Source organism: Gavia stellata, chromosome 5, assembly GCF_030936135.1.
Source record: "Gavia stellata isolate bGavSte3 chromosome 5, bGavSte3.hap2, whole genome shotgun sequence".
In the NCBI taxonomy this organism is placed as follows: Eukaryota; Metazoa; Chordata; class Aves; order Gaviiformes; family Gaviidae; genus Gavia; species Gavia stellata.
The window spans coordinates 31,343,476-31,487,654 of record NC_082598.1 but is presented as its reverse complement, the minus strand read 5'-3'; the positions used below and the strand labels follow the sequence as shown (position 1 = coordinate 31,487,654).

The window sequence follows — 144,179 nt, the reverse complement described above, 5'->3', positions numbered from 1 at the left end:
TCTTGCACCAGTTTCTTTTCATTCCTTTATCTTATTCATTACATAGATTAGATGGTTGTCTTGGGCATTAAAAAGCAAAAAGGAGTGTATCACTAGTCCAGCAATGCCAGATGCATCATACCTGTGAAGATTCTCTTTATACTAGACAGTAATGCTGCTTCACTGAAGTTCTGGGGAGCACTGCAATCCATTTCAGAGCAGAAAGAGGTCTTCGGAGATCAAGCTAAAGCACAGATGTTTGAATTAATCTTCCAGTGACTGGAAATTCTTGAGTGAAAAATAAATAAATCGCTGTTATTACTGTTAAGAGTCCAAGGCAAAGACTCACCAATCCTTAAAGTATGACAGAATATTGTACAGGCAGGAAAATATATCTGGCTTATTATGGATATACAAAGAGAGGATGCCTGTTCCCACAGGGAAATTAATGAAGAAGTTTGCTAGGGATTAGTTTTCACAAATTCTGATGCTCTTCTGAGTTCAAGGCTCAAAGCTGGTGCTCCAAGTTTTCTGCCTTAATCTAGATCTGTTTACCCAACTTATGAATCCTTCAGCAGGTCGAGAGGAGTTTCTCCAGACTTGGCTCTTCTTCTGTTTCCTCTTCGTAGAGACAAAGTCAGCTTGAGGTCAGCATAACTAAAATTGACTTCTTGCTCCCAGGCATATCACCGTTACCTCTTATTTATTTTAGACAGTAAATTTAACATCTGTTTTGGACTGTCATAACTAAGACATCACTTCTTGCAAGTCCTAGCAAGGATCAGATCCCTCATCATCTTCAAACCCAGAATTCTTACCTCAGTCAAGACTCATTATCTTCCACACTGACCAGAGAAACTTGTGTTTTCCTGGCCTAGCACAATGCGATTCCAGCCTCATTGCTATTAGTGGCCGTGCTGGTAGTTTTGGATACTGCCAGAACAAATTTGTCATGCGTATTAAACATATGCATGCACAGGCTTATACAAACATATAACCCAAGATGCAAGAACATCTTCAGGATCCTCTCTGCTTTTATGTATGTCTTCAAGAGATTTATTCCTGTGGACTCCAGTTATACACCACCAACATATTGCTTTGTTTGGTCTAGAAGCACAAAGGCAATAAACAATGTAATCAAACTGTTGAGTTACCAGTTGAAGTAGTACAGATGTTGCTGCACATGTTTTCACAGATAATCAAGCAGAAGAACACAGTGGTTAACTGCTTAGCCTAAAATTACACAAGTGTGTGCAAGACTCTGAAGCAGTCACGCAATTTTTGGACTGTAGCTTATTTTTGTGTGTGTCCTGCCAACTTGGAGATCAGCTAGAGTTCACATTTACCTACAGGAAACTGCAAATAATCTGAAAGGTCTAATTATCACCCCCCCTTCGCTAGCAATGAAAACGTAGTTTATATTGCTGGGGAAAATATTCCTAGATTGTTTCTTATTTTGCATGGTGACAGTAACTGGCATGACACTAATGCTATATTCAACTGTTCATAGTTAAAAACAGACATAGATGTAGGAAGAATAAGCACAGAGCAAAAAAAGATCTGTTACTTTTGGGAAAAAGAGGGGAGAATCTGAAGAGGTACAGTCTACTTGATTTTTGAATGAAGTTTATGAACCTTGGCAGAAAAGGTTTTCATACATTAGAACAGAAAAAAGCTTTGAGAAACAGGCGCACCTAAACAGATGTAAAAAATATATATATTTATTTATTTTACAAAACACAGGAATAGTTTAGGTGATCAGGGAACTGTTCACAGAAAGCAATGCTAACTACTGCCTTTGGTGGACAGGTCTATTATACATTATCCTGACAATTATCTGAGACTACTAAAGCCAGGCCTGTGTCTTAAATTAGCTATGTTGGCCAGAGAATGCCCTTCATGTCCTTCAGATATTAAAATAATGTGTCAAGGACTCATTGTGAATGGCTTTATGAATAGGAGATCTGTCACAGTACATGAAATATTAAAATATAAAGTTAGTATACCCTTAACAGACATTAGAATTTAGAGAGAAAAAATAGTCTTCTCCATATTCTACATTATTTTCTCTATATATCCTATACATAGAATTTTCTCTATTCTAATGTCTCCCTAGCAGACATTAGAATTTATAGAGAAAAATTATTTTTCCTAAAGCAAAATATTCTTCTCTACTAAACTGTTATCTGATATAATGTACTAGAGTTAGAAACATCAAACCACTGTAGCATGTATTAATCTACAAAACATTTCTTCTTATAATATCAAAAAGCCATGGTACCAGTGTATTAAGTATGGTATTAATGCATTAAGTAATAGCTGAGCAAAAATACAGGCACTAGACAGATAATCAATGAGAGTTAGAGTTGCCTTAAGCACTAAATGTACTTTATCACACCATGTTCCAAGGGGTTTTCATATGAAGAAAAAGAACAAATAACCTATATAGTGAAAATATTTCATTTCATACCATGAACCAGTTTTGCATTCCCCTTTTAGATGTGTTTTATGCAAAAAAAAAAGTATCCACTTTGTAAACAGAGGTGTATTTTTATTGGCCTTGATCCTTACTGTGAAGTCTGCTGTGAGGCGCAGTGCTTATTTACACTCTAAAGCACTGGAAAAAATAACCTGAGTTTCACAGTCAGTCCCAGTGTTTCCTCCATTAGAAAAATCATTTGGTTTTAAAACAATCCATCTCCCTAGGCATTGAACAGAAGTACACATTGACAATACAAAATACTAATGAACAAGTTTGTAGGGCAGAATTAATGACTGTTGATGAACATCAGTTCTTTAAATATTTAGAAAATAAAAGAATATTTTGCAAGTCAAATGAGGGATGTTATTTGGCTGTTGCTAAATAAAAAAATATTAATAATGTTGAACATTATGACACTGGAATCCCAGGGATTAGTGCAGCTTGTAGAAGATAAAATAAAAACATGAATACCAATTATTTTTCAAGAAAACTCCATGCCAAATAAGACTAGATTGCACGAAAACTGAAAGAATGAGACAGTATGTATTGCACATTAGCAAAATCTTAGGCATTCCCTCGTCAGAAAAAGGGGGAAAAAAGAAACGAGGCACAAGTTGCAAGAACAGCAGCGACTCGGAGAAAGAATGAAAGTACCACGGTTAGCCAGGCGGAGACAACGTACGTGGCTGACAAGAAAGCAAATGTATGTGCAGCACAGCGCTGCTTCTCCTTTTAATCTTTGATAAGCTTAACAGAGCATTTTACAGGGAGGGTGAAACCCGCTGACCGGTGGAGCCATCCCAGCAGCGGCATTCCCTCATGCTCGGCAGGGCTTTACTGCCTTTTCATCAGACGGCGTATCGGGGAACTGGGCCAGCAGCTGCCTGCGCCAGGACCGGGGGATCTACGCAAGGACAGAAATGTATCCCATGCTTCCTATTTATCAGAATTTTTGACATTTAAGTAAGGAGGCTGTCATGTCATTTATTGCTGCCCGCGTGCATTTTCCCGGTGTGTAAAATAAAAATACATTTATCAGGGGGATCCAGGTTGAGCACTGCAGACCGAGAGGTTACCTTGAGAATCAATCACCTCGGTGGCAAACCGCTGCTTTGAAAGCCCAGTCTCTGTGCCTGCGTGCTGCTCTCTCCCCAGCCTGACCGCACACACCAAATTCACGTGGCAGTTGCTACCGCACAAGAAGCCCACTTGCTTTTGCCTACATGGGAAGGATGAAGGAGCAGACAGAACATGGAAATGTATAGCCTCCATCCTGTACATCACCTTGCGCAGTGAGCTTGTCCTCCCTATTTTTTAGACATACTCACCGGCTGCAAGGTCATTTATTTACTTTTGGCATTATTTTAACACAGCTGGCCAGGCAGACTTCCAGATCTTGGTCACGGAGAAAAAAGCCCAACAATATCTAGGAGCCAGATCTCTACCCAAGTGCAAAATGCCCCTCTAAGCAGGTTCATGAGGCACCTGACAAGGAGACGCACTGAAGTTCACAGATGCTGCCACCATCACGCATGGCCTAGGATCCGGACACGCAAGCTGTCCAGTATCAGCTCTGATAGGGGATTTGTGCAAAAGTAACTAAGAAATAATGAAACACTAGCAGAAGTAATTGCAGGGGGGGGGAAATCATTGTACAGCTTATGAGACATTCAAACTTCTTTAGAAAAGGATGAAAGGGTCAAAATGGAAGCTGGAAAATAAGTAAGGGACTGACTAGTCTGAGTCTTCTTATATTCTTAAGTTTAGCAGTCTTCTGCAAAATTCGTATGACTCGTACATCCTTGCTGGCCGTGTCACTGACAGTGCGTGACAGCAGTGTTTTGCTTTCCTGAAGCTCAAAGTTGCCGTAAGACATTAATTGCTCTACTAAATCCCAAAATCCACAAAGCCAGGAAATGTAGCCACTTAACCTCTGGATTCACCACGTAGCTATTTCAACATATTGGTGTGACTCCATTCTCGCTCTAAAAAAACAGTAATTCATCAGAAGTCAAGACTACTAGGTACCTGCAGTTGTTTGCAGCCATCTGTACCTGCTTCCCACTTCACAGGGGATCTCTGGTAGTGTTTAACAGAAATATCAAAGTTAAACATCGCTGGAATGTTTTTGGAGGGCAACCTTTGAACAGTAGAAGAAGAAAAGAGCTCACTTTCTTCATTTACCAACTCCAGAAGACTACAAGGTGCCAGCACATGGTGTAATGACTGTGTTTTTCTGGTTTAAATCGCCCAGTGAAAAGCCTGAAAACAGCCATTGAGCTTTTTATTCCTCACGTTTTTATTGAAACAGAAGACTGCTTCCCATCCCCATATACCGAGAGGTTATAAATAAAATATATTGAAATAAGTTTCTCAAAGAAATTAATGTCTTCAGTCTCTTACCTCCCTAGGAAAAGTCTGACATCAGCTATTTGCTTACCCATCACGTTAACCGCTACATAATACTGATCAATGCAGCTTATCACTTGCCACACAACACCACTAAATACTTGTTATTATATTATTAATATTAGAAATTATTGAAATTTGATAGCTTAACTATTGACATTTGATAGCTTAATTATTGAATTTCGATAACTTATTATAACAAGGATTTTTTTGGAACTTTAAAAGATGGTTTGGACAAAAAGCCCAAGCTGCCTCTTTTCTGCTGACCAACACCAACAATGCACGGTCCTACAAATGTAATTAACTGGGCTTAAAAAAAATAATATCACACTTGCAGTCAGGAAAGGGCATAAACCAGAAATCCAAGTGGCCTCTTTGTTTGCAGACTGACAGGTTAACAAAAACTTCTGGCCTTAAAATCACAGGAGAGAGTTGAAACTTTAAAGTGATAAGAGAACAATGGGTAATTGCTATTAATTGCTGAGAAGTGCAAAGCTGGCACCGCAGTCCCCGCGGGCACGAAGAGCGGAGGCAGAATTCAACAGGAGCTCTATCCATACAGCACTGAGACCGAAAGCAAACACATACAAAGATGCACACGTGAAGGTCACCAGATAACAGTTTGAACAATTAAACACTGCAGCCGAAGCACACTTGTCTTGCCACCGTTTGCAGGTCTACCTGTGACGCTACAGTAATCGATTTCTTTAAATTCTGGCACCAGCAACCTTCCCCGCTGGACCAAATCTCTCGGATGTGAGACCACTGATGCTCTTCGAGAAACAGCAATAAAAACGTATATAGAAGAGTAACTCATGGCGGTGCTGAGCTGATCCCACCACCTCTCAGCAGACCTCATAGACCCCGCCACACCTCCCAAGGCACTTAGAGCGTTTTGAAGTACGTAACAGGAACAGAAACACATACTCCTTTTGCCTCCTTCTCCAAGCACCAGTGACCATGTGGTGACACCTTGTGCGTGCTGCCTCTGCTCCCACACCAGTACGTATCTCTCCCTGTCAAAATCCCCTCTCCCAGCAGTTTGGGATGGCAGTGGGGGTGGCTTTTTAAGCAGCTGCTGTAAGGCTGATACATGCACAGGGACTGCAGAACTAAGATTAGGCAGGCTAGTGCTGGTCCATGAAATCATGCGAAGTGATTTTCCTAACATGTTATTTGGGATAATCATTAATTATATCATTTATTACATTACATTTAACAATACGCTTGTGTATTTTTAGATACACACATGTATTTATATATACACACACCCTTACTGTGTTATAATGTTTTAATAAATACATTATTATATAATTTAATAGGTCCTAATGATTAGAACCATAGATGTACACTCTACATTTGGAAGAATACCACTAGTGCTAGAATGCTTTCTGTATTTGTATCTTTGTTGTAAATAAAAAGAACAACAACAACAAAGCAGGGTTCTTTGGGGAGAGGGACTGGTTGTTCATCTGGAAGAGAGGAAGAAAGGGAATTAAAATTATTTTCTAAATTATGAAAGCTAAAGCCAAGCCAAAGAGTTTCCTAGGGTGTTTCCCCTATTTCCCCCATTTTCCTTCTGTTTCATTGTGGATGAAGCAACTTCATAGTCTGGAATTGCTGAACTTACAATGTTCTAAAGCTTTAAATTATGAACTCAGTATTGTATCCTAAATCATACATCACTGCCAAGCCGGACTGAGTATTAAAAAAGCCTGTCAATAGTTTTCTTGGATTTTTTTTTTTATTTGCCTACGAGAAAACAAGGTTGAGATTTTTTGTTTGTTTTAAAAAATGCTGTTTCTTTAGGAAACTAGTCCAATTTCCTTCAAGTTCAGTTAGGGTTATCTAAAATTTTTATAAATTCTTAAAGTTTTTCTGAAAATCCTAATTTGTCAGTTTAAGTATTTCGAACATTATCTGTCTCTCAAAAATGTTCATAATTTGGCTAACTCATTCTGAGCCTTGAATCCTTCATGGCCTGAGTAAAGAAAATGCAGAAGGTGAAGAGTAAAGTCAATTATAGCCAGCAGCTGTAAAGAACCGGAAACATCTACTTGACAGCCTCAGACTGACCAAAAAAAGCAAAACACTGCACAAATTTATCCAACCACACACAAACACACGTGATATTGCACTCAAAACGTTACTTAAAATCATTATTATTCATGAGATAAGCACTAACAGGTTAGAGAATAGAAAAACTGAAGCTGACTTCACTGCAGAGCTCCCTGGAAGCGGTTAGGCAACATTATTCTTCTTGTTTAGAAACAAAGGCTTGATTTGCCACACAGTAGTCATGCTCTGATCCGAAGACCAAATTATTCACTTCCTCACAAACCTTTCCAGTGCAGTCAGTATTGTATTATCAGCATGCTTCATTGTAGGCTCTAGCAGTGCAGATCTAGACACAGCTCTACAGTATATAAGTATTTATAATTTATAGAACATATATTTCTCTCCATCTAAAACTATGTTAATTGTTATAGCTGTGCAACTGAAGTAGTGGCAAGCTTAATGTCACCTTCTAACAGCTGCATAACATGAAGAGACTTAACGGTGCTACTAATGTGGGGAACTTCCATTAGTAGTGAGCATATGGCAAAAGTAATGAATTGAAATTGACTCCACTGCAAATTATATGATACTGTTACTCTTGCCACATGCAGTAAAGTTCTGCTGAAAGAAACGTGCATGACAAATTCAATACGCAACTGAGTTGTGTGGCTGGGCAAAACTGAGCGAGTCTGGTCCCCAGGAGGAGTAGGATTAGACACCTCTGGTCAGTTGTGCCCTGTGCCACGAGTGAGTAGCAATACCAAAGCCAAACTATGTAAATCTCAGAGAGCCAAAGGTTCCCAAAGATCAAAAGCAGACAGTGAGACAGACCAGTCACTGGGATAAACAAATCTTGATGGGAAGAGCCAACACTGCAGAGCTCCCTGGAAGCAAGGAGGATGGTTTTGTCCTATTTGGCCGTAGAGACGCACGTGAAATTACGGTAAAAACATAGTCACTAATTTTGGGTGTCCAATTTAAAACACCTATGCCTGCTTTTTTGAGACTACTTAACACTATGTGGTTATTTACATATTTAAAACACAGCTGTCAACTGCAGTCAAAGTTATAATCTTAAGCAATTCTATTAATTGAACTTAATTAAAATTAGTGAGAAATCCTAACCGAGGCACCTACAAACTGAAGAACATAGAATTTAGGTCCCCATGTGAACAGGTTAGTTTAAGTGATATACTGAACAGGTTAGTTTAAGTGATATAGAGGTACACAGAAAATCCATGGAGATGGGAAGGAAAGTCACCTACCAACAACTGGAGTTTCTTCAACGTATAGAGTCTTATATGCACATTCACATACTCAGTCTACGTACGTAAACAAACTCTTCAGTAAAAAAACCCCTTTGACTCCAGCATCACCCACGGACAGCACACTCCTTACCCCACTGTCTCTCCACGGAAAACAAGACTGACTTTAAAATCTCAGTTCCAAAACTTAATTCTTAAAATGCTGTCCTACACATGGTCCACGGGCGTAAAGCGATTCAGATCACCTGCTGGACCACGCGGGGCTTGTGAGACAAATTTACTGTTTGACAGTCTGGTGCTGGATGAATGGATACCAAGTCTCAACCATTTCTTGACAAAAGAAGAGATGAGGGTGAGGAGCACAGAGGCATTCCCACCAAAATATTGGACGGGACTTCCTGTAATCAAGAAAGAATTCAAATCTGACTGCAAAATTGTGATCAACCTGTCACAAGGGGTCTTTCCGAGTCATGACAGTACAAAAGCAAACGTAATGCTTGCAAATTCATGTATATGGCAAGGTTCACTGTGGTCACGTTCACATAAGCATAGACTCCTGTCTTGTCCCGTGCTGAGAAAACATCAAGTGTAAACAGAGTAAGCAGAGTATGTCCACCAGTCCTCAGTGGACTTATCTCCGGGTCAGCTGCCAATCACCAAATCTAGGACACTACTTGCAAAGCCCAGCTTGCAGCGCCCCATTAGATGAGATGTTTCTTACGCTCGGTGTGACAGCCAAAGAACCAAAGCTACAGAGAGTGAGCTGCAGAAGCTCTATTCCTGCCCAGAGGAACTGCCCTTCTCTGATCAGTCACTGCTGCAAGGATGAAGAGCCATCCCACAAGCCTGAAAATGGACGACCCTTGTCACAGCTACCCTGGAAGAGAATCTGAGAGCCACCTAGAGCTGAAATGACATTACCCTGTACTGGGTTTGTACTATGGCAAATTGAAGCTGATTTCTCAAACCAGGCAAGTTGCAATTTGTAAGTAAGCACTCTGCAGATAAAATAACGTGAAGTGGGGTCTAGCAGCTAGTGCCACTGTCACCGTTCTGTTTGCCAAACAAAAGCATTTGGCATCCTGTCAGAGTCACAAATGGGTCTTCATCTTCTCTTTTGCTCTGACAATGTACAATAGTTCCACGAAAACACCTGGGATGAGAAAAAACTTCTTCAGTGACCCTTCTAGCTTACAACGCAGCCACCTCTTATTGACGCAGACTCTGGTTGGAAGGGCTCCTGAAGAGTGCCAGGAAAGGTGAGCTTTACAGCAGTGGGAATCCATCCTTTAACTGCTGGAAAGGGTGTTGCAGCATGCCAGTGTCTGAGGGGATGTAATCCCAGGCCGATCAGAGCCTTGGCTTCATATCTGAAGAAACGTTTGTGTGCTCCAAAGCTTATCTATTTTTTTTTCCCAGCTGCACTTGTAGGTATGACAAAAGCCATTACATAAACTCCACAAATCTCATCTCACTAATACCCTTCGACCACTGCCACTACAACAGTGTTACTCCTCCTGCATCCACAGAGGCTTATAACAAAAATCTGGAAGTCAGGAGGCTCTCCGCCTTATCTGAGGAAACGCAATCACCCAAAGCATGCAGTTTGTCAAATATCAGGTGTTGATAACAGGATACCAGACCCCAGTAACTCATGACAGTGTTGAGCAGGCTGTGTGGGTGCTTGAAAGATTCATCTACTTGCCAGAAAAAACATAGCAGGGTTGTTTAGTCCAACCCACCCTTGCACTGTCAACAGGTGATGTTGGAACAGGGTGGCTGGGAAGAACATCAAAACCCACATGTACAAGCTGAGGGTGACTTGTCCTGCCTCCAAACACAAGCAGCGGATGGAGCAATGACTGCCAAAGCTTCTGGGCTGAGACCAGTATGGCACTGGTTCATCATTATAGCCCCCAGATGGGCCAGTGTAGGCTACGGCAAAATATCTACCAAGCTTGGAACAGGATCCTGAAAGAACAAGAAAAATCAGGCCCATTTTTTTCCTTGGCAACTTACGACGCTCTGACAGCTCTGTGAAGCCCGAGTACGAGATTTCTCCTCAAGAACGGTACGAAAAAGTGCCTTATTATGAAAAAGTGCCTTATTTGCCACTAGAAGCAGAAACGGGAAGCAAAAGCTCTTATCATTTGATCTTCTTGCCATAAGAGGCAGCTCCTTTTCATGTCATTTGCAGGGTTGGGGAGGTACTAATGCTTCACACTGGGCTAGGTGGAAATTAGGACCTGATCTTTTATGTACATCACTACTACCCACTGAAGCAAAAAAACAAATATTTTAAAAAAGTCAGAATTGCAATATCAAGCCTTAATTAGTTTTTGGTGCCTTTAGCTAAGCTTTTCATTTGAGTGTGTGAAAAATGCTCTAATTAAGGCACCTTCTGCCTCAATTCCTCTAGATACCTTCCTGCTTCCGCAACAATTGCCACAGATGCCAGAGACCACAGCGTCCTTCAGTACACAGCCATGACTCACACTGAGGGCAAATCCATGCTATGCACTCAGTAAAGCCTGGGTAATGTGAGCAAAAGAAAATTCAGTAATATCATTAAAGATTTAATTCAAATAAATACATGCAAAGAGGCTAAATCCTTGCAAGGGAACTTTAGTTCTGCCACTTCCTTTCTTTCACTTGCAAACTTGGCACTCCCCTTTGTCAAAAAAAAAAAAAAAAAGATTGAAAAAGGCTTCTCTTGCATCTTTTATTTTGCACACCCACCCAGGAGCAGTATGGTGCAGTATGGTCTTTACATCCACAGTGCTGATCTCTGATACCTGAGATAACAGAAGAGCTGGTTGCAGTAATGGGTGGTCATTCTCCACAAGAAAAGACCAAGAAATCATTTATGATGGATGTCCCAAAGCATGAATGCCAAGAAATAACCATGGGCTCTCAGCTAAGGTTTAGAAGACTCTGTAATCTTCAGAAGAAAGACTCTTTGCCAGTTTCCTCCAACCTTTAATTATTTCTGTCCCATAGTCTCCAACGTGACTTTCCCAGTTGTGTGATTTGATCTCCCTTGGCTCTTTTTCGTCTTCTCCTTACTTGTGCAATCCCAGTTCACACTTGTCAAGGCTTCCAGTATACTGGGAGTCTCTGCCAGCAACCTAACCTTCCACATACTAGCTTACTCTGTATCCTACTCCTTACTAAATTTCAGTCACCTGCCCCAAAGTATTAGTCCCCCTTCACATTCTTCATGTCCCGTGTTCAGGTACTATCTCACTCATCACATAGTCCACTTTCTTGTGAAATCTGTACCCATGCTCCCTGCAACTCTCCTCTTTCCCTATGTCACTTGGATCTCGGGTTCCTCCCAAAGCCACCTGGCCCTTTGATCCCTCACGCTTTTCTGCCCAAGCACCAGCAGAGGAACCACTACGGAAAAAGAGAGGAGTGAATGTCAGATTCGATCCTAAACGAGAGATTACAGGGAAGGTGCTGAGCCTCTCTGCTCACAGAGCTGTTCACTTTGGAGACGTCACATACAGGCAATCCTGCCAGCCACAGCATTTGTGAGGGAACAAGGTACAAGCCGATCAACACCAGGGAGCATAGATGTCAAGGATTCATAAGGTTAGAACAGACCTCAAAGAGTAATCTGTTGCACCACACTGCTCCAGCAAGAATTCAACTATATTTACGTTGTTCCTGACTAATATTCAAACGACTTTTAATGATGCTAAAATCCTGAAAATCCCCATTCAATGATCTATTCAAAGGCTTCAGTTTCATTACAGCTGAACCCATTACATATCATCTCGTTGAGCACAGGCATGAAGAACATTACTTCACAACAGCTTTCTGACATTTGAAGGTTATCATGTCTTGTTCACCCTGCCACTCTTCTTTCATTGGAGCTGAAACAACTCCAGACCTTTCAACCTTCCTTCATAGGTCATATTTTCTAAATCTTTAATTATTTTCATTCCCTTCCTCTGGACTCGCTCCAGTTCATCCACATCTTTCTTGAAGTGTGCACCCCAGCTGGATATGGTGTTACAGCTGAGGAAGACTGTTGTGTGGAGTGGAAGTATCACTTCTCTCATCTTCCATGCTGGTGTCCTATCTATATATCACAATAATTTTCTTTATTGCAGCAGCTCCTCATGTAATCTACCACAAACCACAGCTCTTCTAAAAAATTACCATCCAATCCCTTCCTTATACAGTTGATAACTACAGTATCTTTCTCCTATTGAATAACTTAATTTTAATTCCATCTCCAGCATATTCACAGTCCCTCTCCGGTTACATGTCAACTGCGGATGTGGCAAGCACCACTGAGGTACTGTTGAAATACTCTGTAGTACTAAGTGTTGAATAAAGGTAGAATCTCTCATTTTATTTGCTCAAGTTTTCACAGGTGAATGTGTAAAAACTACAATATTCTGAAGACATAAGACAGAAAATTTGGGCAGGCTTTCATGAAGATGGTAAAAATGCAGATTTCTGATAACAGGACACTGCCTTAGCAGGATCTGGAGACTAGATGCAAACCAAAATGACAATACCATGTTTCCAAAAGGTCTTAGGGTTTTTATTTTTTTTTAACAAGACAAAACAATTAGTCTAATTCTCAATTAATCATTTGGCTGAATTAAAACAAAAATTAGCCTGAGTCATAAAGACATGTGATAAACTACAGCCCACATGGTTAAAACCTGGCAAAGTTGTAAGCAACAGAAAAGAGGTTTTACAATGGGGAAGTCAGTGCAATTTTTTTGGCAGACGATCCCACTCAATCCAACTATATCACGTGTGCGCCAACAGATACCCACAGATAGTACAGAGTCAAATGGGTTTCAGTCCCTATTTTTCTTCTCTTCTGGGCCAAACTGTTCCCCAGATCACTGTAATTGTACCTGTTTTTTTTCTCCTGTGCTAAAGAGTTTCAAACTTGGCTTTATTAAAGGTCACAGAGAAAGACAGCATGTTACTTTGAAGAAAATCAACTTTCTTTGCAGAGCAACATGAAAGTCAGTATCTTGTATAGTTCAGTTCACTTTAATTCTTTTCATCGCACTCCCTCCACATTTCAACTTACCAATAATCTCTTACGTGCAGCATCCTCCTGCAGAAGCCTCACCACAAATCACTAGATTGAGCTGCTTTATGAAGCTGCCAAAGACTCACTGCTGCCTTTCAAAACATGCTGAGTAATGAAAAAGATGCTCAAGCAGGTCAGCAACATGCACAGCATTTTGCACACCCGAACACTGAAGTGTGAGGAAAGCTTTTAGTTATTTGGATCATTTACATAGTTTTTCTTAAGGCAATAAACATGAAGAAAATAAAGCTTGCATATGTGTTATCATTAAAATGCTTAACCATTAATAAGCTTAACCATTTCAAAGCATCTTTGGGATGTGAAGTATTTGATTTACCCGATTTTACTACGTGTGTTGGTTATGACAAATGAAGGTAAGTCAACAGAAAAGTCGTAGCTACCCTTACTTAGCTACATCACTCCGTCCCATGAATTAAGATAAGCTGAATATGACAGTATTTTCTTAAATGGCCTTGTTAGAGGCATGAAACTTGTATTTCTCTAATTTGGCATACAATATGCAAGTACAAAGGAGAAACTGAACTATGTTTAAAAATGTATTGATGTACTTCATACATTTATAGTAGCATCTGAATCATCTTCACTTAATGTGATGTGCAACTGCAGCATAAGGCATTTACCCAGGATAATATGCAGCAAGATCTTCTCATTTTTCCTCCCACCGAACTTAATTAACAGATCACTGTGATTTAACCCATGTGACACACTGGTTCTTGAATGGTATTAATGAAAAATTACTTGTTACAAGTCAATTTTATTTCCTTGTAAGACTTCATCAATATAAGTGTAAATGCTGAATGTAAAGTATGGGTAAATGCTGTATGCTTCTGACAAAATGTATTTTAGATCTTAAACAAAGAAATCGTGTGATGTGCCATGCAGAGAATTAAGAGGAGTGAAAGTCCCGTCAGGAAGTGATGGGAAACAATAAGAGTAAAGTCTACACAACAACTCATTGTTTCCTAAAGACAGAACTCACAGTCTCCATGGAAATGAACACACTTTTTATCCATCACTAATTGATTTAAATAATAGATTAAAAAATAGAATTTGGTCCCTCCAGTGGAAGCACTAATGTAATTAAAGTTGACGCTGTAACTTTGTTGCTTTGTATTATGTTACTCAAAACCAATGAATTCTATTCTAATGTGCACTTCATACAACTTTATTAAATCTACTTAAAATACATGGGATCAATGACAATATATAGGTGTTTAGAGCACCTCAACATTTACATTACGCTGATGGAAGCCATTATGCAACTACATTGCCCTGAGTCTGTTGACTCTAAAGAAATTGACTGTACTTTTCTAACATGCCAGTAGTAGGCTTATCCATATTTGCCGTAACTCTCTTATTTGGGTGTTTACAGAATAAAGACTGTGCATTGATTTTGTCAAGGACAAAAAACCTCCCTCCTAACAATCAGAGTCAGCGATTTTCAAATATGAATAATTCATAATATGAAAAAAAAAAAATCTTTTTCTTCTCCTGGCTTGTGAGGGAAAAAAGTCAAAATACAGTCATTTAAGCTTACACTGTCTATATAAAAATTCTGTTTATGTTAGACTTCTTTGTAAAACAACAACCAAATAAATTCATATTCATAAACTCATCATCACATTTCAGTCAACACTTATTATGCCATGCATTTCTTATCTAAAAAGAGCTTACCTGGCACATCTACAGCAGGAATATATTGGAATAACCCTAAGCTACATTACTCACACAGATACATCAGTTTTCAGTGACTGAGATACCTGGCAAAACAGTATTCAGAATGACTAAGAGGCAAAGCAGAAGAAACTGCAAAACTTCAGAGTTCTTATTGCTGCAATCAGAAGCGTAAAACTAAAAATGCTGCTTTTTAGTATCTGCAATTAAAATGAAATATTATTGCCAAAAGAACAGTCCCTTTTAAAATTAAATCCATTTCGGTTAAGTTTGCAGGAACTGGACGTTAAAAAAAAAAATAAAAAAAAATTACCTAATGGATTAACAATTCACCACCGCTACTCCCTGCATAACCTCACAAGACAACAGACCAAAATCCCCTATAAGAAACAAGCTTAAAAAAAAAAAAAAGAAAAAAAGTCCATGTCTTAGCGCAAAACACAGCAAGACATTCATACTTTACACCGCGTTTGCTGTCAGTGCATTTCTACACATCTCATTTTACAGCATATAGGAAAAAATATTCATTGCTCATAAGTGTGAAGCAATATTCTCTAAAATGCAGGATTGCCCAAAAGGATATTGGAAAAGTGTCCTTAATTTTAGAACAGGATGCTCTGAGATACATTTTCCTATTGGAGAAAAAGGACCCAATAACAACCAGCAGCAATCTCTTTGCTACGTGCCATATTTATTAATAAAGGTTTCAAGGTAATTCTTGTAATTATCATCAAACTGGGACATAAATAAATATACAAATCACTTTCATATAAAGTTTCGATGCATTTCACAGTGTTAAATTCAAGCTCATTGTTGAAATGAAATATTCAAAACAGAACACAATCTCTAATCTGATAAATTGATAGCAGCCAAGGAAGAGTTGGATTTGTTAATTTGATGAATTCCTGACCTGGATTCAAACCATGTAAAGTAAGTTATATGCAGAACTGCTAATTACTGCCTATATTTAAAAATATCAACGGCTTTGTTGAAGAAACAATAACATTTATACCCACTGATTAATGTTTTGATATAGTTAAAAGACTTAACTGTCTGTGTAAGGTGCATTTAGAATTATTTTGGTGATGGGAATTTCTTGAGTGTGCATTACTAAATACCAAATAAAAGTCAGTTCTGACTCCAATTTATCATCTTCGATCTGTTAAAATATAGGACCTGCTACATGTTACTGCTGTCGGGTGGCTTAAATAGCTCCAACTCTAAGAAAAAAGCCCTTCCCATACAATTGCTATACACCATTTAGGGTATGTACAGAAAATCTGTTTGGGAATATAGTGAATGAAACTATCCATGTATCTATTATCGACAGAATATCTACTATTAGGCCTGCAGTTGTAAATTACTGTTCCCTTTCCCCGTGCCCCCATCCCCCATCCACCCAAGAGCAGATCACTTTCACTGCCCTTATTGTCAGGCATATTAAATTTTCAGGATGCACCGTTGTGGTTTCCAGGTCTCTATTTACCCCTTGAACTGTGTTTTTACCTGGGCATTTTTACACTTAAAACGACAGAGCAGAGGCATGATAATGTTTTGCGTACTACGACTACAGAGAAGCAGATTTGTAACTGACTCATGTTAGTACCAGCAAAATTAACTACAAAAACCAAACCCCCATTCATTAAAAATCTCTTAATGACATAGAAAAGATTTGTGTAACTCATATTTCTATCTCTAAAATAGACATTTTCCAACTGAAGAGATTGTGTAAAACAACGATTTCCCGTGCAAAATAGTGTTACCTCTGGCTTACCTGCTCCAGATCCTAAGGAAAGGGTGAGAAACAGATGTACCACCGCCTTTCAGCCGCGAAAAGCGGCAGATTTCATAGCTCATTAAAACGGGGTGGCAGTTCTATGACAAATGGCTTACGGGAGCTTAAACAAAGCAATGCTGCTCTGGAGAAGCATCGTGTGAAACGAAGTCATCCCCCTGACAGCTCCTGCTTTTCAGCAAAGCTGAAAGAATACAAGACTCCCTGGGAAAACGCTAACAAAGGAAAAGCGGCAGGAATTGGAAAGGACCAGCCCAGCCGCTGAACTCCCCGGCCGCGATAAGCGGCACCTTCCGAGCATCCCCCGCGCGCCGCCTCGCACCTCCCGCCGAACAAAGGCAGCCGAACGCGGGCAGGTCACTACTTACGCGTGGTGCTTTTTGGCTGTCCCCCCCCGGGCATCCGCCCCCGTCGCGCCGCACACCGCCGCGACTGCTCGCCGTCGGCACCAGCCAGCGAAATGCCACACGCAGCAACGGCCGCCTCGGACGGGCGGCACAAAGCGGCACGGGCACGGGCACGGGCACCGACACCGACACGGACACGGACACAGGCACGCGCCCGCGCCCCCACGCGCACCCTCGCCCTCAGCGCAACAGCCGGCGGCCGCGCAGGGCGGGCGCTCCCGAGGCAGGGCGAGCGCTGGGCGAAGGCAAAGCGCCGCCGCCGCCGGAGCGCGGAGGTCGGGAGGCAGAGCGCCGCGGGGGCTGCGGCGCGGCTCCCTCCCGCTACCGGCGCCGCGACGGCCTTCGCGCGGGGCGGCGGCAGCCTCCTTCCTACCTGCTCTCCCCCTCCGCGCTGCCAGAAGGGAAGAGCCGCTGGCTCCTGCCGGCGCGGGCTGCCGCTGCCGCAGCCGCCGCCCAGCCCGACGGCTGCCGCCCCCGCGGCGGCCGCCCCATGGCAGAGCGGCCGCCGCCGCTCGCGGGCGCCCCGCAGCGCCGCGCCCCAGCCCCGCCCGAGCCAGCGCCTCTCCCGAGCCCCGGCCTTCGCCCTCGGACTGGCGAGGAAGGGGTCGGGCTGGATTTACCCGGATCCAGCGCGGTCCCGCGGAGGTTTGCACCATGTAGCTCCCCCGCCGCCCACTGCACCGCCCGAACGGGAGAGATGCGCAGCTCTGGCTGCACCCGGCTCTGAACCCCGCTTTGGCCTCATCTCACAGCAAGACCAAAGTCTGAAGCCAGCACCTGGCTAGCGCTGTAACCAGACACATCTTTATCCCCTTCATTGACTAAAACCTGGGGGGAACTACACGAAGCAAAACAAAAATCAGCTGTTCCCCAAGGCGGTAGTGCGGAAAACAGCCTCCCTTCTTTCCCATATCCTTAAGTCCAGGATTCCTAACAGCTCTTCTGCAGCCCCACTCTCCCAGATCAGCTATCTATGCCAAGATTTTACCAGTGCTGGACGCTGGTTTCCCGAGTTTCCCAAGGAGACTGCAGTAAAAGGCTGCACTTAGTTCCATCCAGACTCTGCCACTTTTTGAACCAAAATCGATTATGTGATTCATGATCTTCCACCACTGAGAAAGGAGATGTATTTTGCCAGCCAGCTCTCCAGATTCGGATGCTCCCTGGACAAAAAGGCCATACAGCTTTAGACCCTGCCTGCTCCTTAAATTTTTGGCCCAGTCAGGCATGGTCCTTCTGCTATTCTTAAAAGGAACTGGGTCTTACAGAAAAATAACACCCATGTTGGGTCGGACCAAAGAGCCATCTCGCATGTTTTTTGGTCTCTGACGGTGCCCAACACTGGATATTTTAAAGGAAGAATGTAAGTTTAGGCAAGCATTTACTGATACTGTCATAGATATTTGTACAAAAAAACTAGCTATATGACTCTGGAAGACATATTAACTAAATGCTAGAAATCACTTTTTCACCTGCAGTGTTCTAGAGATGATCAGTTATACAAGCCATGGGAGGTGCAGTCTATTCCCTTTTTAGCCCCTCCATGACTAAAGCCATCATATACAGGGCACAGGTAACTCAGACATGAAGCTCATGCACCAGATCTAGTATTTGGAGGGCTATGAAGTATATTGACTGCTATTTTTACATTAGCAATTACATATATATATATTTATACCCAAAATACACGGATACAAGCCACCCCAATTACCAGAGCTGAATTTCACAGCACTCCTTTGAAAGATTCAGGGGTTTTGCTGTGTTTGGCTTTGCTGCTGGTGCTGCACTTACACATTTTTAGGCAGTAGAATTGGGTGGTACAGATAAACTTCAAAAGTAGGCAACGGAAAAGAGGTGAATGCAGCCTTTGCCAATTCCTTCAGATCAGTAAAATTGCTCAATTACATCAGACCTTTCTTGACAAAGGTCGATCTTTTCACTTTCCTGGAGGAGGAAATAAGCTAATATGAGACTATTTTTTTTCTTAAGAACCAACCATTTCTGGAAATCGATGCAGTCACAAACCTCAGTAGCAAAGTGATGGATGAGCTTCAGGAACACGTGGCTTTATTAGCAGTTCTTTCACTTCGAGTTTATTAGGCGTGTCTAGAATTTCTATGGAGAAAGCCGAACCTGTTCAGTGTGTGCCACTGATCACTAGAAAAGACACGGGTCCACTAGGTGGCACAAATAGACCATTAAAAGCAAGGAGCAACCCAGGGGGTGCCTACCTCCCATTCAACGTGTGTTATTTATGCATTTATGTCAAGCAAATGGGTACAGATAAAGAGTGCACACACAGCTGTAGTCCAGTAACACACATACCTCTTTTCAACTAAAAACAAGCTCAGATGTCAGCGTGCTCCTTTGGACTTAGAGGCTCAATGAAAATCTCCCCAAAGTGCAGTATCTGCTCCTGCAGACCTTGACTTACTCACGGCTGACTAACCACGCTGCAACTCACTTCTGTGTTTGCGTTCAAGGAAATACAGCTGTCCCTGCTCAGCAGTATTAAAACCGAGGAGCAGAAGCCACTGACATTCTCACTTTTCTCACTGTCTCCCGTTTGCCATCATGCCATTCTAGTTAGTTTAAGCAAACAGTCTATTTCCTGCATCATCACCTTGCAATGGTAAAGGACACACCACTGACAAACCTCTGCTTGGATGATGCTGAGCTATCAGCATAGGTGGGATAGGCAACTATCATGATCAATTCCAAAACTCACCATCTACCTGAGCTTTAATATAGGTAAATCTAATATTGAGACAAAACAATGGCAATACAATTATTTTTATATGCATAGTTTTAAAAAAGTCAAAAATTATAATGCAGATAATAAGAGACAATTTCACAACAGCTGCATAGGCACTTACCTAATCACACTGTTAGGAAAATTTCCCAGCATCGTAGAATTGTTGCCCCTCTGGACAGGCCCTCTGGAGACCGTCTAGTCCAACCCCCTGCTCAAAGCAGGGTCATCTACAGCAGGCTGTCCGGGACTGTGTCCCATTGGGGTTTGAATACCTCTGTGGATGGAGACTCCACAACCTCTCTGAGCAGCCTGTTCCACTGTTTGACCACCCTCATGGGAAAAAAAACATTTTTCTTATGTTTAAATGGAATTCCCTCTATTTCAATTTGTGCCCATTGTCTTTTGTACTGTCCCTGGATACTGCTGAGAAGAGACTGTCTCAATCTTTTTACTCCCACCCATCAGGTATTTATGTACATGGAGATGTTGCCCCGCAAGCCTTCTCAAGGCTTAACACCCTCAGCTTGCTCAGCTTCTCCTCATGTGAGAGATGCTCCAATCCCTTAACCATCTTTGGGGCCCTTTGCTGGACTCGCCAAGAGCATCTGTGTCCATGTTTTATTGGGAGCCTTATGGCAGAGACTGTGTTTGGGGAGTTAGTTATCTTGGACAAGCCCTGTCTACTCTACTGGGCGTGAGTGGCCCGTGCGTGGGCACAGGTAGCCACCATGCAGGCAATCTGCTGGAGTGCCTGGTGCCACCCATGCTGCGCGCTGGTGGACGTTGTGACAGAGATACCATTGCAGCCTGCTAGAAGGTAGGTGGGGTTTTTGCCTCTGTGGCTAAAACAGTGCTGATAACGCACCAGTGTTTCAGCTATTGCTGAAGAGTGCGCGCACAGCATCAAGGTTTTCTCTCTCCCCCCATTTACACTGGAGGATGAACAGTAAGACTTTAGGTCCGGGAATTAATACTGCTGCAGCTATTACAATCTTTACATTGCCCAAGAAGGGTCAGAGGATGAAATGAAACGGGAATGCCTGTATACATAAAGCTAAAAGACTAGGGTGCCAAAACTGCACACAACTTGTTTCTTACACTGTTAGCAGAGAAAAAGAGGAAGTATAAAATTCGGTCCCAAAAAATGGTTTAAAAAACCCCCAAAAGTCTGTGGTCATATGGTTTCATTTAGGAATAATAGCATTTGAATAGGTCAGGCTTGCCACGTGTGCACCAATTTCTGTATAAAATACCTTAAATTGAAAGATTGGAGCCCTAATCGTAACCTTTTTTAAATAGCATCACATAGGAATCTCAGTGTTTCTCAGCTTTAGGGTGAAAAAAAAAAGAACAAATTGAGTTTTCCAACTGAAGCCTAGAATTGCTTATTTAACTTTTGGTTAATTATCTAAATTTTAGGGACATACTGCAAGACCCAAAAAAAAAAATTAATTCTAAGAATTTCTTAAAAACACATTATGATAAATTTAACTGATCAATTTAGGTTTTAATAAATGGATAAAAACTTTCCTTTTATTCTCTCCAGATTCCTCTGCTTCTCACAATACACTTTCTTTGCTTTGTAGAGAAACAGCCCCAATGATTATTGCTTCTCCTTTATTATTTTTCTAATGTTATGTTATTTTTTCCCCATCCCTAACTGCAGATAACAACATAAGACGGACAACGGGAGTGTTCGGACTTTTCCCATGATTTAATGTCTGCCCCACTCTGCTTTCAACTCACCCCAGCTGAGGACTAAAGCAGGTCATGAGGCTTCCATGATCTCTTGATTTTCCAGAAGGTGAGGACAACACAGAAGCTTCTTGGAGTGGAGTCCAGGAGAGTCATCTTAATATCCCAACTGACATAAGGCTTGTTTCATACATGACGTATATGGTAGTCCACAGATTTAAATCTTCCACAAATTTGTGCTTGTTTTGTACTTCATGAAACAAAACTTGATTTTAAAGCAAAGTTGTACAAATATTACTCTTCTTTTATTCTAGTTGCTTATGAAAATGTGTATAAAATAGTAGTAACAGAAGGTAAAAATGACAGCTTTGCTATAGTCTGAATATTAGTAATGTTTTAGTTTTAGAAAGCTGCACAGGCTTTGGTCACCGAAATGATAACAGTTTTATTATACTACCTGTGCTCAACGAGCTGCTAATTCTTCGTAATTGATATTCATGTAAGAATTACTATTAATTGAAGTGTTATGGTTTTAATTGTAATGTCAAAATATACATTTTTTTTGTAAGATAAAATACAGTATTTTCAATAAAATGGAACACTTGCCTTTTTTTTAATTCAGATTCCAATTTAAAAAGGTTTATATACAAAATAAGATATTTAAAAGTCACCACTGAAGACATCGAGAGCAGAACACGAGTTCTTTACTCATTCTTACTGAATTGCTTCATCCTGAACAATTAACGTCAATTAGCATCAGTGGAAACTACTGACTTAATTACAAACAGTATTAATACGTAAGTTAACATTTAGAGACAACAATCTCCCCATTCCTGTAACTGGCAAATGAGAGACCTAAAAAGTACAACATGCACCCACTTTAAATAAACAATTCCTTCCAATGGCTCAGAAGCTTAAGGTGGTACAAGTATTTTCAGGTACTTCTGAATGGGTGTTCTAAGTTGGTTTTAATTAGTAGAATTTAATACATATAGACACATTAAATAACAAAACTGACAAAATACAACATATGAAAAATAAAGTATATCTATATAGCTTACAACAGCAATTATTTATCTATGACTATATGAGGCAATATTTCCAGTTAACACAATATTCTTTATGATTTCTAACTAACAATTTAGTGCAAAATAGCCAAAATCTAAAAGCAAAAAAAAAAAGTATTTGTTTCGCCATGTCATTTAGTATGTTGTTTACACCTTAGCGATGCTTGTAGAGTTAGCTGGTAATTACAGTTTTTTATTCAACATTAGGCAAGCAGAACGCTACCTGTTGGCCAGTGCAAGGATCTATAACAACACATCCTCCCACTTCTAGTCCTCTGCATGATACCTATGCATACACATCATGTCAACCTGAATGGCGTGTAATTATTAGAAAACTGTATGTTCTTGAATAGAAGAATGTTTTGATACACCATTATCTGCATAGATGGACTTTAAGAGCATATCATAAGATTGTGATTGCTAATAGCATCTTACTTCATAGCCTAAATTTGAAATGCTCCTCTGCTAAATATACCAGATATACCAGATGTTTTAAAAGATTAGTTCTCACTACATTTACCCAATATGTGTGTCACAACATAAAGGCCTGTGTCACCTCTCCAACAGCTTGAGCTTAACTTTGTGAAGGATTCCACGTTTCATTCTGATCTTTTAAAACCAAAGCTTGAAAAATATCTCTAGATATGATTCAAAAATTTGAATATAAAATGCTTTAGAATTAATTTTATAATATTTAAAGGATTTCAATACATCTTTAAAAATATAATTTTCCTCTTTTTATTTAATATTGGGATAATATTTAAAATGCAATTTCACACAAAGATTAAACAAAAGGAGATGAGTAGTTGTTAGATGACAGAAACATTAATAAAGAATAATTGATATATTTTTTTATTAAGAAAAGATACACTAAACAAAATGCATTCACAAAATAGATAATCAATACTTTTAAATACCATAAAGAATGACCTGTAAACAGAAAACACTTGTTAAAAGCCCAAACACAGGAAATTGTCGTAAGTATAAAACATACACTGGCTCAGCATTTTTAAGACAATCATGCATGTTATTCTATGTTAGCTCACACTAAGATGAACAAACTTCTATAACCATGAGATAAGCAAACAGAAATAAAACAGTAAAATGTAAACAAGAGATTGTCATATCAAGTACTCGTTTCCTTCTTATAATTATTAGGTTTGCAAAATAGTAACAAAACTTCGCCAACCTTGATACAAACCCCATCAAACAGCCAGCAAAAACCAGTCACCCCAGCCAGTTGGGAAAGCAGAATTTTGCAAAGTTGATTACTTCACTGGTTCTCAGAAATTTCAAAGGTAATTGCTGATTTGAAGAAAACAGAGGTAGAATACAAGTCAGCCTTCATAATTAAAAAAAAAAAGTCCTTGTAAGAAGATAATGCTTCAGTTGCTCAAGTACTGGTTATTCCTTGAAGCTCACATTTCTGGTGGAGAAAGAAAAAATTTCAAAATAAATCTATCTATTCTATTTTACTAATGAATATTAGGATAGAAAGTAATAATTAGATTTCGCCTCCTCATATCCTCTTCTCTTATTCCTGAATATCAACTATTAGCATATTATCTAAAACTCTAAAACTCATTCAGTTCATTGACTTATTGCTCAAATGCTTAACAGTTGAAAGTAAATGTGAGACAAAGAGGAAGAGAAAATTTCTTGAGAAGATTAAATCAGTTTAGAGAAAAAGACAGTTGTAACACTACAGAACAGTAATTGCAGAGTACACTTTACTGTAGTAAGCTCCCAGGAAGGAATAAATAAGTAGGGTGAAAGATGGTGATAGTACTATTAAGATCACTCTAATATAATAATCCATTGATAGGTTTAAAAGGCAAGATAGTAAAAAATTGAACTGCATATGAATTCAGGTGTTAAAACCCACTTTTAAAAAAAATGCATAGGTCATGAAAACAGGATATTTTCTGATAAGATATGGTACAGAGCTGTCATTGTTAAAACTAAGTATGCAAATAGGATAAAAATAATAGTTCATCACGTGGTATTCTTCAAGTATAGCAACTGGACTATTTTTATTGCTCTTGAAACTCACTGTAAAGCAAGGCAGACTAAAAACAATTCTCTACTGATGACACTCATGCTCAGAAATACATTATCTATCATTATCTCAGTCAAAATGTTGATTCACAATGTAACAGGGTTTGCCTAATGGATCACCAGTAAAGCAAAAGTCGTAACTGCTGTTTCATCCCCACTATCAATATCATTTGCTACAGTTTGCTTTTTTTTTTGCTTTGTCCAAAAACTCACAAAAGAAGAGAAAAATTGCTGACAATGTGGATCATGCCATGCTGACCTCAGTTCTCAGGAAACCTGCGTTTTGGTTAATAAAAGTAAGCTTAAAAACAAGCCGTATGTATTTACCAACAAAAATAAAGTTTAAAATCTTATCAGTTTGGAATTCTCTTTCTTGGAGTTCAGCAGTTGGATAGTTAGATTCATGAGCTGTTACAGTATACCCTATAGCTGTTAATAGCGCACGCATTTCCTAAAAATAATCACTGGTTATCTCTCCCTGTCCTTCCACTCTTCACTGCAATTTATTATGCAGTATAGGACAGACAGGCTATAAAGTCAATAATCAGGCCTGTAACACATAACCAAAATAATCTAAAACAACAATGATCTCCAAAAGAACAAAAACGTCAGTGAAAATGAGCAGGTGAGAGGTTGATTTTGATTTCTTTTTTATGGACTCTACTGACCACGATCTTAACATTCATAGCATTCAAGCACTAACAATGAAAAACACATTAATTATTTTTATGCACTTGTTTTGGAGACAGTTTCATCTAATGTGTAGGGTTACAATGCATTTTCGTTGGACTCTGTTCTATGGAGTGTCTTTCCTTCATTGCTGTACTTGAGAGAATTTCATGGCATTTCTCTTAATACGAACCAGTCGTTGTTTGGCAGTAACTATTAACAATAATAAATTGACAATATGTATTTAGATATAATTAATGGTAATAATAAGCAGATGATATATATTTGGAAGCTGTCGGCTGGTCAAGACCATTAACAAAAACAGGAATGGGAATCCATTACATTATAAGGTCTTTGGTGAGCACTTTGCATCTATCGTTTCCAATCAATATTTTATAGTAGGGGAGTCAACAAAAGAAGAACTTGGAACCACCTAAAGTGTGTAAGAATTTCATATAGTTAAAAAAGTATTATTTAGAAACAGTTTAAACCTAACTCTTAAACAGAAACGATCTGCTAAAATCGTATCGCTTACTTTTCAGCTGCTGCTTGATCAGTTGTCCTTACAATGGTACGTTCTGGAGAATGTGAGGGAGACCTTAATGTTGAACTGAGAGGAGGTGAAGCACGTAATGATGATGTAGAGAGACCATGTCGACGCATTTCCTGAATTGCACGCTCTCTACCAACAGATAGCAATTTCAGTTACATAACACTTTGGTACTGCAGGATGTTAAAGGACATAAACATAACTTTTTTTTGCATATTTTTACTTGGTGATTTTCAAAATGCTTTGCAAAGAGCCTTATTTTCTCGTAATGTCACTCAACTTTCTTCTTGTTTTCGTAAGGAGGGATTTTTTTTTAGATGCAATGGTAAACTCACAAAATTTATGAGGGAATTCAGAAACCGTATAAGTTTTTTTTTCTTTTTCAGTTAAGCAGTTTTCAAGAGGAGAATATTAGATTTTGCATGACAATAGGAACACAATTTTCCATAAAAGTTCCTCACTATTGAAAAAAGCAACAGTTTTAGAAGTGAGAAAGAAGAAGTGAGAAGACTCACCTCACTGAAAAAACAGCATCTTACCGTTCAAAGCGTTCAGTTGTCAGTTGCCTTTTTAAAACATCACAGTCAGTCTGCAGCTGTGCAACTTTACTTCGAAGTATGGGAACCTCTCTATTATAGCTGCTTCTAAAAAAATCATGAGAAGCAACAAAGTTTTCTTTGAACACCGTCAGCTAGGAGCTTAGACGAATTAGAGCAAGATAAAACAAAAACAGATACTGAACATGTTCTTTCACACAGACCAAATCAAAGACAAATTAGAAGCAGCAAGAACCAAGTGAATGCAACAGAATGTTTCTGGAAGAACCTAAGGTGAGAAAGAAGTGAGAAGCTGGCAAGCCTCTCACTACATCCTTACTACAATACATCATGTTCTTTTTCAGACAAAGGTAAACACAAACATGTTTTATAAAAACAGACAAAACAATTAAATCATTAATTTATTGATTTACTATCCTCTGTTGCAATGAAAGATGGTCTTTATGTGTACACTTAAAAAAAGGAAGAAAAAAGCAGTAACTATCCACAAAAAATACAAACATAACAGATACGGCTTCAGTAAAAATGATATCAAGTAGGCTGGAACTAGCAACGAACACAACTGAATCAAATCTAAGTAAAAGCTATATTAATGCAAGCTCAGACCAGCAAAACCCAGAGTCTGAGAGCTTGTCAACTACACGCTTGGTGTTTGGGCCCAACTGTTTCAACTGCAAGAATCAAAATGAAAAGCAACTTTGAAAATCTTAAGTAACATAATTAAATATACTTCTTAGCAAATCATCAGCTTGGTCGACTCACTGCTTCGTTGCAGAACACCATTAATTGCGTTATAAAGCAAGCAAAAAAAAATCATTGAGTGTAAAATAAGTTGTCTAAACCAGAATCTAGATAGCTATGTTATTCCATAGAGTCTTCAAAGCCAATATGAGGTGGTTTGCTCAAGAGTCACTTCTGGAGAAGCAAGGATGTACTAGTTTATTGCTAAAGCACTGGACTTGAATTGTGAAAAACAAGTTCCAATCCTAGCTCAGTCACAGACTTCCTGTCTGGCACCCGCTGGTCTCTGACTCCAGGAAGATGCAAACTACTCAGATTTGATCCAAAAAGAACTGCAGAATATTTTTTCCTGTGTTCCCTATCCATCAGTAAAATTCCTAGAATGGTATCTTGATCCAGTATGTTGAGAACAGGTGCAGAAGACAAGAGGTCTCGATGATATCTTATTCTAAGTCCTTCAGAGACAGGCATATGCTTTCAGGATGGAGGTAAGAATTCAGGGCCCAACATCATTATTGTAAAATAAGGAAAGAAAGCAAACAGTTTTGTGAGTTCTGAGGTTATTCCATGTCAATGACATTTAAACAAAATTAAGATCATTAAGTAAATCACTCAAAAACTAAGAAATATTTTAATTTGGAACCCCTATGCACAGTAATCATCATATAATAAGATTACATGATGATATACTATTTTTTTACAGGACATCTGGCTCTTTCACAGTAGATACAGATAGCTCTCAACAAGTAGATTAGCTATTCAATATTCTCTGTTTATTTAATATTTAATCATTGTAGGGCCTCGATCTCATTTACTGTACTGTCACCCAGATAGCACTCTAAGTAACACAACTACTCACTCTTCACAGAGCTCAGAATTATAGCACTGGAGAACTTCACAAGTTAAACTTAATTTTGAGAATCCTTCTAAAGTCAGAGGTTATATCAGTACCATTTTATAAATAGAGTGGAAGCGCAGGCACAATAAGGCCAAAACCGTAAATAATGTTCAAAAATATTGATACACTATTTTTGCCAGTTAGAACTGACATTTTGCCAAGTCAAATTAATTTTTATATTTCGCAAGACACAAACATAATTGTTATATACTTCAGTCACAGCTCTCAGCATTTAAAGTTCCTGTTCTTTAGACTGCAACTACTACAAACTGAATAGTAGAAAATAATGTATATACAACTAGTTCTCACACCTGAACATTTGCCTAGCAACATGCAGAACCTTTGAGATAAACAGAGGAAAACAATTCAATAGAATATCCACTATTCCTCCAAAAGAACATTTTCCTTCTTCCTGCAATATCCTATCCTATTAACAACGCAAGTACTGACATTTACAACAAGAAAGGAACCCTACATTGTGTGCGGAAGAAAAATTGTGAAAAAACTACTATAAAGTTATTTAAACAGAGTTTTATAATGTTTGTACACAAAGAAGCTAAATTAAAGTTAAGTGAAAACCTCTTTTTTTTTTTTCTAGTAACTTTCACATTTAATTTCATAGTCAGGACATTCCATTAGTTTATGTTCTTTGTTCTTCAAGTAAACAAAACTCAGCAATTCTAAAACATGAAGCAATGAATTGCACAGGGGCGATTAACAGCGTCATCTACAGATTCATCATGATCACTGCTACTTGAGGTGGACCATCGTCAGTGGTAAGTCACACAGTCTTTATGTAAATCAACCCAAAGCATTTTTCTTGCATATTTACGTCACCAAGTTACACATAGCTATTAACTGTTTAGGTATGCTATATTCTATATCTTGTAACGTAACATTATCTGTCTTTTTACCTTCCATACATTTCCCTTCTCTCCCTACTTCAGTGTTTACTAAGTGGGTGTATGTGTTTTTCTTTTTCTGAAATTCTACTTCGACTTTACTCTTCACCACCATCTTCACTGAGCTGCTACTCCTCCTCCTGGCTATTTAATGCAGAGATATCACTACAGTCACTGGCTAATATATCCCCAGGAGAATTATCATGTCATGATGACACATATCATAGAAACTTCAAATTCCCTGCTCCATATCATGAAGAAATTTTTTTAAATCTCCCACTTCTCTTGTACATGAATTTCATATACACAAAATATCCCCCTTAACTTCATTGTTCCAAACAGATTAGTCTTTCTTCTCTAAGACTGTTAAAAAGTTACTGCTACTCTAGGCAGATGCACAGCAGAAGAAGTTGCAATTTAGCTATAATAGAAAGTGCTGGCCACATTTAGTATAGGTGTCAGGTTCAGTTCCATTTATATTTCAGAGGAACAACAAATGATATAGGACTTTTCCTTAACAGTTAATATTAATAGCAGCAAAAGTACTTTTGCTTTTTTAAAGCACTATGACTTCATTATTTATTATGTAAGTGATTCTTACTTTAATCAAAGTGAGGACAACAGGCATCTTCAGTAGGCAAGCAGTTCACATTTACCATGGATTTAGTCTACTTGGTTTTTTTTTTTTGAGTACATATATGTTAAAATTCTATTTTCAATTTGCTTTGAGATGCTTGATGAATCCACATTGTTCTAACAGAGTTAGGATTTCAGAATATTCTCCAATATAAGAACATAAAACATAGTTCAAGACCAAGAAAATTTGTGTTCTCTTAATAATTAAACTCATAGCTAAACTTCTTAAAAGAGAAATAAAAATACGACATTTTGCTTAAAAAGCAGAGTTGAATTAGCTTGCTTCCTGAAGTTAAGAAGAAAATCAGGACCTGTGAGAGAAGTGGTTATATATTTTGGTAATTGACACACTCTGATGCAAAGGTTAAACATCCAAATCATACTGCAATGCATACATACATTTATAGATGTACTCAACAGCTAAAAAAATTTACAAATTATCATGGGTTGTCTGGTTCTGTAGTGGAAATAATGTCTGCAACAGATCAGCTACCTTGCCATTAGGTAGCTATTTTCACTAAGAGGCTCAGAAGGAAAGGATTTTAGTGATTGTACTGAAAAGATGGCAGAGTTATATCAGAGAATTGAAATTCAGGAATGGTATCACCTCCGCTGCTTGACTGAGAAAGAGTCATAACCAGCAGAGAAAGTGAAGCAAACTTTCTGGAGTCAGACTGGGGACAAATCCAGAGAGAAACTGAGTGCTTATTCTCAAGACCATGAAAACTCAGCATGGTGCCCCTTTTAGGCTAGGTTTCCTCTGGAACTCTTATTTAAGTTTACTGCTTGTACTAAATTGGTGTCCACCAGAGTGCCGATTAATGAAAGTGATATGAAAGATATGTAAAGAAACTTCAAGTAAATGATGCTATGAAAGGCCAAAAGACATTGGCTGCAAAAATCAGCTCAGCCATACTGAACATCAAGAATTTAACTTTGTGAGTAAGTGTTGTCACACAGAAGTTGTTTCTTTGTAAACCACGTAACACATACTTAAACTTGTTAAAACTTACAGTTTGCTCTCGGCGAGTGTTAGCTTGTCTTTCAATAACTGAATTTCGGAATCTTTCTCATGGGATGTTAAATGGTTCTGAAATTCTTTGTCTCTACTAGTGGCCAACAACGTTTCAAGATTCTGAACTGTAAGTCTCTCACTGGATAACTGCTTTTTCAGCAACTCTGCTTCTGATTTTATATCTTCTAATTCACCTAGAACCTAAGGCACAAATTTTATACATTATTAATACACTGGTTTACGAACACACAGTTCTCCTTTGTGAAGAGTTGTTATAAAAACTGAAATGATTGGAAGTTTCATAAAAATTAATAGGAAACTGAGCTCTCAAAACAAATTAAAGCCTACAATTATTTAAAACTATACTTAATTAAAAACTATTCAAGCTGTACATCTGTCAAATGTTTTACTGGGAGCTGGATTACTGAGTGCTGGAAATGCTTAGGTAAATACCCGGAACACTAACTGGCTTTTAACAGCAGTAGGTTTTTGCACCAGTACAAAAATAGTATTTACTATACCTCATTCTATTCGCCTAGGTTAGCTCACAATTAGCTTCTTGGGTTTTGCTGAAAATGTAGGAATGCTTGTTTTCCTCATCAGTTCTACGAATATAAACAAGTTCTGTGGGGATGAGAACTACTGTTCTCAATGTCTTGAATATTACAGTAACAGAAAGCCTGACCAAGACACTAAGTAAAGACACAACAATCAGCTGTAAAAGAAAAAAGTTCAGAAATTATGGATATTTAGAACTGTTTAAACTATTTCAAAATATTTAATGAACTTCAGCTGAATCTAGATTTCAATTTAATTAAAAAAATCCATTAGGGAAATGTCTTTAGTATGTAAATAAGAAGTATACTATTCACTTTTTATAACAGTTGAAAATTAGAGTAAATTAAAAAACAGTACGTAAAACCAAATAAATATAATTTTCTCTGTGATATAGCGAAAACTACTGCTGCCACATTTTGTAGTGATAACAAATGAAACTCCCTCTTTTTGTACAAAAAACAGATATAGATCTGCATACTGCAAAATTTGTAATTTATATCTAAATGCAAAACTAGTGATGTAAATTAACTTACCTTGCTCTCAGAAGTAATTTATTCTTTTCTCCAAAAACCATTAAAAGCAAAGGAAGATATTGTATTATAGCAAATTAAATTCACCTTTGCTGCTTACCCTTTCATAATCCATGCTTTTGGATGTCAGCTGTCGAGATAAAAGTTCTTTGTTAGACTCAAGTTTCACACAGAGTTCCCTCACAGAAGCCAGGTCCGCCAACACAGAAGCCTTATCCTGATTTTCACGTTTAATATCCTCTTCCAATTTGGACATATTTTTTGTAATGGAGGAGATCTGAGATTCATATGCTTGATGTGCAACGATGTGCTAAACAAAGACAAATATGGATACCCCTTCAGTGTTAAATGTCGAGTTAATGGTTCTCTGTTGGATAACAGTTTTTTTTTCTTAATACTTTCTTTACCCTTCAAAATTAACTTTCCCTGTAAAATATAGCTTCATATTACATTCTTTTCCTCTCCTCTCCCTAAATCACAGCTAAGAGCAACTAATAAACCATCTCTGCAATTTTTAATCACCATCTTGAAGAATTATACAAGTACTATACAAGAGTAGAATGAGGCTGGATTCCAGCTTCAGAAGAGAATTAAATGCTTAAAACCGCAAAAATACAATCGATTTTTTACGCAGCTTACAATATTAAAGTCTCTAACTCTTTTTGTGTAATTAAAAGCATGAGACAAAATATGGTCAATCTACAACTATTATACTCTACAACTTCCTTGATCTCCATGAAGTTATTTCTTCTAAAATATAAACCTCATTATTTTCTATGCTATTGGTCCAGGTTGCGGTATTATGGAATCCTGATTCTGGATTTGGACTCCTACTACCACATTTTCACCTTTACTCCAGCCACAAATGCTTCAAATGCTTCATTCAAAGATTCAAAGAAATATAAGAACTAAGCTTACAAAATACTCATAAAGTTAGCTAACAAAATACTCATAAAGTATATGCAAATATTTTGTAGGAACTAAACAGAAGGTTTTTACAGAGACAGTAACATAATAGCAATGATCACCCAACAGAAGAGATCCAAAAGTATTAAAATATATGCTGTGATTCTAATTTTGGGAAAGCAGGGAAGAGAAAAGTAAAGCACGTCTAACCAAAATCAGTTACTGTTTCAAAAACTCAGTGTCCACTTTTGAAACATTCACATATAAGAATTATTTTCCATTAAAGCATTAAAAATAGTATGCTGACTTTATTCAAAAACACTTGACTGTATCTCACTTTACTTGACAGAATTTCATTGCACAAATTATTACCCCTTGAATTTCTTTTTCCAGAAGTTCTACTCTCTCTCGAAGATGTCTCCGATCCGTATCTACAGAAAGGAGTTCAAGTCGTATTGAGCTGCTTTCTCCTTCAGCTTGATGAGCCTTCATTTCCCAGTCTTCAGCTTGCATATGGAGCATTCGGAACTTCTCTAACAATTCTTGGTTTTCTTTTTCCTAGATGAAACAGTAAATCACTCTGCAATGATCAACATACCTTCAAGTTGCTTGATCTTATTTCATGCCCACTCCCTACAATATCTTTTTTTTTTTTTTTCAGAAGAAAGTAGATCTTTCTCCATTTTCTTAATCCCACTATCTGGCAATTACTAAAGGGCATCATCCCTTTTGCAAGTCCAAATAGTAAATAAATACAGCGATGGCATTCCATTTTATTAAATAGAAGTATTTACATTTAGCAGTTGTTAATGAGTTTCAAGGCTCCCAGGGGAGGGGTTATTTTGGATCTCTCTGCATTGTCAAGGGTCACATTACCGAGCTGTACTGATCCTAGTGCTGCCCTTTCCAAGAAATTCCAGCAGGAGTCCATTTTCCGCTCTTTCACTTACTGCGCTCTTACAAATATTTATATTACAGCAGTGCCTGAAAGACTGATAACCTATTTGGAAATATACACCTAAAAAGTCTATCATAAAAGTACAAAACTGCAAGCTTTAGTCCTTCCAAGTTAGGCAGTGATAGAACAAATGTTGCTCGTGAATTTTAATTTGGCCCAACTGCAAGTGCATATTATAAGGCTGTGATTAATTTTTCTTCTTTATTTAGTTCCATTCCCTTCCCTCCCTTGTTCATTTAATGCACAGTGGGATAAACATGTTGCTAGTATGAATCAGATTTATTTAATGAGGAAGGCTACTGTTTTTGAAATTCCTTCCGTGTTTCCTGCAGAACTTGGAAGGTGCAGAGAGAATGAGGTGGGGCATTAGGAAACAGAAACTCATGATTAAGCAAGTGAACACTGTGCGGAAAAGTAAAACCTTGTCTCCACAGGCAACATCCACATGTAATACTAGACAAATGCCTGAAACCAGCCTTTCATAATTGGTCACTGGTTGTATATTCTACAGCTTCTTGGTACCTGACTTGAATAACTGGATTCTCATTTGCCAAAGATGTGGCCGCATTTGTAGCTGAAGTGCTTTGGACATATGATATATTATAAAATTCTTAAAAACTAAACTTCAAGTGTTTTAAATTGAGAGTTCTAAGCTAACATACTATCGACCTTACTTTTTTCTCTACACTTCAGTTTCTACTTGTAAGAAGTGGTTGAATTTACATGCATTCATCTAGACATGCACATCAAAGATCAAAACTCATTCTTTCCAATTCAAAATCACGTAATAGGTTTGCCAGTTCATGCTGTCTTGACATGAATTCTATTTGTTTTAAATTATTATAAGTTTTAATTCACACATGTCACACTTTTGAATCCAAGTATCAGGATAAAATACATTTAACAAGAGCGCTGTTTTGTCAGTAGAGCAAAAACTCTGAACTCTCATCATTCATAGAGAAAACATTCCAATGTGCTATTTTTACACTTTCCTGCAGAACTACATATAAAATTTCTCTTTTTAAAAAGTGTAAAATATTAAAACCATCATATAAGCTGCTTGTTGCCTATAATCATGAAATAGTACCAGGCATTTTACTAGTTGCCTTGTCAAAACTAAAAAAGCGAAACAACATTCAAACATTGTTTGTCATTCTCCAGTGTTATGGCCAACTGAAACATAATCAATGAAATTATGATGTGCCAGAATTTATTAGTGCTTCAGATCTAATACAGTTTTATATGAACTCACTAGTAGCTTGAAACACTGCAGAGGAAAGAAGGAAAAAAATAAAAGAAGGAAATGGGATAGACAGGGAGAACAGGACCCAAACCATACATTTCTTGATTTGTTTGTTGTATCCTAGTGAGAATGTGTTATACTCTAAAACCAACGGATTTACTGAAAACAGTAATGACTGCCTACAGATTATACTTTTACCTTTGAAGCCATCAAGGTCTCAAATCTGGAAACTTCAGTTATATAATTATGAACCCTGGTTTTCATGTCGTCTTTTTCACGTATTGCATCTTCAAGCTCAGTACTGATAGCCTAAAGAGATTGCATAAAGGCAAAACAGTGCATTAGAGTAAATTAATCACTATATATTACTGTATCAGACTAAATCAAAGTAATTGCATATGCCCTAGATTTTATTCTATTCTACTTCTAAGTAATTTAGTCAAAGCCCTTTGGGATTTGTAGCGTTCAGAAATATCCCCTATTACCTTAGATACACCAAAGAGTTTTCCAGGCAAGAATAATCACAGAAAACAATGACTGTCATATCAGTTCATAAAATCTGCAACTTCCCTGATGACATACCCTACTGATCTTTGGAAAATTCAACATACAAATGTTTGTGAGCTGGGATTTTTCTAGCCTTAAGATTCACTGTCCCTGAGGGAAGTAAAGTTTTGTGTCACTAGAAAGTCAACTTTATAACAAAAGAACATTTATTTTAAAGTAGAATTGCAAGATGAAATAACTAAATGCATTATTAAGATCATATTTAGACATCAAAAATGAACCATGGAATTTGTTTGAGATGTTGGAACTAACTGTCCCTCTCAAGTTTAGCTCCCACCTTTCTCTGAGTCTTCTATAGCCCAGAGAGCAAAAAAGGCAAGTATCTTCGTCTACCCCCACTATCAACTGTGGGGGAAATAGAGGATATTGCCTTATTTCTCTCCCTTCTTCTTTTTGTGGTATATTAATATTCATTAATGGCAGCCTTTTTACTGCGTGCTTTATTTAGCATATGCTGAAATCAGTCTGCTTGTTTCTGTGGTAGCCTTCTCAAGCACACGGGGAAAGCTTTAGTCATCACATTATGATAATATTTAATATTTCATCTTATTAGATACCTGTGAATGGCATCTCTAATTTCAATAATACACCCATATATCTATGTATTGTACCATACGTTTTGCAAGAACTATTCAGGGCACTACATCACTTACTTAAAACATCTTGCTATATTGTACTTTCTAGCTTCAGACTCAGCCAGGTTGATTGAGGGGAATTGAAATAAATGGTTTAGCTAACAAGGCCCTGATTATTTTTAGTGTTGGCATTTACAGTGAATTCAAACAAACATTTGTATCTCAGCATCAAAACTGTAAAAGGCATTTGAGTCTCACGACAAGCTGCAATAGTTGTATTTGCTATACAAATTGAATATAATGAGCTGCAACAAAATTCTGGACTAGCTCTTTAGATCACATTCACATATTCTCTATGCAGTCTCTATGTAGTTTAGCCCAATAAAAATGTTACTTACCCTATAAAACACTGGACATTTTTGATATATATTATCCATACACACATTCTATTGTACAGGGACATCCATGTCATGCACTTGGAGCTGAGAGGTTTTTGGTCAGCAGTAACTAGCTGGTGCACAAAACCAACTCATTATTCCTCAAACTATGTGAGGGATTAACAAGACTGAATGCACTTCAGGCTCTCCAAGCCATGGATCCCAGATCCAGAGGATTCCAAGGAAGAAGAGATAGAGCAATGATGATTGGGAAGAGTGCAAATGGACATATACTGTATAAGTCCTTTATGCTCTTGAAAGAATGAGCCTTACACATCAGTGGTTGGTTTAACTTGCAGACCCCTGGACAACCTCTCAAGATGAAGATGCCACAAGAATAATAATGATGATAATCAAACAGTTTAATTCACTGAATCTCTCAATTATTTCTGTCTTGCAAAATTTTTATTTAACCTACACCATCAACTTGAGATAGCTCATCTTTCAATAAAATATTCAATGATACCCTACGGAAGTAGGTAATTCCTCAAAGCATTAAAGATTTTAGTTCAACTTTGATTCTGTAACTGACGTAAGTTTAAGTAGTGCCTTTATGGCATGCACTTTACAAGGAAATGTATTTAGCCATCAGCAGCTGAGAGAGACTGTATACCTCCCAACCAGAAAGCTGACCATGAATACACATGAACCAACTCAGAGTCCACTGGGCAATCATAACCAACTTCCCGCGTGCTTTTTTGGCCTAAAGCTACTGACTGACTAGCTATTAGCAAGGAGGTATGTTATGACTCTAAATAGAGAGCTAAGGAAAGATGAAATCATATAAAACTAATACAAATAAAAACATATAACATAAAACTCTGCAAGCAGTCAAATAAAGTACCTGAACAGAATCACCACAAAAAACAAAACCCACATACAAAAAAAGCTGCAATATACAGCTGAATTCTAAGATACCACCTCACCATGACACCTACCTTACCAATGCAAAGACAATCCAATAAGAACATTTCTCCAGGGAAATAGATGGCACCTTTGAATTCACCATCTAAAAACCCCACACAACCTTGACACAATGGAAAGGGAACCCCTCCTATTCCCATCGACTGTGCATCCTTATCCATTCCTGAAATCAGGAAACAAATTCAGACTATTCAGGACTATCATACCTTAAATATAAGTTTTCTTCAATCCCTCTGTCTTGTGGCTTTTAAGCCCTCTTATATTTTCTCCCCCAACATTAACCCTTCCCAATTCATCAGTGAAAGCAAAGTCCCTGTAGATGAACGGAAACTAACCTTGCCAGAACTGGAAATTAAAAACCTGCCAATACCTCTTTACAGCCACCATTACCAAGGCTCACAGAACACAAACATTAAAATCTACATTCTATAACATTCTAATCTCCAAACACAGCATACCTCACTCAATACGTCCAATGCTTCATGGAAACTAGAACGTTGAAACTAATGACTCACTATGCACCAAAATGAATTCAGATGTGCTAGCAATCTCCTCCCCTTCCCTCTCGCTTTCACCTGACTAATAACCTGGTATCTGCTTTTGTGGTTTCTCACTCTCTCTCAGTAATGCCTGTTCCACAGACAATAAAACCCAATTTTTACCAATTAAATACCAACTACCAAGTGATATAACCAATTAACATAATTTCATTATAGTATAAACAATTATGTCCTAGATTTATTTTATTTAGATTTCTTTTTTAATCTGAGAAGGGTGACTAAACTGAAAGCTTGTCTATTTCTCCCCCACTGTATTGACTATGCTGAAGCATCTGAAGTAATTGCTTTTACAATTTCTGCACAGTCATTTTTAATATCCCAGTGTTCAAGAAATACCAATAATTAAACATGCCAAATCAAAATTGAGGCTATAGCAGTTCTGATGTACCACTATATGTAAGCAAACAATAAATAGTTTAATACTTCAGTATTACGTACTGCCTTCATACCTGGTTTTCTCTGGCCATTGTAGCTAGGTCATCTTGCAATCGTCTGTTTTCTTTCAGAGCCATTTCCTTTACTCTTCCTGTTTCTGCAAGCTCAACCTGGGACGTATCAAGCTGTCGATGTAAGCTAGATATCTCACGGTCTCTGTTGCTCAGCATGTCCTTCATCTGGCTATCAAGTGAAAATCTTATTTAAGTTGTCCCTTCTTATACTATACCACATACTGCTGATCACATAATGATCAGTCGTGGATTTTAGATATGCAAAAGCTTTTTTTTTTAAAAAAAAGTAAAATTCTTGCTCTCTGAAGGCTGACAAGCTGAGTCTAAACATAAACATAAGCTAAGGATGTAAAATATCAATATGCAGAAACAAAATGGAGTTAACCTTCAACTTTGAAGATGTATCTGGTAAGATGTATCTTACTACGCAAACAGCAATTACAGATACTTATGTTTATCTGTGTTTGGTAGTGATTACAGTATGTTAGCCATTGCATATTTTATAAATCATAAAGGAAGACGACAGATAGCTTACACATGAAAGACAACAATCAAAAGAGTAAGGAAGAGATTAAACAAAAAAGTAGAAATATAAATATGTATGAATATAAGTAAACTTTTGCATTAGTTTTTTGCCACAGATACTTCATGCATCAATGTACCAAATATTCAGTTACACTGGTCTTCAGATGTTTAAATATTGGCATTTAAATATTTTCTTTTAAAAAGCTGTGATTTTAAAAGTCATGCTTAAAAAGAGGCAAGAAGGAAAGATCAGGTGAAGCCCAGCTAAAAACTACATAAATGTATTTTAATTAAGACTGTACTGGTCGCTTAAGCTGGAAGAATTAGCTTGCCAATAATTAAAAGTTCAGCTCTGAGTTTTACCTGGGTCAATCTAATAATATCTAGTGGAGTACTTAGAATCCTAAAAAGCTACTTCTTAACTGAGAATTAAGAAATATTACCAATTTAGGAAAATAAATCTAAACAAACAATTGTTAATGGTTGTCTTAACAGTATCTTAGCAGCCTGCAATACAATCGCAGGGGACATCTGTTCAAAAGCTGCGTACATCTTTCTCAACACAGTACACTCCTTTACTTGACTCAAACAGAATTAACTCCGTTTCACCAAAATATCTAAAATAGCCATCTACTTTCACTTTAAAACAACTAGATAAAATAAAACCACTGGAGAAGGCATCCTAGTCTTTACTTACTCTGTTGAGGACTCCAGCTCAGACAGAGTTAGACGTAAATGAGTAATTGTTTTTTCCTATGAAAATAAAAGCAAAAGTTGTATCAGGTATTATTATATTGCAACATAACAGGATACTTCAAGTTAAAGAACTTTACATTCAAACCTTTATTTTAACCCTTCACCAATCAGTTATTGCATCTTTGCACATTCAAATTTCCAAACTTCTTTACTGAGAAAGGATTGTCTTGTCATCAATGAAGATGGAAGTCAGCTATAAATTCTGTCACCTCAGGCTAGAACCTTATATCTCAATAAATACCTCCAAGTGCAAAACACAAAAAATATTTGTTTTCTTGGAGTGTTTAGGGAATACACTAACAATTATAAATAAAATGTTATTGAGTTAGCAAATATCTCTTTGTATTGGCTAGGTCCAAACATAAGTGTTTATCTGATGCCCAGAGCTCTGCATAGACTTTGTCCTAAAGGCAAAACGTCTCCCTAAAATATAACTGCCTTAAAAATCCCCAGATGGACTGCAAAGTAGTACTTTCACTGCACATACCTTGTTAGCTAAGTTGTCATCTAAGCATGCAATTCTTTCTGTTTTTTCATCTACAGTTTCTTGGAGACTGTCCTTTTCTTTGTCCAAAACAGTAATAGTACTTCTAAGCACATTGACTGCTTCATCCTGTGAAGTGTTCCTCTGGTTTAACCTGTCTATAAATAAAAGAATAAGTACCTTCTATTTTAAAGAAACAGGAAATAAGCGTAAAAAGAACTAGTGATTACCTATTTTCTCCTCTAGCTTTACAATTTCTTCTTGAGCTAACTGCAATTCATCCTTTTTGAGGGACAGTCGGTGCTGTAAATCTTCAACAGACCTCTGGAGTTGGTCATTTAAGAGCCTGGAAAATCAGTATACAGCTGAAAGAAGTTTGGGACCTATTCAGGGTCATCAACTTATGGCTCTTAAGCTGCTTATAGTGCTGGAACAGTTCCAACATAACTTCATGATAGGGTTGTGTCATACTAACCAGTCCTCTCCCTCCCCTTCTGGGAGAGAGAGGACTATTAAGGACTGCAGAGGCCAACACCACTTGGTTGCTCTGGACCCCTGCAGCAAGTCTGGACCCCTGCAGCAAGTCCACCTCAACACCATTCCAAAACAGAGCAATGGAACCTCGGTGGAACCACCATGATAATCTGAAACATTCACTTCCTTTGATGTCGATTACTCTTCATCATGTAACTCTTATTACTTGTGTCTTTTGACTTTTCGCTTTATAAAGATTTTGATATGTATCTCATAGCAGTAATTATCAGCCAGACCACATTTTAAGAAGCAACCAAATTGACAGCTACAGTTCTGATCCTACCTTTAAGAAATACAGAGCCTGAAAGATACATGAAACCATCTACCTACATAGTAGTTTCGTTTAGCAAGAAGTGTCACAGTGACCTAGGAAAAAAATGCAAAACGGAACTCCAAAGTAATTAAATGGATTATTTACAAAACAGGTCAGGAAATAAAAATGCCTCTGAAGTGGGATCCCACAAAAGCTAAAGAAGCTTTTCATTTGGAAAAAAAACCCCAAAACACAAATCCAGAATACAGCATGTCTGCCGGTAAAGATTGCTCTCGCTCAGTTTAGAGTGAAACTTTAGAGGGGAAAAAAAAGGGGGGGGGTGCCCCAAACACAGCTATAACAAATTGCCACCATGCACAAAGTAGAAACAAATGCTGAAATGACTGTAGCCCTACTCCTTGTCTCCTCCTTTTTATAATATCAATGCTTTTCACTAAAATTATAAGGAACCTAACAAGATACTTCACTTTTATGAATGTTGTCACAATTTTACTAACAAATACACTAATTGTTTTACTAACAGCCTTCTTTGTGCAATTGCAAGCATTACATGAACTCCAAGGCCTGCTTCTCAGCTTCAGTTCTTCATAGTTATCCACCCTGCTATTGTACTGTTATACAGTGCAGTATAGTACTGTTCAGGTTTTGGAGGGGGGTGGGGTGTGAGCCACAGACCCTGGTTTCCTTTGTAAAACATCCAAAAGATCTCATCTACAGCATTACCTATCCTGTAGTGATCTCTTACATCAAAGGCTCTCATTTCCACCTAAACCAAATACCAGATTTCCAAACTTCTGCCCAGATTTATTCAATACTCTATTTCCACTTTCTCTAAGCCACCTTCTTGTTCCATCACATTTAGATAATGATCCTGCAAGTTTAAATAGGCCTTAAAAATACATGGGTACACTTGATCTTCTAGTTCTGAGCAAGTTGGTCAAACCCCCACAGACTGCGTCTATGGATTGTAAGATGTCAACTCTCAAAACTGAAGTAGGTGCATGACAGTATTAGCATATGAGAGTGACACAAGAAAAACAGCTCAAGTAAAATGCCATTACAGAATGACTCTCCAGGAACCACTCAATTGTGGAATATCAATGCCTAATGCTTGGCATAAAATTTTCAGTATTACTGACAACTCTGTAAAACTGGCACAATTTGGTCCTTCTGCTGCAGTTTGGAAAGGCATCTGTCTTTCTTTTAACAAACAGCATTTGGAAACGCTTATAGAAACTTTCTGTTCTGCTACATTCATAAGCAGAGAACACAGTTGTTAGAGGAAACAACTCTAGAAGGAGGAGAAAATTTTCATTCACAATTAGCCATAAAAATTATCAGTATATCTGGTCATCAAATAAGTGCAGGAGGATCTTGCTGTGAAAAGCCACCACCGCACTTTCCTTACTCATATTTACTTCTCCTTAAGACAAAAACAGTACCAAGTGATTTTGAAAATAGTTTATGGTCTTTCCCAGGAACTCAACTCTGATATACAGTCATAGAACAAACAAAATTATGCCAGCATCTGTGAAAGACCACCACATTTTGTATTAGACTTACTGAAGTGAGCAAATCTCAGCTTTAAACTGAGAAGAATCATCAGATGTCTGGGCAAGTTTACTGGACTTCAATTTTAATTCATTTTCCAAAGAGTTTATTCTTTCTTTCAGGATAGAGACTGTAGTCTTCAGTTCACACCTTTCCATCTCAAACTGCAATTTAAAAAAAATAATCAAACATATTATTGCTGTAGAAAGCTATCACAACTTGGCTTTTAAATAAATTTAAGTCGAAAACATCTAACAAAATTAACTGCTTGAAAAGTCTATCCTATTTCAGAAGTGATAAAAGCTTACTTCCTAAAAATGCACTTACTCCTTGAATATTATTCTCCAGTTCTGAAATATCATGCTGCATCTTTGATTTTTCAAGGTTAGCTGCTTCTTGCTGAATCTGAGATAGAAATACAGAATTACATGTAATAAGATACACATTTTTAGATTTAACCATAGAAATTTAAGTTTAATGTTTAAGAAAACATTAAACTCTACATTCTTAGTTGAATGACTAAATGCAAAGTTCTCTCTACAGAGAGAGCTACAGAGCATTAGCTGAAAATACACCACTGCAGTTCAATACAACATCACTGAGTTTGGTTTTGGGTTTTGGTTGTTCTTTTTTAAAGAAAAAGTGTATTTATATTTGGTTCCTATCAAATTAATATTTGTGAGCTGTTGTAGAAAGATAACTGAGCTACAGGGCAATATAGAAGGTTGCAAACATGTATAGCTTAGTGTCCTAAGCTGTTTAATATTAATTTATGAAATTATCATTAATATGAAATGTAAGACAGATTACAAAGCTAACTGGTCTTTTCCAAGTCTATGAAGAAATTTTTTTTTAAATTATTTGTCTGTTCTCTGACTTCTGTGGTAAGTGCAGTGAAATTATTAAACAAACTCTCAAACTTCCTAGAAATGCCTGAGATAAGTGGTTTTGTGCAGATATTTCAAAATGGCACACACACAAAATGTTGGTAGTCACCTACAAGAAGAAAGGAAGGAGCTGGAAGCACATCTCTTCTACTGCATGCACATGCTTTAAGGAAAGAAGTCAGAGTTACTGCCACTGCATTCAGATACACTACAGTTCTCTATTTTTGTGGTAGTAAATCAAACTGTGGAAACATTCATTGTACAGTTAATCTTGACATATGTTGTTTTTGGATCAGTCCATTAATATGATTTTAAATTTCTGAATTTTCAGGACGTTTTAAAAACCTGTATACATTATATTAATAATAGAATTATTAATATAGAATAAAGAAGTCAGGGAAACCTCCCTGAAATCATATGCTCTTGACTACAACCAAATACAACATTAATGCACATTAATACTTGTGCTGGTTTTGGCTGGGATAGAGTTAATTTTCTTCATAGTAGCTAGTATGGGGCTACGTTTTGGATTTGTGCTGGAAACAGTGTTGATACACAGGGACATTTTAGTTACTGCTGAGCAGTGCTTACACAGAGTCAAGGCCTTTTCTGCTTTTCACACCACCCCACCAGCGAGTAGGCTGGGGGTGCACAAGAAGTTGGGAGGGGACACAGCCGGGACAGCTGACCCCAACTGACCAAAGGGATATTCCATACCATATGATGTAATGCTCAGTATATAAACTAGGGGAAAATCTGGCCGGGGGACCACTGCTTCGGCTGGGCATCGGTCGGAGGGTGGTGAGCAATTGTTTTCATTTGCATCACTTGCCTTTCTTGTTTGTTGTTGTTGTTATTTTCCTTTTAATTACAATTTTTATTATTATTATCATTATTATTATTATTTTATTTCATTTCATTTCACTTATTAAACTGTTCTTATCTCAACCCACGAGCTTTCTCGCTTTTACTTTTCCTATTCTCTCCCCCATCCCGCTGGGGCAGGGGGGGAGTGAGTGCGCGGCTGTGTGGTGCTTAGTTGCCAGCTGGGCTTAAACCACGACAATACCAGACATCAAAAGGTCAGAGTAACAGAAAAGTTATTGCATTAACAAATATTTTTTTAAAGGTTAAAAATAATGAAACTTGGATTGCTATGAATTTGTTTGATGGTTCAGTTATGTGCCATTTAAAATGTACTGTGCTACAAAATGCAACAATAAATAAAGATCAGTTAATATGAAAAAGTCCATAAAATCCCCAGTTTGTGGGATAAGAACCATGTGACACACAAGCACCTTCGAAGTAGTGCCTACACACAAAAATATTCTGTGGTTGGGTCTTCATATCTAGGTTCTTCACACAAGGTAATGCCATACTTGCCCTCAGACACTTAAAGCATGTTCCTCTCCCCCTATCCCCACCTAGGAACTGAGTTTACAAAGGTAATTCAGATAATTCATCAGTCTCTCTTAAATGAGTTTGAAATCAGATAACTTCAAAAGTTACTGAAAAGGGGAACTGACAGACGGCCAGACACGAACATGGCGTTATTGTATAAGCCTTCCCTATATACCACCTCACTGTAAGCAATGAAGCTATAAAAGCTCACCTTTAATTTTTCTCTGAGGCTTTCTTTTTCTGCCATTAGTCTTCTAAAATCAGTCAGTGCAATGTCTCTTTCTTCTTCCACATGACTTTGAGAAACTAAACTATGTTTTGCTTCTCTTCTCATCCTGTTCAATTCACCCTGAGACTTTAAAAGATTATAATTTGTTAGCATACATGGATTGCAACTAATACAGTGCATACACTAACAAAAAAGAAAGTTTCAATGCTGTTATTAAAATAGAAGTGCTATTATAGTCTTATTTTTCCCTAGATAACTAAAATATATTCCCTAAATCACGCAGTGGCATGAGAGCTTATTCTGACAACATACTCATCATCCTTTTACTGTTCCAAGTATAGCCTAACTTCATTCTGTTTTCTTATCAGTTAACTACTGCTTCTTCCTCGCTTTCTAGCCTGTATCCTTACCCAACTTTCTCATGGATTCTGTTGATTTTTTTTTTCCTGACCTTTCTCATTTCCGAATGCCAGTACAGTAAGTTATAATGGCCTTGAAGTTAATACACTAACTCTGGAATATATAATTTTATTAACAAGTAATAAAAATAGGTATATATTTTATTATCTTGGTTGTATTCTAGGTAGGTCTATACTCCTCAAGTTCTATTATAGAGAGAAGTTTCCTCATTTTAAATAAGCAACAGTACAAGTGTTAATCGGTTATTTCAATGCCAATTATAAACAATCTCTTCTTACCTGCTCATAAAGAACATTTAATCTATCTCTTTCTGCAGTCAATAATTTGACATTGGATTGAATTTCTATCATGTGTTTTTCAAATCTGTCTAACATGGACCGTAGCTCGTCTCTTTCTCTGGTGATCAATCTAAGATCTTCACTCTGCAAAGTGATTAATAAAATCTATGTTAAACTATACTAATCAAAACATTTCGATAATTAATACAAAACAAGAAAGAACTCACACTATTATTAATACATGAAAAATACATACATAATAAATTTTAATTGCAAGAAAAAGCCTGGCGTTGGTGGTATAATTTAAACAATAAGACCTAACCGTTAAGGGGAAAATGCAAAACAGTTAACATGATTTCAACCTTTTTCTGTTTATCATCTAGTTCTATTTATTTAAAAAAACCTGATCAATAATTAATCAATATGTTACTGTAAAATGTGAATAGGAAAATAAAATGCAAGTTCACTGGAGTTTCTCTCAGTTAATCTTTTATGTTAAGAATGTAATTTAAAAAACTACTACAGTCTTTTACTGCTACTGAATTTGAAAATATGTTTGATAGCTGCTCAAAAGGTTATACAGTATTTTCATTATTTTTTCAGCTTGTCTTGACAGCAGGAACTTTACCTTCTCTGGAGTCCTACGGCTTGGGCTAGGCCTTCGTTTTATCATTTTCTGAAGATACTCTAATTCTCGCTTATAATAATCTCTGTCGTCTTCTAAAGTCTTTACAAATGCATCTAGACGAGATGGAGATTTGTCTCCTCGGGCTATACCATATTCTAATCTCATTCTTTCTATTTCTAGGACAAGTTCTCGTTCTGCAGGAAAAGAAGTAAAAACAACTGTATAGGAACCTCATGAATTTCCACAAAAAGACATTAGCATTTGGGATGGACTAACTCCCAGCAACTGTCTGGGCAGCAAATCTGCTCAAAAGGATGTAGGAGTCCTGGCTGACAGTGGGCTACACATGAGTGACTAGCGTGCTTTGGAACCAATAGAGGCTTAACAGCATATTGGGCTGTATCAACGGAGACACAGACTGAGGCATGTGATTATTCCCCTTTACTTAGTACTCATTAGATTGCATTTACAATACTGTGTTCAGTTTTGTCCCTCCTAGTACAAGAAAGATGTTGATAAACTTGAGTGAGTCCAGGGGAGGCCCTCCAGGCTGGTCAGGGAGCAGAATACTTGCCCCGTGGGGAATGGCTGAGGGAACTGGGCTTGTTCAGCCTGGAGAAGAGGTGGGGGCTCAAGAGCAAGATGATACCAAGAGGGGGTTATAGATAACACAGAGCCAGTTTCTTCACAGAGGTGCACAGTAGGTAAACAAAGAACAATGGTGATTAATTGCTACAGGCAATTACAAGCAATACAGGGAAAAAACTTTTTACTCTGAGGATAAGCAAACATTGGAATGGGTTGCTCAGAGATGTTGTGGAATCTCCATCCCTGGAGGTTTTCAAGATCCAATTGGATAAAGCTCTCACGAAACAGTCTTAATTCACTCACTCAGAAAGACAGAGAATAAAAACAGTTTTGGACAAAATAAATCATTTTGTATGAAACTGCCATAGTATTAGGATGTCCTGTGGGATCACAGTAAAAAGCTCAACTTTCAGTTCTCACATACAGAATGAAAACGTTTCCATGACAAAAGTTTTCACTTCAATTCTGACTGAAGACCTACAGTTTTCTTTTAATTTACATATATCAAGTCTTTTAGTATTATTAATTGTATCTTAACTAGGTAAGGTTTTCTATTTAAAAAGTTATAGGAAGATAATTCACAGGAATCTACATTTGATGATTTACCTTTTATTTCTAAGCTCTCTGTTTTTTCTGTCAGCCTTTTTTTCTCTTGTTCAAGCTGGTTTAACAACAGTTCAAGATTCTCTTTATCATCTGCTTTTCCAAAGAGTTTTTCACTCAGTCTCTCATTCTCCCTACGACATGAGCACAACTCCTGAAGAAACAAGTGTTATTACAAAAATTAGAAGTGCTAATAGAGACATTTGGAAAAAAATACTTAATTTTTTTTTTAAACTTTTAATAATCAACACTGTTTACTTCTGTTTAACCTGGATGTTTTATGCTTTAACATTTGTTAAAGGCCATCACTGGTTTTATACTTTTTATTACATGAAAGTAAGCATTACTTTTGACACGGTTTGCAATGAGTAACAAAACAAGCAAGATTAATCCTTGTTTAAACCAAGAAACCAACCAGAAGGATAGTGGGATACAAACATGGAAAAAAGTAATAACTGAAGCAAGAAATATTTTTTAATGGCATTTAGTAACACTGTTGGTGTTAAAGTACATCACAATATGGCTTCTCAGTCAACCCAACCCTGCAGCTAATCACATGCTATTTGGCATGTCTTCCCTATAATCTGGTGCCCTGAAAATGAAATATTTTTGTATTTTCAAGTTCACTAGAAATACTAAAACAAAACACTATACTCAACTAGTACACAACTTGCTATATTGCTCGAAAGAGTTTGGTCTTCGAGGAATTTATAATACTGATGTTTTTCATCTGGGCTACTATGCTTTGTTTCTGAGTAAGCCAAGTATTGCATAATTATTCACATGCTGATTAAGAGACAAAGTAGTTTCTAAATGAAGAAAATCCTCTAAGATGTCATAACTTGTTTGTGGTAAAAATTATTATGCCATGGAAATTACAATTGCAGATAGCAGAAATAAGGAAATGTACAATAAGGACATAGTCAACCATACTGTCTCCAGACATTTCTTTCAGTGTATTTTTGCAACAATATAATGTAGCTTCTCTAGCTCTTTCATTTATTAATTAGTAATTTAATACAATAGAGTTTTGGGGTATTATAATAACTTCTCTTGTTAATTGTTAAATTGTTAATTTTTATAACAAATGGAAGAATCATGTGGATGACAGTATGATAAAAATGCTACAAACAAGAACTGAAAGTATTTTTACTTACTGACTTAAGCCTTGTTATTGTTTCTTCAAGATCCTGTATTTCACTGTGTTTTCTTTCAATTTCTTTCTATCAACCAAAATTAACCTATATGTTAAAAGTTACATATTCAAAATGACCACAATTCCTCTGTTACAAAAAAATTCAGGAAAAAGACCATTTTTGTAAGAAATAAAGTATAATCAGTTCCTTGTAATTTACCAAATTTTAAGTAGTAAAGCTCCTATGAACTGAAAGCACAAAAAAATTGTGGTATACACACCCATGCTATTTTGGAGCACAACAATTAAATAAATCATCGCATGACTCCTCATAGAAAAAAACCCTCCAAACACAGGCATCACTGTTGCAAATATCTATTATCTATCAATAGTTTTAAGTATCTCAGAATTTTATTTCATACTAAGCTAACAGAATATAGAAGACAGACTGCCTCTTAGCTAAACTAATCTCACCTAATACAGTAAAGAGACAAAATTGCTGTGATTAATCATCTTTTAGTGAGAAATTCTGTATAATATTTAGTAAACTGGAAAAAATATCTTTTTAATCTTCCTTTACAAGCCAATAGGTCATTCGTTGCAATTAAAAGATATAAAGCCACCTAAGAGCTGAGCAGATCCTTCACACTGTAACACGTTAGTGATTACCTTTGCTTCTCCTATTTCCTTATCTGCAGTCTCGAGCACAATTTCCTTGTGTCTTTCCAACTGCTGTGCCAAGTGGTCTATTTCATTCAGTTCTTGACACAATTCTTCGTTTTTATTACTTAAATGCACTACCTCACTAGTCACGTTTTGTTTAGTGTCCAAGAGGTCTTGAATGCGATTTTCAAGCTCTTTGTTTGTTTGCTGAAGATATTCAACCTGAAAGACATTTTTCATTAAAACATTAACATGGATTGGTAAACTAGGTAGCAAAAGTTCCTCACAATCTTCTGAAATATAGTATCTCTATATCCATAGTAAAAAAGGGACATCCTGTTAAAAATGGCAAGATTTTCTATTTTTAGAACTTACTGCTTATCAACATGAAAACCTATGATTTTACAAAAGTGCAAGGTGAAGGAATTCATTACTAGGCTGTTCTTGATCTAGTCTCCAAAACCTGAGGTTTATTCTAAAAACAAAGTACTGAAAAGCAGAGGACTGTATAGAAACCTGCCTTGGGCATCAGTCTGGTAGACTCAGTGTACTCAGAGTTCCCCTAAATTTCACAAGATGTGAGGACACATTCTTTTCACCTTTGTAGTATATTTGCTAGGCTTAGTCTCACCGTTACTCCTTCACGAAAGTGAAGCTTTACAGATCAGATTCCCCAAACCTATCTTGCCCTCAACACATCTCAGCACCTTAAACACAACATCCTCGGAAACTCTGCTCTACGCTGTTTTTTCCCAGTATACCTTCCCTAAGAGTAAAGGGAAGAGATGAAGGGATGTAGAGTAGGAATAAAAAATATACACAGTAAGTTACACTACCCAGGAAAATGGGAGCCTGGAGTATCTTGGAAGATTCAAGATAACAGAGGTGCTCCACTTCCATCTCCACACAACCTTCCTCAAAACTCCAGAAAGAAGTATTACTGTAGACACAGAAGAAAGTCTGAGCCCTCTCACAGTCGTGAATACTACTACATAGAGATATCCATCCATTTATTGTCAGAGAATAGAAGTGGTATATTGGCACTGAGCCCATGCAAATAGTCTTGATGGCCCAAAACCAGTTTTATGCTCACTCTCTGTACAATCATTTTGTGTTCAGCATGACTTACTAATTCAGGATCACTGAACACAGCTGTACTGCTTCCAAATCATAGCTCACTCTGTATTTTTACAGCACTGAACCTAAGCTAATAAACTCCGCAATGTGGCTCTCGTGCCACTGTACGTCATGAACAATCAGTATACAAAATGTCTAACTCAGTTGGAAAAACAGAGAATTGATGGTATAAACCCAGAGATGGGCTTTACTTGATACGTACTCCAGCCTGTCTTGTATTATTTTTTTAAATCCTCATTCTGAGATCAATATTGAATGCATGCTAATACGCACAGTAAACATAAACATCTTTATCATAAGCTTATAGTCTCCTTGAAAGTCTATGCTGGATTAAAGGTAGGGACCATTTGAATTCAATGAGGAAGATTCCCCACTATCTGATGAGATTATCTGCAGGACTACTCCTTATCATAAGTACATATACCATTGTTACTTCCTAAAACATAAATGGTATGTACGAAAAAAAATTTTAAAAAATTTAAAAGAAAATAAGTATTTTCAAACTTGGTGGAAACAGTGTATCATACAGAAATTTTCTGAATACTCTCAGGTTAACATTACAGATGTGAGTTCATAGAATTCTTTACCAAAACCATTCTAATAGACTTTTAAAACAAGAAATGAAATTTCCTTAGACAAGAAACACTGCCAGCTAAAAAGCAAGTTAAACTGATTGATTTTGTATCTAATAGTGATTTTTTAAAAGAGCTATAAGCTTTGTGGGTTTTTTTAGATTGCTAGTATTTTTAGTTTTGACTAAACAATAGTAATAAATCCATTACCTGCAAATTCAAATGGGCAATGAGCTTCTCATTACTTTTACTTCTCGATTCCAGAGAGATAACCTCATGAGAACGCCCACCATCCAATGCTAGCACTAGGCGCTCTATTTCTTTGTCTCTTAGCTCAACCTTTGAGGGGAAGAAAAAAAAAAAGTAGTTCTTTGGTATCTTCTATACCGTTTAATAGAACCTTTGTTCAAATAAACACCTATATAACATTCAGTAAAAAGATATGCACCTAATAATGCAATTTTTATCTTTAATATCCTTTTTTTAATCCTGGATTTTTCTGAAAAAAGTTATTTCTTTGCAAGAAAAATAAATGAATCAAATAGAATTTGTGGGGGCAAAAAAACTGAAACAATTCCTACTAGATTATTTTCTTGAAGACAAACCAACAATTTCAATTTAAAGTGAAGTTAATGAATATAACAAATTAACCGTCTGAGACTAGCATTTAAATTTAGGGAAAAAATCTTTTAAATCAGCTAATCCAGTGACTATTTCAGTCACTGAAAAATAGGGAATACTGGAAGAGGAAACCCAAGTTGTGAACAAAAAAAAAAAAAAAAGAGGATGGTGTCCACTAAACCCCAGATATTGAAAGATATTACAACATATGAACAATTGATGCAATTCCCTCACTTAAAGATTATACATACCTTATCAATCCACTCTAATTAAAATATCGTAAAATCTGTTGTTCATAATTAACTTTCAAAAATTAAAAATTCAAAAAATATAACCAGTCCAAACAGTGAAAAAAATTATCCTAAGATATCTGTAGATCAAATTACTATTTTGGACCAGTTAATGCTTCTGCACTAAAAAACCCTAGACATACACAAATTCTACTTATGATCATCAAGTCTAGCTTATTTAATGTAATTTTAATACACAAAATAGATCAGCAAAACCAGCGGGCAAGTATTTTATCATTGCTGCTGTCTCCAAAAGCAGAGGAGAGAAATAGCTCAATGTAGGCAAGTTAGAATAATTGTTTTTCACAAGCCCTACAATGCTTTCCCAATGAGGTTAAAACACAAATTATAATCAAGGCCATTGCAATGGCTACTACAGCCAAATAATAATAAAAAAAATAATCTATAACATACCTGTTTGCTATAATTTTTCATTCCATGTTCAGATATCTCCAGTTTTTCCTGTAGCTCTGTTAACTCTGACTGAAGTTCATGAATTCTGAAATGTAGCAATATACTGTTTATGTGGATTGATAGAACAATCGTATGTACACAATTCAATATTAGTATTTTCTCTTTTCTCCTGAATGTAAACATGTCACTAAAAAATAGTTTTGTTCATACGAAATATTAATGCAGAAGCCATTGTTTGAGATACTGTAGCAGGTTGACCTTGGCTGGCTGCCAGACCCCCACCCAGCTGGTCTCTCACTCCCCCTCAACAGGATCGAGGATAAAATAAGATGAAAAAGCTCATGGATCAAGATAAACACAGGGAGATAATTTAACAATTACTGTCATGAGCAACAGAGACTCGACTTGGGGAAGATTAATTTAATTTATTGTCAATTAAAAATAGAGTAGGATGGTGAGAAACAGACAAACTAAAAACACCTTCTTCCCACCCTCCTCTTTTTTCCTAGCTCAACTTTACTGCTTCACTTTGAACTCTTATACCTCCCTCCTACCCCAAGGGGTGAAGCAGGGATGGGGAATGGCAGCTGCGGTCAGTTCATAACACTTCATAATACTTCGGCTTTGCTGCTCCTTCCTCCTCACACTGTTCCCCTGTTCCAGCGTGGGGTCCTTCCCACGGGATACAGTCCTTTATGCACTGCTCCAGCATGGGTCATCTCCACACAGTACAGTCCTTCAGGAACAGAGCTCAGCTCCAGCTTGAGTCCATCACAGGCCACAGCTCCTGCCAGAAAACCTGCTCCTGTGTGGACTCCTCTCCACAAACTGCAGCTCCTGCCAGGAGCCAGCTCCACGGCCTGCAGCTTCCTTCAGGACATATCCACTTGCTTCAGCATGGGGTCATCCATGGGCTGCAGTGTGCATATCTGCTCTGATGTTGTGCTTTCCACAGGTTGCACAGGCAACCTGCATCACCATGGTCTTCTCCATGGGCTGCAGGGGAATCTCTGCTCCAGTGCCTGAAGCACCTCCTCCCCCTCCTTCTTCACTGACCTTGGTGTCCGCAGGGTTGTTTCTCTCAAATTTTTCTTATTCCTCCATCTCACTGCTGCTGTGCAGCGTTGTTTTTTACCCTTTCTTAAATACTGCAACTTAAAAATTGCAACTTTGCCACAGGCAGCACTGTCAATCACTAAGCAAAATCCTATTTAAGAACTATAGTGCTCTTAAAACATCATGAAATACCATTTTGTTTGAGGTACGCTTGAAAGGTAGAAGGAGGGTGGGGTTGGAAAATCACTGCAGATATTTAACACGTATACTTCAAAATGTAAAAGTTCTTTAGATTACCGATTATCAGCCACCTGAAGAAGGTCTGCAATATAAGGGTCCTCTGGCTGAGGAACTGGATAGGCACTAACACCTGACGGAGGGACAGGCTGGTCTATCTGCATACGTTGACGTCTGAAGGGAATGCTTCTTTTTCTGCCACCTAAAAGCCCAAACCCAAATGCCTATTACTTGGATTTAAAGCAAGGGAGTCAGCTTATTTAATACAAAATTAAATTTCCTATTTATTCCACTGCTTCTGAACTGACATGTTTCACCACTGTAATAAGTTGATAAGATTTGTACATTCTAGACAACATTATTCTTGCAAGTTAGTATCAGCTTTGTCAAAGTTCAGTTTTATAATAAGGTAACATGCAAGGTTCAGTAAAAGTAATTTTCCACGGTCTTTAAGACCCTAAATATTCTACAGTTCAAACTTGTTGAACCTGTTAGAGATTTACCTTACTAAAAAAGCCAAATTAGAACATCACAAAAGACATTTTGTTTTCACATTTAAGAACTATTTTATGACTGAACTAACCTCTGCATTGTTTAGTAATTTTTTTTTTCCTTCTATTCTATTGTCATTTCAGTGAACGAATATCATAAGCATATTAAGCAGAATAGGTTATCTGCTTGCATGGTAACATGATATTAAAACCAAAGCAAAACATAGTATTATTTCCAGAGGGAACAATTACTCTTCATCACAAGATTAAATAAGAACACACAATATTTGATGACGTAGTATAGAAAAATCCCAAAAGACTGGTGACCAAGGGACAAGCATACAGAAAGACAGACAAAAGTGTAACATGGCATCTTTGAAGCGAGAGATATGAAAGGCAGAAAGGTGTGGAAAAATAGAGAGGAATTTTAATTTCACCTAGCTACCTACTAATTTCCCTCAGATGCCAAAAATACATAGGTAATTCAATGACTTGGAAAGGAAAGACAATTTCAAAATTTCACAAAATACTTCTCACTATTTCCCTTAGCTTGAAAAAAAATTAAGAAAAGGGAAACCCTTGAGAAAGAAATTAACCTGAAAGTAACATCCAGAAGATTTTAAGTTATCAAAAGACCCTTTAAATACTGTAAGCTTTCAGAAGGTTGGAATATTTGTTTGTAGACATATTTTACATCTTGCTACTTTTAGATCTTGTTTACAAAAATCTGAATTAGTCACATATCATCAATTGGCTGTCAAAAAGATTCAAGTGTCAAACAACCTGCCTCTGACTAAATTAGGTGCAGCATTAAAGAACATAAAAATAGCTGCTGATTAACAGTGCTTTCCAGTCACGTTTTAACTTACTAGTCTTCTACTGAATCTAAGTTTGTATTCAAATTTGTCCCTAACACAAGTGATGTGCTAATAAAACTTCTTCCATACAGAGAAAAAGACTGAATTTAGAGCCAAAACTTTCAAAAGGTAATGTTATTCTATTGGATAGTTATTTTACTGTAGTAACTTCTCTTCCTAGAGAAAAAAAAAATATTATGTTCTGAAGAGCAAAAAAAAGCCCAGAGAAAAGTTAAAATATCTGTGATTATTTACACTCACCAGGTGTTTGCACCACTGCTTGCAGATTCTTCTCCTGAAGCAGCTGAATTTTTTCAGTCTTGGCTTTGTTCTCTTTTTCCAGCATTTTAATTTTATGTACGTATTGGTTATTCAGAAATTTCAAGTCAGCTGTTTCATGTTCAACCCTCCTTAAGGAGGCTTTCAAATCTTCAAGGGAGAGAAAATGCAGCGTTATCTTTCTTATTCATTATTATTTTTCTTAGTAGCACCAAAATAGGCATAAAGAGAATCCTATATTCTTTTCCCATAACATGAAAATTTCAAATACACATACATATGTGTGTATATATATACACACAAACACACAAAAATATATATTTATACATGTTATACAAATAAAACCCCTTTGTAGAATAAAGGCACATTTAACAGCAGTCTTTCATTTTAAATTGAAAAGTAGCATTTCAAGGTATGAAAGTATATGTTAAAATTTCTAACATTTTCGTGTTTGATTAAAACAATGATTTGCAGGACCTCAGAAGCTTTTTAACTACAAAAGAAATATCTGTGCATGAGCCTTAATTCATTGAAGTTAATGACCACTCACACTCACTTGTAAGTACAGATAAATGAATCTGTGGGTCAAGGATTTGGCCGCAATTTTATTTTGGCACGTAAGGATTAAAAAAAAGTATCATAATTTTTATATTACCTTTAACATGACGATCAGATTGCTCTTTCAGTTTTAAAATTTCTAAATGTAGTTCATTATTTTCCCTGGTAAGTTTAGTATTCTCTGTTTTATAAGGTTCCAAAATAGCATCATAATTGCTGCACTCTTTTTCAGTTTTTCCAGCAGATAACTTTGCACTGCGCAAGCTCTCAGTTGTATGAACTAGGTCACTAGAATAAAGGAGCATCAGACATGTTAGAAATGTTATCAGCCTTTACACTGCACATACAAATATTTATTATGACCTGAGAAACAGAACCCTTTCCTTGAGACCATGTTAACTGTAGAACAGATGGGTTCAAAGAAAGGCAAAGAGAACATTCATGTAAGAAAAACTGGAAGACAGGAATCCTTCACTTAAAAAAAGTAAATAGGAAAGGACAGGACAATTATAAAAAATAAAGATATTTAGAAAGCACATCAGGAGTTTACATCTGATAATTCAGTGAACTCTCTTTTCTACATAAAGTGAGATAGTCAAAATTGGCAAGATGATTTTTTCGTCCAAGCACTACCTAAGTTGTAGCACTACTTACCACAGAAGAAACTTGAAGTAAAGAATTAAAAAGGCCAGAAGGTTGCTAGCATTTATATGGAGATCAGAAGCTCCATAAGAGAGATTAGTGCTAAGTAGCTATAAACATTTTTGTGAAAATAATACCAAAGTCAGTGATTGAGAGATTAAACCTATCTGTTAGACACCAGAATGAGAGTTAATGTTGAAGGCAGACTACTCCACATCTGCCTAACTACAGTTCTTCCATCTGTATTAGATGCTAGACAGCCACAGAACCAGAATACCTATGTTTGCATGTTTAGCCAAATATAACTGGATTACTATGGAAATTACTATGTTCGGTATCACAACAAAGCCATGAAATGGCAGATATATTAGGAAATTTGTTTTTCTTCTGTTATGTGTCCTGCAAAAGCTTCAGAGATAGCAAATTTAAACTTCTCCAAATAAGATCATAAAAACCAGAGCTGTGAATGTTTTAAGTCACAGTACAGACAACAGGGATTATTTTTTATACAACCCATAAGAGTGTTTTCCTTTAAGCGCATATCGACAGTGACTATTCTTGGCTCTCTTATGAGGTTAGAAAAGTTGAATTTTCCTAGACTATAGATCCTTAGAAACAATTCTACTGAATTAAATGAAATCTTAAGATGTTCTCATCACTTAAGCAAACCCATTTGACTTCATCATACACAGGAACTGAATGTTAGCTCTGAAATAACATTGCCTGAAAATAATCTTCAGACTAAGCATTCTCCCTTATACGTCAAAATACTATATGATTACTATGGTTTTTTAATTAATCTCCTTTTGAATACCTAAAAAGCTTTTCCACCAAAGGTAAACTGTCCACTCCCAATGGTTGCCGATAGCCCAGCTGATCCAGACGTTTCCTGAGATTAACGAACCTTCGCTCTGCAGTTGTAGTCATTGTAAACACACCTCCAAAGCAGCTTTTGTCACAGTCAAGAAAAACAGGGCACCTGCAAAAGATTGTTTGTTAAAGCAATTGTCCTTTAAAGAATACAGAAAAAAGTAATGGAAAAAACATTTTTTGTGTAGGAAATACAGTGCATAAGCATGTCCTTAAAACTTAAGTAAACCAAAAGAGAATCATAGAGCAACTAAAAAGTTTTAAACATATTTACATATTTCTTTAAAAAGAAATATTTGCCTTGGCAATTAGTTTTCTCTTTCCTAACATCTTAGAGTACAAACATAATTTTTTCTTTCCAGTATGTAACAACTGAACTCTGAAAAGATCTTCCTGTGGGAAGACTAAGAAGTAGATTCTGACTTTTTTGAATCATGGTCATCATGGTATCTTCCACAATGCAAACTGACAGATTATTCTCAGAAACACCATATACTTTTTTCTTTCATATATAAATCTTACTTTCAAAGTTTACAAGGCAGTACTTAATACAACTTATGCCAACCATTCATAAAATTGCATAAAATGTGAAAATTTTAAAGACATATTAACTTTGAACATCTTTTTTCTATGAGGGAAAACAGGAAAGAAAAAAAACCACCGGTACTATAGTCCTACCTGCATCGTTTTCTGGAAAATACAGTTCAAGGATCAGAAGTTTGGTTTTTTTCTTTTGACTGATTAGTTATCTTTTTATTACTAAACTGATCTAAAAGGGGCTGGATCAGCACTACTGTATCTGAATCCATTTACCCTCACGTTTCTTCGGAAGTTTCAGTATTAACCTACTGGCTGCAAAGACCTCAGAAGCCAAACTACCAATCCGAGGGAGCATTGTTTGCATCTCATATAAAGGGGATAGAATATAGATATCATTTAAAACACGCTGTTTCACAATCCCCCAGATTTTAAAAATATGTTAAATAAATATATGCAGGTATTTGAAGATAAAATTATTTATGAATAATAAAATGAGAAAATATGCATGTTTCTCTCAAGTCTGAGGCTGGAAAGTAAGATTTCATCTCACTGTATCAAAACACTACAAATAAGTCTAGCAACAGGACTGTGGTTGCCAGGTACTGCTCCATGGATGAGAGAATATCACCAGCCTTATGAGCACAGCATCTGTTCCAGGTACTGCCAAAATATTTGTTTGAAGAGGTTCAGGATGTTGAGATATTAACTAGGCAATGGCATGGAGAACAATCCCTTACATATTGTACTGGGATGTTTGAAGGAGGAGGTGGCGCATTTCCTTCCACTAAATGGTAACTGTCAATGTACTAAGTGGAAGTCGATGTACTAATGTGTGCTAAATGCTCTTTGTTCTCCTTTGGCAGCCAAAGATTAAAGCTAAAAGTGATGAGACCTTGGTATTTCTGCATTAATGTTGAGGATTCTGTGTTGAATTCAGGAAAACAGCGATTGTGTTACTGTGTCTAGATTTAGTCTCGGGAATACATCTCATATTACTACAGAAGTAAGCTGATAACTCTTGAGCCCATCTTCTCCTTAAGAAGAACTGTATCAGTTAAAAAGATTAAATTAGTTTAAAATCGTTCATCAGACTTGATTTAATAGCTTGTGTTTTGGAAAGAGAAAGGATTTTTCTACTAATCATATTGCGAAAGTTTTACAGAAGAAACATCAAGAAGAAAAATCGAGAAGAAAACTGTGTCACAGCTTGTAAGGGAATAAAGTTTTTCTGCAGTAACTGTGGAAGAAATAAATGGATAGATGTTAGCGCTCCGGTAACTGTGGCAGAAATAAATGGATAGATGTTAGCGCTCCAGCAACTGTGGCTAGGAAGTAGATACAGGATCTTGCTAAATCACTACAATGGACGTTTACGTGAGGTGTAGTTACCTAAACATATTCCAATATTGAGAGGTACCAAGCTTTCTGGTTGAATCACTCTCCTTCCTAAAGACTGGGAATTTTAATTCAGGACATTATTGCCACCAGAATCAAACAAGAAAGGGTATTATCTTACATTCCCTAGAGCCACATCTGATCCAAAATTAGTTCAGGAAACGAGTAGCTGGAGTATAGGTCCAAAATATGTCCAGGAATGAAAGCAAGAAGAACAACTGGGGGTCACTATTTCAGAGAGCTTAACACAGATATTAAACTCTTCAAAGACAATAATCATTGTACACTCTTTGTTGAAATGAAATTATGTGTCAGTAATTCCAGACCTCTGTCATTACAGACAATCATAGCATAAATCTCATATCCTAAACTTAAAGTCTATCACTAGTCTTATCATGACATCAAAAAGTATCTAGTAACTTCTCCATCAGGAAAATTTGGTTTTCTAGAAATATAAAATGAATACATGAACTGCTGTACTGATTCAGTTGAATCCAAGATCAGTTTGACACCCCTTGTCTCTGACAGTTGCCGCAGCAAGAGTATAAAAACATAAAAAACACAAGCCAAATCATACTCCTACATACCTTCTCTTTCCATAAGCCTATAGTGCAGAGACTTGATGGGCCTCAAGTTGAACTGAAATCATTAATAGACCTTTCTCTAACATGTCTAATTGTTTTCTTGAATCTTTTGCATTTTAACATCAACCTAGCCTGTGGCAATGAATTCCTGATTTTAACTGTATGTCTGGAAAAGTATATCGTAAATTTATGGGGGGGGGTGTCCCCTTTTTTTTCTTTTTATTCTAAGACATACTAAATAATCATTCCTTATTTATGCCTTCAGTCATTCATGATGGCATCTTTAGCAAATTTTTTTTCCCCAAAACTTTCTGGTAGCTTGTATAGCTTGTCCCTTTTCCATGCTTTTCCTGAGATTAAGATCACTCTGAGCAGCCATACAGCAGCCATAAAGATTCTTTGCTGTAGCCTTCATTATTCATAATGATTCCTAACTTGTCATTTGCCTTTCTGATCACTCTAAAGCATCAATTAGATGCATTCACAGTGACACTAACACCTCTCTTTCTGAGCGGTAACTGCCACGTTAGAGCCCGTGATGTGTATTACTTCGCCTTTATTAACAACGTTCCTTAACTCCTGCCTTATTACTCAGTCCAGTGATACTCTTCTGCAACCCTTGGACTGCTCTTAACACATCCATATAATGAGCAAAATTTGTCCCTCGCTGTTTAACCCATTCTTTCAGATCACTGATCAGTGCTAAACAGCAGAAAATCTTCTGTGCATTCACCATAAGGTAGTACTTTCTACCCTTTCTTTTAACCACTTAGTGAGTTATTAAATGACCTTTTTTCCATTTCTGAAAGACACCTGCTTTCTTAAAAGCCTTTGGTAAAGAGCCTTCTCAAAAGCTTTTCGGAAATCCAAGTTTTTTACATCACTCTTACCCAGTCAACTCAATCCAGAATATCCTTTTCTTTAAGAAACTTAATAGCCTTGTGAATCACAATCTAGTCATGATGAAAGGTATGTTGAACTTACTAGATCTGTCTGTAAATTTTCAAAGTATCGGAAAGCATTCTTAACAACTTTGGTATTTCCCACGAGATAGGCTACATTAGCTTCATAAATAGTTCACATTATTAATTATCTAAATATTTCATGTAATTTAGTACTGCTAGGAAGAAAATATAATTTCCATTTTAGATTAAAAAAAGAAAGACAGATAAACAAACAAAAAGGAAAATTAAATGGTACTTTAAATCAGGCATTTCCAGACAAGGATTTATCAAGATGTCTAAATGAGTGCATCTTTCAGTTATGCACAGAAAAGATATTCAGAGCCAATAGACTCATTTTTTGTTCCTCCTTTGTTCACAAAGACTGCTAAAGATGACAACTTTCATGTGCTTCATTTTGTGATGTGCCTGGGTGATTGTGAGCAGTCTTTTGATGACCTAGGTGTTTATGAAATAGACATATTCAGCACCTATGAACTGTTCCCTATTGTTCTAAGTCACCAGTGACTGAAATTGAGCATTGACATGAAAGATGGGCAATAATGGAACTTGAAATTCAGTTCCTTTAGGCTATAAGTGTAGAATCAATATGCATAAAATTGTGTGAAAAAAGCAATGTTAATAGGTATTAGACTAACCATTACAGGTGGAATACGAAACAGAAAACATTTAGCACGTTGAAACCCTCCTTTCAGTCTGAAAACAATGCAGCAAAATTCATGGTTGAGTATAGGTTAAGAATTGTTCCAGATGCAATACTTGTGTTATCAATAAGAAAATGTAATAACAAAAATGCAAAGCAAAGATGTATCTCGGTCTTGGAAGACATAATACAGTCATTGAGCCATGTGGGAGAAACATAAAACTACATAGCTGACAATGGAACAGAAATTAGAACAGACAAATTTATATGCTATGTATCAGTTTCTTTATTGAGTCTATAACGTTAACACCAAAGACAATTATGAACTGGAGTTTCCAGTCTCAGTTCTGGGAAATACCAAAATGCATTTTTCACTCATCAGAACTGATACGCTAAAGGCTTTTTTTTAGCACGTGTGTAAAATATGTTTACAAAACATCTGTTCCTGTCCTGTAATTACTGGTCACATAGCTCATTCTACTATAAAGAGCTAGTTTTGTTTTCACCCAGGTAAAAAAATGCACCTAGTGGACCAACCATTTGACTATAGTAATACTCTAACACATGCCCCTATACAGTCCATGAGCACTGAAAGCTGTGTTGTGAAAGACAGTTACTGCAACATCATTTTCAAGATACACTGAATGAGCCTGCACCTGTTTTGGCAAAGTCTGTTTCCAAGTTGATTTTCTGGGAGTTCGCTAGATATTCATACACCACCATGACTAGATATTCATACACCACGGTTGCTATGAAGTGTTGCCGCTTTGCCAATAGAAAGACAACTCTAGCTCTAAAAAAAATTTCTTCTTTAAAGAGTGACCAAAACCTGTAAGTTTACATTACAGTACGACAAGACCCTATCGATTACGAGCCTCCTCATCACCTATCTCCCCAAACCTTTCAGCAAGCCCAATCTACACCTATAGAGGAGCAGTCAGTCCTTTTTTAAACAGGTTTATTTTTACTTTTTCCACCCTTCCTCCGGGTCGGTCTTACCAGACATACCGTTAAAAGCAAATTCTTGCAGGGCGAGCCACTAAGGAGTAGCCGAGATGTTTCACTGAGGCTTCGGCAGCGATGCAGCTCCGGCAGGGAAGGGGGGCTGCAGAATCCTGAGGGAACGAGAGGCCAGCGTGCAGGCCAGACACTGGGGGAGGCTGCCCAGGCTAATCTGCCCTCCCCAAGAGCAGAACAGACAGAAGCGGCCCAGCGCCACGCTGTCCTCAGGGCTGCTACAACGGCCGCTGCCGGGACCGCGGGAGCCCAGGCTAGCCGCTGAGCGCCGCCGCCCGCCTGCGAGGAGCCCCGAACCCGCCGGCAGCACCTTCCTCCTTCCCCTACAGCACACGAGCCCTACCCACCCGCCGCGCCCCACAGCGCTCCCCGGCGCTGGCACTCCCGCTCCGCAGACCCCGCGCAGACCTAGGCCGCACCGGCGGTTTGAAAATGGCGCGCGGAGCAGCGGCCGCTTCCGCCCCGTCACCTCAGCAACGGGGCACGCGCCTGCACGCGCGGCCGGCCGAGCCAACCGCCGCCCGCCCCGCCTCTTTCCGCGCGACCGGCAGCCCTCGCGCTGAGGGGCGGGGAGGGTGACGTACCGCGCCTCCGCTGCCCGCCGTTTGCCGCCGCAGCGTCAGCAGGGGCAAGCGCCTCACGCTGACAGCGCCTCCCGAAACGCTTCAGCTGAGGGGCTTCGCGCTGCGTCGGAGCAAGAAGCAACCGAGGTTGCAGTAGGCGTGCTGGGCTAAGAGCGCAGGGTCACAGCTGAGCCCGGGACTGCACGAGGAGCTTTGACACAAGGTTTAATTCCGGGCTGAGGGCGAAGCTGTCTCCTGGCCTAAGCGGCTGGGGCTGTGCAGAGGAGCGGCCCGTGATGACAGCTTAGCTCTGGCTGCAGCCAAAGCGGAGAGAGAGCTGTTACTGCCGTCTGTGATCCTCTTCCAGAGGGTCTTGCACTTACTGCCTATAGTATAGTTGCCTGTTGCAGAGTTGCTGTGGGGTTGAAGTGTGATATCAAACAGGACTACCTGTCACTTTCACAAGCTGTCTATACTAGTTTAAAGGGAATTTCTGCAAAGTGTATCCTTTCTTCCCCTTGGTGTTGCACTGGCTACCTTTTGGCACGTGCAAAGACACTGTAAGCAGGTTATATGCAACTTGGATCAAGCATTTTATTAGTAAAGAAAACTAGGATTTAATGAGCTACAAGACTTAAATGTTACTATGCTCACCCAAATCCAGGTGCCTCAATCTTGCCAAGTTGCCATCTAGCACATTAGGTTTTCCTTCTGAGTTTTACAGCATTCTTACATTACTGGTTTTCTGGTCTTTATTCTTGCATCTGCATCTCAAAACTCGAATTCTTACCTCTGTTTGCATGTTTAACATTATTGTGCCTGTTTTTATTCTACATACACCCCAGCTGTATCCAACAACTTGGCGATTTCCTCAAGCTGTACAGAAAAACTAGGTCCTGAACCACAGGCAGCTGAAGCTCCAGGAGGAGGAAGGGGTTACAAGAGGTGGGAGTATACTGATGCTACATCATACTTACTAAAGGGAAGAAAAAAAAATGCATGTTGAGAAATAGAGCAATTCTACTTCAATGCCCAGAGACAAAACAATGGAAATAACTGCATTTTCACCTTTTTGAAATAAGACTCCATATAAATAAAGAATATGATGAACACAGTTTAATTAAGAATTATAACCATAGTCATATTACATCTCAGAATATGAATTCAGAATTCCCACTACATAAAGTTCCACATCCATACTTTCTAGAACAAGGAAGGGAAAAGATTTGATAGTCTAATGCTTACATAATTTCCAAGATGCAAATTATTAGTGAAAACAGTAGTATCCTTTTTGCATACTATGAAGGTAGTGCTTACTGCTTTTAGCAAGAGAAGAGATTATAAATAAAAGTATCTGAACATTAGGGGAAGGGAAAAACTATATCCAAAGTGTTTCACAGAATTAATGCTTTCAAACAGTACTTCAAAATCCCAAAGGTTTCATTTTGCCCTGAAAAATGGTTGGAGAAGGAGTGTAACTTGACATCTATGGCAGTTAACTACACGTACACATGAAAATCCACCTTTCAAAAACAAATAGCATTTATAGTGTTTGATTCCCTTATACACAGGCACAAACTTTACTGGCTTCTCTTTCCCTTTCTAGAACTTAATGAGACTGTGCAATACTGGAGCAGTAGTCTAAAATATCCTGTATAGTGAATTCCATAGTAATTCCTGATCCAGGATAGCAACGAGCTATCAGCCCTTCAAAGTGCTTGTATTGTCGTATAAACTCATCTTGCATGGAATGCCACACAACCTGCCAAAGAAAGCAAACCTTAGGAAACGCCAACTGGCACAACACACTGTATGTGAGCTACAATACATTGGCTCATTAACTGATTCTCAGTTGAGGTGTCATTTTAAAATTAAAGCTTGCTAGCAACAAAGTTCAGTAAACTGAGTTGCTGCATTAGAAGAGTGATTGAAGTTTTTTACCCATTAACATCTTTAATGTTTACAAGACTCCTACTATTTTCTGCTTTGCAGATTTGGTAAAGAAGAGGAAGTCGCCCTAAAAAGAGGTATTGCTTTTGTCTTTAAAGAAAACACCGCAAACCAGAATAGTTCTACTAATTCACCTTTCAGACTTTAAAAAGCTGTTAATACATGCTCAAATACTAAACCTACTTACCATTTACTCCCATGAGAAAGTTTACAGAGTATAAGAAAAAACTTAAATAATATAACTATCAGAAAAGATGTAATGGAAAGTATATTCTGCTATAGTGTACCAGCTAAATTTCATATCAGGTTAACAGTTCATTTAAATCTAGTTCTCTCTACCTCCAAGTACATTTTGCAGAACAGAGATCACCCATTAATGGACACCTATGGAATCATAAAGAAAGTTTCTTTCTGAACTTTATGACAACATTTCAAATCAATGTTACAACAAATAGAATCAGAGCAGGATTATAAAAAACTTCACTAAAATTCATGGGTTTTCAGAGTTATGCTGAAGCTAGGCACTTCTCACAGAATACATATGCAAAAGCAGTAATAAAAGCTTTTCTGTAAACACCACAAGGTTTTTAAGCCGTGATTTAGTTTACCTGAAGTAAGTTTTCTTCTTCACAGAGGTGTTTATCTACCTTCTTGTAGAGATTATCCAAACCCTTCTTCACTTCCTTACCGGGATATTCTTTTATAACTTTACGAAGCTCTTGTTTATTAAAAGCCAGCTGATAGCTTACCTCCTCTTCTCGTATACCTTGTGCCACACGAGCTTCAACACCTTCAAAAAAATGCTAACAAACAATAACAGCCTTAATGATTATCACAAATCTAAACTAATTAACTTAAATTTGACAAGCATATGTGCAGTTAAGTCTTGATTCTGCTTGACAACTGTTGTGTATTCCCCACATTTTTGTTTTTTAATTGGGCATGAGGTAGTGCTCAGCCATAAACATTAAAGCACAGCCCAACAATATAGCACTCCGTAAGTACTAGCATAAAACTGAAATCAATCATTTCTAGAGGCAATCAGCTTTTCTTTGCAACCTTATAACTAATACTGAATCAGCCTCAAAATCCTCAATTAATGAGGCTATAGTCTGGGAAAATACTGGATCTTTCAGATAAACTGAGTAAGCATCTGAATAGGAATTTCTCTACTTCAACTATAATTACACAACAGCAATATTTGTTCATAATTGCCCTCTCTTCTCACTGCCTCACACCAGTTGGTTCAACATAATAAAAATGGAGGTAAATATGCTTATGAACATGCTTTTAGAGCCACACAGCATTAACTTTCTTTATAGCAGCCCATATGGTGCTGTGTTTTGGATTTGTGGCTAAAACAGGGCTGATAACACATCAATGTTTTTGTTATTGCTGAACAGGTCAAACCTGGCCAAAGGGTATTCCATAGCATGCAACACCATGCTCAGCTATAAAAATTAGGGTTAGAGGACAGGGTGGGGGTGGTGTTTGTCATCAAGGTGGCTGTATGCTCAGAAACTGGCTGGGTGTCAGTCTGCTTGTGGAAGGTAGTGAGTGAGTGACTGCCTTTGCATCACTTTTTTTTCCTCTCTCTCTCTCTCCCCTTCACTGATTAAACTGTCTTTATCTCCACCTCCAAGTTTTCTCACTTTTGCTCTTCCTGTTCTCTCCCCCTTCCTGCTTAGGGAGGGGAGAGTGAGAAAGCAGTTAGTTACGTGGCAGCTCAGGTGCTAGCCAGAGTCAACCCACAAGCGGGAAGCAGCAATAAAGCATTTTAATTTTCAAAAAGAGAACACATATTAGACTTTTCAGAAAATGAATGGCTGAAATCCTGCTTACAGAAAAAGCAATGAAGAGTGGGAAACATTCAGGGGGCAGAACTGAGTATGAACTTAAGTTAGCATTCAGTTTAACATTTAATTCAACTTTGGACATACAGAACTTCCCTAAAACTTTTCTTATTGTTGAAGAGTTCAGAAACGACAGTAATTTTCTCTGCAGTTGAGGTAGGGAAATTTATCACAAAGCTCCTGATTACTTTTCCGCTTGCTTTTTCCTTCCTCAAAACCATTTGCTTAAGACACAACTGATGTTTAGTCAGTACTATTCATTGCCATGCAAAATCTGGGGTTTTTTTCCATCCAAGACTGTTACCCTCATGAGTAGAGTACTCTTGCCAGGCATTATTAAAATAATAAAACAGAGATTATGATAGATGCAGTGATAAAGAGCTCAGATAATGCAAACTAAACACTTGAGAAAGACTACTCTGCACCATTTACATGTATATAAACTCAAATATACTTACATTTAATTTCTCAAGAGGCTGTCCGAGTGAGTAGATTACATAAGACTGAAGATGATCAGTGTATTTCTGTTTGGCTTCTTTTTTCTCAGCCTCAAGACAAGAAATTTTCAAGCGAGAAAGTGTTGCAAAAATATGATGGAAGTTCTCCATCATGACCACATCTCTGGGTGTTTTCTGGCTTTCATTAGCTACTTTCTCAACTGAAAGAAAAAGGAAGCAAAATACCAAAAGGACAATCAAATTCAGAAAAACATAACCGATAACCATAATACTGTCAGAAAACGAATTTTGTAACATAAGTAGTAACAGGTATGTACAGGCTTTAAGACCATGAAATTTGTATGCCAAAAGAGTGACATAAAAAGATACAAAATAGTGACTACATACAGTCATTTACGTAAGTGAGAAACAACCCACATTCTGTGGAGGCTTACAAGCATGCTTTCATTATCCCTAATAAATTTCACATGACAAAACTATTTAGGAAAAGTCTCATTCCCCTCTTTGCTAAAACAAAAATCTTCAATAAGGTAGTGGGTTTTTCAAAATGTACTTCCCAGTCTCTCAATTTTTGCTTAGCTTATTAGTTTTATGGTCAAAGTTACTGTCAATCCCCAAATTTAATAATAAAAATGGATAATCCTGCACATAGGTCTCTTACTTTCACACACACACCCCCCCCCCAAAAAAAAAAAACCAAACCCAGGGCAGGCAAAAGAAATTATATAGATCACTCCCTTACTACGCTTAAAAGCAGGCTGAAATAGGATGCCTTCAACAATGAGCTCAATTAAGTCTCTATGCCCATTCATCCATTAATCATTTTGCTGAGAGTACCAGGATGCCCACCATAAAAGTGATCCTGGGCACCAAAGTATCAATAAAGAACACAAATTTCTTTCAGTCAGAACACTGAATTGCAAACTAGGAAGTCTGCTACTGCCAATTTTGTTCTTCCCATGTAACTTTCTAATCACACCCCCCTATTCTACCTGAAGTACTACATCTTTCTGATCTGTTTCAAACATTACTTGTAAATTAATTAAATATCCTACTGCATTAAACATGCTGCTTACATAATTTTGACTTTGTTTCATCTTCACTCTTTACTTCTATCCCTTATCCTCCCCATCACAATTTATTTTTTAAGTTTGCTCTGTACTTGTCTGAAACAGATTTTGTTTCTTCTTCAGTGTTTGACTGGCATAATTTTGAACCGTTTTAAAACATGCTTTTCTAAATTCTTCCTACACTAGTTATGTTCTCATTGTGTAGTTTTGCCTGTCTATTGGTGTTTGCTTAGTTTTATCACTTGAACAGTAAATTCTTAAGGACAGAATAGTTGGGTGCAATCAAATGAAAAACATTTTGAAAATTTTACTGTCCTACCAGCTGGGATGCTCCTTTTGACTACATATGGGTTCTAGTCTACTGTACTATGAAGTAATGTCTCTTCACGATTTCCTAATATGTTCAGAACCACTATACTATAATTTCCTCAAACTAGCTTTATTGCTTCTACTGTCTTCTCTTGCTCAATCTTCCCCTAAAAGAAAGGCAAGTCTCAGTGGTTGGGAATTACTGTACGTGGAGTTGTTTGAAAATCTGCAGGTAAATCAGCATAAAGAGGTCCATCCATCTGTGTCCTCCCCATTTTAAAAGGAAAGGACAATTTTTCCAGAGTTCATTGGCTTGCATATCCCCCCATTTTTGTTTATTTTGTTTTTTTAATGGTAAATAAAACCAGTAGAACAAGGGTGTTGCTGCTGTTTTTCCAGACTATAGCTGAGTGCTGTGTGGTGTTGGGTGGGTTGTGGGTTGTTGTTGTTGTGTGGTGTGTGGTTTTTTTATTTTTTTTATTCCCCCCCCCAGGTTGGACTTGATGATCTTACAGGTCTTTTCCAACCGTAGTGATTCTGTGATTTTTCTGTGAAAATAGGGAGGACCGGAGAGACATTCTGCTGTGTCAGGCTAGGACACAAAGGGCCTAATCTGCCCAGAAAGGGTCAAATTCATAGCCAGAACTCAAGTGATTTATTTTAGACAGGGCTGTGAAGATAAATAGTGTTAGAGCCAAATGCCAGGGATCCCATCCAGATTCATCTCCTCATTTAAGCTACACTAAGGGAGAAAAGACAGAAAACCACTTCAGATTGAGCATGTTGTGTTGCTGCCATCTCCTCTCTCCATCCAGAGTCTTAACCACTCCACTCTGTCTTAACTGAAAGTTACTTTACAGGTATGTATAAAGAGAAATACCTACAATTTGCTCTTAAAACGTGTATTACAATCAAAAGGTTTACACTTCCTCTCCTACCACTAAGATATAACCAAAATTTCAGCACAATATCAGTCACGTGGCTTGCAATAGAGTCTTAATAATCTGTTAATTGGAGCAGAATTATATATAAACAGGAGGAAGCAATCATTTTAGTAACTGTGCCAACCTCAGAAGACCTACCACTGACAAAAACAGCTCTAATAAGTTTTATGTAGGCTTTATCTAGATCTCCTCGTCGTTCTGCATTTTTGAAAATTGATTCAGCAAGGGCTGCAAACTCTTCAAATTCAGCAACAAATGGAAGGATCCCAACTTTACTCTTCTTTGAGATTTTTACTTCATCCATCTGCTTCATTTGGTTACTCTTAAATTTAAAACAAGAACAGATGTTACCCTTTAATGTATGACTCCAGACCATGTAACAACTAGTAAAAGAAAAGAAAAATGCAGACATACTAAAAAACCTGACATTTATTCAAACATGGAAATAATTTTACCTTTCAATTAGTATACCTACTTAGTCTTCCTCCCTTTTTACCCTCAAAAATTTGTTAAGAAATAATTGGAAACAAAAAAGGAAGATGGGCAAGTAAAATCTTCCAGCTTTTATTCTCCTAAGATTACTTACTTAGTATTAAGAAAAAAAAAAAAAACCAAAACCCCCAAACTTACCCACCAGAAACAATTAACAATTTTCATTGTATAATCTAACAAGGAACTTTGCTTTTCTGATTCAGCCAAGCTAACAGTTCCTTTTGCTACAGGAAGCTTCTTTAATCTTCCACTGAAATTTTATTTCTGAGTATAATAAAAAAAAAATCACCTTTAAAATATTTTAAGCATTAAACTCATCAATAATGGTTAGTCTTATTATGTTGGCCTAGAGCCAAATTATATTTATGACAATAAAAAGTTATACCAGCAACTATGTTTTCACTAAACTTGCCATTATTTCATATAATGGTCATATTGTGTGAGCAAAAGGAAGTTTCTGACAGTAGAAGCTGCCTCTCCTACTGCCATAAGATTTGTCATTTTATCTAAACCAGGTTTTTGTTAGATATAACATAGAAATCTCTTCCATGTGTTCAGTTATTTCTATTTGGCATATTATGCTTAAAGGGGAAAAGCAAAACCATCCTAAGTCCACAAGGTTGCATTTTGGTAAATAAAAAAGGCCGAGCGCTATAGTTTACTTGACTGACTTCAGTAATCTCAGAGTACAAGTTTAAACAAACAACTAAAAATGTCAGCTAGCTCACAGCAGTGAATGAGTGGTCATACTTCTTACAAATAGCTAATTATTGAAGAAAACTGGAATGGAGAGGAAAAAGAAACACAGCCACCAATTAGCTTATCTTTTTTTAAGGTTTAGGCAGTAGAAGAGCAATAAAGTTACTAATTTTCACTTCAAATTAAAACTGGGTAGGAGTGGGCTTCCTATATTATAGTTAACTTAATCAGAATAACTAAAGAACTTACAATGCATTTATCAAAGTTCCTTTTGACAGTCACCAAAACATTTCCAAGTGTTGTGCTGAGAAAGGAAGCTGGGTCCACATTTTGTGCTGTCCATACATGATGACTCATCTTAACTAACATATAAAGGGAATTAAAGCTATCAATCTTGTCCCCCAGTGCTATAAGGTTATTCAGCTCAGGTTCAATACAACGGAATATTTTTGTCATCATTTGTCGGATCATGTCCTTCCTATTAAAAATGCATAAGATAAAAATATTACTCTGACAGTTTATTAGGCTATTTTAACATGTTCTTTGATAACATTTTTAAGATAAATTTATTGGCTACAGTAGTCTCATTTGCATTCAACAAGTCTCAATGATTTTCAGAATGCTGCTAAGGGAAGAAGTGCCAGTGCCACACAGTAAAAATCACTAATCACAGGTATAAAATATTCCAAAAAGTATTTTCTGTGCGGAAGCTGCCACGCACTCAAATTCAGAACTTTGCTAAGCATATTTTCCAAAGCATATTTTACATATTACAGCACCTAGTTTCACTTTGCAAACTATTAGAAAATTAAGCATTTTTTTTATACTACTATAGAGACAGAAACATCCATCCTATATACAAAGATTTTTATATTTACTGACACATTTGGTGTCTAGACACAAATGAAGAGTTCACTATTCATTTTCACTAAAAGGGAGCAATTTCTGATTATAGAGAAAAAAGTTTTATATGCCAAATAAATTCACATGTAGGCTTAAGAAGCAATAATACACAACAGCAACACATACTCAGATGATATTGTTTGTGGAACACCAGAAGTATATGAACGAGATAAAGTTCCTCCATCCATTTCCTCCGCTTCATTCTGTAAGAACAAGGAATGTATATACAGGAAGCTGAAGGCTTGTCTCCAATTCTATATTTAAGTGATAAGTATATCTGACAAAAACAACATAATTATGAGCTTTTTTTTTTTCCCCTCTTCTCCTCAAAGTAGCAAATATAGTGGTTTGCAAGGTGCTGGTAGTTTTCTGGTCATGTTCCCCAGAATACAACACTATCCACAATCACTCCCCCATTGCCTTCCTACATGGCATGATGAAGTGTTTATTGTGATCTTATGAGGAAACAAAGCCACGGCAAAAGAAACATGTCAGTCCTTCTTTAATAGATTTTGTATTGGTCAGCCAAAAATAAAAATTTCTGCCAGCTAATGGAGAAAAACAAGTTATTGATCACCTGGATCACGTAACTTCTGAATTTATCTGGCAGTTATCTTTTAAACAGGTCTCTTATGAGGCCTGTTCCATAGTTTTTACTTCAGTGACAGAATTAAGAGTCATACCGTTGTTGTTCCCGGGATGCTCTGATGTTGCTGTAGCTTGAAGAATTTACTAATGAAGTCCTGTTCTGCCAGACACAGAGGCTCTAGTTCACTTAATACTTGCTCGAAAATCTAAAGAAAGCCAAATATTTTATCAACACACCAAATACTATGAACAGTTAGTAATACTAATTTTAATTGTTGCATAGGATTTTATACTTTCTATCTTCAGTAAGCTTTAGAAGGCTTATTTCTACTTAATAGAAATGGAAACAGCTTGTACTTATATTTTTAAAAGTAATACCTGAATCTTCAGCATAGTCCCTTCTCATCCATATAACACTGGGAAGAAAAGAACAATCTATGTTTTTCCACAACTAGAAGTTTTCTAGTCACAGCCTGAGGAAGGACTTTTGTGCTATAATGAAAACATTCGCACTTTAATACTAAGTCATCAGTTTTGCCACCTTCTTTTCTGCCTGGGTTGCTGAGAGAAAGATGACAAAAAAGCCTCAGGGAAGAAAAACAGGTAAACTGTGTACGCAGAAGATAACTGCTATGTAGAAACTTTTTCTACATAGCTATTACAGAAACCAACAGCAGATTTTGTACTGAAATAGAAGTATTCATCATGATTTTTAGATTTATTCTAAAAATTAAACACTATTTTGGCAATAATTCATTAAAATAATTAAATTTTATTAATACAAACTATTGATATTGTTAGTCAGGTATCAGACATACTTGTAATCTGTCATCTTTACACAACACAGAATTTTCTCTGCAAGTATTTAAGCATTAAGACATGCAATAATTTATGTAAATGAAACCAATCTAGCCACACAGTAAATCCACACTACTGAAAATTCCCCTAGGAAAAAAAAAAAAAAAAGAAAAAACTACTAGGTCAGCTCGATAGCTTACAACTCTACATACGTTAGTCACACTCACATATCCCTAGTGAGTGTGAGATAAGTCAGAAAATGAAAAAATTAGCACAATACTTGTGTAAAATTTTGTTAGAAAGCTATCATTTTAATTCTAGACAAGTTGCTACTGCAGGTGTGTAGTAACTATTTCAGACATGTAATATTTCCTGCCAGAAAAAGATTGAGCGAGGATTCAGCAAAGATTTGAAGAAGTCAGAAGAAAAATACTCATTTCCATCAAATAATTCAATAGAGAACAAGAAAATTCTTTTTATCTCTCACTCTGATAACAGCTCCTTTTCCCTCCACAGTACTGAGGAGTTAATTGCACAAGAAGTGAGGAGTACTGTCATTTTTAAAGGTTTAGGAAAAAAACCCAAACCAAAACAAACATGCTGAAGACAGCAGGTTTTTAAACAGATGCTGAGGACACTCCAGTAACAACTTAGTGCCATTGGTTAAAGCTGAAAACTGATGATAACTTTTATGTGAAACCAGTAAAAATAAAATTTTAGCAATTTTAGTCCTGGCTAAAAGATTATGCTTTCTTATCTTTCACTTTTGCTTACCTACTGGCAAAATGCGACAGAACACATGAACATTTGTATTGAGAAAAAAAAAAATCAGTTGAAGAATCCATCACTCCAATTCCTATTTGCTTAAAAATGCATATTGGGCTTAAAATTAGTAGACCATTTTTTATGCTTGATATTCTTTACAGATCACACACAGCATATAAAGGAACTAAATGGAATCTTATAAACAGAGAATAATACTCGGATCTACATATTTCTTAGAAACTGCCTTTATTAGATGTGTGGTGCATACAGAATTTGAAATTAGCTTGTTTTAAGATTTAAATAGTACAGATTTGTAAACTATGTAAGAAGGATATGCAAGATGCTTCTAATACAAAACTAAGCAGGAATCCTATGCAACGTTTTGGCTTTACCTTATCAAATTTTGTTCTATCAGCCACATCAAGGTCAGAGGCAGACATGTTTCCCATATCCAACAGTGAGGATGACTGAGACCTACGGTTTCCTGAACTCTGAACAGAGAGTTTATTTAGGCTAGAAGTAGAGCCAGTCAATTTTCCAGAACTTCCATGAAGACCTGTGAAATAAAGACACTATGAAGGCAGGAAGCAAAAGCAGAATAAAATACTCAAGAACAGGTTCATTACAGAATGTATGAGATCAAGAGTTACTAGTAGTCCTACATGAAAATCAAACTACTCAATTTTTGTGTAAGCTGCAAATGCTTCTGCTATAAACACATTCTTTTCTTGTTATAAGGTAACTGAAATTCAGCAAGTTTCAAAGTACAGTGTAGCTATATAAGCCCTTATTGTAAAGTATGGAAAAAGGTATAAAAGGAACAAAACTGTGAAATATAGGAACATGGGGATAAATACTCTCCTTGAAAGCTTGGAAGCAAAGACCAATTATGATCTTTGTGAATGTACTTTGGGCAAAGGCTGCCACAAGCAGAAGAATTAATCCACAAGAGGGAAAAAATTAAAAAGCTTTATATACACAGGCACTTTTTCCATCTTGAACTTGATCTTCCTGCTGTTAACATCCTTTTGTCTATGTAGTTTGCTCCAGCTATTTTGCTGGATCTACAATCCCATGGTAACTCTACTGTTAATGCTACCCGCTCCTTTTGATCATAATTAACATTCAGACATATCTCCCTGATATTGTGGGGCCTTCTCCTAGGTGAGGAGCATATCTTTTTATTTTTTCCTGAATTTTCAGAAATGTTTGAACAGGTTGGAGAAAACTAGTAGAAAAAAGACCAAGAAATCATCAATATTTGACCCTGATGTAAACTTCTCGCATCTCAACCACAAAGAAACTTAAAAGCAATCCTGCAAGTTTCATTTAACTGCTATGTTGGTATCTAGTCTAGGGACACAAACAAGACAAAGTCTGTAGATCTAATAAAAGTTATTACCTCAACCTACCGGAAGAGTTGGAAAACTACGACAAGCTCTCAGGCACAAAAGTATTTTTTAGATTAACTAGTAGCATGGGAAAACCAAAAGATGTTGCCTTTAACTGCAAACCTTCTCAACTTCTATGTTGGGGCATTTTGAGCCATGCTTCATTTTTGCTTTGCAAAAACAATGACTCTGCTAATGCTTATTTCATTTTGAACAGAGTACTTCAGTGTTAGGTAGATTTTCTATGATGCAGCGCTACATCTTTACATTGACACACATGCATTGACAATACCAACTAATGCAACTAGTTATACTCACTCTCAGTTTCCTGTTTGACAGCACTTTCTTTTCGAGGCAGTGTAGCTGGGATGGATTAGGTTGCAAGCATCAAAGACAAAGACAAGTTAAAATGCAGTTTGCACAAACCATGCACAAGATGCAAGTTAAGCTCTAACTGGAAAGAAACATGCGGAGAACTGTAAGCAGCAAGTAACTACATTGCAAACACATTTAGTTGGAGAGGTACTATTCTAGAAATTCAGTATCTAAGCTACATGGAAAACAGAGTAAGTTTTAGGTATTAAACTTTATTTTTTCTTTCATACAGTGTGTTCAAAGAACACATTTGGTAACGTATATTTAAAGTTCTCCCAAATTGAGAAGTCCATTAATTTAGGGTTTTACTTGTCAGAGTTTATATTGCAAAAGACTTAGTTTCCAAGATCAATCATCATATCAATACTAGACATGAAGAAATTAAAACGTATTTATGTAATTTTGTACTGAGTCCACCTCTTCAATTTAAAAAACACACACCAATACTGCAAAATCATTCATATCGACAGTAAGACTGGCTAACCTTTTCTGTTGTTCGCAAATCAGGATTTTTACATAAAAAAGACATCTTTTGTATTCATGCTGCACCAAAAATTGATGACTGCAAATTTGGAGAGGATGAAAACAATAAATATATAGTAAAAAAATTTACAAGGTGTTTTTTTGTTTTTCCTGGGTTTTTTTGCAGAATAAAACAGTTTCCTCAAGTGGACTTCAGTATGAAATTTAGAGTAAATGGGCATTTGTAGTAATTAGAGAATCCCTAACCAGTAAAAGGCATTTGCATACATACACTAAAAGCAGTATGTGGTATTAATAAGATCTTGATGAGGATGGATGCTACAAGCCCCCCAAAAATGGAGCAGTCAAGCAGAACCTACTGTAATAGAATGAGTAAATACTTCTAAATGCCACAAACACGTCTTAAATACCAGATGTTCTCAAGTAGGCAACGCTACTGACAATTATAACATCAAACTCAAATTTAATTCCAGCCTAGTTTTCAGATCTTGGGGGTTTTGGCAGTTTTTGAACAAAAAGGTTTAGGCCTGATATATTTGGCATATGCATCTGTCATGCATCGGTCCCACTTCATCATCCTCAATTTCCAAACACACAGGACTATATTACAGAATGTGAAGAACTACAGGCAAAGATCAGGCCCTGGACAATCAGGGGAGCCACAGTGGCTTTTGCGAAGCCACATCTTATAAACATATGACAGTAGTAGCACTCTTTCCCACATTGATTTTATGGTATTTAAGTATCAAAGTCTTGGCTTCATCAGAAAGAAAGAAAAAAGAAAAAACAGACTACTTAAGACAAGTGTGAATGCTCACGACCCAGATTTTTTTTGCCATAAAAATGCAGACAAAAAACTTTGCACTAGCACAGAATGCCAGAATTCTCCCAGCATCCCCTTGGCATTTGAGGCATCCAAACAGCAGTGCTATTCCCAAAGCACAGAAAAAGGCAAGAACACACACCAACACAGCTTGGAAACAGGTCATCTTTAGTGTCTGAGTACAACTGGAGCATTATGCACCTACACTATTCCTTAAATAAGTTTACCATTAAAAAGTGATGTATTTTGAATTAATGTGCAACTAGTAATAGTACAACCACTACCTTCAACATAGAAGCCTTTGAAATTACACACTGTTATAAGCTGTTAAAAAATAACTTGATATTTAAATGGTGAAATGAAATCCTATTTATATAAGGAACAGCTTTTTAAACACAAGTAATTTGCTTTCCTTCTTTATAAGATTAGTACTGAGGAGTGAAGTTTTTTTGATCTAATTCATTGTCAAACTTGCTTGTGGCCTCAGATATGTGGCCATTGATAACCATTATTTAACGGCTTAATTACCATTCGTAACAATAATTCTAGGACAGTCCCCACTGGGTACAGCTTCCAGTTTTGGCTTTGTGATTGGTTCCTACCAATTTTCAGGGGACTGGGCACTTGGGTCAGGTTTTGCATGTCAGTCATTCACCAGCAAGAATCAAACATAAACATACTCTTTGTATGATTGTGAAAATGTAATACTACAAAAGAAATCAAAGACAACTAACTAGTTAAGGAAACCTTTGTTACTCTCCTCCTTGACTATTCTGTGCCAAGTTCAAACATGCTTGAAGTTTGCACAAATACAAGACAGAAGCCTTCAAGGTGCAGCTCTTACGCTTATGAATTGAAGGACTTCTTCCTCCAAAATGCCTGATCACTCCATAACATTTACAGAAGTTAGGAAATTGCTACAAAATTGTCTCCTCACAAATGCAAATCACAAAAGAAGTGCCAGGATAAAGTGTTTAGAATGTTTTAGAAATCAGTTTATATTAGGATAAACAGTTTTGTTCTTGAAAAATCTTTTCAAGATTTATGAATTTAACTGTTCTGACCATGACACATCATGGCACCACTTGCTCTCCATGACCAACAGCTTGCCAAGACTTATCTTTGCAGCTTCCCCCTCCCTCAATTGAGCCTCACCACTCTCCTGCTTTCTTCCCTTCATTACCTTTTTCTGTTCTCTACCATCAAACTTCAAAGCATAAGTTCAGGACCCAAAATAGGCTTGACAGAACTTACTAGTTAAAGCTGCACATCATTTCTGAATTTAGAATTTGGAAACTGGTGAACTGTGGCAAATAAAAATATTTTAAACAAGTTTTGAAACAGTACACTTCAAAATATAGAATAATATGTAAATAATATGTATTTACCAATATGTAAAACACACCTATATCACTGTTGCTTTCTAAGCATTCAGGTTGTATTTTTTTAAAGTTTCACTTCCATACTCACGCTAGACTATTTAATCCTAGTGGGAATACATAACCCCTTAAACAGGAAGGCCTACAAGTTAACAAAGTATTATTTCTAGTCTCAGACTACATAGGTAAATCCCACTGAAAACACAATGAAATACACAAGTTTCCTTAGGCAGAATTAGCATTAAAACTAGCTTCTTCAAAATCCACCCAAAACATTAAAAGCAGAAGTAAAAGCAGAAGGAACACACACACATGCTGCTCAAGCTTTCTTTAATTACAAAAGCTGATTTTTAAAATTTGTTCCAGTAATAAAGCAGGATAATTCAAGTAATAAAATATTGTTGGCAGTTTGTTAAAAACTGAGTGCAGATTTGAAAATCTGAGAAATACCATATTTTATCCTTCTATCTTGATCAATTTCATAAGATTTCAGTTGTGCTACTTTGGCCTTGTGGAAGTCAGAAGTTTTACCAATCATATTTTTCATCCAACTTCTTCCACCTTGCCAAAAGCAAACAATTTTAAACCATTATAAAATAGGCCCTAGATGTTGTAATGAGTATTTTATAAGCAAATAGTAAGATTCAAAACAAGATACACTCCTCCTGGAAGCTTACCAAACTTTTTTCCTTCTCTGGTTGTGCCCGTCATCTTGATCTTAGCAACTTCAAAGAAATCTTTTATTTCCCTTTCATACAGTCGTGATAAATAATCCATATAATTCTTAAAAGAAAAATGTAAAGTTAGTTAACAGGTATACATATTGACTTTGTTCTATTACAGTTAAATAGATCAAACACCAGCAAGTATACAAGTTCTACTAAATAACAAACTGGTTTGGACAATATATGTATTTATATATTTATGTAGCATGCACAAAATATATTCATTATATTTAAGCAGGTTATATTAATTTCCCTAGTGAGTTCACTGAGCAGTCAGAAACTGCTACTTCTCCTCCATAAGGAAAGATATGCAATGTGGTACATACAAACAGAATTACTAGTGGTAGAGCATCATAGAATTCAATTCAAGGGCAGAATAGAGAGAATTCAGCACCATTCTCCATAGCCTCTTTTACTAAACTCTTATTATGCCCAAAAAAACCCAAACAGGATGCCATTCCTACATGTCTTCCTGAATATGTGACCTCCTTTATTACTATTCTCACAAGGAAAACAAAAGACCAGAAAACTTCGGGAGGCACAAACTCTGTGTGCCTACTTACTATAAGATTCAATCAATCCCAGAATAATTTATTTGCAACCCTGCCAAAATAAGCTCAAGTTTTAAAAGTCAAGAGGCACAACAACTGAAATAAGCTTGAAGATTATCTGGTTTATTTAGATTTTTAGTATAAATGTTATAATAGTATTTTATTTATCAAAGATCACCTACGAATTTTTTTTCCTTTGTTCTTCAAAATGTTGTTACTTACACATTTATGTATTATGTGTGCCAAGTTTCTCAATGTTTTATTAGAAGATCACAAAGATGTCAACCATTCATTGACTATCTGCCTTACACTGAAGGCAAAAGAACAACTATTTCAAAGCCATTTTAAGAGTAATTTAAATCTTCCATCGCTGAGTTTAAGAATGACAGTACTTTAATAAAAGAAGACTTATTCTGCAAGGACTAACTTTCCCTTGACTTCTCTCTAAACATTTTCTACACTTCTGTAGTAATTTTTTCACTCCACGTCAGTTTTAAACAACGTAGTTGAAATTTACCTATATACAAAGCCAAAACATTTTGATTTAATCTACTTTTACAAGAGACCTCTGAAGTTTCTGATATTCCCAAGTGAAATGAAGGTCTGTTGAAATAACAAGCACATCAATATGAAAATAGCTTAATTTTTTTTCTTATTAGACTGTAAAATGGCAAACTTATTTTACATAAACGTTAAGATTAATATCTTATGACACTTCAGAAGAGAAACATAGAATCTTGGAGAAAAAAAAATACAGGATACAACAAATACCAAAAAATGAAGTTTTTTTCCAAAGAGGAACAAGAACAGAGGAGCAGTGAATGAAATTTAATGTAAAAGAATAGTAAAAGGACATGCACATAGACACAGGCAATTCTTTTGGCTCTCAAAAATAGTATATTATGTATATTCTCTAGCATCATTTCAGCACTTCACATACCTTCGTTAGCCCTTCATACTTTCCATAGTCTGTGTTCTTGAGCCAGTCCATCAGTTTAGCATATCGAAGTAAATCTCTGTGAAACGGATGGTGATTGGGTAATGTCAATTCAGCAGAGTGCTGGGCAAGAGTAGAACTCTGATCATGACCCTTGGTAAGAGAAAGTATTAAAAGTAAATTTGGAAGCACTATACAGATGTACTAGAAGTTTTCTGAAGAACTTAAAACAAAGACAGCATCCCATTCAGACAAATAAAAAAGCATCAAAATATCTTGCATAGAAACAAAGTCTAGAGACACAGACTGAAGAGACACCTAACATAATACGGACACTAAGATATTATAGTTGTGGCAAGTAACACATCTTAATAAGCTTGTTCATTGTAAGGCTCTTGCTGTTTACCACTTTGCCTTCAGGGTGAGACAATATGGCATTTTTTGCAAGAGAATGCAAGGTACAGCTGAGTGAAGATGTAATGACAAGTGTTCAACTGTTTCTGAAAAATTCTAAGAGATTATTACATTTCTCTAAACAAAAAAAAATATCCATAGCTGCTTCTTTTTAAAGATGTTGTTCCTATATACCATAAGACATCAAGGCCCCAGTCAATGGGAGGCCTAGGTGTTAACGATGAGCTTTATGCTACACCTCTGAAAATCTGCTCCAATTCAACCCACTTCAGTCCACTTTGGCCAAGCCTTGGTCAAGTCTTAAAAACATCAGTTCACACACATTCTCTCTCTCCCTCCACACAAATGTGGACACAGACACACTTTCAGTAAACATTTACTAGAGTTAAACAGTTTACAACATGCAGCATAAACAAATCCATCTAACAGCAAGCTACTAACTTCACGCTCCTCCTTTTCTCTAGCTTATCCCCTGAAAAACACACTCTCCTTTAAGTGAAGATCACATCATATTGCTTGAACAACATATGATTTAAGTTTTTTAACTTTTCACTTGCTTGAACTCACAAGCTTCCCGGGCAGTTCAAGAAGCAAGCAAGGGTAACACCACAGTTCAGTCACGTAGCAGAACACACAACCATTAGCCCTGGGTTAACGGAAGGGAGGATGGAACTTAATTTCCAAAATGGCTTTGTAAAGTCTTTTTTACCAGGCTTGCAATAAATACAGCAACAGACCTTGATCTTAAGTATAGTTTGTGCCATGGCAGCACAAAAAGATTGTCCTCATTGGTCTCCAATTCCTGTAGCATAACATGCAGGTGGTTTACATAGGTCAATGTCAGCCCCTGACAGAGGAAGCATTCCTGGACAGTTCTGTCTTGGATATGACAAATTGGCAGAATATAAGCTATACAGTTTAAAACCTGCCTTTGCATGTCTTCAAGTTGGAATGAAATTAAACTAAAGCAACTTTGGCTCACCCTTCTCTATTGTATTAAGTACCAATCAGTTCAAGTCTTCGGTTAAAAAAAGCCCTAAAAGCTTCCACAATACATTTGCAGGTTTTTGTTTTAAAAAAATGAAGATATGAGTCTTGGTATTATTTGCAAAAGGCTAACCGTTACCAAGTAACACAATGTGAACGTGCCAGCTTCTGAATAAAGCTGGAATGCTTTTTTGTATCCAACATGAACATGCTCTTACTTTAAGTCCTGGTCTCTTAACTACATAAACTGAGAGACAAATGGACCCAAAGAAACAAGTCCTAGGCAACTTCATTCATTTATTCTCACAATGTGGAAGGGTTACACTGTTGATTTCCCTTCTAAAAGCAATTTTGTAGTCTTGACTCCAACAAAAAGCTAACTTTGTGAAGTGTAATTATTGCAACATATAATTTGGAATTGGAATCCAGCCAGCATTAGCCACACAGCTACTCATGTGATTATTGAGGTCCTACTCGATACTGTGTGTACTTATGGGCATGCACATAGCAACTATTTTCAACAGATCTTTGATATGCTTCTATAAACACTAGACATAGAAAACCATTTACGGTTCTCTCTCCCATTCCCTGGTGTGCAACATTCCTACAGCATGCATTTTAATGTTCAAGTTCATTATAGTTTAAGATAATTTACCTGGTGGTTTTCACAGCTTTCTTCAACTAAGTCAGTCCAAAGGCTAGTTCATATTACTGATAGGAAATACTCAGCTATCCAAATTTTTATTGCTTCTCATCTAACAATTTTACTTACGCCCCTTTATTACACACAACTTTTTATTTTTGCTTAGTAGTTGCATTCTTCATAAAGCTAGATGACAAATCCTCTCCCAAGATAAATTTCTCTCTCCAAGATAACTTTTTCCACAGGACTAATAATTCTGGCTGTCCTAAATTATGTCCTGTTCAAGTCTGCTCCAAAACATTACAGAGCTTCTAGATGTACCTTCTCCATCTAATTAACAGGCTTCCTCTCACTATATATACATTTATACTAACTGTTACCAAATGATACTGCAAGTTTGTTATTTAACTATTTCATAATTTCAAAGCTTCAAACTATTTCATATTTCAAAGGCAGAAAGCCCAGAGCTGCCTTTTAATTGAATACTGAATCTGGTTGTTAAAAAAAAAAAATCTTTATAGTTATAGACACACAGTAAAGTTAATCAAATATTAGGACACAATAAAGACAGCTATATTAACTGTTAGTAACAGTTACTGTAAACAGTTTTTAAACACTGCAGTGAACAGCAATCCAAAGTTGCATTTCTGTTTAAAACTTAAAATTTATGCTCATTTTTATGTAAAGGAGATGAAGCGCTTTAATATCTTACAAAAGTAGCTTGAATCACAGCATTGGGTTTGTTTGCTTTTTTAAAAAAAAGAACAATTTAATACTTTAAGATAATATATTTAGGCTGAAATATCAATGCAACTTTGATTTTCCATCTAATGAGATCCAAATCAGAATATGTCTTGCTTGTATTAGCAGCTGTCTAGACAGCATGTTTTCATTTGCCATTTTAATTTAGAAATCTTTATCTGCCTTAGTTTTTTCTGAAGTGCTTTATTTTTTTAAAGAAACATTCTAAACAAATAATGCAACTCTTCAGATGTTAAAGGTAACAAAGTATTCCAGTTAGACTTTTCAAAAACATGGGACTGAGAAATTGCTACATTCTATTCATCAGACTAACAAAACAAGGTCATTTTGGTAAGATAACAAAAAAATCTGTTATACCTCCAACACTTGAATCGGTACCTCAAAATGAAGTACACAAACTTTTATTTTTCTTTTGCAACAAGCAAAAAAGCTTAGCAGAGGCTCATCTCTTGCAGTTAATGAATTCTTCCTTCTTAACCTTACAGCGAGGTCATATTTTTTATCTGCTGATTAATACCTCACACCTAACAGCGGGCCAAAACTTTTCAGAGGGCAAGTTTATATGAAAGACAACGTGAGGCCACTATTAGTACCAGAATTAAAAAAAATAAAATTAAAAAAGATTTAAAAATTGCAAACTGGTATTAGCATTCTCAATAGCACTGAAAAGTCCCCTTCAAAGTATTTCATCTAATACACATAGTATTACATAGTAATAATAATCTCTTACCATTTTTAAAAATAAAATCCTCAGAACAGAACATCAGAAAAGGCATTCTGTTAAACAGCCATTTTCATATGCAAGTCCAATAGTCAAACTTTGTGAATGCATTTACACAGGACTTGCACAACATAGATTCTACTTGCTCACTTAGAGGCCAGGACACCTAGTCTGTGCTCAGTTTTTCAAAATATGAAAAGTAACATGAGAAACATACCCTCTTAAGAACAGAAACTAAAGCAAAAAAATTTAACATGCTGTAGAACTGGAATTCTTCTGCAAAGTGAAGAAAATGCAGGAAGCCCTTATCTTTGCCATAAAAAGCAAGGCTTGTACTCTCAAATGCAATTTTCTATACAATTATCCAGCATAACCCTATTCCATTTTCGGCACACTGTCTAATACATAAAAACAAAAACTTCTAAAACTTTGATTGTGGTAATATGTATAAAAACGGAATTATTTTTTATTTACAAATATTACAATTTCACAAAATTGGAGTATCTGTACAGTTGTACACATATTACAATTTCCTGAAAATATTTTTCCTCCATACACCTCAATCTGTCTCTTAGCAATTTCTGGAGATCTCATCAGAGGAACATTAGCTCATAAACAGATAAACAAAGCTTGAGGACTGATAAAAATAATGGAAGTGAGAAGGCCCATAAGTCTGATGCTCTGCAACTGGTTAGGATAAATTTATTTTTGTATAGCCGAAGATGCAGTTGCTAGTTAGGTAAGTCAAGCTCAAAAAAATTAGTTAGAAAAGCTTGTATCAAACCTAATGTACTCACTGGAACTGAAAGACAGTAGGACCTATTATAGAGTTGAAGGAGGGTCTGAGTAAACTAATTGGAAATAAAAAAAAACAAACAGAAATTAAAAAAACTGATGCTAAAAGACATCCAGCCTTTAGAAAACAGGTCTCCGGACACTGATTTCTGAATATTTCAAGTTAAGGCTCAAAAAAAAAATCAAGGTTTAGACATCTTAATTTGTATGGTTTTGGGTTTTTTATGGCCCTTGAAGTTCAGACAGCAAGAACTCCAATGTTCTCAGCCTCTGACACCCTTGAAAAAAAGTCAATGCTTTTTCTCCTCAATTAATCAAGCCTTACAATTAAAATAAATCCTTATATATCACACAATGTGTTTAATTCACATAGCAAACCCACTAGAGAGAGGTGATTTTTTTTTAAATGTAAGAGACTTCTATAGGCTACTACAGTTTGGTATGCTTAATAGTATCTCTGCCTGAAGTGCCTCTAGCAGTCCGTTTGTTTGCTGATTACATCACAGAACATGTCCAATTTTAGGTGGATTGGTTTTCTTCTCAGGAAAGGTTTGTGATATAAAATAGTAAAAAATAATACCTGCTGAACAAATACGCTGTTCAAATGACTGGCAAGTCTCCGTGCAAATTGCTCACGCAAGTCACTAAACCGCTGCTGCTGCTGTTTCACTGCATGAAGCATATCATGTCCTAAAACCAAGAAGAACTTCACAGAGTATAAAATATATAGTAATATATTGTATGTGGGTACCAAAAGGACCAGAGGTCACAGTTCCCTCCATCTACAGAAACAAAATCTGAGACTAGTTGGAAAGGCACATACAATAAAGGCACTACCATAATAAATTTTGTATGTTAGACTGTGGTCTAACAAAAACATTACCTGGACGAAGAGCTACATTCATACACTGCAGAAGGGCATCTGCTGCATTAGTGCAGGCCTCAATGCCTCGAGAAGATGTCAGATCTCCCTCGTGAAGGGCCTTTATATGACCTTTAGCTAAATCCATGTGATTCTACAAAATAATGGATAGTATTGTCATAGAATCATAGAATAGAATCATAAAGTCATTTAGGTTGGAAAAGACCTTTAAGATCATTGAGTTCAACTATTAACACTGCCAAGTCCACCATTAAACCATGTCCCTAAGCACCACATGTACACATCTTTTAAATACCTCCAGGGATGGTGACTCAACCACTTCCCTGGGCAGCCTGTTCCAATGTTTCTCCATAAGCCAGAAGCAGGTTAGTTTGCTATGCTGCTGAACCAAGAATGATAAATACGATTCCATCATTATAAAACAAAACTTACTGACGTTAGTGCAATAATAAGACAGAAAAATAAACTCATTATTTTAATTGAACCTCATATATGGTTGCTAAAGAGGGTAGCAACGTAAAAGAATTTTATACCTGATGTGAACAACCATAGCAAACAAAAATGCTTACCACTAAGAACTCTATCTCTGACAGTAGCTTCACATTATTTGTGTTACTGAGATGGATTAAGTGGTTGCTTTCTGAAATTTGATCCATTTGCTCTTTTACACTCTGAAGCATTTCTTCATAACTGCTCAGCTTTAGCTCAATTTGGTCAACTTCCTTTAGAGCTTCATCCAGCAACTTCATCAAGATATTCACCTGTTTCTCTGAGGCCATAATTGACTGGATATTTGCCTGTACAGAAAATGAAGCCACAACATTTTAAGAGACATTTTTATATCTCAAAAGCATTCTGGTATCTCCTTCCGTCTCCATTACTGTCAAATAAATGCTTCTAAAACTCTTGATGAAAGAGACAAAACAATATAAGCTTGTAGTACTTCTCATTTAAAGTGTTATTGAACACAGCAGTCCCTCAGTCTATGACACTTCTTTATTTCATAAAGAAAAGATATAAAACTAAAACTTTGCTCAAGTTTTTAGAAATGAAGTATTGATCTGCACAGAAATAAAAACTAAACAGTAATCCCTACTATACTGGAATATGTTTTAGTTCCAGAAAAACTGCTTAGGTGATAAGGTCACATTTTCTGTTGCAAGATCAGCTATCCCTATGATAACAGCCATTTTCAAAATATAAGAGAACATCCAACTTGACAATTTGAGGAGGTTGTTGACTGTTCCCTCAAGACTGTATCCCCTGCATCTCCTTAAGTTTTTTTAAGTGACCTCTAGAATGTTGGGTTGTTTAAAAAGCAAAATAGCAAACAATACGGTACTGTTACAGACAGCCAAATACTGCAACATTATTAGACTAAGCCAGTTTCCTAATTACACTGGAAGTAGTATTTTAGACACAAGAGTTCACATCCACGGACACGAACATCTATTCTCTCTCTCCCTGCACCCCTGCCTTCAAGAAAGGTAGATGCAGAATGCCTTCCTTTTTTCTTCTCAACTCCTCGTTTCACAGCCTGAAACTCACCCCAGAAGGTCTGGAAGGTAAAGAGCAAAGTTTAAGATCTTTAAAATCTGATAATAGACAGGACGTAGCTCTGCTTAGGAGCAGATATACATTTATATTTAAATATGTGGCAGAACATGTTAGCTACCTTTTCAAAGATGTTACATAGTCAGTATCAATGAAAACAGTTCAACATGCTAACACATTGTACATTAGAAGGAATGGTTACCCCATCTAGCACTTGTAGCTCTCTTGACAACTTCTCTGCAAAGGCTTCAGCATTAGAAATAGCATATTCACACCCTTCCATCATTATTTCAATATCCTGTTCCTCTCTTGCATTTAACTCTTGGTATTCATCCACAGCCTCTTCATCACCTCCTGCTACACTTTGATTCTCTCCACTTGGAACGGATTCTTACATAGAAAAGGGAAATAAAACCCATTATCACGTGCAGAAAGTCACAAGTATTTTGAGAATACTTAAGTATGTTCCACTATCTTTAAGTATATTAATCCGTTAAACAGCTTTCATAACAAGCACCTGCTACTTACATACACTTTTCTTAAGTCTCAGTCTTCCATGGGCTTCATTAAGATTTCCAGAACTGGTTCCCAACAGTGATGTTTTCTGATTTATGCCACATAAGCAAAATAGAAATAGCCGCCTTCCTTTATTGCATGTACAAAGGGACATACTGTCTCACTTTGTTCACCTCTCACACTGGTAGTCAGCATCAGAATATATTACAGTATTATGCTAGACTTGTTAGCAGAAGATCAGTAGAAGTCAGATTCTCTCTTGGTAGACAGAGCATAAGGGAAACATACTAAAGTTCATTAAGAAATATATCACTAAATAAATAAAAAAATATCTTGATGCTCCAGATAATTTTCACAGCAGGAAAATCACTACTGAGGTAAGTGAAAATTATATAACAATGTTTTCATGAACTATGATTCCTCATAGCAGTGCTCACTGAATTCAACAAGCCATTCAAAGGCTGACAAATGATTTACAGAACATTAACACAGTCCAACCAGAAAGTGTTTAGGACATTTGAAACGTCTTATCTCTAGCAACTTGATAAGCTATCCAAAGCACTATTTTAAAAAAAGAAAGAGCATATTATTAAGAAAAATTGCTTACAAAGCAGAATAAAGGAAAAAGGTGTTACGCACCTTCTGCAACTTTAGGCAGTTCTGAAGAATTAAAAGGTATGGAAAAGCAGAGGAAAGGAAGCAGAGAATGTTAGCTAGACAAAGCATGAACAGTGTGTATATTTTTAAAGTGGCAGTAAGATTGAATGTTTTAATTTTTCACGAACTTGAAAAGTTAGTTGGTTAAAACCAAATTTCAGTCAACACCAAAATACAGAAAAGCTGTCCTCCCTGTTTTACATTTCGAATTCAAGTTCTTCCGCACAAGCCAGTCTAGTATTTAATATCAACAGTTTAACCACTTCTGACAGACTCAATGTGAGATATGCTTAGGCTCTACTAAAAAGTTTTAACTATTGAAAGATAATGTGACTGTAAAAATATTTAATACAGCATGAGCGAACGAGATACAAAGCCTTCTTAGCAACCAATCCGTCATGTGAACTGTAACAGGGTCCAGCAGAATTTAACACATGCTTCACAGTTTATAAACTAGAAACTTCATATGAAACCTCACATAACCTTTAGCATGCTACTGAAGTGTCACTTTTTAAAGCATTTTTCTAATTCAGGGGAATTGAAAACCAGAACAAAAACAGATTTGTTACATATTTAGACATACCAGATCTTGCAGGTAGATTTTATTTTGTTCAAGAAATGGAATGTCTTAGAAATACAATAAGCTTTAATCAAAATTTAGAACTTAATGAAGTATTTTGTCTCAGTTTTCTAACAGAAAATCTGTTATCTCATCACCTTGTTTATCTGAAGACTTAGAAAATATAAAAGAATAAAATTGAATAGAAAAAAAGTCAGGATTAGGATATTTTTTTACTGTATCTGTTTTACATCAATAATTATTAAACTTTATACTTAACATACAGTTGTAGAAATTTACCTTCCAAAAGCTGTGAACTAACATTAATAAAGTCAATTTTCTTTCTAAGATATCTCTGATTGAGTTTCCAGATACATGAAATGAAGGTGTTCTTTTCCACTGTGCTGCTTGCAACCCATTTGTACACTTTGTCAAAATGCAAGTCAAATTCAGGATTCTCCTGCAAAAGATGAGATATGTTACAGGCTCAGCAGTCAAATCATTCTCTGAGCAGCAGAGATTGTTCACTCATTTAATTATTGAGATGACAGGATAAAAATGAAATTACAGAGATGCCAACCTTAAGCTGATATACCAACTCTGGCACCCTGATGCACCTTAACAAAGGTGCTAAAACATTGAAAGTGAAAAAACAGAATCCATGCTATGAAGACAGTATTTTGTCAAGCTAGATAAGGTAACAATAACACGTAATACAGAGATCTGTAAGAGTTTCAAGAAACATTTGACAGCGCTGTCTGCCCTGAAACACTGTCCTCAGAATGACCAATGCCTTGTGTTAGCCTTCTGAAACTAAAAATGGTAGCTGGAATTACTGACAACATATACAGCACAATTCAAGTAGACTTAGGGGAATATGCAAGGGAAAAAAAATATAAGCACTTTATATATTCTATAGATATGACAGTATTTGATAACACTGAACAGGATAGGAAAGACCATTTGGTATTTTAACAGTAAAAAACTACCATAGAAGTATTTTCAACTAGATTTATTGCCTGATGAGAACATTGCTTTGATAACATTTGATTAAAGTACTTTCCTTTCTATAGCCACTTACGAGCTCAGTATGGATTGTAACTGGCAATAGTCTGTTTTAAAGATGATATTCCAAGCATTTTACAAGGTCCAGCCTCCTTCTGATGAAGAAAGTTATTGCCTCAGATGCATATTAAATTCTTACTTATACGTAGTTTGTAAAAACTACTATTGCTGCTACTTACTACTTGTATCGTCACTACTATCTGTAGAAGCAGGCTGCATATGAAACTGCACACAAGGGGAAATGGCATTTCCTGTACAGAGCAATAAAAGCAGTTCTATTTTTTTTTCTGTAGCTTATGTTGATAAATATAATTACCATACATTTCTAAACAAAGAGTATCACTACGTAAAATTTGAGTTGTCTAACAACCGGTGCAGGAAAAGTCTGTGTCAAAAGAGTTGCATAGGATAACATTTGGAAGCCAAAACATAATGCACCTATCAACTTTAATTCTGACTTTTTTCATGTGGGAGGGTTTGGCATTCAATGTTTGTTTTTTGAAAGAAAATTTCAAAATCACTCATTAGAGTGGTATATACATTACAGCACATTTCTGTAAACAGTTAACCGAATTTTGTTTCGCAAGAAAAAGCCCTGAAAGATTGTATAATTTTAAACAGAACCTTAAACTGAAAGAAGCAATTCTCCAACATGGTATTTAGGAACAGCAAGGAAAATCTGAAGTCTAGCCAACGAGTATGTAGATAAGTGAAATAACAAAACATTTAACCTACACTTGGGGAGGAGGGAAATCAAAGAATTTTCAGCTTCATAGTTTTCTGCACTATTCTTCCAAAACACCAGTTAGCAGAACATAAAACCAGACATCGCGGGATGAAGAATTTTCCCCTCTGCCTGTTTGCACATCTTAGTTTATGACAACAAATGAATTTAAATGGTCAAAAATAGGTTGCTCTTATTCTATGGAAAAGAACACCACCTCAGAACTGTACACTTTCCAACAAATAGCCAATGTAATGATTTGGAGAACAGATATAAGAGCTCACCTTCAAGCTTACATACTGCTTATTAAGAATGTTTTAAGTGTCCTAGCAAAAAAACATTATATGTAGCTCAATGTCATTAGTAAGATGGTAATAATGTTTAAGGGGAAACTAAGCTTGGAGTAAAAATTTACGTAAGACTTGAAACAAACAAAAAAGTACTGGTCCTTAGCACAAGCACTCCACAGTCACTGAGAGATCACTACAATAAACAGGGCAAATATTCAGAGTATTACTATTCAAGCATATCTAGACTACTCTTACTCAGTTTACAAGGGTTATATTCTTGGAATGGCTGGAAGAAAATGCAGGCATAAGCAGCAAGGAATGCATCATCCTAATTCCTAATTAATGTGTTATCAATCTAAGTTTTAAAGCAGTCAGTATCAAGGAAGTTAACACTAACTTGGAACCAAAAGGCTGTTCTGAGCAGAGCATTAAACAAAAAAAAGTTACACATACTTTAACAGCATCTTTGGCATCAACAACAGCAAGATCTCGAAGTGCCCATGAAGTCTGCCTTTTGTAGAAATCTCCCTTGTCAGATTTTTTCACTTTTACCACATTTACTTGCACTGGTCGTTCCGTTGTCACTGGTAAATGAAGTAAAAGAGTAATTTCAAAATGCACAAATTACTTTAACATCTGTTTCTGCTGTATTTCAACTTCTGAAGTTAATTCTCGGTGGAGGAGAATTCATAATACTTATTTGATGAAAAGAGACCCTTTGAAACATTTTCATCCACAATATTCACAGCTCAGTTTAAGTCTCAGTCAACCAGATATCTGTCTCCAAACAGCTTGTGAAGTAATGAACCCGATTTACAGATATTTTCTTTGATACAGCAGACCTCAGACCAGGGCCACATAACTGACAAAGCACAGAGGTAATAGGAGATTATAGTCAAGAATAAAAACATTTTCTGAGATTCCTCAGTCAAAAAAAAATTCTAGCCATCTAATTTATTGACAGATTGACCCAAAGCACCTAATTTTTTGAAAAGACATAATATAATACACATACACACAAAGGAACATTAGAATTCAGTTCCGTTACTGTGCCTTTCCAGAGCCCTCTGCCTTGAACTCTAACCAGTACTCTTTATTGCATTTTATTTAGGCTGATCAGCCTAAATGCCTACTAAATCCCCTTTTAAGCGCTATATAAAGCCTGCTTCAAAAGCCCACCAGTCCCACACAAATAATTTTGATTCCTTCATTTCAAATTACAATGAGATCTGAGAATAAAAGTACAGGGTTTTGTTTCTTTTTTAATAGAAGCAATAATGGAAGTATAAGCTACAACTGATTTTCTCCATTAGAAATGGAAAGCACCTGTTTTATGTGGGGCAAGAATATTGTAAATAAAGCTAAGACAAATGCAACTGAATAAAAAACAAAGGTGAAGACAAGAAATACGGTGTGGTATTACTATGTACCTGTGGCACACAAAAAGCAGTTTCTCTTCTTTTTGCCTGCTTTGCACACGTTCACAATGCTCAACAAGCGTTCATCATTGGGAGTGAAAATATCCCTCTGTAAAGCATGCTTGATTGCAGTCATTTTCTCTCAGCTGAAAGATTTAAAAAAATAATAATACATTCAGGCACATTGAACACACACAAAAAAAGAACCAGTCACTTACAGCAACTACAGCTTTTTGAAATTAAATTTTACAGGTAATGAATCATAATGTAGACAAGCATGATAGGTAGGTAGAAGACCAGCCCACTTTAGGAAAAAGTCCACAATAAAGCTTACTATCTTACTTCAGTTAGACAACTGTAATTTATCAACACTAGGATGATCCTTCTGCCTAATTTAATGGAGAACAAAAAGCTTCTTAGTAGTGAAGTGTAATGTGAGGCATTAACAAAAAAAGTTGAAATGGGAATCAAGAAAAAAAGACTCCGTCACTCAGTAGTGGAATTTCAGAATGGGTACAAATGCCATGGATCCAGTAAAAACCTCTATGAAGGCACATGAACAAAAAACCCCACAAAATTTGACAGGATGGGGAATGTGAAACTAAATTCACTACAGTGATGACCTTAAATGAAACTTAAAGTCCAGAATCCTTCAAATATACCTAAAATCTTCAATTAAATTTTCAGGACTGTTTCACCAAATCAAGGTTATACGTTTGGCAGACCAAAGTGAAAATAACGTTCCACTTAGAGGGATAAAAAGTGTCTCTGGCTCCCTGCTTTGCAGGAAGATTCCTGGAATACATTCTGAAATGACTATGACATACCGTATCAATCCATAACTCAGATGCCACAGATTCAAGTCTAACAAATTATTACTTTTGATTCTTGGTGTACCACACACACATCCCAATTCTCTTCTTGTAGAGGGAAAAATCATTCTGATTCAGGATCAGTGTTCCTGCATGCTTCCTCACTCCCTCCTCCCTTGGTATCGTAAGAGAAATTCTAAATTAGTACTTGATCCCACATTATGAGAGCATTCTCAAGCATACTGCTGAAATAGCTTGCTTAAAGCAGAATAAGTACATCACATTCTATTCGGTGGCAAAAAAAACCCACAAACCAACCAAACAAAAAAACCCCAGTCTGTACTAGAGTTTTCACAGGTTGATACCGCTGTAAAGAACATTTGTGGTGGTTATCTGTTGTCAAATTCATCGTTGCCAATTCCTGGAGAGACTAGAAACTTATTACCATATGAGTGGCACCATGTTTATAACTTAACTTTACCCAGTAAGCAAGCATTATTATTTTTTTTTTAATTGATAAAAACATAAGACATTGCAGAGGGCCCATGTAATAGAATTTAATACATTTTTCTTAAGTCACATTTATCTTCTGGATATTGAAGTCTCTTTCATAAAAGCTTCCTTATAACGGAACAGCTCCTGGAAGACACAAACTATGGGGACAGATAACACACCTAAGGCAACAAATCTCCGAGCCTCTAGAAATACAGCATTGCATTTCTTTGTCTTGTGTTTTAATGTTTTGCAAAGACTTGTTTCCCTGCTCTTACCAGCTACCACATACTATTAAAAGTAACAGGCTGTTCTTTATTCTCAAATGAGGGTCTGGCAATTGTTACAGTAATGCAGAATAAAGAAATGCATCTTTGTAGCTGGTAGAAAGTTGGACTTCAAGGCCATCTAGATCTGAAAAGGCCACAACACAGTTTTGCAAAGATAAGTCCATTAGGTTTGGCTAGTTTGCTGCCTTTTCTTGGATGCATGGACTGGAGCTCAGAAATGGAACACTACTTTTAATTATGGCGTTTCTTAGCTAGCAAGAGAGTAACAGGATATTTCAAAAAGAGAAAGAAAGTAAGCATGTACGCTTAGTAATAAATCAAGAGATTTCTTCCAGGAATCAAGTGCTGACCTTGAACCCTGTACTCTAACCAAATGCTAAAAAAGACAGACTTCTACTGAAAGATAGTAAACAGACATTTCTTATTCACTCTCATAGCCCATAGCCTGCAACAGCAAACACAGAAGATTGTACAAGGACATCACTGACTGCCCTTTACACCTTCTGATACATTGGCGGATATAGTTTAATGTCAACGACATAATCGCATACCAAATCAGACCATTAGGTTGCATAAATGAGGTGCATCTGCCATTAACAGCAAAAGTACTTTCCTAACAACACCCATAAGTTTGCTTTCTAGTTTTTCTCCTCATTAAGAATAGAGTTATCAGGTGATTTGGGTGAGGTAGAGGGGCAGAAAAGGAGGTAGAGAGAGATTGGGGAGGGATGGATCTGTTCACAGGGTTCCCCCTTCAAGTGATTCACCTCTGCAGTAACAGCAGCCAGCAGTGGGAGAAAGTAAAGGGTGAGAAGAAGGGGCTGTAAGAAAAGAAAGCTGTTCAGATTTGCAGGATGCATTAACAACTGGTTTGTTTAAAAACATTCACTGCAAGTTGTGAGTTTCTTTGGAAATGCCTTTAAGTATGCAACGTGCTCAAAGGAAAGCATTTGTATTTCTAGCATGTTCATTAATGATGAAGGATTTGCAGAGGTAAAGTAAGACCATCATTAAATTAACCATGCACCAAACAAGAATAAAATCTCAAGGAAGTCACAAAATTCTGAAAGAGACTTCCGAGATAGACTTCAGTATAATCACCTGGTTCCCTAGCAAAGCACGGTCTAGTCCCCACCAGATTCTAGAAATCCAGAGCAGAGGGGAATGGGATAACAGCACCCAGTACTCAAGCTTGCAGAGACCAATCATATATAAGAAAAAAAAACAAAAACCCCACCAAGCTCTAGAGAATTAAGGAATTAGCAATATTCACCTGATTCAGAACAGTTCCTCACACTACAGAGAGATTCTAGGTAGACTAAAAAGAGCAATACTTAGACATCACATTTCAATGTTTTTATTTAAATACAGAAGCTCCAATACTACTCTGAACTTGTGCTTTAAAATTCTACAGTGCATTAAAACATGATTAATATACATCACAGGCTACACTGCCTGAGGCTGAGACAATGGAACAGTATGTGGAGTTAAATTTTAGGTTGGTTTTTTCTCTTGGAGATGGATTGGTTGCTTTCTCCAACAAATACATAGCAAAGACAAAAGGGTTCCTTTGGCACTTGAAACAGAAAAGGCACTGACTTTTCTTTCGGCCTTTTACATCCCACTGTACCTGAGCTCAGCTGGCTACTGCCGCCGCCACCACCACATCTCTCAGCTTAAGGAATCTAGTAGTTTGAAAGATTAGTAACACAAGGGCTTTGGGAAAACAAGGGCCAATATATCAGGATGCAGTCAGTATTGCCAAGTGTATAGCGCCCAGGGCATTCAAAGAAATGCTGTTGACATGACACCTCTATGGCAATGCAACACTCCATACCTGCTGTCTAATAACTTTCCTCCCCGTTCATCAAATGGTGGGCCCAGCTTTTGTTTCCCAAATTGCATCAGGTTGTCATTCCTGTTACTCTTCAACAGGTGCACAAGATGAACACACAAGGTACCAACAACCTGCTGCATTTCAGAAATATCCCCTTCCTGATTTAGGATTTTACTTTCTGCTCTAAGTAACATTCAGACTGCTGCAACTTGCTACCTCTCCCATTTCAGCGCTAACACAACTTGTACAGGTTGTGCAGAATACACCTTTCCCATAAAACAGAACATGTTAAACCTGAGATTGGAGACTTGTTCTGACATACATACGCAGCCCCCTTAGTCACAGCCACCAAAACCTTCACACTGTGCCAGAACCAAGTGCATCATTAAGTTCTTCACACACGACTCCTGCTGTCCCAAAGGAACACAGAATTAAGCAGGAGATAAAGCTGCTCCCTCAGAAAAATACTTCAAGAGAGCTGAGACCATGCCAGTCTCTAATAAACCCCTTTAGACATTGCTGCTCTTTTCTCTATCAAAGACATCATCACCTCACAGACATAGCCTGTCCAGGAAATACACGGGAAAGATTCAACAGAGCAATGCGGTAAGGCTACTTAGGGAGCGCTGCTTAGCCTCTGCAAGGGTGTAAACTAGAAAGCATCCTACCAGGTTAAGAACATAGAACATAACACGAGAGCATAGCCTAACTGTAACATCCCCAGGAATCAAACAACAGATCAATCATTTAACAGGAAAACTCAGAACAGTTACTTGTAGTAGCGGCGGCCTCCCAAGGGCCCCTCTGGCACCAGCTTCACCGCCTCCCACCTGCGAGTCCGCAGAAACCGCCCCGGAGACAACCCCCCCCGCGCAACCGCCGGCGGGAGACAGCCGCAGCCGCGGCGCCACGGTTCCACCCCGAGCCCGGCGGCCCAGACACGGCCAAGCCGCCCCTGGGCGACCGGAGGGGCCCGGTCCGCGGAGGAAAGAGCGGCAGGCCCCCACACCCGGGGCGGGGGAAAGGACGGAGGATGCCGGGGCCGCCTCGCTCTCACCGCGGAGGCAGGGCCGGCTGGGACGGGACGGGACGGGAAAGGGAAAGCAGCACCTCCACCTCCAGCCGCAACCCCCCGCCGCTGCGCTGCGCGCTGCCCACAACGGCCGCTTCCGCTCACGTGACGCCAGCAGCGAGACCGCAGGCTCGGCAGCCTGCACAGCGCCCCCTCCCGAAGGAGATGAGCATAACACCTGTAATGGCAGTAACGCCTGCCCGTTCGCCCGCGAAGCGGGGTGGGGGAAGAGAGGGAGGGGTGGATCGAGCCAATAGGAGCGCGGGCAGGGGCGGGGCGGGGCGGGGCTAGCCGCGGGCCCGGGCTGTGAAGATGGAGGGCAGCGGTTCGCAGCCGGTACGGGGTTAGGGCTTGTTCTCCTTCATCAGGGTGGGCGTTGCGCTATGGCCTTAAAGGCCGTGCCAAGCCGGCCTGGGCACTCAAAGCCTACGTGGGGGATAGGCGGCATTGCTAGGCTAGAACGGTAGCTGTGTGGTAGTCTTCTGTGAGTGGCCGGGCCCGGTTTGAGCGGGCCTCGCCGGCAGGTGACGCGGTTGGTAGCGCCCCGTGAGGCCCCGGAGCGTCTCTGGCGGCGAAGGGACCCCAGAGGTTGTCTGGCGGTGCTGTGGTGAAGGGTGGTCCCGCTTCTTTCCACTGTGTCTGGGGGCGTCTTCCTGAGGCGGCTTCTGCCCGACTCTGAGGTGGGTTGATTCAGGTAGGGGAAAAAAACAGGAAAAAAGAGAAGGGCCTGAAAAACCTCCCCAGGCTCTAAAGAGCTGGGGGAAAGAAGCTCCCTGCAGTAGCTGTGAACTGTTAGGTAAAACTCTGCTGTGTAATTACAACGCATAAAACAGCAAGAAAAATAATGCAAATATGATCTTTCTGTATTATGACCTGCAAGAGGTGTTTTACATGCCGGTGTGATGAGAGGACTCTTGCCGTCAAAAAGTTTGTAACAGAATAGTGAAATGCCATGGGAGAAATAACATGGGTTGCACCAAAAGGAAAATGGATGTCATGTCAACTTGCATCTGATGTCTGTGTTCTCAAACTGACCTCATGGCAGAGTTACTAAAGAAGTTTTACGTCTTTTAGGAGGCAAGTGTATTCACAAAAGAAATGCAGGTATACCTGGGGTTGAAAGATGCATACAATACATTGCAGCATGACAGTATCTTAGAATTTCAAGTGACAAAGAAGCCCATCTGCGACCATGTGCTGTAATTCAATTTGGCCACAGCATCAGGATTAATATAACTTCTGTGACAAGCATTCAGATTTCGGCTTTACCCCTAAGCAGAAGCATCCTTAGTAACTGACAGTCTTTGATGCCAGTGATAGTTCAGAGGGAACAGTTACTCTGTGACTAGTGATCATGAAATTTAGGATTTAGCATCTAACTATCAGAAATTATGTCCAAATCTGGCTGTAGCTACTTGTAGCCACTGCTGAATTCAGTGAGAGCTGGAACTACCTCCACTTCAAACTTCGCTGTGATGGAGGTTCTCCACACGACCGATACACTTAACTAATTTTTAGCATTATTAATGTAAATTAATATAGTATTTCTTCAATGCTTGCATTCAGAGTTAAGGAAAGGCTGAAATCCTTACAGATTACTTGAACTGTATGATTTATTCACATTAATACATCAGTACGCCTTTAGGATATGGCTGATAAAATGTATTATCCAGGCTATGACCAATAAAGAAAAATAGAAAACATCTTTTCCAAGTGATTGTTATATAAATTGCCCAAATGTAGACTTTTAACATGTAAAATTGTGATTTCATCATTCCTGTATCATTTTTCCTCTTGACTGAAAGCATTAAACATTACTGACCAATAGAGTCTTGCTGAATGTACTTCTATTTTCTGACTTACAAAACAACATGCTGTATTCTTCTATAATACATCATTCATGAGGGCCAAGGTTAAAAGAGAAGTTACAGTTTGGTAATTTCTCAATTCAGCCACAAAATGTAACTGTCTCTATAAAGATCTATAAAGACTGGACAAGGCAGACATAAAAGATTGGACAAGGTTTCATAAAGCTGCTGTTGTTATTAGTCAAAACCCTTCTAAGTTCGTGTCTTTGGCTGTTAATTCTGCTAAAGGGCCAAAAAACCCCAAAACGTAGTTTGTTAATGCTAAAATGTGGTTACATGTGTTAAAACTGAAATGAGATCATCTTCCAGCATGCACAGTGCTTTTCTCTCCCCTCCTATTTCAGCTTCCCACAGATGCTCTTTAGAAAGGGCCTTTGATCTTCCAATACTGACTTTATCTCATGACAAAATATTCTTAAATTACATATTACAAATGCTTTGCTGGAAGAAGATAGATTTAGATGCTGAAAGTAACTGAAAGTATTGGGGAATAGGTAGATGACAGGGAAAGTAGTATAGGCTTTCGTTGGGAAGAGGTGGGTTACTATATGTATGACTCCAAAATACAAAGGAGAAGAATGAGAAATAACCCAGAAGGCACAGTCCAGAACAGGCTCCCTGCTCTGTTTCACTTCCAAAATTATTTTAATAATTCTGCATTGATCTGTATTTGCTTAAGATGCAGGAAAAGATTAGTTATCCATGAAAGATAAACACACAGGAAAAGAGTCCTTCTGTTTTAAATATAAGGTCATGGGTCTTACTTAGATGGTGAAAGTTATCTTAAATCCATGAACTCCAGTGGAACTTCTCTAGTGTATTTTTTGTTGATATCGTATCTGAATGATGATGTTAAATGTTTTTTTAGCATGGAGCTGCAGGAAACTGATGTATTTATTTAAGTGTAGAATAAGACAAATATGGTATTGATAAATGCTACATACAAAATATTCTCAAATTCTTTTGTCATAGGTTTCCCTGTATTCTTAATTCTGATGTCAGTTAAAGAGTTTAAAAAATACACTTAGGAAAAAAAAACATCGTCTGTCTTTTATGACAGCCTCTGTTCTCTTTCTGCCTCTTAAACATGTGAGCAGGAGTTCTGTTTGCTCATTACCACTCTTAATTTTCAGGCTGCCACAGTTTTTCTTTTCTCTGGAACAGATATGGCTGATAACAATTCCTGTCTTCTGAAGAAAATCCACATTATATCCACAATCTCAAGTATTAATTCACTCCATCATTTAGTTGAAACCTTTTATAAGACTGCTACAAATGCATTTGCGATAATCCTTTACTCCTGTAAGTTTCTTTCTATTCAATTTTGGAGAAGTCTTCCAGGAGAAGCAGATGAATCCCCAGATATTGTATTTCAAACTACATTCTGTATACCCAATGTCAGGAAATGTGATGTAGGAAACAATTCTGCATTAATTGAAAAGATGGGCTATTTAGCCTGTCAGGTCTTTTCCATTTATAATTTAGCATATTCTCTATCTCCTGTGGTGCAGCTGTGCTATACTAACCGCAAAGTGACAGTCTCGTGCACCTCAGGACAAAGACCTTCCATAGTGCGATCAGGTCAGTGTAGCAATTACACAGTGTCTTCGTATTTGACATCTTATAAAGAACTGTGTAAATGTGAGGAGTCCTTAGATTAGGTCCGCAAAGATCTTTTAAAGTATTTTTCCATTTGATAATAACTGAAATAATTTACATGGACAATGTCCCTTTTTCTCCTTTCCTTTTGTTTAGTCTGATCACTTAGCAAAGAATGTCTGAAATATTATGTTATCAAACAGAAGAAATGCCAAACAGATTTTAATTGCATATTATTTCACATAAAATGTAGGCTTATTTGTCTTCTAATATAGTCAGTTTAATGTTTATACAGTACAAGAATAGAAAGATATAAACTACTGATGCAAGTCCATTAAATATGGTTGAACACTATAGTCATTTTTAGCTTATCAGTTTCTAACACGATACAGACAATTATTGGTCAGGAATTCACTATGCCCCTACTTTATTTCAAAAGAATTCTCTGAAGTGCTTATTATTAGAGGTTCTGTGGTTTTATTACAATTACAAGGTGAATGATGGGAGCTTTTCCACGCAGAAAATATTTCCTTGTGCCATTAAGCAAAGAATTTGTAAACATTACAGAAAATATTGTGACCTCTACAATTAATACACAGTCCAAACAAGACAATGTATCACAGATAAGGGTAGTCTGAATTATACTTGCTGTTGAAGATGGTTTTGTGGAACCTGGATTTTGGGCAAATACTTCTTGTATCTATGGGTCAAATGTTACAATACACCTACATACTTGCACTGGATTATCCCAAAGACATTCTGAGAAGAACAACTGCATTTCATAAACAATTACTATAAATACAGTCCTCTCTAACAGTACTTAGGTGGCAAATGTAAGACTTAAGTCCTTACAAATTCCAGAAGATTTGTGTTACCCACATAAGTTGCCTTCACAACTGTCAAGATATACATAATTACTAAGATTTGGGTTAGAATGAATGTAGTTTACAACATATACCTAGAATAAATATACAGCTCATAATCAAAGATATGGTCTTTCCTATATACAAGCAATAGGATACCATTTAAAAAGTAGAGTAGAAAGCTGTACATTTTATACAGTTTTTCAAATATATTCTCACTTATTCGATGTTATTTCAATTTTTAATCCAAAGTACATTTACACAAATGTTTTCAAAGGTGGGAGTTCATGTGAAAGACAACAGTGAAGTATGAGTCACAGCACCCTTGCGCAACTATCCCACTGTACAGATGGCAGGTACTGAGAGAGGACATCAACCAGCCCGTGATTTCCTAGGAGCTGTTTGCATCAGTCAGCTTTAGGTACGTAGCTGGTTTAGTCCACAGCTCACCTCCCTGTACTCTCTTGGCTGCCAAAAGAGAAAGCAAATTTTCTCTTGCAGGACGTTCTGACCAGAAGCTTCTCTGAATGATCTTTTGGGTTGGCATTTCTTTATCGACTATGGGAAAAGCAGCCAGCTAGCTTAGCTGACTGACACTGGGCAGTATCACTGTGCTTCTTATTGTCAACATTGTTCCTCTTCAGCTTTAATTCATCCTCTGTTTCTACTGTAATATAATATTGTCACAAGTCCAGCCGTTATTTTTTGTTATGGGCGAGATGTTCCAAACCACTCAGTAGACTCCACCCCATGTTAAATATAACTCTAAGTACTGATACGCATTTAAGTGGTGCACTGAATATGCTAACACATAGCTAGAAACTGGTGAAAATCCTCTCATAATTCTATGAATTTTGAAAAGTCTATCACTTGCCTACAAAGTAATGGTAGTTGCCAACAACTACTGTTTACATAATATTTTGTTAACTCTTGGTCCAGAGGTAGCAAAGAGACATAAACAAATGATTTCTGTTCCCTAACCGGGCCAGTTCATATACATAAGCAATAAAGTGCAAGAAAGAAGATGTTAGCAATACAAAAGAAAAAAAGTTCTGAAAGGTCTGACAAACAAAGCAATTCTGCTTAAGAACATTATTTTCTGTTTCTAAGACAGTACCACAAATAATGCGACGGCCAAAGGAAGTACTACATGTTCTGAGGGAAAATTAATATAACTGCATAGGTGAAAAGTTGGTCCTGTGGTACCTGAATGCAAAACTCCGATTCACCAGGATGAGGGTTTGATTCTTGTATTGATGTAGGTGTGATCTCTTTAACTGAGTTCTATATTTCAACACATTTGAAAATGGAAATGTGCATCATTCTCATACAGACCTCATTTGGTTGCTTTCTTTTTTCTACTTCCAGGATATGCTAATGCCCTTAATGCTTTAAAAATATTTCCAGCTATTAATGAAAGATAATTTATACCTCCATGAACATATGAGCAAATGCTGAACTCTACTTACATAAGCAGTCACCACTGACCATGAGAATTACTGGTCCTATGTTGAAAGTCTCATATATTTGTAAGTATTTGCCAGCGAGGCCCCCCTAATATATATAAATTAATGGTCAATCATTTATGTAAAAAGTACATTCCATTTTTTAATTATATGTAAAATTTAAAAGCAGATACTGCATATCATTTACTATCTTTTTGATCAGATGATTTATGAAATGCTGGTCAGTGAAAGTCAACCAGTCCCCTTAGTGTTAGAAAATGCATCTTTAGGACAAAGGACACAGGGAGAGACATAAAAGGTTGGAAGCGTAGAAGCATATCCTCATAAGTACTAAGCAATCCCTATTGTTGGATGACCAGATTGAATCATCATTTAGGTAGGTGTCATCAAAGTTCACAATCTTCAAGTCCTTCTTAAGGTACATTTCATTCAGTTTGTTTAGCGTTCGAGCAAAGGTATATTTAGATGCACAACTATATGCTTCCAGATTGTAGACTTTGTGGAAGTACATATCAAAATATGGATTATCCTAAAAAAATGGAGAGAGAATAAAATTATTACACACATTACAGATGTTAGAACGGTAATTTGTTGCTCTCTGCCCAGCTACCTTCAGGACTTTTTCTCAGTTTGATGGACTCTAAAGGACTTCGCGTATTTCTGCTATTCATACTAAGGGGTCTTTTAAAACGTTACAAAGTAGCAGTTTATAATCAGCTGCAATTCTTTGCCCGTAGGAGTTTTGTCTGAGTAAAACTTTCAGAGTTTGGCCAAGCAATATGCTGTACTTTATTGGGATTATACAATCTTGTTTTGAAATGAACCAATTTGTCATGTTGCCTAAAACACACTATATGAAAAGCACTTGCCTTGGACAATAACTATATATGCCTGTCAGAAGAAGAATATTGATTGCCCTTCCTGCCTCAACTGTAATTCTCTGTGCTTTCTGGCTCTTGGCACAATTAACCGTAGCAGCAGCAGCTAAATTCTGTTAAATTTGATGGATATGAATGACTATTATGAATATTTATAGCAGTGTTAATCACCCTATAATTATGAGTTTGAGGTTCATTTAGGCTTTTCTTTAACCAAAAATAAGACAGATTTTGATCACCCCAGTTGTGGAAAGCTGAATCATCTCTGAAAGATATTTTAGCACAACACTTCAGAAAAAAGCTAAAGTAAATTCATGCAGGCAAGTGATAAGGAAATCCTCTGGCTGCCTTGGCTGAGGAAGGGATGGGAACATCTCCAGAAGCAAGATAACTTGGGGAGGGGATGTAAAGGATTATTAGTTTTGGCTTTTTTTCCCCTCTGACCTAAACTGTAAAGAGTTCACAGGGTGCAGGGATACTCTGAAGCTGAGCTCACCTCCTCCGTCTCCCAGGTTCCTAGTTTTAGACTTGAGGGCGATGTGCACAGGACAGAATGAGAACAACCACAGTTAGTCATCTTCCTTGGAACAAGGCTCTGAAACCTTTCTTGTGGGCTCTTGATTTCTTTTTCACTAGGATAATGTAATCTGAATTCTATTTTATGTTCTTTTGAAAGCACTTTCAAAGGGAAAGTCATTTCTATCTGGACTACATTTATTATGCACGGACAACTGTTATAATGTCTTCTCATACATGCAGTAAGATATTCTCCTCGGCATATTCTTTTAGGTTTTTTAAAATAGGATTTAATTCTACTTTTGGTGTTGTTCTGTATGGTACTACTGCAGCCTCATTTTACCCTTCTGAAGTTGTATCTGAGAGATTAGGACTTTTTTAGCAGTAAGGTCAGCCAGATCTAGCCAAAGCTGTTTTATATTTACACACACAAATACACAAATATTTAATTGATCCAAGTAATGTGAGATTAAGCTATGTGAAAGAGGCACAATTTCGTGAGCTGGTGCACCACACAATGCGCTTGCATGATATTTTACACATTGACTGTCACACAGAGAACAGGTTAATACATTCAAATGACAGGGTCACAGTCTGCATAAAAATTTTTAACAATTTTTTTTTTTCAAATACACGTTAAAATCTATGGGATTAACTCCAGTTTACACTGGGAGCTGCAGGTGGAGAACTTTTATTCCCAGTTATGATGAACAAATTAGAAAACATCCAGCTTCTCCCTCAGATCTCAACCAGAGAGATGAAGAAGATTACAACAAACAAGAAAATCTCTCTTTCCTCCTCCTCCGCAACAGTGCAAATGCTATGTGGAGCCTCTCACATGTGATAAAACCAAAATTCCTCAGAGGTTTGATTTATTTTGGTTTTTACGTAACTTTCTTTTTCAGGTAGCGCATTTTAATTGCGTTTTAATACTTGTATCCCAAATTGCAACACAAGAAAAGTATACTCTGATAAATGTATTTAATAATACATAACACTTACAGTATCTGCTTCTTTTCCATCAATCATCTCCAGATCTTTCAAAAACCACTCTTCAACTATTTCGTATTTCTCCTCTCGATCTACTCGCCAGTGTTTAACCATACATATTTCTACTTCTTCACTTTTAGTCACTGCAAGAAAAAAATAGTTTAGATATGCAAGTAAATACTTCCCAAAAGTTCCAATAATAAAAGACTTAATCAAACTACATTTTAGATAATAACTTAAATGATGACAGGGGGCTGTATAGGGCTATACTGGACTTGATAGTTTTATTTTGCCCAGGTAGTAGGAATAGCACCATGTTGTCGGTCTATGAAATCTGTCAGCTTTTAGTAGATTTAGCATTTACCTTACCCGTCCTGTGAAAAGAGAATCTTGTCTGTGCAAAAGCCTTTCATCCGAATTCACTAGCAGTGCAGTGAAAGCCTAATTCTGACACTGGATCTGTGTGGTTAATCCACTTATCCTACTTCGAGAAGGAATCTTTTGGGGTGCTGGAGTCAGAAAATTGCAAAACCGCTACCAAGGCTCTGTATTTACATGACTTGTGCTATACTTTCCATTCTGTGGATGAAGTTCTCTTATGAAACCATTAATTTTTTAAAGCAAACCTCTTATTTCCCTATAAAATATGTAAGTAGGCCACTTAACAAAAATAACATTAAAAATATTTCTTACAGCTTCAAGTTACCCAGTGCTATCTTTGTAGAAATTACTATTTTCTGACTTGGGCAGGAAATGAGAGTAAAAAGAGCACAAAGACATTCTTTGCAATAACTACCATTATTAATTGATTACATTGAGTGCTGTGTAGGAGATTGGATCTATGTAACACACACACTAATGAGCGTGAAAAGCACTGAAGCCTGAACAACCTCCTGCACATACGGCATAATGGCTGCAGGGCAGGCCACTTCCCCAAGCTAACCCGTAGCCTAAGGTAAGGGCGAGATGTCACCTACATCTGGCAGGAGCATTCTGGCATCATATCACGAGGCTACAGATGCAGGAGCAAAATTCTTTTATTTGTAAATGCTGCCAGAACTTTTGAAAACCAATTGTGAAACCTGACTAATTTTACCTTATTCCTGTTAAAACATCTCTTACTTCTCACCTCTTTATAAGAAAATGGTTATTAAAATAAAGACAAACAAAGGATATATGTTGGAGATATGCCACCTTTCTATTGCTAAGAAAAATAGTGGAAAATACATGAATTGATTATAATTTCTCTTAGCCTATAGCAGCCTATAGCTTCCCAAACAGCCTGCTGGAAAATACAAATCACTGTTGCTTTTTTTTCTGGTCCTATCAGTCATGGTTGCTCAATGATTTTTAACCAAAGGACCACCACTGTATTATCTTCTACAGAGAAGTTACAATGGTTTTCATTTGATAGGAAGTCTAATAGAAAGTTCTCTACATACTCTCAGTTTCCCCATTTTGTTTGTTTGCTTGTTTGTGAGGGAATATGTTGCCTCCCTCAAGGGTTAAAACAAAAGGCAACAAACCCAACCCCAAAAGTCCTGTCAGAAATGCAAGGGGATGTCCTATGGGCCCCCAGGTCCCACATGCTGCCACTTCTCTACCCCTCATGTAGGAACAGAAAACCTATGGCATAAGGACAGAGCACGGATGTGTTAGGAATAACGAAACCACGTCCTGCCCAGTGGTGAAACTTAGGCAGAATATTTTCAACTAAAAATTAAAAAAAAAAAATCTTCCTTTACTTTTCCTGTATTTTAGATATTACATGTTCTTGCACTCAGTTGACAGAGTTAAAAAAATTAATTTTTTATATAGAACATGAGCTCAGATCTACCATTTCATTCTATTAAACTCTAAAAGCTTTTCTTGGGGAGGGCACAGCTATGGCAATGCCTTCATAGAGCACAACTATTTCTTAAAGTCTTCCATGGACTAAACACCTTTTTCAGAGTCTCTGTTGGATAATACGATGCTATCCCTACCGTTCTTCTCAGGCATACCAATGCAGGGTTGTGAAAATCCCTGAATGTGGTTGCATTTCAGCTTTATGTTCTTCTAGGCTTTATAAAGCATTTAGTGAAAGGATCTTACTGCCTTCATGAAAGAACTGGGACTTGCTGTTGTGAAAAGGAAGAGAAATAATATTGGCACATGGCACAAAAATAAGATTGTTCAGTTATCGACACCAAGATTTTGTTGAAATACAGATTTCAAAAGGCATAGTTTTCTAAAGTTTTGCCTGTAGTTTGACTGATTTTATTATTTTTTTTTGTTATGGTATTTCGAAATCAGCAGTAATATACTGAGGTTGCATTGCAGGGATAAGATTTTAGATAATGTGTTTTGCTCCTACCAAATCACAGCAGATTACAGTAGCTGCTGGCAGCCAGATGCAACCCATCTTTCAGAATCAGATTTCCACTCTACTCACCACGTACTTGACTATGCCTGAATATATTAAGAGGGTTTAATATTGGATACTGGAGAGATCCCGCTCTTAATACTCTACATAAATTTTCCTTTACATCTTCAGAGACTTCCAATCAGTTAATCTGATTAGAGGCTTTCTTTAATGGCTTGTTCTCCTCTACCTTAAAAAGAAGGTTTTAGTAAAGATTTTGAAGGTGCATAATGTTATTTCTCCTCTTGGGATGTTTCATAACAGTGAACTGTTTAGATCTACCACATGCAATTAAACATACTTCTACCAGATAGCTTTATAAACTATGAATCATGTTGGTATTGCTTTACATTTAGAAGCTCTATGACATTCAGGAATCCATTTCTTAAAACTATTTTTACAGTTCTAAAATACAAAGCCTGTTCTAGTAAAATTACATGAGCGCAGGGAACATAGCTTGCTCTGTATTTCCAGTAATCTGTAAAACAACTTAAATATTCTAAAAGACTTCAGATGTTTAGAAAGATGATGATCACAGAATATGGTTGACATCATCCCATATTGGATGTTAACCCAATCTATGTCTCAAGTACATCGATTATTTCTACCTGTTACACGTATTTGGAACCTGACAAGGAAACAGACTGAAGGAAGCATTCACTTCAACCTAAACTACTTACAGATGACAGCATTTCTCTTTTTAAGTATCTTTCAGTGTTGTGAAATAAAAAAAAAAACCACAAACCCAAGATTTTCTGAAACCTTGTTCTAAAAACGTTATGAAACATACACTTGAAATCAAATTTAGTAAAGAGCCAGATAATTGTCGCTCACAGCAATCTTGTTTTACTCACAGTTCATGCTAATTACTAACTCAAATGTGTATTTATTTAAACCGCAAGTCTAGTTTATTGTTCCCAAAGTAATTGGGACTATATGTAGGACATCAGACCAAGAGAAGGGGTAGCGCAAAAGCTCTAAAAATGACAAATGTTTCCTGCAATGTTAACGTCGTATTGCTATGCTTTCTTAACGGAAAACCTAATTAGAACTATGGTAAGGTATTGCTCTTTTAAAAGCAGATCAGGCACTCACAGCACTGCCACGTCCTGAACACTTTCAGCAGTTGTGTTGGAAGTGCCACTTTTCTGCGCTGATGTGAAAGCTGAAGCCCGTACGAATCAGAAATGGGAGAAAACGCCGTCCCTGCATGCAGGCTGCTGGCAGTGCGGGACAGCCAGACGGGTTTCGTGCCGTGCCGGGGAGCTGCGGGCGGCGGGGCGGGCCCGGGGCTGCAGCCGTCCCGCGCCGAGGCGCTCCCCGCGGCCGCGCCGCCACCGGCCCCGGCCGCGGCCCCGGCGGGCGGTGGGCCCCGGCCCGGCTCCCTCGCACACCCAGGTACGCGCACCCTCGCACCCCCACGCACCCACCCGCGCCCACGCGCTGCCATCCCTGGGCACCCACGCTCACCTCCCCTCGCACGCCCACTCCTGCACGCCCAGGCGCCCGCACCCCCGCCCGGCGGGCTGCCCCGGTACCTGCGGCGCACAGGTAGCAGCGCTCGGCGCCCGAGCCCTCCACCTCGATGAACTCGTGCAGCCTCGCCCGCCGGGGGCCGAACAGCCTCTTCGCCAGGTCTTCCTTCACCAGCGAGGACATGGCCCCCCCCGCGCCCGCGCCCCGCGGAGCCGCTCAGCGGCGGGTACCGGCCCCCCGCGCCCCGCAGCCGCCGCGCCGCGCCGGGCGCCCGCGGGGCACCGCGGCGGAGGCTGCCCCCCAGCCGCGCGGGGCCCCCGGGCGCGGGGGAGGCATCGCTAGCAGCGGCCCCCGCGGGGTCCCGCTGCCCCGCGCCCAGCCCCCTGCGCCGCTGGGGCCAGCCGCCGTTAAGGCTCCGGCCGCCGGCGCGGGGAGGGGCCGGGCTGCGGATCTGCCCGCCCTCGCTCCCTCCCTCCCTCCCTCTAACGGCGGGGTCCCGGGGGGACGCTGCCGCCGCAGAGGGCCGGTGCGGGCTCTGCTGCCCCGCCGATGCCGGGACCGCGCGGGGCCGGAGTGAGGCCGCGGCGGGGCGGAGACGCCGTCGGGGCGCCCGCCTGGGCTGCCTCCCTGCCGGAGGAGAAGAGAAAGAGCGAGGGAACACGCTAAAGTAGTCACGCTAAAGGGAGTTTACAAAAAAAACAGAGTAGTCAGTTAGAGCAATTCCTTTTATCAGTAGATAAAAGAGTCAATAGAAAAGCGCAATTCCTTGCAAAAGGAATTACATAGCCTCACGGCTGTTACTACTGTTACTACACTAACAGCTTTATGGCTCTTAACAGGGTTAAGGGGAAAGTTACCTTATGCCTCTCTTTATAAACAGAAAGTGAACTCACCTCCACGCAACAGGAGTCCTCAGAGGGCTGGTGCAGCCTGGGGACCAAAGGAAACTACCATCCCTAGTGTGCTTACTTATGTGAGGGGCCTGATACATCAGACGTGAGTATTTGCAGAAATTCTGGCTGCTCCCGCCACTCTGCAGGTGTGTGGGAAAAGTTCCTGGAGACAAGTGCTCTTCTAATTTCAGTATCTGCAGTAGCCTGTGTTAGAGTTTTCCCTTTGGACTCATTCGTGGCTGCTTATAGAAGTTGAATGCGCTCTTCCGATTCTTACGCTCAGGCTTACTATGTCTAAATACTTTACTGGGTTTTCATTCTTACAGTCTCAGTGTAACTTAGAAAGGAATACAACCTTAGAATAAAACTGAGTGCTCAAGTGAAGATTTAGAAGGTGAGGTAAAAAATCTAAGGATTTAAAAAAAAAAAGTTTTTTGACAATATTATTGGAATAATTTAGTGCCATAGGTCTACATGGTGCTTTGCTGATGTGAAGCAACATAGAATCGAGTAAAATGATGATGTAAAATCAGGGAGAATCATCCTCTCCTACAGATAGTAAGCATATTGGCTAGATGAGTGGGAAAGGGATTGACAAGAAACTAGATTTTGATGTACTCTGCTTCCTTTTGGTCCCATGTGTTTGGAAACACAGTTGTGAATCTTAAATCTATAGATTAATTTGCATCCCTGCTTTGGGAGAGTAAAGTTACTCTAAGCTTCAGGTTTTGGATATATTTTATTAGTACAGGGCTTAAGGACAAATTTCATCTCTTACCTCTAAAGGCTTATTTTAGGAAAAGAGCACAATGCTCCCTTCCAAACCAAGACAACTGCATGTCAGGAAAGTGCCTTGGTATGGAGACCTTCCACCAGATAGCTGAGGCTCAGGGATGCCCAGATGCCTGCCCACAACCTCGGTGACCGCCATGCCTTGAATATGGGAGTGATGTACAAATTGGCTCGCAGCTCACGGTCCCTCCTCTTTTTCTGCCACCCTTTGGCAGAAATGCCAAGGCCTTGCTGAGGGTCCTTGTGCCCCAGACTTCAGTTCATCACCACCAGTGTTGATGGTGTCATGGTTGGAGGTTTCAGTGTTCATACTCGGTGCCAGAGTCCTCATTAGGAAGCTGGTTCTGACTCAGCCAGTCAGTAGCTCATGTTGCATCTCAGATGCTTGAATATTTTTGTGCAGTTTTGAAGCAACAAATGTACAGACAAAAATACCCTCAGAAAAACACCTTCAGCTCTGGAAGATTTTTCCATCGGTTTTTCCCTTGTGAAAGATTCAGCTGATACTGGAGAAACTGCCTAGGTGGTGGGTGAAGCGTCGCTGGCATCTTGGAAGTGATGGAGCTGAGACAATAGTGGTGTGGAGCTCTGGTCTTTCTTGACTTAGATTTTTATTTTTCATAGTTTTATCAAACTGTAAGTCATTCTGCCTCAGTTTTCACATGAGTGTTTTGAGGTTTGATATAATTTGATACATTAATACTCTTAAACTTTTTGTCTTTTCTTGCATGTTAATATTGTGCCACTCTGGTCAGTAGTACACGGCTAGTAGAAATTTGTACGTTAACTGGGCTTTACATCGAAAGCCGTGACTGGGCGTTAGGTGGGCTTTTAGGGCTGTGTAGCTGCTATCTCAGCAGTACTAACAAATGTACAGCTGCTCCCCTACCTCCTACCTTCTAGTGTCCATGCCTACTTAGATTTCACTGTATGGAAAGAGCATTGTCTGTATACTGACTTTAGCATCTGTTGTGCATGCTGGGTACATGTGAGGTTCATGGCAAACACTTTGATAAATGTTTGCATATTATGTCCCGAACCATGTACTCTTAAAGCAGAGAGGCACAGATCAATTACAGTTTTCATATTTAGAAATCCTTTGGGAAAGGAGCAAAAGTTTTTGATAACATATGTAATAATTTTGTATGTAAATAAATATGTATGTAAATAAATAAATATGTAACATTTCTAACTGTTAGATGCAGCTGTCCAAAAAAAGAAGACTGCTATATAGACTTTGGTAAAAGATTCCTCTGGATTTATTTCTGAGCTGTTGTGTATGCAGATAGTGCTCAAAAGATCCTACCCTGTGATGTAACTATTTACTTCATTCTTCCTCTTAAATCAAATTATATTTCAAAAAGTATTATAGAGATTAAATTACTTCTGCAATATCCGTTAATGCATTCTCAAATGCTACATTAAACAACCACTCTGAGTATATATGTAGAAAGGTACAATGGTGATTTTAATGTTGAATGTTTCAATAAGAAACAGAAAAATTTGTAACTCACTATTGCTCTTCATTCTTTTGATTCTTTATCCACCCATCCTCTATTAGAACGCAGCAGGACAGTTTTGATGCAGCTGATATCAGGACTGCCTGTAGTGTTTTGGATAGTGCCCATAAATATGTATCTTTTTCTCATATCTACCCTACACTTCATAGTCTTTTCTCCATTCTTAGAATTCAGTGGGGAGAAATGACCATCATATTTTGGAGGTGACTCACAAAATCATTTTCTTCCCCTTTGTTTCTCTACTACTTTGCTGACTTGGGTGGACTGGAAATAAGGCTTGGTAGGCTTTAGAATCTTCTTTCTTTAGAGCATGCATAAAGCTAATTTTTATGTCTCCTTGCTTGATTGTCAGTATATTAAAAATTTTGAAGGATGATTCTTGCAGTGGGTAAAGAGCATCTGCAGTGCCTACCCAGAGCTTCTTGGCTACTTACAAGTTCCTCTGTTGTCTGTTTCCTTGCTCTGATTCTGTTCTCCCTGCTGCTTTCCTTCCAATATTGTAACTGTTCTTTCTTCTTTCTTCTTCTGCAACATACCATTTTAGATGACTCATGCAAAAAATAACACATCTTTCATGTACAAAGCTAGAGTTTAACTGAGAGCAGGTAGGCACTGGTATACATGTGTAAGCATGCTTTCAGTGGAAAAGAAGCATACACAATTCACAGCTATGATAGGAAATCCTGGTGGTTTGCAATTTGAAACTCTCCAGGTCACTCGAAATTTAATCCCACTCAAAACCTCCCATTATGAGCTTCCCCTTTAATATTTCTTCTTGCTGGTATTATTATTGCTGGATAGAAAAAGAAACAGTTTCCTAGAAGCTGAGTGGATGTTTTGAGCGAAGAGATTTCAGATCCACCTTAGCTGAAATACTGTAAGCCCAAATCCGAACAGTTCATAACTGAAAGCCAATAGTTGGGCAGTAACTTACCCAGCCAGCAAGGACATACTAACCGTGGTCTGGGAAGAACGTCGCCTTCTGGCATCCAACACCCCGGCCGGCCATGCCTACCTCAGCTAAACCCGCCCGTGAATGTGTGTCATATAGACATAAACCAGAACAAATTAAACTCCTTCTTATCAGTACCATAAACAAATTTAAATCCAAATTTAACTTGGATTTACCCATAACTGTCCAGACAGATGAATTACAGATGTTTGTGAAAGCTGCACACCCTCTACCCCAGGCTCACAGTGGTCTACAAAGGAACCCTTTACAACATGAAGTAGTCACCAGGGGAGTGTCTTAGACCTTTCTGCCAAATATTAATTACTTCTGTTCCTTTTTGTTTCCTGACTTTTCCCTGCAAAGTTTTCCCGTGTCCAAATACAGTTTTCCTCACTGTACCCAGGACATTAATAGATGTAGTAGCAGGTCCTAAAAGCATAAATCTTTCTAATCTTTATTGTTTCTCAGTCACACTGTTCTGGTAAAAATCAATTCACCAGCTTTAGAAACAATATTTATGGTGGGTCCCTATACTCCTTTGGATCTACTGATGTGCATTAGTATATACATGTAACTGATTACTTGGGGCTTGATCCAAAACCCATTAAGTCAATAACCAGTTTTCCTTTGATTTTGGTGGGCTTCAGAGCAGTCATTACTGGAACAGCAGAACAGTCACCATGTTTAGGTGAGACTTCACTGTGTTCTGCATGTTGAAGCCCTCCAGAGGATGTACATTTGATCTCTCTTTCAAATGCCCGTCAAGAAGCACACCCTTACAAAGCAGTGTTCGCTGGAAGCATCTTTTTCATTGCTCCTTGCTTGACAATGTTACGAAATAAGAAGAAGGAAGGAAAATACAACATTCCGAATAATCTCTCAGAGCTGCAAAGGTTCCCTGTAGGTTGAAAAACATAATTTACCATCTTATTTATATTAGACTTTACTTTGCTGTAGCTGTTGTTTCTGTCTGAGGTTTCAGCCAGGCATGCTTTTCTCTGTTAACACTTAGTTTATTGCCTGTAAGTATTCTACACAGCTTTAGGGCTCCAGACCACTTTTTTAACATCACAGATGAGATTTTACAGTATAAACTAGAAATCATGAAAAACATTCTATGATGAGCTGGTTGTATAGAGAGGTTTCCAAAGCTGACTTCAGAAAACTAATTCTGAATGATCATCACCTGTTTTTCTCCCTCTTGTTACTAATGATTTACTTTTCTCAGATCTCTTTTCCCACAGACATTTATAGATGATCTGGCTCCTTGTTATGGCTAGTTATTAAAATGTTTTGATAGCTATGCCAATAAAATTAGATCCCTGTGTAGTGAAGCATAAAACTAGTTAAGTTGTACTGAAAACTGTTTGAAGCAGCAGAGATAACAGTGTTTCATGCAGAAGTGCTATTCAGTGAGGTATGGCTTGAGTCACTCGGTTTTAAAGTAGAAGCATAGAAATATATGCTGGGGAAGACATCAGTTAGTTACAGTGTTTTTGTAGAATTACTTTTCTCCTGAATTCCATTTGGGATCCCATTAAAAGAGTCCTCTACCAGCCTCAGGATATATGGATGCTCAAACAGAGGATGACTCAAGATCTCATCAGTTCCGGTAAGGAACACTAAAACCCAAACATGATTGGTTTCTTTAATGGTATGATGTAATTACTCGGTTTTAAAAAGGATGTTTTCTTTTCTTGGAAGAAATTAGATTAAAGAGTTTATCTGAGATTTTAATTAACTGAAGCTCAAATTTGTTAAGTTTATACTGAGCACTACGGTTTATCATCCTCAAAATGTAATTGTGACCATCCATTTGGATAAATGATGCCACATCCCATCCAAAGCTTTGCTTTCAATAGAAAATGCATACTCGTTCTTCATAGAATAGTAATCAGATGCTGTTTTATGTATGAAATTTGGAAGCATATTTTGAAACATAACACATAAGTAGGAAGTATCCAACTCTTCTATGAAGAATTTACATGTGTTGAATTTTACACATATATGAGCTAAAAATTAGGGCCTTAAGAAAGTTAACTGGTATGATAAGAATTTAGGTTCCTGTTCAGCAAAGCACATCATAATGCATTGACAAATTGGAGCCATATTTAATTAACAGCATAAAATCCTGGCATGATGGATTCAGCACTTTGTTGTTTGAATATAACCCATTCAATTCATACAGTTTTCTTTGTGGAGGTAAACCCTAAAGACAGTAGTAAAGTAAAAAAAAGTTTTAAAAAAATCCTGTAACTTTCTAAGCATACAAATAAAGCGTTAATTTTCTGACAGCCGGAAGCTTTTGAAAGCTTAGCTCGGGATTTTGACAGCTGTGTTTAGAACAGTAACTCTTGGTGGTGTGTTTTATAAAAAGACAGGGGAGAAAGCATAGTAAAGAGTTGCTTTGACCAAGTCAAGACGTATTTTGATAAACATATTTCAAGTAAATGAGACTGTGATGCCAACCAAACTGCCCTTTTATGTTCTCATTTGCTTGTAAAATAAACCCAGTTTTTCTTCAAGAGTTACCTGGAGCAACTTTAACAGATATTCTGTCAAAAACCTCTTCATACTTTTTAATAATGATTTTCATCTCTACCTCTGTAGTCTCTAGTAGTAAATTTCATTTGTCTTGGCACAAGAACCATCCTCTTCCTTCATGAAAATTGAACATTATTATTAATGTAGATAGTCAATTACTTCAGATTAATGTGGATTTATATTTAAAATCAATACATCAACGTGATGCAAAGCACTCTTAAAACACTATAAACTTCTGCTGGATATCTAATCCATTTTTAAAAAATTCATAAAGAGTCGGGAATCTATACAACTACATAATTTGTATGGATATCATATTTAGGGGATGAGCACATCGTTGACAGTTGTATGGCTTAAAATACATTTTATTCTATATAGTTCTTTTATAAGTTCTTACTCTGTCAGTTACTCAAAAAGGTTAGTGTCAAATACATTTAAAGAAGAAATAAAATACAAAAATGTTGAGAGTGAATTTAATTCATCATGGCAAAAAAATAGTAAGGGAATGGTGGATATGCTTTCAAACGCTTTCAAAGGTGGCTGGCATTGTCAAAGAGTAACTTTAGTCAATTATAAAGTACAGGGTTCAGTATAAGGATAATTAACTGAAATGTAATGACCTAGCATTTGCAGATTATGTGATCTGATCTTAGACTAGTTTCTAGCTTCCGCTTCATGGACCCAGAAGGATTTGTTGCAATGAAGGCAAATAGCAGTTCTGCATTGTCCAGTTTAGCTGGAGTCCTGGATATGGAAGGAACTACTCAAAGCTGAAACTGCTCACAAGACTAGTAGGTCATTCGCCTTTCTCAAGGCCGGATCAGCCCAATCTAGCTCATTTGTCTGGTCTGCTCCTAGCCAGAGCCACAACTTCTATAGCGGTTCATAAAGTCTCATATCTTGCATACCGAACTGCAGCACTTAAAGAACCCTAATACCCCCCTGTTTGCCTTACCCACCTGACATCCTTAGGGCTCTCTGAGTGCATAAAATGAGCTGATTTGATACAGGACATTTGGAAAAAAGAGTAGGCGTCCAGGGCAAACTTCTGCTTTTTTGACTTGGGAACTCCTTAACATTTGGTGATGAAAACTTGGATTCATTGTATTTTTTTCTTGGTTTTTATTAAATTCTTACATTTCATCCCATAACTGAAAAAACCCCACATTACATCACAGAATCACTAAGGTTGGAAAAGATCTGTAAGATCAAGTCCAGCCATCAACCCAACAGCACCGTGCCCACTAAACCATGTCCTGCAATGCCACGTCCATGCATTCCTTGAACACCACATATTAGTGTAAGTTCAGTAAAATAAAACTACAAGGTGCTTCATCTTTTTTCTTGTCTGAATTTTGAGTTAGAACTAGAGAATATTGCATAAAGATGGGAAAAGTGTGCGTCAACCTCTTTTTGTCTCTGCCAGGCCTCACTTCATAACCTGGATTACACTTGCATCACCTGTTCTCCATTGCCTTCTCATTGTAGTGAAAGGTCTCGACTGTCTGAGCAATGCTTTTCAGCCAGCTAATATTACTTACACGTATGGTTAGCATTTTCCTATAATTGCATTTCATAGTCTCCCTTTTTCTCCTTCTGTAGACAGACATATAATACATTAATTTTTTTCCTTCCCATTAACATCTTGGTAAAGAACTGGATGAAGACATAGAAAGATCCTTGCCCTGTGGAATTGTAGACCGGGACCCTGCACCTGGTTTGGCATGGCTGATCTCTACCCATGAGTGAACACTGCTGATGGCACTGAACTACATCATTCAACAAGGCATTGATGGCCTGGGACTATGTAATCAGAAAATCACAAGTCCTGTCCATGGGAAGGTCTGTTCCACCTGCAGCATTTATTGTGTGGAAGAAAATATATCTGTAAAATCATTATTAAGGAAGAAATTCTTTTCTTCAAACATATTTTATACTGTTGTTGGAAAAGTTGCTGCAATCAGTGAGATACAGAACTTCAGGGAGATCTGCCCTTCAGGAAACACACCAAAAAGCTACAGCCACAGGTCTGAATTCTTTGGCAAAGACCTTTGAATCTTTTTTTGCTAAGAGACATCCTAAAAAAAACCCCCAAAACAGCTAGTTTCATCTAGCACTGACATGGAAGATGTTAATTATACTGTAATTACTTCGCTTCCATTGAAACAAGTGCCTCTGTATTAATTAAATTAGAAAATACTCACAGACAAGGCCTTCTTTTCTGTAAGAAGCCTGAAATTCCAATTTGGTCATTAAATAATCACCTCAGTTCTCTAGTCTATTTCAAGTATATTAAAGTTATTATAGATGGATGCAGACTTGTTGGCCTAATTAGTTTGAACAACTGGGTCAGGTTTTCTAGCTTTTTTCTCTAGTGTGCGCAAGTCTCATTTGATGCTGTATGTTAAGCTATTCAAATTCAGATCTTTAATATTGCTGCTAACGTCCCTCTGGTTTGTTGTCTAAAGCTGATCATGCAGAATAACACCTGCAAAATCCTTTTTGTGTCGCGGACTTTTAAAATTTGGTGAACTCAAGGGCTCCCCATTCAACTATTGGAGAATGAGAGCCTGAAAAGGTTCTGTGCTTTTCCACTCACTCATTTATACACTACATCCTGGAATAAGCATAGGCTTATTTTGATGACACTGGCAGCAGAAAATTCAGGTGCTGTACTGCTATGAGGAAATGACACCACTACTTCTACCACAAGCAGTATATGCTGAAAGTCAGGTAGCTGGGTTTATGGTAAAATCTTTACCAAACACTAGTTTACATGGACTTTTTGAATTAGTTGTTCTCCACATGAAATTTTAGAGAAAATTACTGTGGGTCTTTGAAGTTGAAAATACGCTGTGCGAAAGTGACACACCAAAATATTATATGAAAATTGTAAATAAATGGCTAATATTTTATTGTGTAAAAAGCAATGATTGAATCATGAGGCAACAGTGTGAAGTCTACACACTGTGACCATGTGAGTGATTGATACAGAAGTCTGGCAAAACTTATATTTACAATGCATTAAGCATATAAATACAATTTTCCTGCTACTTTGCCTCTTGGGATTCAAAACTGTTCACATTTGTCACCTTTAAAAATGTTTTCACCAAAGGATAGCTGAGTAAAAAGAGCAAAGAGTATCTTTCACTCCAGCACAGTACTTTATGGTTTTTGCAGTCTTGAACAGCCAGAGGCAGTCTTCATGAAAAAAAGCGTCGCTTACATTGGCCATAAAGTATAAAATATCCACAAATTTGTCATTTTGATGAGAAGTTCATTCAATTTCACTCTTTAGTCAATCCAAGCTAGAGACTGTAATTTCTTTTTTTAAATTTTTTGGTATGTGTTTCCAATAGTCTGGAAACAATACTGAATAAAAGTAACAAATACATATCCCCCACACACACATAATGATTTAAGCATATTGCAACAGGATAGTGAAGTTTCATTGTGTCTGCCAAACATAAAAACATTTCAGAATCCAGCTTTTCTGTTGAACTAATTAAATAATTAATTAATTCTGGAACTAATTAGACTTGGTTTCCAAAGAGCTTCTGCCTGGTGGCTGGTTGATTTTGTAGCAGAGTTGCACTACGGCTGTGTGGGAGCTATTCTCAGCTTAGAATTCAGACCAAGCTGTTGGGAGCTGCTGTGAATGTCCTAACCACAGGGAAAGTTTTGATCGTAATTAACGTCTTGTTGGACACCAGAGAATCCACATCACCTCAGTTTCAGTTTCTTCTGGAGCAGGTGCTCTGGTAGAGCATGGACTCCAGCTGAAGCACTTACTGGTCTGGGTGTGTTCTCTCTTGTGTAGATTTTCAAACACCTATCAATAATATTAACCAAGAGATTAAAAAATTGCGTGTGTGGCAATAGTGTTTGCATGCACTTGCACGTGTGAATTTTGTACGATTGCAGATGCTGTGTTTTCTAGTGTAGAATGTTGCAGATGATTATGATGGTTTAAATTATAAATGTACATTTTAAATAATATACACAGCGCAACATGTGTGCACTGTTTCCTTGGTGTATACTATTTTTTCATTGCTTTGCCTTGCTCCCTTCCAGCTGCTTACCCTTGAAGCATATAAATAATCTCATTGGATTAACTGTTCTCATATTTAAAACATATTTAAATGGAGATTTCCCCTGATTCTCAGTATCCTGCCTTGGCTCTGATGCAGAATATCAGTATGGAAGGAATCTAAGCTGGACCCATGTAGAGTGGTCTTTCCTAAACTCAGCTGACTCCTGGCAATCAATGTCTTAGGCACTTTCTAAGCCTGAGGTTGTGTTCAGTCCATTATGGTTAGTAGCCATTAGTAGACCGATTTTCTATGAAATTATCTAGTTTCTTTTTAAAATGTTTTATACTTTTGTCCTCCTTAGCATCCCGTGGCAGTGAGTTCCGTAATTCAGTTCATATGTTGGATAAAAAAGTATTCCCTTTTGTTCATTTTAAACCTTCTATCTGATAATAATTTGGACATCTTCTAGGTCTGGTGTTGTAAGAATTAGTGAATAGTTATTTTCTATTTCCAAACTGTTTGTGTAATTTTGTAGGCTTTTATCATATCTTCTCCCTTAATAACTTAATTTATAAACTGAAAGATCCTAACCTGTTTACCCTCTCCTTATATCTATGAGCAGTCTTGCTACATTTGCCTCCATTTTTTTTCTTGTTCTACCATATACTTTTGGAGAGGATCTCTCAGCTGAATGTAGCAGCCCATCAAAAAGTCACCTATTTGTCACTCACCCTCAACTCTAGATTTGAGCAACCTGAAAATCTTTGTATTCTCAAATTTCATTACCTCGTCATTTGCTGCCTTTTCTCCAGTTCGCTTGTCCATATATTGGAGAGTTTAGGTCCCAATGCATATCCCTGAAGGACCTTTTTCATCATGAAAACTAACTGTTTCTGCCTTTTGTTTCCTCTCTTTTCCCTACTCATGAGTCCGTGGGAGGAATTTCCTTTTTTACTCCATGTCAGCCTTAGCTAGGTCAGTTTTTCTAATTCTAGTTCCCTTCAGAGACTTTGGTGAGAGTTTGTAGAAATCTCTTGGAAATCTGTGCGTACTCCATCAGCTGGACAACATGTCAATATGATTCTTGACTCTTTCAGACACTTTAATACCTGTACAACCATGACTTATCTCTGCAAAGCATATGGTTTCTTCCCTAATAGGTTGTTTCACCTGTGTTACTTCTTATACTGTTAAATATTACAACTCCTACCAATTTTCATGGTATGCAATGTCAGACACAAAATGTTGTCAGGATGTTGTCTACTCAAGGAGACTTATTCTTCATTTTACCCATTCAGTTCTCAATTTTGTTGCAAGCTGCCTGGGTGTGTTGACCCTACATATATGTACAGCCTTCTCCACTGACAGGGAATTTGACCAGATGTAATGACCTGCCTGGACTGATCACAACACATTCTTTCTACCTTTTCCTGTATTCTTGAAGCATCATTAAGAAAACAAACCAGACCAGAAAGCTCAACACCTTTCAGATCTGGACTCTGTAGTGGACCAAGCAGGTAGCAAATCAGCTACTCTGGGAAGCTGAAACTCAAAATAGAAGGTTGTAGCTGTTAGCTGAGTTTTTATTTGTGTGGTAGAAGGCATTCAAATAAAACTATTTTCTGTTAAGTATTTCACAATCAGTACATTATTGTATTTTACAGAGAATCTGTTGTATAGATTAAGATGCAGTACTTTTTCTGAAGAAAAAAAAATTCATATCTCAGATGTTTTCCCATGGCTACTGTAGAAACTTCTATAATTAAAATATGTTAAGAGTTCATGGGGAAAGGTGGGATACAATCCACATAATTGCAGAGACCAATATTTGCATATTCCATTTGTTTCAGAACAAGATTTTGAAAAGTCTAAGTATTTACTGAATAGTTGCTCGGAGCAAAAAAGTCAGCAAGAATGCAGGCAGGTAAGCAAAATAGATTTCTGCTGATAAATAATTAATCCAGTAATACTGGTGCCCCATATACATAACCACTGCATTTATGCAAATATCTTTTAGAAGGAGAAAGAGCATTTGCTTGGAGTGTGCAACATTATTGATGGTTCTGACATTTTAGACTATTTCATTTGAAGCTGTCATTCCTGCCTTGAGTATGAGTGCTAATCTAGCTGGTATCAGTTTCCTGATCTTGAGGGACCTGCACTTGGCAGTCTTTGCTGTGGATGAAAGAAGAGCAGATGACGGTATCGAACACTGGCAACGTGTGTACTCTGGGGAAACCTGGCCCTTCAGTATATATTATTAGGCATAAATACTATAGTACTAGAATATGCTGGTGCATTGGCAAAACTGTGACTATTTCTCATATTGAAGCAGCAATTTGGGTTGAGTCTTTGCTGTTATTTTACTGGGGAAAACATTCTGCAGAGGGGAAAGAGAAAGAACAAAGGTGAAATGAGATAATTAAGGATGCATGAAAACAATTCTTTGATACCAGGGCAATGAATATTCAAGATGGAGTATTTATTTCTGAACACTTGAAGGGTTTTTAGACTTTCAAACCAGTTCAAAGACAATCTCTGTAGGGTTATTGAGGTTTTTTTTCACAATTAAGCAGGACAAGAAGGACATACAGGGACAAGATATTTTTCTGCACTTTAAGTTTTAATATCCTTACGTAAATAGAGTAATCCTCTTATATACAATAATAGGCAAAGAAATTTAGATTCCATTTTTTAGTGGATACAAAATAAAGAGGCTTTTTAGAGTTAACAGGTTTTTGTTTAGTTGCACTAATAGGATAAATCTTTTCTATAAGCATGAGGCTTGGTCTGTAGCATTTGGCAAATATTGGCAAATATTGCCTCCTTTAAGAGACTGCAGCATCGTCTGTCTCCTTCATCAGGAAGGTGAATGATAAACTAGATATTGCTTCTGTAATGCTTCCAGTTTAAAGTTTTTGCAAGCCATTTTTTTGTCAGTTCAAGGAATTGACAGTATAATCACTGGTCTATTCTACTGAATGTTTCTTAATTTGGCAAATGTGTTAATGAAGCGAAGTCTCATGGCTCACACTGATGAGGTAATTTCCAGTTCAGCTCTTGGGAGTGTTAGTGGTAGGCTGCTCTTGGGGGCTATTTAGGCTTTTGGACCCATAAACACTCTTCTGAACTCTTTACCGTCAGTGTCTGTCACCAGTAACCTGTACTGACAAATGTCTTCATTCCCATAGTAGCAGCCCCACCAGTTTCTTCCTCAGACCTTGGAAGGCTGAGCCTTACTCTACTTTCTTCTTCCAAGTGGCAGACATGGCTGGCATCATCTCTTGTTCCTCTACTTAGCTAACATGAAGGTTACAACCCTCTCCCTTCTCTTTTTATTGAAAGGTGGTAGGATGGGATAGTCCCGCGTGCACTTTGGTGAGGGTCGCACTCTGTAGGCCAAATGGCAATGAAGTGGGCATGGCAACAACGGGTACAACTTGTTCACTTCACATGTGAAAGGAGCCCTCCCACGGGGCCCTGAATTGCAGACAGTCAATAATTTCACTGGAAGACCTAGAGGAATAGGACATATAGGGGGTAGCATGCATCCTATTCAAGGAAAGTGATGGAATATGTGGCAAAAGAGACTTTAAAGCAAGGACAATGGTTTACTCCTTTATGCAATGGCTGATCTAACAAGAAAAAAAAAAAAAAAAAAAAAGATGTGGAATGGCAGAACTAGCCAAACTTAAGTAACGCTAACTTTGCAATGGAAGTCAAGCACTGGTGTGACTAAGCCAACAAAAGCATTCTTTGCAATCTTTTTTTGCCAGAGGGTAATTTCCAGCAGGGTTTAACTTCACCTTCACCACAATGTGTCTCGAGGTGGCTCTTGTGTGTTTTGTCAGCTTCCACAAGCCGTTTATTAATAAAAAAATAGGTTTTTACTTTTTTGCTTTAAATACAAATAATTCTGAAGAAGAACAGAACATTTCAGTATTTATCTAATAAAACAATTCTCCAACTTTGCCAAGCTGTAGTTTATCAAAAGTTAGAGGAAAGAATGTTGTACCATTCTTCAAACAAGCAGTATTTTCAAATAAAGCAAAAACCAAAGTCTCATCATGAAATATTAATCATACCTCAAACTCTTGACCTTGCAAAAATAAAACATTGACAAGTATCTTTCAGACATTTTGCAATTTAAGCCACAGTACCATCAAAACATGTCCAAAGCAGTTAAGAAGTAAATATTCACTGGAGCAAAAGCAATGCTATGCAACATAGCAAAACCAGTGTGCTGTGTAGGAGGATACTCTTTAAAATGTTAAAGATGATTATTTAAATTTTAAATTCTTCAAACTGTTCAAGAAATTTCCCAGCCTCAAGTAGGTTATCCTACTATCTCCCACTTCCCTCCAAAACTTTGTCTAACTTCCAGGGGGTTGCCTTCTTCGAGACATATGATGCGGACAAATGCCCATGAATATGGGCCAAAAGCAGGTCTTGCAGTACAAAAACTGGTCTATGGATAAGCACTGGGAACCTGCTAACAAGTCTTCAGATCTCTTTGGAGCTCCTTTCTCTTGCACTGTGGGATAATATAACGTGTTTATGCCTAAGCTGTGGTGAGGATAGATGAAGAATGTATGAGACTGGGCTGGCAGTATGAGACCGTTAGATTCATCATACCTTCAGACCTAGTAAGTTATCTAGCATTTGACATTTTGAATAGCATTTGTGATCCAAGGCATTGTAGGGAAACAAGTGGGGAGCACATGCCTGCTCTTGCATGTTGGAGAACTGCTGAGGTAAACGTGCATGTGAGTTATTAATCAAGTGTTTTGGTGTTGATTTTATATGTACAGAAGAGCTGCGTATGTCAGTGACTCTGTGGGTTGTTCTGACCCTAGTATGACATAGTGTTGCTAGCCATATAACACTTCATAAAGTGCCAGTGAGGGAATCTTATACTTGGTTTTCTAAGAAATGTTCTGATGTCTACATTTTGCTGCCAACATTTTATAATTATTTACTGATGACATTGCATCATGTTTAGATTTTTTCTTTTATATATGTGTCTTTTAGGTGTGAAGTTGGAACCATTATTATAAGGCAAGGACATGCACCAGGTGAACGCTGTTTAATACTGTTCGGAAAATTCAGAGACAGCGAAAATTTCAAAGCTCAAACTTTTCCCTCTGAAATATTATGTGAAACTGAAGGAGACTTCATAGTGCTAGGTGTGTACATTCAAATTAAAAAAAAAATTAAAAAGCCCTTAAAATATTTAAGGTTGTATTTTCAAAGGCGAAGAAGGAAGGTCAGTGCCTTGACAATTATTTGCTATCATTTTTATTAAGACTTGAATAATATTTATAGTGACAAAATAGTGAAATCTACACTTTTGTACACATGAGTGTATATTGACCACCAAGGATGATGAGTGGTGTCTGATGATTTTGGTGTGCACAGTTTATATTATATTGATAAATGGGAAAACTCAAGGAGATGACATTACTGCCCCTGGGACAGCATCATCTGTTCTAGACCTGCGGAAAGGACATCTGTACAGAAAGAAATGGCAAGCTGGGGTAGACTTTGTACACAGAGAAAAAGTTTTGAGTTTTTCCCATGACAGGATGTGATAGTATATAAATAACCGGTGTTATAGCAGCCAAGATCTAATTTGTATGCCAAGCACACTACAATTTGACATAGAAGTCTTTTTAGAGATAAAGCTGAAGATTTAAATTTTTTTTAGGATTATGAATAAGGAACGATTTTTATTGCCTGTTTTAGGATTCTTTTTATATTTCTAAACTATTTACTGAAGGCATTTTTAAATGACATAGTCTTCATTCAAAGGATGAGTCCTGAGGCTAGAAGTCTCTCTAAGTAGTTTTCTAATGCTATTTACCCAGTATATTCTTGTTCTAATGAAAGCAGTAGTTTTTATACCATGATGTGCCAGGTACTGGAGTTAATTGATTATGTTCTCCGTAGGGAACTTTGAAGTAAGAAACTTGATTCGTCTCTGTTGGGAACGGAGAAATGGGGGAACTTACTGACCCTATTAGAACGTTGCAGTGTATCTGTAGGATACTTTGTGGTATTCAGTGATAGCCCAGAAGTGCTTTTGGTTGTTGGTGTGTTTAATGACATACAAAGGAAAGCAAGGAGAGACTTCGCAGAATTATTTAATGGAATCAAATAATGGTTCCAGATGGGTATAAAAGGTTAAGTATTTTTAATCAGACTCCTTTGTCAATACTAAGCAAATAGAAGTCAATATTTAATATTCACAAAGATAAATCAAGCTCCAAATAATGACCAAGCTGCACTACAATAATGCAACTCAACCTGATAATGTCAAAGGAAACATCCTGTGTGTTTTAGCAAAGTGTATTGGTTCATGATGGCCATGGTTTCATGGATTTTTTTTTAAAAAGAACTTAGCCAAAATATTGAAATCTAGTTTCTTGTTCTTCCAAAAACTGTGACAGTAGTAAATGTGATATAATAATCTCCTGTGCTGCAGAATACTCCATTAAAAAATTATGCATGAGAGGTGTTGTTCCATATGTAAATATTGTAGAGAGGAATGGGGAGAGGGAGCACAATTAACCCATTGACTTTTCCTCACCGAGAAGAATAATCAATTACTAATGGAGACAATGAATGAAATGGCGCTGATGTGGACTGTGTGTGTGATTTCCCGGAGGGTGTTACTACTTGGTCTTATCAAGGGATTTTCACTGAGTTTGAATGGGCATTTATATGTACAAAGAGTTAGTATCCCATATAAAGAATTTATTTTTTTAGCATTGGGAGACTTTATAGTATTCCTGGTAAGTAATGGTTCATATAGCCTCTCAATGTATCAGTGTTTCTTCTGTTTTCACTCTTCATCTTACTCAGCAGTAGAATTCACATTTTTCAGTGCTGTTAGTTTGCGTGTGTGTGTACAGGAAGGAAAGAAACAAGTAGATGCAGAACCAGAAAAGTAAGCTGCATCTAGGGAGTGGAAGACCTTGAGAAAAAAACAGAAGAGATCATGAAAATCTTGTGAAGACATTGAGGCACAAACCAAGCAAACTGTCTTTTTCCTTCCCCCCCTTTTTTTTAAAAAGAAGTGAATTTACATTTTGGAGAATATAATATTTATTAAACCAGAAGAAAGTCTTCAGTGTTTTACTCTAAGATTCAAAATTATTGGATTAATTTCTGACTTGAAAGGGCTGTTTGAAACAGAGCTGCTCAAAGGAGCAGAGGATGAGACTCGTCCCATTTCATCATGTAATAGGCATGAGCATGAGAGAGCATCCTGTATCCTGAGACAAAGGATCATATTTTTATTAATTCACCCTCTTAGTATTAGTTGTTTCAAAGGTGGATAACATTTCTGATTTTATGACCTGAATGCCAAAATCTTTGTGTGATCAGCCACGGAAAGAAACATCTCATATACCTTGGAAAACTGGGTAGTAAGAGAGAAGCTAATCCAGAAGATGACGGTACTTGCACAGCTTTCCTTTGCAGGTGAAGAGGCTGGGTAAACACCTAGTCTCGTCTAATGCACTACAGTTAACACTGCAAATGCCTAGTGGCTCATCGTCTCCTCCAGGCCAACACAATCTTTCACCTGCCTTATAATACTGTAGCTCCCAGAGGGAAGCTGCCTTGGATAGTTTTTAAGCCACATAATAGCTCAAAAGCCAGATATAGGTCTGCACAGAACTGTAAACCACTTTCCACAAAGGACAAATTAGGTCTATGTATTTGGAAGACAGGTATGATTTCACATCTGCAGATTTCTGTTTTGCACTAAATATATCCAGGAGGAAAGCCATCTCCTCAACATCTCCATCTGCTCCCACCCACCCAATTATTTCATATCTGGGTCTAAAAGGCATCTGTGCTTTGAGTGGTCCATTCGGGGATGATGACCATCTTCCAGAACTGCTAAGCCCTCTGTCTTTGCCAGTCCCAGTGTGATGACAGATACATTTAAGAAGTTTAAATGGCCTTAAAAAAAAATCACGTTTTTACAATAACATTTTTCTTACATTTGGATGATGTTTAATATGTCCATATTTAGAAAGCAGTATTCTAGCCATTTAAAAGGATGTTTCTTCTGCTTTTCTTTGCTTCTTACGAATTTCATGATATCTATTTTGACTGTGGAAAAGCCTTTGAAAACAGGGAGAACGTCTTCCACTCATATGGTAGATGTCCATCTACCTTTTTATGTATTATTAATATCATAGAGTCCGCAGGGCTTGTGGTTCTCTGTTTTACAAAGAAAGAGATTGAAATTCAAACTCCGTAAGAATTTGTCTACTTAAGGTGAACTAAGTAATGGAATACAGAAAAAAAAATTTAAAAGCCTTTTCGTCTCGTGGGATTTGGAGGTCCAGTATAGGGGTAGCTCTTGTAAATGCTTTCTTTTTTCCACCTCTTGCATGAATAAACAGCGGCACAGAAATAAAACACAAGGGCAAACTTCTTTAACAATTACAGCCAACAAATATATTGTACAGATCCCAAAGCAGTGTCATTCACTTAAACTCCCACTTTTGAAATATTTTGCTACATAATGGTCAGCACTGTCCAGTAAACAGGTGATACAAATTGCAATGATGACTCTGTAATCTTCAGGCAACTATCAGATTTGGTTTCTTTTATACTAAGTGTCTGTGAAACAAAATTATGTAAAGATTGTTATCACAGGATCACAGCAAGGCTGAGGTTGGAAGGGAGCTCTGGAGGTCATGTGGTCCAACACCCCTGCTCAAGTAGGGCCACCCACAGCAGGACCATGTCCAGACAGCTTTTGAATATCTCCAAGGATGGAGACTCCACAACCTCCGTGGGCAACCTGTGCCAGTGCTTGGTCACCCTCATAGTGAAAAAGTGTTTCTTGATGTTGAGACAGAGCCTCTTGTGTTTCAGTCTGTGCTTACTGCCTCTTGTCCTGTCACTGGGTGTCACTGAAAAGAGCCTGGCTCCATTCTCTTTGCACCCTCCCTTCAGGTATTCATATACATTGATAAGATTCTCCTGACCCTTCTCTTCTCGAAGCTAAACAGTCCCAGTTCTCTCAGCCTTTTCTCATAGGAGAGATACTCCCGTCTCTTAGTCATCTCTGTGGCCCTTTGTTGGACTCACTCCATTAAGTCCCTGTCTCTCTTGTACTGGGGAGCCCAGAACTGGACACAGCACTCCAGGTATGGCCTCACCAGTGCTAAGAAGAGGGGAAGGCCTGCTGGCGGTACTTTGTCTAACACAGCCCAGGATACCATTCAGCTTCTTTGTGGCAACGGTACATTGGTGGCTCGCGTTCAACTTGGTGTCCACCAGGACCCCCAGCTCCTTTTCTGCCAAGCTCCTTCCCAGCATGTACTGGTGTCTGGGGTTGTTCCTCCTCACGTGCAGGACTTTGCACTTCCCCTGCTTGAACTTCATGAGGTTCCTGTCAGCCCATTTCTCCAGCCTGTCAAGGTCCCTCTGGCTGGCAGCACAGCCTTTTTGTATGTCAGCCATTCCTCGCAGTTTTGTGTCATCAGCAAACGTGCTGAGGGTGCACTGTGTCCCATCCAGGCACTGCAAACAGTACCTTAAACTTCTATACACTTTTCTGATGTTTTTTTCTGCAGTTCGTGTTAACAAAGCTATAGATATATATACTGTCTTATTACATAACTGTTTTTTTCATATACCATAGTAGATTCTTCTGTGTATAGATGTGTTGCACTTTTCACCAGTAAGGCTAACTAGAAAAAATCTCAGCTTGAGAAAACAGCATGTGCAGCTGACACCGTTATCATGCAGAAAATTATGCTATATAGCTGCAAGACAACCCGATTTGTGCATATGGTTCAGAAGTAAATATGTAGCAAAGGTTGGGAGACTGGTTTCTTCACTTATGTAGTCCTAATCCTGTTCTATCATAAATTTTCTTCACAAATTTCCTCATGATGTGAGGAAAGTATTATGTCAATGTCTATAAATTTACTGTATTAGGTGAATTTACTAGGATATTATAATTATGCAATTATAATTAAAGGTTCTGAACCACCAATGAAATAGATCAGGTTTTTTGATTCGCTTCAGTGGAAGATGGATCTAGCCCAAAGTAGCTATGAGAAATACATTCAATGCAGTTATATGCCTTATAAGTTGCACCTGAAATCAGCAAAAATCAAAGATGCATAAGTGTGGATATTACACCTTCCTTCCTTGCTATACAGCATTGATACTTTCCAAAAGTCTCTAAAGCCTGGAGGCTGTTGGACACCTGTAGAGCAATCTTCAGCCCCAGTCCTATGTCTCTGAGTGATAAGAGGTCTGAATGGAGAAAGCTTGGTGCCTGAGAATGAGATTTAGAAAATCACTCTGATATGTAAGATAACCAACAGGAGGAAACTAAGAAGGGCGTACCTTAAATGCCACCTTAATTTGGGTTTTACAGAGCTTAAGCACTGCAAGAACATCCTTTCCTCAACTTTGATACACATACCCTGAAGGCGTTCCTGGAGACAACACCATCTAGCCCGGAGCACACCATCTAGTTTGGAATCCACATTTGATGAATAGGAAGGAGGAATCTCAACGGTCAACAACACTATCATCAGAGATTTAGAAAAACAGATTATTGAGGAGAAAATTTGCTTTAGCCTCTCTGTTTTTCCTCTGTAAACTAAATAAAACTGTCAGTGTATAAAAGCTTTCTGTGAAAAAAAGGGGGATTAAATTGTTTTTCATACCTACAGTGGGCAAAATAAAATGTGCAGCAAGAAGATTTTCAAAAACTCATTACTGCAACTCATTATAAAGATAGTGAAGCACAAGAACTTGATCCTAGGAAGGATTTTGGAACCACTTTCACTGGATTTTTTTTCATAAAATGATAAGACAAAACCGTCAAGATGATGGGCAACTAATTTGGTGTCAGAGTTGTGGTACTGACCACATTGTGATGGTGTGATAATTTTCTGCCCTCTGGGCTGATACCCAGAAGTGCTGTATCTTTCATGATTCTAGGTACCAAACTACTGATCCCTAAACCCCTTCAGACCCTCCACCCGCAAAGGCAGCCTTTTTACTCCTGGCCAAAGCACTCACCAGGGTTTAGGACAGTCCTCTAAAGATATTTCAAACCATATATGAAATCCTTTTGGGGTTGAAGTAGGATATTTCTTAATCCTATTTTGACTTCAAATGTTCTCTAAAGAAATTACATGCCTAGCTTGGGCTCTGGATTCTCCTATAGTTAGTTGCATGAAGGTCAGACAGTGTCTGTCTAGAGTGCTAAATGTCAATCTTCTGCAGCTTTAACTGGCTTATCTGCTTTTAGACTGCTTTTAGACCAATTAAGCTAACTGTCAGGGTTTTTGGTTTTTCTTAATTTTTTTTTGCTTTTGCTTTTAAATGTAGTAAGCTATACAGTATAATTAGACTAAATTGACAGTTACTGCAGTAAATGTTGTAACAGTTTATTAATCAGCTGTGTAGATTGCTGATGTGAATTCTTCAGGAATTCAGTGAAAAAATTCATAGATGTATTATGAGATTCATTAAAATAAAACTATCATGCTGACTTAAACTGTAGTTCTGTTTTAAAGACATATTACAAACATGGAATTTGTAACACTCATGTTTTTAATCTCAGTTGTAAAGCCATTTCTGGGCCACAATGTCACCTTTACATACAGTGAATGTTACTTATCTATTGACTAGGTTAGTAACTAGATAACACACTACATGAGTAATTCTAGCTGTTCAGTTTTGGCTTTGATGAGAAACATCAGCATTTAGCTTAGTTTCTCAATGAAAATGTATTTTTTTTTACTGTCAGTCTTGAAAGTTTTCATGGAAATCGGCATATAAAACTACTTTTTTTTGTTGATATGACTGTCCCCAATTCAGTTATGTCAGTTATAATTATGACAAATATCTAGCTATGTATCTTACAGACATCCACACCTTATGGTAAAAAACACGTGTTTGGAATTTATTTTGAAATGTGAACAGGTTGACTCAAAAAAGAATCATTTATATTCTTCTGTAGCTGGATTCATTCCATGGTACTAAAAATAGTCAAAACACAGTCAGTGCCTTTGCATTTTTACTGATAAGATAAACAAATGCGATGTAGCAGCTTACACCAGTATGTAAGAGCAGTATTGTGTGATACGAAGGTGTCATTCCTACAGAGCCACTTTTCTGACCATAACCGCACTTTACGCAGTTCTCCACTTGCTGGAAGTGCTGTGGTAATGTGTTTTCATCAACGGGCTTCAAGTTAGACAGCACATTACTACATTTGCCTTTGTCGAAATTAACTCTGATGTGAGATTCTTGCTGCTGTTACCAGAAGTGAATTGTTAAGTCATTATAGGAAGCCTTTTGGTTATATTCTCAGCTGCCTGTTTTGTGGAGAAGGAATTCCCCCTGCACTGCTTTCTGGGCCTGACTCTGTGAGGGAGGGATGTGCTCAGTATTTTTCAATCATCATTAATTTCAGCGGGAACTGAGAGTTCAATGCCTTACAGAGCTGGCAGGCTTTTCTCAAACTGTCACAGGATTCAACTCCATAATTTTGCAGAGAAGGATGTAAATGAGATTTAAAAATCCAACCCATTGTATGCATACCTGAAAAAAAATATATTTATTGCAGTACACCGGCAGTGGTAGATTCATGGATGTACTAAGGGATAACAAAAAGATCCTACAGCATTTACCTGGTAGGATAATGGCCAGTGGTCAATAATGGCCAATAATGGCCAAGTCTGCACTTGGGATGCCTAAGATGTGGGAGGTCCATAAAACCTAGGACAACAACAGTGGTATGTGAGCTGAAGAACCGGATCTTTTTAAAACTTGGTATTTAAACATGGTGATGATTTTAAAAAGCGAAATTTTCACTATATGCCTTCTAAATCAAAACATTTATTTCCTATAATGTCCAGGTTTCTCTTTCTAGCTTGGATTCAGTAATATAATACAGCTGTAACTACTTCAGTTACTTTTTACCCAGATGCTAAGTGATCTGGTTTTTTTTTTAAAGATTGCCTTTTTGAGAAAGAATGACAGGTAGCTTGCAATTTCTGGATATTTGGCTGCAGAGCCAGAAACAGGAAGGTTCAAGCTCTCTTTCTCTGAAACATATGGCTCTTCTTTCATCTGCAAAATGCTACTGACTCCTCTTGCTCTGGAAAGAAATGTTCAAGTGCAGAATGAAGCAGAGAACTATTCCTGGTAATCTGTGAATCTGTGAATTTATAAACTCCAGCCAAACTCTACCAGGGAGGAAAAAAACCACCAAAAATAACCTATCAATGAGGCATCTTGAAATAAGTCACTTAGAAAACAAACTTAAGCAAAATAGGACATGAATGCAATCTAGACACTTAAACTCTAAAATCACAGGACAAAAAGAGTTTTCACTCTACCAAATGAGAAATGCCCAAATCTCCACAAAGTTGTTTTTATTTGTTACTGCAGTTGATTTCATGTGGAAGATACTTGAGTGCTACCACCTCTGGCCAAAAGATATGTTGTGGCCCTGTGTCTACCCGCTTTACCTTGGTGAGGTTTGGAGACACAAAATAGGGGTCTCTTCCATAGTTCTTAGGATGCTTTTACTTAATTTTGCCCTGCCCAGAAGTGAATTTAGCAAATTACATATCTAGCTCAAAATACTTGAATTTAAGTTTATAAACTTTGCTGTTAAATCTAACGTTTTATAATGAGTTTGAAGAGAGGATGTCAGAGAGCATTTTCTCTCTTACAAAGTAGGAACCTTCAATAATACATTTTTAAGAGAGTAATTTGTTTAATCCTGAGAGACAGCTACAATAACCTAAGGTCATTTAAGTGAACAGAAGCTGCAGAGAGTCAGAGCAGTGCCACCTGGGTCAGAACAAACATTTAAAGAAGTAGCGTGTTAATACTTAAAGAATTTATTCATGCATTTTTTATAACTTCTAGCTTTTGTAGTTGAATGTAATGAATGGATCTCCAAGAGGTTGAGTCATCATGCCCGTAGCTGATGCCAGTTTCCAGGCATTAACTTTAATTATTGATGCTTTCCCTAATAGACCTGATGGCACATTTTTAAAGTAAGGGTTCTGTCTTACTAAAGGCATGCCCTGCTGCTGGGCACACTGGCTGTCCCTGGCAGAGGTAAATGTGAAGCTTCCACTTGCTCTTTAAAATAAGGCTTTGTTTCTTGGTTTTTGTTCTTTAATTACTTGGTGCAGTGCTTTCACCTCTAGGCTAGGTTGTCTTTGAAGAAGCTTGTAGCCAGAGAAGCAAACCAAGTGTGAAGGGTTTGATGGGTCTTTCAAAACCTGTGAAGCTGCTTCAGAAGGCAGCATGATGCTCCCTTTATGGTTACATTAGAAACTCTGTTCCTAAAGGATGTTCACATGAGAACTTCTTCCTGCACTTTTAGATAAAGGCAAAGCTGGGCAGGTGGTGTAATTGCTGGTACCGAGTGGGAGCTGCCCACAGGCTCCAGTGTTGCAATGAGGTGGCTGAGGTTGTCCTGCGGCCAAGGGACATGTACAGCACAGCCCAACCTGAAGGCCATGCTGGATGTGCAGCAGCTTAACAACCTACTCAGGTTTGCTGTCATATGGATCACTAACTCCTTGATGTAGAGTGGTCTCCTGGTGAGGATGGATACCTCCTCCTCTCTGGAATAGGTCCTCTTTTGATTTGAAAGTGAATGAACACACACAAGCTTTCACCAGCAAGGTCCACATTGAGTCACGTGTTTTGATTGCAGCATCCTTGTGAACAAAACCTAAATCTTGTATGTAAGCCATCTTTCTCACTTAGATGTGTTTTTATAAAAGCTGAGAAAGGAAATGTAGTTGTACATATATTTTGTTGTGTCAGATCAGTCAGGGCTCAGTGTAATTTTGTGCTAGAGGTAAAAGCATATAGAGAACAGTGATCGTGAATGAAATAAGGCAGAAAATCACCAAATAAACTGAAGAGGGGCTGGACACCCTGGAACTTCCAAATTTTAATCCTGACTTTATACTTTCATCTTAAACCAGCCTTTTAATACCGTATATCTCTTTCATCTTCTGTAAAATGGAGTAATTATGGTTCTTCTTTCTGAAAACTGTTGATTTCTTACAAACCCTTCCTAGGTACATCTAGTCCGAGGGTGGTGGCTACCCAGTGCTTGGTCTCCATGATATCATATTGCCCAGAGCACACATGACACACTGAAAAGAATTGCCACTGTGTCCCCACTGGTGTGTCCAGAAAAGTTTGAACAAAGAAGCTGGGTTTACGGCATGGGCTGGTGCACAGCGGATTGCCCACCTTTCTCACCCTTCTCATTCCAGCAGGTATATTGGCCTCCCACAGTTTTAGTTGCTTTTGTGTAATAGTGGTATGTTATGTTGTTTCTTGTGTCATCACAAGCATTTGAATCTTTCTGGATGTTTTTCAATCCACTAGAAGTTAAAAGACAGAAAATTAGCTTAAAGGAGATATGCAGTGATTTCTCATGTTATATTATTTATATTTGTTACTTGTTAAGCACTGACTGTTGTATAAAAGACAAATAACTGTCCTGATCAACTTACAGTCTAAATTAGCTTATAATAGAAAATTAATAACACATTACAGAAGTCAATACATACACATAGAATATGTAGAAACCCTAAGAATATATTTTTTTGAAGAAACTATAGGATAATAGATAGATTCATGGGTAAATATGAAGTAGTGGAGAAGAATCAATGTGGCTTTTGTAAAGGTAAATCCTGCCCCATGGAATTCTTGAGGTTCCTTGGAGGGGTCAGTAGGCACATGGATAAACATGATCTAGCTGAGGTAATCTTAGCTTTCCAAAGTCTTTTGACACACCAACCTAGGAGTAAAGTTTGTGAAAGTACTTGGGGTTTAAATACGAATTTTGAAAATTCTGCTAAGTACCCGTTTACATTTTCAGGTACCTAAATGCTGTCAGAGAACTGGCCTTATGATTTTACAGTATCATCATCTTTGAACAATCAATATTAAAACTAATTAAGACATCCCAAGAACCTGACACCAGCTCTTCTATCATCAGATTTACTGGTATTTTGTTTCTTACTCTGCGCTTTTCTCTAGAGCTATAGCTTTAATTTTTTTCTTGCAGATTTTCAATCATATTCTTGCAGATTTGCTATATGAAAAATACTGCACAATATACAACTTTCTAAGGTAGAGTTTTCTTTAAATAGCTGATTTAAATCAGACAGTTAGACCTGGCTATAATACTGCAAGGTATTACTGATAAAATGATCTATCTGTCTTCGTTCATTTTCTTTGGATTTCATTTAGCTTCATTGACAATCAGGTCTAAACCCTACTGATATTAACTGGAGTCCCCCAGTTGACTTTTGGGTTTTGCATCAGGTCATAATGAACAGGCAACTGCAGAGTGCTGATAAATATTCTTGTATAGTGAGACAAATTAATCTCTAGTTTAACCGTGTCCCTTCCATAGAGATGGCTGCAAATAAATTCACTTGTGGCATTAAAACCAGTATTAATTTCATGAGAAATATGTCTGATTTGGAAAATGGAGATAAAAGGCAAGGTAGTGAAACCTGCATCAATTAAATGATAAATATAATAAGAGAAACATGAAAGAGAAGTGTAACAGGGAAAACAATAGAGATTTTTAAAAAGTATCTTAATTTTATGTTATGCTTATCTATTTTACCTGTTTCTTGTATCAATCAGGTTTTTAAAAATTTCTTTGTGTCAATATCATGGTAGTTGCCTTTCAGATATAAATGAAAACACACAATAGCCATGATCTGAGGCTTAATGCATGACACCCAAGGGCATGTTCATTAGTAATTTAAACTGCACCGCTGGCTGGTTGCAAACAAATGAAAAGGGGTATATTAGGTCCAATTTACAAATATCAGTCACATCAAACAGAATTAAAATTTGGTTTAATTACACTTTGATTAAATTGGTACAAACTATTAGAAGAGAAACTTCTGTTGGTTTCAAAATGTTCTTATGCATCTAAAGTTACCAAAGGAAGAGAAGCCAATTTTAAACTGAATGAAGGTTGTCAAGACAACACTTTTCATTTTTTTATCAGATAAAAATCCCAATTCTAGTTTTCCTTAGAGCACAAAGTCTACTTAAAAAAGCAGTCTGTTCTGCATTGATCTGCATTCAGAAGTCTTCAAAACTGGCTGTATTAATATTAAGGCTGTTAATTCCTGATTTCTGACTTATGCCATCACTTAAGTCTCTACTTTCTTTTGCTGGTTGTGGGAGGGACTCTTAGTTAGTAGCAGCACTTCTAATTTTTATAATAATTTTATGGAAATAATAATTTTTTCATGTTACCTGGATACATCCCACTACATGCCCCCCGTGCCTCTAACTGGGTGTGTGTGGTCTTTTTTACGGTAACATCTCAACCACATCACAACATCATAAGAGGAGCAATACTTAAGACGTCCCACTCCATGTCCCTGGGTGCATCACAAAAGATGGTGCCATTAGCCAGATGCCCCATGAACTTCTCTAGTTTGTATAGTAGCTGTCAGAGGTGGCTAAGGGGCTTGTCCCAAACCAGGTTTTCCCTGTTGTGAGGACCCTGAACTGCAACTCTGATGGAGAGATCTCCAAAGCCAGATCGGCAACAAGGTGCCAAGGTACCAAAACTGAGGGGAAGGTATTTCCTGAACAACTTCCATGGCCCAAATTCTCGCTCCAGCCTTCAACTCTTACAGGTAGTTGCTGCTTCTGTTTAGTCCCCAAGCACCTTCTTTCACCTAGGGAACTGCACTGGCAAGTTCTTAGGATGCTTTTATATCCTATAGCATATACTATAAATCAAAAAGAGTTGTGTAATCTCTGAAGGTGTGAGATCATTCAGAACACTGTTCAAGAACTATTTCCTGACAATTTTTCTTTTCCTGACTCTGCCTTCTCTTTTTGATATGACTGACCTTCTTTCAGCCTTCTTGAACTCCGAAATATGTTCTGGGGCTTCTATTGGCAACCTCAGATAGAAACGTGGCTGCTGGGGAACATGAATCATGTCCATCCATAATGCTTAAGGTTCCATTACCACATTTGCTGTTTAGTTTTGCTTTTAGATTTAAGCAGATTATTATTTGTGGTTTTTTTGGTGTAAGTGATGAAGAAGACTAGGAGAGACCAGAGAAAGAGCTGCTCAGGTGTTGAGGTGCTACCATTACTGATCCATGTCATCCTGTCCAAATTCCATATGTTGACTAGTGCCTTACCAGTATATTATCCACGTGTAGGGAATTGCTTGTCCTGTCTCTGCAGTCTCCCTTTTGCCAGCACGAGTTTGCGTTGACTGTGAGGGAAACTGAACTGGGGACTTAATCCAAGTTGATACAGATCCAGCAGCAGCAGGAAGCAATAAGCTCCCCAGACCAGTTTGGCCTCATAATTGCTTTTGCCAGCAGAATCAGGAGAGTTTGATGTAGATGCAGGAATAAGCAGCAGCAGAGGGAGGTTAAATAACATCTGGTTTATTTGATCTTAAAGTAAAACTCTGTTGAGCAATCACACCCCTAGAAATGAGGGTTTGGGGGTGAAATCTTCCTTGTCGATTTGCATCGTACCCCAAACCAAAGAATCCTGACACTTTTAGTTCCTTCTCATTAATGCAAATAGATTATATCTTTTGTTGGTTTACTCTTTCTAACCACTTTTCCAATATGTTGCCAAGTCTCCCATCCTATTCCCTTCTGGACTATATTAGGTTTATTCTCCTTAGTATTGTTAAAAGATTAAAGTGATTGTAAAGGGATTTGGTGCACACTGAATATTATATTCCGCTGCGAGTAGCGAAACAATATTTAGTAGGGGTCAGGCTCTTTACTGTGTCTAAACATGTGTGGGGTTCCCAAGAGTTGAGTACAGTTTTTAATGAGGTGGCTGATGACAAGACTGCAGAAAGGCTTTCCCGTGGCAGATGAAAGCTGGTGTCTTTTTCATAACAAGTAGATGGTGGAAAAGGCTCATGATTGGGATTATGCTTACATGTTACAGAGTGTATGCAGGACCTGCTGGGAAGTTCTCTGCTCATTTTTTATTTACCTCATATATGTGGTGAAATTTGAGATGGAATATCTGTAAAATAAAAGGAAATACTCCATTTTTTCCCTCTGTAATAGTAATAAACATTTAAATATCACTCTGCATGCTTGTACCTGTTTGTAAAATGCAGGGCAAATCCTATTATTTTAAGTCAACTTAATTATTTTGAAATAATGCTGTGAAACTGAATAAAAATTAGCTTTTACTTCATGAGTCTTAAACATGTAAATTGAGGCAAAGAAGTTAAATAACTATCCAAGAGACACATTGGGAACTATTATTGGTCCAGATTAGAGCCCATGAGAACCCTTGATCTCACCTCAGCAAATTCTGCTCTGCCTTCACTTGGTAGTCAAATTATTTCAGGAAAAAAAAGGGCAATCCAGTATCATAAGTAGGAAAATGTCCACCAGATGGTGCTGCATGATAGCGAATGGACCCATGCTCCGGCAGGGAAGAAAAATAAAACCACTTTGTGAGGTCCTCTTAAAAGAATTACTGATAAGAAAATTATCAGGTAATCGGAGGAGGAACCGAAATAATTGCTGAAATGACAGCTTTTATCTTAGAACTGGGATGGTATTTTGTAAGGAAATAATTCAATATATTCTGTGGTTTTTTGCTCTACTGTCACAAGTCTGCTGAAAGTCGGTGTAAACACAAATGGGAAGTCTATTGAATAACATATATTTTAAAGATATTTACACATTATATAAGCTCAGAAAAATCTATATTCAAGATTACATCTCACATCTAACAACTGTAGTAATGTACTCATACTTTAGTAGGAGACAGTTTCTTTCCCAAAAACGTGGCTCATACCTGTTTGTATAAATTTCTCACGAGTTAGCCATTTCAGTACGATAATTTGGACTTGTTAAAACCTAATGATTTTGTACTGAAATACAGGTATTTATATTGATAGCAGAAACCACTGTTGTTGCTGAAGGAAATCTGGTCTAATATATGCTCTTGACATGAACCTTTTAATGTTGCATTTTGCACCTGCCTCAGCTCTCGATAGATGAACGATGTTGATTCATGTGGCATGTGCTACAATAACCTTAGAAGGACAAGAACCAAAAAAAGAAAAGCCTGTGGCTTTATAGCTTGATGAAAATGAAAGGATGCTGTCCAGACTGCTATTGGGAAGTAACTGTTCAGTGATAACTCAACAGCTGTAAATACAACCTGCCCCCAGAGTTTTAAATGGAGGTAACCTCAAATGCCCATTAAGACACGTCTGATCTGATCTTCTGCTTGTACTTCCTAGCCCTCCAAGCCTCCTTACTTTGGACAGATTTTGTTGTGGATTTTGAAGGACTTTAGTTGAGGCACTCTTAGTGACCTGTGTGAGACTGAGACCTCTTCTGATTCATCCAGCACCATGTTACCTGGCCAAGAGGTGAGCACCCTTCGGAGGGCAGGTGCCACTCAGGCTTCGCCCCTAGCAATGCTGGAGGGGAAGGAAGGAAGCCCCTTCCTGGGGAGAGACATCTCTGGGGAACCTTGTTTAATGTTTTATGATGAACCTTGGACAGCCTTTTGTTAGAAATACAGTCATTTTTCCTGAAGGAATTGAGAAGAAAGTCATCTGAGGGGATTTTCTATACATTTGTCCCTTTCAGATTTCCGCTCACACTTATTAATGTCCTGGTGCTTCAAACAGACAGTGATTTAATGAGTTTGCAATGCTTCAATTTGGAAAGCCAAGCTTAGGTAGCCTTATACATCCCACTAAAAGCAGGTCATTGAATTGTTCCCCATTTCGTTCTTTGTATGTAAAGGTCTCATAAAAGAATAGTAAGACCTTGAAGGCTTTGTGATCTCTTGGCAGTAACAAGACTAGAAATTTGTGGGCTGATGGATCCTTTTTTGTTGTTCCAAAGAAGTTGGGATTAACCTTGTCAGCCTTAGACTTAAACATTTTAAAACTGATTTTGCAAAATTTTCTCCTTTTTCCAGTAGAAATCCACCATTCCATAGTGAATTCCTTCATTTTTTCAGATTCCCAAATAGTTTCTCTTGCTGACAGTCATATATATTTGCATATCTTTTTGTCACTGATTTTTCAAGTCATCTGCTTGTCACTAGTTTTTCTCCTGAGGAGAGACATTTTCATTTAATGATAACACTCTTTGGCCTTTTCTCAAATCCCATTGCTACACAGTCAGACTTTCTTTGTATCCTCATCTACTTTCACCAACATTTTTCTGCCAGTTGAGTTTTCCCATTTTTTTCAACACACACACAAAAATATTTTGACAGTAAGAGCCTTTGTCCTGATTAATTCACTGATTACCTCCTTCGTACCCTACCAAACAAAAAGGCTGCGAAGTTTATCCTTCATCTAGTATATCTATATTTGAGTGCTGCTGCCTCCCAAGGCTTAATTTTCTCTTGTCCAAAACTTGATCTTCACTTAATAATAAATGTGAGAAAAGACTGTCATAAATTAAGTATTTGTTTCATTTATATCCCAAGACATATCACTCTATCCGTCCTTTCTCCAACCCAAGTCTGAATTTTTGTGAGGTTGTTATTTTTTCAAATATTGTAAAATAAAATATTAAGGAGGAATTCTTACAAAGTTGAATTTATTTTTGAAGTAAATCTGTTGGCTTTAAATAAGTTGAAAGCAAAGGTTCAGTTTAGTTTAAGTTTGTTTCTCTGGGATGTTGTCCTACTTGGCCAGTCACCCCAGAAACATAATTATTCACACTGTGAGCTGTATCCTTCTGCTTTTAGTGCTCTTACATTCCCTCCACTTTCTTATTGACAATGCATCTTTGGCTTCCTATTCATCCTTCTGTGACTATTTCGTTCTCTACCACTAGGCATCAGCATTGCTTTCACTATTTTTCGAGTATTTCCTAGCTAAGAAATGCTGCTGTTTAACTTCAGCCCCAGCAAGGAAATGATTTACTGGTGGACTCTAAGGCTTCAGTCTGCTTTTCTGCAGCAAATGATCTTGAGCACTCTTAGACCAAAGTTTTAAAGAAAACTCAAGATGCATAATTAGCTAGTGTCTGCTATATATGTGTATTACATTCATATGATCTGTGTAATGAACATACCAAAGAATAGTCGTACTTGGTGGTTTACAAGGAACTGTTTCCAAAAGCTCAAAAACCAAATGTAAGCAAATTCAGGTGGAGAGAGGATTTGAACAAAGCAATGAAAATAACAATTAGGAGACATTCAAGTGCATTTTACAAGATGCCAAACCCACAATCCAGTGATCAAAAAAAAAAAAGGGTTCTCTGGGAGTATTGTGGAAGATCATAAAGCAAGAATTAAGAAACAATCAGAAAAATTAGGGAACACTTCTGGAAAGGCAAAAGGCAAAGGGAACAAATCTGGAAAGATCAGAAGGAGTTTTAGTTGTCTGAATTGTCTGACAATAGTACCGGATCACTTTAGGTGCAATTGGTTGAATACTTAATTTTAATCTGGAAAAGACAGAATTGTTTACTACATATTTCTGTTCTCTTTTGGGGAGGAGTTCAGCTAATGGACATCATATTCTCTGTGATGATGCAGAAATATTTTTCATTCTTGGAGTATTTAGGAGGAATTTTAATAAGAATACGGTCTTGTATCCTCACTTTAGATGTCTTTGGACAACTAGTGTTGACTGAGCAAATGCTAGCATACCGACCAAGTCTGAAGATATTGGAAAAAAGCAAAGAGTAACTGAATTGCTTGGTGATTTGGGTACGTTTTTTTGTATTTTTTGTTATAGTTACACAAACACATATGGAGAGCAGGTGGGACATTTTTACAGGTCGTTGCGTAGCATCCCAGGAAATAGGAAACCTGGAAGCGTTGCAGTTTTATGATGGAAAGCCAACTGACCATGGAATGCCACTGCAACCTATCAGGCAAGTAACCACAAGAGCTAATTTTAATCTGTGAATGTATAAAAAAGAGGAATATCAAGTAAAACCTCAATTAAAGAATAACACTGAAAATTCAGGAAGACTGAAAGAAGAGCTGCAGGAATGGTTAAAGAATAAGAAAACCTAGTCTGCCTGCTGTTGTCTGAAATAACAGGAGAGCAGGATTTCCCAGAGACGTGGAGAAATGAGATGAGCCCTTGAAGCAGTGGTCTGAGACGGTGGTCTGGCTCAGGCTGGCTTGCTGCAGAGCCAGGTTTGGTCCCTCAGCATTCAGGGCACAGCTAATATGCACCTGGGCAAACCGGTGACAGGCAGGTGTGAGCTGCCCACGTGAAATGTCCCAGTGACCAGAAACTGAAACTGGGGAAATTCAAGTAAAAATAAGATGTGTTTCTGAAAATTGAGTGCTGTTAACCATTGAAACTACCTCCTTGAGCTTGCTTCTCTGTCAGTGGAAATACTTGTACAGAGGTAGACTATTTTTCCTTAAAGATAAGTGTTAATTAAGGCAGGAATTAATTTCTCCTGGTTTCTCTGTGCAGGTAGTTTTCTACTGCAACTTTTGTTCATTTTGAAAACCAATAAAAGCACTTTAGGTAATTATTTGAAAATTTTACATATTTGCCTTGTAGTTAATTTCTAAATGAAAAAGGTTTTGTTTTCAAAAAATTAATATGGTTATTGTTTTACTAGATATAACCAATGAGTACAAAAATAGACAATTATATTCTCAACACAATATCTGTTTATCATTAAATTTATTCTACTGTTCTTTTCTTCAGATTTGCTATTTTACATGGAAGATGTTTATGCTAAGATTTTTTATAGTCATGCCACTGTGTTATTTATATACATTAAAGTGTAAGCTTCATCTAATTGTATATTAAACAACTTCAATAAATATTTTGCTAAGAAACCAGTATCTCAGATCATTGCTATATTCTGTCATGTCAATTTATTTTTAGTAATTTGGGCAAGATGATTTATCATTGAAAAAGATGGGATAACTTTAAGTGCAGAAATGCTTAAAATCCTTGACTGTATGCATAGGCAGAAATCTACCTATGCATTAAAACTGACCAAGGACAAGCATCAGTCCCTGGTAAATACACAGCCATTGAATACATTTTATTTAGAAAGAGCCTCAATGCTTGAATGCGCTGTGGACCACTTTGAAGTGTTATGATATCCGTATTTACGAAAAAATTATGACCTGTGGAACATTTAGCCTTGGTGAATAATGAGCTTGTCTGTAGGAACCGACACAGGAACTTGTACTTGCAACCCGACATACCCTCCACGTTGCTCTAATATGTTGCTCCTCTGAAGGATGGTAGC

General features: G+C 37.6%; 3 protein-coding genes across 4 annotated transcripts; all 3 read right to left on the bottom strand.

Annotated features, from left to right (window-relative positions):
- Positions 1-24,082: 24,082 nt before the first annotated feature.
- Positions 24,083-57,448, bottom strand: CEP135 (centrosomal protein 135). Its single transcript, XM_059818062.1, has 25 exons — positions 57,336-57,448; positions 55,977-56,167; positions 55,304-55,471; positions 53,755-53,896; positions 52,402-52,486; positions 51,287-51,415; positions 49,374-49,589; positions 48,727-48,792; positions 47,573-47,723; positions 46,379-46,572; positions 45,751-45,894; positions 45,035-45,178; positions 42,863-42,940; positions 42,548-42,699; positions 40,407-40,522; positions 40,180-40,334; positions 39,634-39,689; positions 38,412-38,580; positions 35,098-35,208; positions 33,071-33,256; positions 31,893-32,102; positions 30,703-30,905; positions 26,495-26,599; positions 25,941-26,087; positions 24,083-24,104 (listed from the first exon to the last, which is right to left on the bottom strand). Exons 1-25 carry the CDS (start codon positions 57,446-57,448, stop codon positions 24,083-24,085), a joined length of 3,453 nt encoding a protein of 1,150 aa, XP_059674045.1.
- Positions 57,449-64,189: 6,741 nt separating this feature from the next.
- EXOC1 (exocyst complex component 1) lies at positions 64,190-97,136 on the bottom strand. Of its 2 annotated transcripts, XM_059817744.1 has the most exons (19): positions 97,065-97,136; positions 92,589-92,722; positions 91,612-91,742; positions 89,380-89,539; positions 87,550-87,737; positions 86,363-86,590; positions 85,794-85,926; positions 85,491-85,600; positions 84,913-84,966; positions 80,592-80,741; positions 79,053-79,158; positions 74,317-74,480; positions 72,457-72,567; positions 71,900-71,976; positions 71,120-71,348; positions 69,818-70,001; positions 67,357-67,556; positions 65,654-65,848; positions 64,190-64,857 (listed from the first exon to the last, which is right to left on the bottom strand). In XM_059817744.1, exons 2-19 carry the CDS (start codon positions 92,710-92,712, stop codon positions 64,705-64,707), a joined length of 2,697 nt encoding a protein of 898 aa, XP_059673727.1. In that variant the 5' UTR covers positions 92,713-92,722; positions 97,065-97,136; the 3' UTR covers positions 64,190-64,704. The 2 variants fall into 2 exon arrangements, with proteins under 2 accessions (XP_059673727.1, XP_059673729.1); XM_059817746.1 differs by lacking the exon at positions 84,913-84,966.
- A 6,004-nt stretch (positions 97,137-103,140) lies between these two features.
- On the bottom strand, positions 103,141-109,322 carry EXOC1L (exocyst complex component 1 like). The gene is made up of 3 exons (XM_059818244.1): positions 109,202-109,322; positions 105,272-105,402; positions 103,141-103,404 (listed from the first exon to the last, which is right to left on the bottom strand). Exons 1-3 carry the CDS (start codon positions 109,320-109,322, stop codon positions 103,141-103,143), a joined length of 516 nt encoding a protein of 171 aa, XP_059674227.1.
- Between the last annotated feature and the right edge of the window lie 34,857 nt (positions 109,323-144,179).

What these genes read in the sequence shown, in the direction of transcription:
- CEP135 (XM_059818062.1), bottom strand. Translation starts at nt 57,448, where the DNA reads ATGACTACAACTGCAGAGCGAAGGTTCGTTAATCTCAGGAAACGTCTG. An exon ending in AGCAGTGGTGCAAACACCTG is followed by an intron (nt 53,897 to 55,303) that starts GTGAGTGTAAAT and finishes TTGGGCTTTTAG; the next exon opens with GTGGCAGAAAAAGAAGCATT. An exon ending in AGACCTTGATGGCTTCAAAG is followed by an intron (nt 33,257 to 35,097) that starts GTAAAAGTATAA and finishes TGTTTCATCTAG; the next exon opens with GAAAAAGAAAACCAAGAATT.
- EXOC1 (XM_059817744.1), bottom strand. Translation starts at nt 92,712, where the DNA reads ATGACTGCAATCAAGCATGCTTTACAGAGGGATATTTTCACTCCCAAT. An exon ending in ACAGCGTATTTGTTCAGCAG is followed by an intron (nt 84,967 to 85,490) that starts GTATTATTTTTT and finishes ATTTCCAATTAG; the next exon opens with TTTACTCAGACCCTCCTTCA. An exon ending in TAGAGCTGTTTTTGTCAGTG is followed by an intron (nt 67,557 to 69,817) that starts GTAGGTCTTCTG and finishes TTTTTCTTTCAG; the next exon opens with TTGAGAAAGTAGCTAATGAA.
- EXOC1L (XM_059818244.1), bottom strand. Translation starts at nt 109,322, where the DNA reads ATGTCCTCGCTGGTGAAGGAAGACCTGGCGAAGAGGCTGTTCGGCCCC. An exon ending in CTGCTACCTGTGCGCCGCAG is followed by an intron (nt 105,403 to 109,201) that starts GTACCGGGGCAG and finishes TTTTTCTTGCAG; the next exon opens with TGACTAAAAGTGAAGAAGTA. An exon ending in ATGGAAAAGAAGCAGATACT is followed by an intron (nt 103,405 to 105,271) that starts GTAAGTGTTATG and finishes CCATTTTTTTAG; the next exon opens with GATAATCCATATTTTGATAT.